We start from the raw sequence: 144,179 nt of genomic DNA on the forward strand, positions 1-144,179 counted from the left end.
TATCTCAGTTGTCCTCTGGGGTGCGTTTAATATTTCAATGCAGCATCACAGTCAGTGCTCCTGTCTATCACCATCCCAAACATCAGACTTATTTACAGCAGCATTTTAAAGTTATGGTCCCATAAACTTGGCATTTTTGACAACACAGTTACAGACATTGCATTTTAACCATATTTGTGGTGCTATATCTCAGTTGTCCTCTGGGGTGCGTTTAATATTTCAATGCAGGGTCACAGTCAGTGCTCCTGTCTATCACCATGCCAAACATCAGACTTATTTACAGCAGCATTTTAAAGTTATGGTCCCATAAACTTGGCATTTTTGACAATACAGTTAATAGACATTGCATTTTAACCATATTTGAGGTGCTATATCTCAGTTGTCCTCTGGGGTGCGTTTAATATTTCATGCAGGGTCACAGTCAGTGCTCCTGTCTATCACCATGCCAAACATCAGACTTATTTATAGCAGCATTTTAAAGTTATGGTCCCATAAACTTGGCAATTTTGACAATACAGTTAATAGACATTGCATATTTACAATTTTGAGCCACTATATCTCAGTTGCTTTCTGGGGTGCGTTTAATATTTCAATGCAGCCTCACACTAAGTCCCCCATCTATCACCACCCCAAAAATCAGCCATATTTACTGCAGCATTTTAAAGTTATGGTCACATAAATTTGCCATTTTTTGACAATACAGTTACAGGCATTGCATTTTAACCAAATTTGAGGTGCTATATTTCAATGCAGCGTCACACTCAGTGCTCCTGTCTATCAATATACCAAAAATCAGAATAATTTACAACAGCATTTGAAAGTTATGGTCCCATAAACTTGCAATGAAATATTAAACGCACCCCAGAGGACAACTGAGATATAGCACCTCAAATTTGGTTAAAATGCAATGCCTGTAAATGTATTGTCAAAAAATGCCAAGTTTATGTGACCATAAGTGCTGCTGTAAATAAGTCTGATGTTTGGCATGGTGATAGACAGGAGCACTGAGTGTGACGCTGCATTGAGTTATTAAACGCACCCCAGAGGCCAACTGAGATATTGCACCTCAAATATGGTTAAAATGCAGTGTCTGTATCTGTATTGTCAAAAATGCCAAGTTTATGGGACCATTACTTTAAAATGCTGCTGTAAATTATTCAGATTTTTGCTATGGTGATAGTCAGGAGCACTGAGTGGGACGCTGCGTTGGGATGTTGAACGCGCCCCAGAGGTCAGCTGAGATATTGCACCTCAAATATGGTTAAAATGCAGTGTTTGTAACTGTATTGTAAAAAATGGCACGTTTATGGGACCATAACTTTAAAACGCTGCTGTAATTAAGTCTGATTTTTGCTATGGTGATAGACAGGAGCACTGAGTGTGACACTGCATTGAGATATTAAACGCACCCCAGAGCCCAACTGAGATATAGCACCTCAAATTTGGTTAAAATGCAGTGTCTGTAACTGTATTGTAAAAAATGCCAAGTTTATGGCACCATAACTTTAAAATGCTGCTGTAGGTTATTCTGGTTTTTGCTGTGGTGGTGGGCAGGGGCACTGAGTGTGACTCTGCATTGAATTATTAAACGCACCCCAGAGGCCAACTGAGATATTGCACCTCTAATTTGGTTAAAATGCAGTGTCTGTAACTGTCTTGTCAAAAATGGCAAGTTTATGGGACCATAACTTTAAAATGCTGCTGTAAATAAGTCGGATTTTTGCTATGGTGATAGGCAGGAGCACTAAGTGTGACCCTGCATTGAGATATTAAACGCACCCCAGAGGGCAACTGAGATATAGCACCTCAAATTTGGTTAAAGTGTAATTACTTTAACTGTCTAGTCAAAAATGGCAAGTTTATGGGACCATAACTTTAAAATGCTGCTGTAAATAAGTCTGATTTTTTGTATGATGATAGGCAGGAGCACTGAGTGTGACGCTGCATTGAATTATTAAACGCACCCCAGAGGCCATCTGAGATATTACACCTCTAATTTGGTTAAAATGCAGTGTCTGTAACTGTCTTGTCAAAAATGGCAAGTTTATGGGACCATAACTTTAAAATGCTGCTGTAAATAAGTATGATTTTTGCTATGGTGATAGGCAGAAGCACTGAGTGTGACCCTGCATTGAGATATTAAACGCACCCCAGAGGCCAACTGAGATATTGCACCTCAAATATGGTTAAAATGCAGTGTCTGTAACTGTATTGTCAAAAATGCCAAGTTTATGGGACCATAACTTTAAAATGCTGCTGTAAATAAGTCTGATTTTTGCTATGGTGATAGGCAAGAGCACTGAGTGTGACGCTGCATGGAGATATTAAACGCACCCCAGAGGCCAACTGAGATATTGCACCTCAAATTTGGTTAAAATGCAGTCTCTGTAACTGTACTGTAAAAAATGCCAAGTTTATGGCACCATAACTTTAAAATGCTGCTGTAAATTATTCTGATTTTTGCTATGGTGATAGGCAGGAACACTGAGTGTGACTCTGCATTGAATTATTAAACGCACCCCAGAGGCCAACTGAGATATTGCACCTCTAATTTGGTTAAAATGCAGTGTCTGTAACTGTCTTGTCAAAAATGGCAAGTTTATGGGACCATAACTTTAAAATGCTGCTGTAAATAAGTCGGTTTTTTTGTATGGTGATAGGCAGGAGCACTGAGTGTGACGCTGCATTGAAAAATTAAACGCACCCCAGAGGCCAACTGAGATATTGCACCTCAAATTTGGTTAAAATGCAGTCTCTGTAACTGTACTGTAAAAAATGCCAAGTTTATGGCACCATAACTTTAAAATGCTGCAGTAAATAAGTCTGATTTTTGCTATGGTGATAGGCAAGAGCACTGAGTGTGACGCTGTATTGAGATATTAAACGCACCCCAGAGGCCAACTGAGATATTGCACCTCAAATTTGGTTAAAATGCAGTCTCTGTAACTGTACTGTAAAAAATGCCAAGTTTATGGCACCATAACTTTAAAATGCTGCTGTAAATTATTCTGATTTTTGCTATGGTGATAGGCAGGAGCACTGGGTGTGACTCGGCATTGAGTTGTTGGGCGCACCCCGGGGGCCAACTGAGATGTTGCACCTCTGGTTTGGTTAAAGTGTAATTACTTTAACTGTCTAGTCGGGGGTGGCAGGTTTGTGGGACCGTGGCTTTGGAATGCTGCTGTGGATGGGTCTGATTTTTTGTATGGTGATGGGCAGGAGCGCTGGGTGTGGCGCTGCATTGAATTATTAAACGCACCCCAGAGGCCATCTAAGATATTACACCTCTAATTTGGTTAAAATGCAGTGTCTGTAACTGTCTTGTCAAAAATGGCAAGTTTATGGGACCATAACTTTAAAATGCTGCTGTAAATAAGTCTGATTTTTGCTATGGTGATAGGCAAGAGCACTGAGTGTGACGCTGCATTGAGATATTAAACGCACCCCAGAGGCCAACTGAGATATTGCACCTCTAATTTGGTTAAAATGCAGTGTCTGTAACTGTCTTGTCAAAAATGGCAAGTTTATGGGACCATAACTTTAAAATGCTGCTGTAAATTATTCTGATTTTTGGTATGGTGATAGGCAGGAGCACTGAGTGTGACTGTGCATTGAAATATTAAACGCATCCCAGAGGCCAACTGAGATATTGCACCTCTAATTTGGTTAAAATGCAGTGTCTGTAACTGTCTTGTCAAAAATGGCAAGTTTATGGGACCATAACTTTAAAATGCTGCTGTAAATTATTCTGATTTTTGGTATGGTGATAGGCAGGAGCACTGAGTGTGACTGTGCATTGAAATATTAAACGCATCCCAGAGGCCAACTGAGATATTGCACCTCTAATTTGGTTAAAATGCAGTGTCTGTAACTGTCTTGTCAAAAATGGCAAGTTTATGGGACCATAACTTTAAAAAGCTGCTGTAAATTATTCTGATTTTTGGTATGGTGATAGGCAGGAGCACTGAGTGTGACTGTGCATTGAAATATTAAACGCATCCCAGAGGGCAACTGAGATATAGTACCTCAAATTTGATTAAAGTGCAATTAATTTAACTGTCTTGTCAAAAATGCCCAAGTTTATGGGACCATAACTTTACAATGCTGCTGTAAATAAGTCTGATTTTTGGTATGGTGATAGGCAGGCTGAGTGTGACCCTGCATTGAAATATTAAACGCACCCCAGAGGGCAACTGAGATATAGCACCATAAATTTGGTTAAAATGCAGTGTCTGTTACTGTATTGCGAAAAATGCCAAGATTATGGGACCATATCTTTAAAATGCTGCTGTAAATAAGTCTGATGTTTGGCATGGTGATAGAAAGGGGCACTGAGTGTGACCCTGCATTGAAATATTAAACGCACCCCAGAGGGCAACTGAGATATAGCACCATAAATTTGGTTAAAATGCAGTGTCTGTTACTGTATTGCGAAAAATGCCAAGATTATGGGACCATATCTTTAAAATGCTGCTGTAAATAAGTCTGATGTTTGGCATGGTGATAGAAAGGGGCACTGAGTGTGACCCTGCATTGAAATATTAAACGCACCCCAGAGGACAACTGGGATATAGCACCTCAAATATGGTTTAAAATGCAATGTCTATTAACTGGATTGTCAAAATTACCAAGTTTATGTGACCATAACTTTAAAAAGCTGCTGTAAATAAGTCTGATTTTTGGCATGGTGATAGACGTTTGGACTCAGTGTGACCCTGCATTGAAATATTAAACACACCCCAGAGGGCAACTGAGATATTGCATCTCAAATATGGTTAAAATGCAGTGTCTTAACTGTATTGTCAAAAATGCCAAGTTTATGGGACCATAACTTTAAAATGTTCCTGTAAATAAATCAGATTTTTTCACGAGGATAGACAGCAGCACTGGGTGTGACCCTGCAGTGAAAGTTTAAACACACCCCAGAAAGCAGCTCAGATATAGTGCCAACAACTGAGCTGACAATGCAATTCGTCTTTAAAGTAATTTGAGAGTGCTATGTAATGAGAAATAATTTGTTTAATAAATGCACATTGAGTTTGATGTTGTGTCATTACGTCTTGTAAAGTATAAACAGCTACAATAAGTATCAGAGAACCAGAATCAAAATAAGCTTTATTTGCCAATTATGCACACTTGCACAAGAAATGTATTTTAGTTTGGTACTTACAGACAAACAGTATATAGATAAACAGCAAATAGCAACATTTAATGTAAAATTAGAAATTAAAACAAATAATATAGATAAGAAGCAAGTGAGAGAGTTATTTACAAATATCTATAAGTACTCTATATAAAACTGTATATAATGTATATTGTACTGTGTATTTACACAGTTAACCCTTTTAAACCCTAGTGTGTGATATTGCACTATACAATACTGCATTTTTAAACAGCAAGGTCGGAGCAAATGTGCTACTGTAACTGCTTAAGGTGAAGATGTCTTGTGGAAAAAAAATTCTGGCACAGTAAATTTGAAAATGTTGAGAGGGAGTGATAGGGGCTCTTCAGGAAATCTACTCTCATCTCCACAGTTTGAAGCGGCGGGCTCTCTAAGCTTCTGTATGTATGGATTCATCATTTCTGGAGTCATCTGCAAACTTCAAACAAACACGCATTAGCAGGCACGCACCCACACTCGCACACGCGTGCGCGCGCGCCGCACCCACACACACACACACACACACACACACACACACGCCCGCGCACACACAAAGCCCGCGCGGCCCCACACACATACACACCCTCGCGCACTCTCTCTCTCTTTCTCTCTCACACACACACACACACACACCCGCGTGCTCACACACACACAAATGCAGGCACCCGCGAGCACACGCATACTCGCAAGCACGCCCGCGCGCGCACACACACACACACAGACGCACATCCACACACACGCATATCCACACACACACACACACACACACACACACACACACACACACACACACACACACACACACACACACACACACACACACACACACACACACACACACACACACACACACACGCAAGCACCCACACAAACATCACAAAGACATATATATTAAGATGATCCATTAATGCAATCCAAAGATGACACGTTTAACAATGTAAATTTACAACATATTAGTGTATCTTTACATTCTGACTATCCGTGTTCTTTCATAACTCTGTTATTCTGTTTATTTTCAAATGTATATTACTATCATTACAGTAACAAAAGAAACATGATCACTCAAAACAGCACGAATAAGAGATATTGCGGTAAGGTCCCTAAGCTGTGCGTGAAAAAGAAACTGCAAACGCGGAAGGGTCGCGTCTTTTAAGGTGGAACGAAAAGCGTCAATAAGAAGCTGCGAATAAGAAGCTAGATTCAGCCTCGTGTCTCTCTGCAAATCCAGGATCGACTTGTGGCTTCTTTACAAATAAATCTGTGGTACACAAAGTAAACAAACACTCCCCACGCGAGCTGGAACTTCTTTAAAAACAAACTTTAACCACGCATTCCTAATGGAATGTTCCGAGTCTCCGTTATACAGCGGCTGTGTTCTTCCCATAGATGGTTCTTCCACAACATTTCCATGGTTACTCATAACAGATCACTACGTCAAAATAAAAGTCTCTCAGGAAAAATTTATTTAAAAGTCATCTTTAAAGACATGTTTACTGATTGTTGAGACACTGCATGGTTTGCTTTACACCTGGCCCACAAGTGTCACGTGAAGCTGTGGGCGGGGCTACAAAAGTTTCAATTTTACTCTGACGTCATATTTCCGCACATTCCTTAATAGACCATTTTCCAGGCTTGGTGCTAAAAACTGTTATATTTCAGTAGCAAGGACGTTTTCAGTTTTGAAACTTGCAGGATGTTTAAGTAAGTATGATGACCTCTTATATAACAAATTATCAAGATAAAATTGATTGTTTGATTCACCGCTTCTTTAAGGGTTCAATAATGGTTCAACCATGGGTTCAGTATCTTGAACATTTTTAAATCAAGTATGGTTTAATTTTTGTAAATGGCAAACCTGAACATCATGCAGCTTTTACAGTTTTACCAAAACACATTTCTTCAAACTGTTGCCCACTTTCTTAAACTCTGAAATCAAACCTTCAAATTACATTCACAGAACCTCTGACTGTCTTAGAACAGATGTGTTAAAAACAACTGTCAGTGTTTAGGACACACTAAATGCATTGTCCCAATAGACACATCTCTGTGTTATTGGAACAAAACATCTTGTGTTACGTTTAACACAACTTGTTTTATTTCTTGTTTTTTTTTTTCATTTCTTTTGAACATGTTGAGATTTTTTATTTGTTCATTTTCTGTTATAATATGTTTGGTTACTAATGATCATGTTCTGAAGAAGAAAAAAAGAAAAGAATAAAATTCATTCATTCATTCATTCATTCATTCATACATACAACTTGTTTTATTTTAACATAATCAGCACAAAATAAGACAATGTGTTAAATAGCATAACACAAGTGTAGAAAATGAACATCCATTTTTTGGGCTGCGTCTGAAAACTGGGGCAGCTGACTTGTTGCCTCGCCTCATGAGGCAATGACTTCGGAGGCATGAAGGCAGCTCAGAAAAAGACTTTCAGACAGACTTCATAGGTAGGGAAACAGAGCGCCTTTGTGATAACTTATCACATATTTGAAAACTACATTACTAATTTCTCACAAAAAATGCAATTAAAAGGTGTAAAAAGTGAAAATATAAATTTATTTACACAAAATTTGTGCTCCAGACGCTTTCTTGGCCACCATTTTATTTTTTTGAACTCGACCAATCACATTCCCCATGGACACACACGCATAGAATTGTGGGACAGGACGATTGGGGTATCTCATGAGTCAGGAAGTAAACCTAACATTGGATTCGGATATGCCTTGATGTCTTCCTGCCTTGGAATGCTGCTTCACAAGGCAGCAATTTAGAGTTTTCGGACGCAGCCTTTGAGTCTAGTGGCAAAATGAAACAATCGCCTCAAAGCCCCCACAACCTAGAAAATGCACTTATAAATGTATTTCCAGCAGAAAATGAGTCTCCGGTGCTTTGTATACTGTATAATCTTAAAACAATGCTTTCAGATTATACAATCAGTCAGCATATTAAACCCTAGAGAGGATTCATTAAACACTACAACAACAAAGCATGAGAAAAACACAACATCTGCATTAGTACAGAAAATACATATTTATTATATATACAGTATAACAACAAACTTTTTACACAAAAATCTGTAGTAATCACAAGTTAGTCTTTATTGTATACTAGAAGTACTGCATGTATGTTTTGAATGTCTGGAGCATTTGTATCCTGTAAAGATTCAGCTGTCCAACTGCAACATCACAAATATCAAAGAACTCAAAATGAAGATGATGTTACAGGACTCAATAAATGTGCAACTGCAAAACCAAAGTCAATGAGAAAGTCATTCTGCCTCAGCGTCTTCATTCTGGTCCCGACACAAACCTTTATCCACATCACACACAACTCTGTCCCTAAACAGAGGATAAACCTTCTCGGCAACACATCACAGGACAAACGCATTGCCTCTGGGCTTTAGTGTTTTAGCAATTTGTAAAAGGCATGAGAATAATGAAGTTCAACTTCTCTAGTCCACACCTTTGAAATGAAATACATGGGATGTTGATAACATCAAATCTTATTGGTTCACATGACTGACACAAATGAGATTTGATGTTATCAATGTCCTGCCATATTTAAATCCAGAAAAGAGTAAACCCATGTTCACATTAATAGGTATAAAAAACATCTTTATTTCTGTCTTTGCATTTCCTTCATGCTGAGATGGCACAGCTGAGGCAAAGTCTCTTCAGGGAGGTCACACAAGTAGGCCGCCATATTTGCAACGCCTCTGTGCAGTTATTCCAGGCATGCAAGACTAAAGTCATCTTACATGAATGGGGAATGACAGATACTGTATGTCTAAAATCATGTGCCAAAAATCACAATTAAACAACATATTGCCAGCCAACAATTAAGCCCTAGGACACAGACATAAGGACACTTTAAAGAGATTTTGAACAACATAATCTTTAGAACGTAAACTGCAAGATGACACAAACATGATGACTGTAGTTATGACTTCACAGTGACATGAGATCAAATGTAACTTGAGGAAAACAAATGACGAGGTCAGATGCAGAAGCTTTGTCAAAACTGAGATGATGTATCTTACGTTCATCAAATACAAAAATGCTCATTTACAAGAAAACATGTCAGACACTTTTACAGCGTTTTGCATCTGAACTCTTTATATGTTGTGGTAGTTCTTGCATGGCACATTATAAAAGCACTCGTACTGTTGCCACACAGTATAGTTGCACAAGATGATCATCTTTCTCATTACTCCTCTTTCATGTCATGTTTGTGGTCATCTTGTTTCAGCTGTAAAAAACATCTCACTGGAAACAGTTCTTATGAGTGGATATGTATGAGAAAGCAGTTTCTGCACAGGCTGTAGTGTGAATGAATGTATGCCTGAAATATCCTTGAAAATATCAAACATGCATGAGGAAAATGATTCAGAGCCATAGTGAGGGGATTTTCATAAAGGATTTACATGGGTTTCAGTGTGCATGAGTAACTTATAAAAGCACCTGTGTGACTGAAATGAAATCTTTATGAACTGGGTTTGTATGATGTCCTGTGGTTTTATGAGTACACAATGAAACACCAGATGTCCCCCTAGTACTTCCGTTCATATGAAATATTTTTGAAAAGTGTTATTTACTTTTGTTGATGTATTATCATTTATAAATCGAGAAGATCCTGTTTAACAGTAGAAATCTCAACCCTTTGTAAGCCAAGAAATGTTTTTGTCTTTTCTTAATGTACAATATTTAATCATCTTAAAGGAAAACACCACCGTTTTTTAATATTTTACTATGTTCTTACCTCAACTTAGATGAACATGCCTCTCTTTTTTCAATGCGTGCACTTAATCTTTGTACAGCGTGTCGTGAATGTGCCAGCATCCAGCCCAGCCCCACCCATTCCCCAGGATCCAAACAGGGATGAACCCAGAAGCCACCAAACACTTCCATGCCCTCCCCATTCAAAGACCGCCACATGAGTAGCCACACGAGTAAGCATGATGGCACAAAACAAAACGTGACGATCCTTTAAGCAGATAAAAAACAGAACTATATTGTATGGCGGAAGAGCACATAGTTTGCAGCACTTCGACCCCGTCGCGCAGCAACGTCATCACTCCTGACTACTCCGTCAATATTACTGCGCCCGAGGTCAAAGTGCTGCAAACTAAGCGCTCCTCCGCCACACAACACAGCTCTCATTTTAATCTAAAAAAATCACAACGTTTTATTTTGTACCACCATACATACTCGTGTAACTACTCATGCAACAGTCCCCAAACAGGGAAAACATGAAAGTGTCCGGTGGCCTCCAAACCCATCCCCGCCTGGATCCCAAGGAATGAATGGGGCCAGGCCAAATGCCAACACATTCACAACACGCTAGATTAAAGGGATAGTTCGGCCAAAAACGATATTAAACCCATGATTTACTCACCCCCAAGCTGTCCGAGTTGCATATGTCCATCGTTTTTCAGACAAACACATTTTCAGATATTTTAGAAAATATTTTAGATCTTTCTGTTCATTAAATGTAATGTTGCGGGGTCCAGCAATAGTCCACGACCTTCAAGTCCAAAAAAGTGCGTCCATCCTTCACAAATTAAATCCAAACGGCTCCAGGATGATAAACAAAGGTCTTCTGTGGGTAATCCGTGCGGTGGTGTTGTAGAAATATCCATATTTAAAATGTTATTAACATTATAAACTACCTTCCGGTAGCGCCGCCATCTTAGACTCAGGAGAGAGGATTAGCGTAGTGTACGCACTTTTCTTAGTGACGTATGACAAAGTTGGAGGGCGGGGGCACAGAGCAGCAGCAGAGAAACTCTGTACGCTGCGTAAGCTCGCATCCTGAATGCGCAGCACTCCAAAATGGCGGCGCTACCGGAAGGTAGTTTATAATGTTAATAACATTTTAAATATGGATATTTCTACAACAACACCGCACGGATTACCCACAGAAGACCTTTGTTTATCATCCTGGAGCCGTTTGGATTTAATTTGTGAAGGATGGACGCACTTTTTTGGACTTGAAGGTCGTGGACTATTGCTGGACCCCGCAACATTACATTTAATGAACAGAAAGATCTAAAATATTTTCTAAAATATCCGAAAATGTGTTTGTCTGAAAAACGATGGACATATGCAACTCGGACAGCTTGGGGGTAAGTAAATCATGGGTTTAATATCGTTTTTGGCCGAACTATCCCTTTAAGTGCACGCATTGAAAAAAGATATGCATGTATTAATTTGTCTAAGTTGAGGTAAAAACATAGTAAAACACCGAAAAACGGTGGTGTTTTCCTTTAATATTTAACTTCAATTAATTAATGTACAACAATAATAAATCAACTGCAAATGTATAATAACTAAATATTTTAATTCTTCAATACAAAGAAAACACATTAAAATAAAATTTTAATACAGTTGTGTTGACAACAGTCCTGTATGGCAGCCGTGAACCTTTCACACAGACCTGCAGTTACTCATCCTCAACACTTATGAGTATTGTGCTGTAAAACACCGGTGAAACTCCTGAATCTTGCCCAAAACTATCTTCAGTTTGTCTTTTGGAGGAAGTATTGTCATTCTGTTGGAAACAGACAACAAAATACATTTAACAAAAAAAATAAAAATTAATCTTCTGAAACAAAACTTTGTTGTACTATGAAAACATGCAGAACAAATTTAAAAATAAACCTTGCTATTTTTTTGTAGTAGAAATTTGTAGTATTTAAAATTTTGAACGTTTCAGATGCGATTATGGCACAAGTGTCTGCAGTAATGTTCAGCCAATATACTGCATCCATCGATATTTACATTTTTTAATGTTCGGCCTCTATAGACCAGTTCAAGAGATGTAAACAACACTGGTCCAGAAGCACTTCCTGTTTCCGTTTTTTAAAACTAGATAAACGTTGGGATAAAATAAACCAACAGAACATATAAACCTGAATTAACTGAAGTTAAACAAACATCTTAAAGATAATAATATATGTAAAATAAAAAAATAACTGTCACAAACTGTAACAGGAAGTGTTTTTGGACCAGCGTTGTTTACATCATTTGAACTGGTCTATATACTGTAGTGCATTAGCACTTTACTTCTTAAAGGACAAGTTCGGTATTTTACACTTAAAGCCCTGTTTTCAGATTGTTTATGATGAAATAGAACGGTTTTGACTGAAATTTGGACATATGATGCTGGCACGAGAATTTTCGGGTGTTTCTTGTATCACCCCCCCACCTTTACAATGGGTTTATAGGTGCACAGGAACAATGCTTCCTAAAATGCATTAAACTCTCGTCTACAAAGACGCGAAACTCACCGAGCGGTCATGGGTGTTCACCGATATGCTCACACAAAAATCGCTGCAAAAGATGCTTTCCAACAGGTTTTATTATAGTTTTTGTCCAACTCCATTGACTTGTATTAGACGTGCTGTGAGGTACCATATTACTCCGCCGCCAAAAACGGAAATGGAGTTGTTTGTATTCTTGCAATTGGCAAAGGTGGATTATCGCCACCAACTGGGCTGGAGTGTCTATTATTCAAGCTCTCAACAGAAAAATGTGCATGTGTGAGGCGTTTGGAAAAACAGGTCAACAAGTTTACAACGAATGCTAAAACACCTGTTGGAAAGCATCTTTTGCAGCGATTTTTGTGTGAGCATATCAGTGAACACCCCTGACCACTCGGTGAGTTTCATGTCTTTGTGGACGGGTGTTTGGTGCATTTTGGGAGGGATTGTTCCTGTGCACCTGTGGACCCGTTGGAGAGGTGGGGGTTGATACAACAGAAACCGAAAAATTCTCGGGGCAGCATCATATGTCCAAATTTCAGTGAAAACCAAAATCAAATTTCATCATAAACAATCTGAAAACAGGGATTTAAGTGTAAAATACCAAACTTGTCCTTTAAGAAAAGCCATTTACATTCAGTTCATTTAGTTTTTCTTTATGTATCTCATTTACTGTAGTTCCATTTGTGTTAATCGGCCTGGTGGTTTTCTCAGTATCAGCCATTAATAAAAGCCACATTACTCGACCACTATTCTTGCACTCTTGTTTTCAGTGCTTCACAGCAGAATACTAACTAGTTCTTCTCCAACTAATTTAGCTGTTTGAAAGCTTTGTTCTTAAAGCCCTGTGACATGACATGAATTGATGTTGAGTATAACCTGAAGTGATAAGTATCCTCTCGCTGACCGAATCCACTGCCAGGAACCAAACAGATGCCCGTCTCCTCCAGCAGCTTCATACAGTAAAACATGTCTGGAGATTCACCCTTCTCCTAAAATTACAATCAGTGGGAATTTCACTTTAAAACAGTTACATTTCACTTTAAAACAGTTAAAAGCATCTGAATTCACTGTAAACCACAGCTTCACTTAAGTTATTTCAGTGCAGTAGTCTCTTGCAATATAAATTGAGGTTTGGGGAACAAACAACCTAAAGTCCTTATTAATCAGTCTTGAATCTAAAATTTTCACACAGTACAGTATGTTTATATCCAGTTTTAGACTCAAGAGGATGTCTGGTGTGACTAAATGCTCTAAAAGTTACAAAGTCATCAACGTTACCAAAGTGTTGGTAAGTGAGTGAGGAGCTTTTAAAACAGTGTGTTTTTGCTAGACATGATGCTATAATAAATGATATGTGGGATATTTTGAGGTTAAACTTTATAGACACATTCTGGGCATACCTGAGACTTAATAAATCTTGTAAAAATGCCATAATAGGTGCCCTTTAATACAATACAAGTCTGGATTTGTATAGAGATTCATCTAACCTTGGCCTCTAGAATGGCTTTTTGGGGCAGGTGGATGCGAGGGAACGTGTACATGGCCCCTTGCACTGGGTTGCACTTTATGCCAGGAATCTGATTTAGGATCTCCTCTGTGATGGCGGCTTTCTCTGCCAGTGCAGCCAACGTGTCTGAACGTTCCTGAGAGTGACACAGAAGAATTAGTCTGATGTAAGATCAGTTTACTGAAAGACTAGGAGGATAGATAAGAAAAAAACCTTAATGAATGTGCCATAAGAGGGTTCATCCGGTTGGGGTGGATTGACCACCACATCTAGAAGAGCTTGACCAGGAACTGGAGGACACAGCCGTACCGATACCAGTTTAGTGAGCTGAGCTTTCACGTCAGGGTCCAGATTTACCACCTCCATATAACCACCACGAAAACCACATCTGAGAGAGTCACGTCAGATAACAGGAGTCATTTATAAATCCATTGAATGTTGAGCTCTTTAACAAAAATCTAAAACATCTACTATATATGCCTGGAATCTGAAACCACAAAAAATAATTATTAAACATTAACCAAATAATAAGAGTAACAATTATTATTATTACTATTAGTCGTAGTAGTATTAAATATTTATCAGCTAAGTAGACCAGTAGCTGAGTCTCTGGTAATTCATTTGATAATTTATTTGATTTTAAAATCAATTATTGTTGAAGCTGATAGTATTCTCATTCTTTAATGTACTTACTGTTATGAATTACAGTTACCAGTTGTATCCCGATGAAGTAATCCCAATACATGTGATCTGTTACTTCCTAAGCCTGCTCTCAGACTGATTTCATGCCTTTTGTCAATAACACATACAGTAAGGACAATAACTTGGTTTGTACGGACACTCACTCTCCCATGTAACACTTTGAGGTTGAGTGAAATGAAGCCAGTTCCACTGTTTCCGAGTATTCTGCCCCCATTTCAAACAAAACCTTCTTAAAGGAGTGAAACTCACACCCGTCAGCATAAACGTTGTCCTGATAGACCTGCAAAAAATCAAGACAAACTGAGACCTTTATCCTTATTAATTTATGCGTACGCTTGCGTAAACAATGAGATATAAATATATATAAATAATGTATGTAATGTATGGGAATGACCTCATCAGCCATGAGGAAAAGTCTCTCTTCTGCAGCAAATCGGATCACGTCCTCAATACACTGTCGGCTTTGCACTTGACCTGTGGAGTAAAGTCAAAAGTTGTTAAAAGGGTAGCTTTAAAAATGGAGCGTAGATGGAGGACAACAAAACTAGAGGTATGGTGTGATGCATGAAAAGAGAGCGTTTGCTCTCTTAGATTAGGGTTCCCACACCTTAGTTAACCTCAAAATCAAGGACCTTTCAAGGACTTTTCAGGTCCAATACCCTCAAATTCAAGGACTAAATGTAGGGACACATTTCAAGTGAGAGCAAGGTTACATCGTGTTACCTTTTAAGATATATTGTTACAGTTCCCTTTCAAAGGAACTCGCGCTGCGTCACTGCGATGACACTTTGGGGACGCCTCCAGGGGTAAGTGCGTCTGAATGTGTTTATCAAATTCAACCAATGGTGAGACTTAACGACAAAGACAGGGTGAGGCGGGAGCCAGGAAGTATATCACTATCTGAAATATTGCCAAAGACGGCGTTACAGTGACGCAGGAAGTATGGCAAGGGAGACGCAGCGTCTCATTCCCTTCTCATGGAACAACAGTTACATACGTAACCCGAGACGTTTTCATGTGTCAAACACAACTATGCAAAAAAGCATTTTGGTATGAATCAACATTCACATACAAAATATATAAGCATTTAAAGCGAACAGTTTAGCACGTGTGCTGAAAAAGCTAGACCGTTTATGCTAATATCCTGCACTACATTAGTGTATAATGTATATTTTCAAAAACTTCCCAGGGCCTTGAATTTTTCCCCCAGATTCACAAACTTTCAAGGATTTCAAAAACCGTGGGAACCCTGTTAGATTCTAAAAAATATACTATAACAAAATTTGAAAACCTCTATGTACTTCATCCAAGTTTATGTTCATAATTTAGCTTGGAATGGAGTACTAATTATTACATTATTTACATAAGAAGTACATTTTAATAACTCCATGTGACTACAAATACTTCATCCTAAACTGTTTACAAACTGCCATGCAAACTGTTGACGTGAAGGTGTTTGAAATGATGAACAATCGTAAAAAGCGCTCTGCAAATAAACTTTATTAACTCTTTCGACGCCATTGACGAGATAACTCGTCAATTAAGAAAAAACGCTTCCCTGCCAATGACGAGAATTTCCGGCTTTCCGCAATACTCTTCCGCAACTTATACAACCCGAGTAGCACCTCACGTGAAAGAGAAAGAGCTCCGTGTATATTTTAAGGATCGCTCTGCATCTGATCTCTATCAAAAGTTCTTCACAAAAATGGAATTATCTCAGCTTTTTGCTCAAAATTGGGTGTTTTTGAAGAAACCTACCCATATTTGAGAGGTGATAAAAAGAGAACTAATGAAGGTAGGATGAAACGGTTCTTTTTGTTTAAAAGCAGAGGGTCTGTTATTTCATTTGATATATTGTTTGTTTATATATTTAAAGAAGAACATTTTCTGGAAGGCATTAAACTTTTGTGATAATCATGAAAAATGCTGCTGCTGGCTGGTAACTTTTTTTTTTAAACGCTGGAGGGGAAAGAGTTAAAATGTCCATATTATTGTTTGTTATGTGTCGTCATACCTGTTGGGTTGCCGGGGTTGATAATGCACAATGCTCTCGGGCTGCAGTGAGTTCTTGCCTTCTGTAGGGCGCGCCGTAACTCATTGACATCCAAACTCCAGCAGTGATCTTCATCCAGATAATAATTGATCTGTACTGCACCCAGCTCAGCCAGAGCGGCAGAATACAGCGGATACTGAGGGATGGAGATCATAACTCCTGTACGAGATGCTCCTTCACCCGACACTAATAACTTAAGCATGGTCTGGCACAAACAAACAAAAACACAGAAGATCTTTAAAACCATAGCTGATATTTTCTCTTTTTGTTTGTCCGATGTTTTATTTAGTGTAGTACATGATACGCTTGCTTTCCCGCACAACACTTTTACAGTATTTGTCATGTCGTCTCTGTGGTATTTTTTGATTTCTACTAATTTACCACAATTGCATTACTAGCTCCTGTGGAGAGGTAGATGTTGTCAGGATCACATGTTATTCCTCCATCTCGCCGTTCGATGTATTGAGCAACGTCCTGTCGAATCATTTCAATCCCTTGGCTCACACTGTAAGCACCTGAACGATTAAAAACGCAGCACAATTGTTAAAAAACACTTGTTACAGACGTACGTCACTTTTGAATTGTTTAGGATAACTTATTCGTAGGGCTGTCAAAAGATTAATCGCGATTAATCGCATTCAAAAAATGTTTTGTATAATATATTTGCGTGTGTATTGTGTGTAATTATTATGTATATCTAAGCACACACATACATTTAAGAAATTTAAGAAACTAAATCTAAATCTAAATCCATCAATGAATCAATCAATAAATCATACAACATGCAAAAACAAAAGCGATTAATCACGATTAATCACGGTTAATTTTTGACACCCCTAATTATTCTTGATTGCTATTCTCTCCATATTTTTAAATAATAGAAACTCATCAAAAAGATTAAATGAAACAAATTGGAGTATAGGAATTATAATGAAACAAAACAAATAAATTAATTTATTTAAGGCAGCCGCCCTTCTTAAATTTTGTAAAATAGGCCAATCTCACCATCACCCGAAGATGCTTTTAAAAGTTTTTTTAAAGGGGTTCCTGTCAATGCTGGGCTCCTATTGGCTGCTTGGCTTTATTACATTATTCGGTTCAAGTCATCCTTTTTAAAACCTTTTTTTTCAAACAATATTTTAGTGTTGTAATGAAATGGTACAGTTAGGGTCCGCCGGACACGTCCCGAACATTTTTTCGGGTTCGTTCTCCGGGGGTCGCGTTGCTCGACCGCATACGTCATCGAGGTTCTCACATTTCAGTTAAAATACATTAGAAAATTAAGATTTATTTCTTTTAAGACATACAATCATTGTAGTTTCATTCTTACCTTGAAATGTAACGGTTGCTTTTCTGAATTAAACCCGAAATATTAAACCTAGATGACGTATACGGTCGAGCAACGCGACTTCCGGAGAACGAACCCGAAAACATGTTCGGCGGAACTGGCACGAATGGCCACCCTAGGTACAGTGTTGGTGTCAGATGGCAATAATTGAATAATTACTACATATCAAACACGGTTGTGTATGTTGGAGTGCAGCTTAGGCTATCAAGTTTTTTGGTTTAAAACATAAGGTGCTTTAAGTATTTTCTATATTGTGAATATATGTATAACAATTTATTAGACATAAACCCAGATCAGGGGTGGACATTCCTGGTCCTGGAGGGCCAATGTTCTGCAAAGTTTAGCTTTAACGCTAATCAAACACATCTGAAAATCCCAATCAAAGGCTTCAGTATGATATGGAAATGACATTCAGGTGTGTTTGATTAGGGTTGGATACATCTGGTTGCCCCCTGACCCAGACGTATTGTTAGATTTGAAATAAAGTGATATGAAAACGAAAAGATCGCAGTACCAAGACTTCCTCCTCCACACGCTTGGAGAATGCGCCGTGCTCTGCTTTTGGCATCGTCTGGAAACCTTTTGTCTTCAAGAAGATCTGGGTAAGAGCACAGTGCCAAAACCTGAGGAATAAATGGAGCACAGCTAGAGTACATGTACAGTTACTAAAGCTCAAAAAAACACTTGCACATCTCTGAAACACACCTGTCTGAAGAAGGTAATAGGTTTCTGGCCCATTGCGTGACAGTCACCAATGTTGGCCTTAATCACCTCTGTGAAAGGCTTCTTCATACCCTATAATGATGAGGATGATGGATGTCATTATTGCAAAGTGAAGATCAAATCTTAACCCATGATGAGAATTCGGTCATCTTTAAACACATATATGACACACAGACTTTCTTTTGTGTTAAACTTATGTTATTTTTGTATATGTTAATGTATATGAGCCTCATATATTCTTGTATTCTTTGAGTTGAGAATATATGCTTATTTCTTATTTAGTCTGCTTTTTTGTACCTCTGCTGTTGTTTCAAATGTAGACTACTGAGCAAAAATGCAAATTTGTGAAAAGTGCAACAAAACCTAAATTAAATCGAATGTTTAGTACTGAGTTTATCTGCTGCTATCAGTTTTTTTCACATCGCTGTTAAATGGAGTAACTTTTTTGAATATGAATGGAGATAAATTTTAAAGAGCATCTACTACTGATTTGACCTTTCCTAAAGTGTGTAAGTGTGTAACGGCTGAGTTGTCCTTCAGTTACTTTAATAAAGTGACGTGACGTAAGATGTTTCACATTTGCATAATGCCCGCCCACTAACTGGATGTTGACGTTGTATTTAAATCTCTGTTCACAGCTTGTAGTTCTCTTGATAAAGAAACTAACTGTGCGTTTCATTCTGAAGTTCAAGTGTATGTGTATATACTGTGTATATTTATATATGTATGTTTGTGTACGTATGCATGTATTTGTGTATGTATGCATGCATGTATATAGATGTACACATGTATGTATTTATGTATAGAGATGAATTTACACTCACCATCTTGAGCTCTTTCTCGATCTGAAGGGCCCTCTGGACAATGGGACCTCGCACCGCATATTCTACACTTATAACGTGAGGATTAATGGTGTCCATAGTCAGCACTCTGTCGTGCTGTTTTAAGCCGTTCTCGTTCATCTGATCTCTGCAAGTTCCTGTTTCCTTCCTAAAAACGTCTGCATACAACCATAACAGCACTTTCACTACACAACAATAACAACATGGTGACAACCAGGGGTGGGCGGTATTTTTGATACATGCATTTCAAATACAAAATAGTATTTGAAATGTATTTGATCGGGTTGATGAAAATGCCTTTGTATTAAAATACTTTAGTGTTTTGTATTTTTAAATACTATAAAATACTTTGTAAGAAGTCTACATGATGACATCATAGAAATGCAGCCTTTGATTGATAACTGCTGAGAAGTTTGCCCAGCCAACGTAAGAAACGTGCAAGCTTTTCATCAATTTTTTTGCATAATTTGCTATAATTTTTAACAGTTCATGTTAAGTTTTGGTGTTTGTTTTAGTAGCCTATGCTAAATAGTTTAGCTTGCTACCTTGTTGGTTATGTTGGTTGTGCACGAAAAACATAAACACATTGGGGTGGTTTCCCGGACAGGGATTATCTTAAACCAGGACTAGGCCTTGGTTTAATTAGGAAATATAACTAGTTTAAACACATATGCCTTACTAAAAACATTACTTGTGTGCATTTTCAGGCAAAACAAGGGCACTGATGTTTTTTAAGATATGTCAGTGCAAGATGTTTTCAGTTTGGACAACTGTTTTTTATTTATTTTAGACAAGGACTAGTCTAATCCCTGTCCGGGTAACCGCCCCATTGTGTACAACAACAACTGGGATTTTAATGCCATGATATTGGTGTAGTGGTCTTAACTTACGTGTAGCAGGCAGCAGCTTTTACTGTGAGCCACTCTACAACACGGATAAAAGTACGACCGCGTATGAAAGAGCATAGCAGAGCTGCTCACGGCAGTGTGTGTGTATTATTAAGTCGTTTCAAACCATACCCCTAGTTAAAGTAGCTGTTTAGTAGAATCATTTTAGTTTGCATACCATTGCATGAAAGACTGCCTGACACACAATATATTATTATATTTATGATAACAATCAAATGGTTAATTAGTTAGAAACTAGTTGCTATGAATACAGGTGGCATCAGTTGTCTACTTATGAATGACTTGTTTGTCAGTTTTGCTAATGCAAAGTAGGCCCCTCTTTCCGGCTGCATATGTCAGATTTTTGCATGACTCAGTCAATGTAATGGTGAAACAATAGATCAAATAGTCCAACTGATGGAAGGTTTACGAAGAAATTTCATGCTCCCTTGTAGATGTATTTTTTTAGTATTTTCAAAATACAAAAATACAGAAGTTTATTTTTAATACATTGAAAATGAAGACATTTGGTATTTTATTTTAAAATACATTTTGATGTATCTTTGCCCAACCCTGGTGACGACAACAACAATAACACAGGGTTGCCAACTCTCACCCATTTGGCGTGAGGCACAAACTTTATCTCACACTGCCAAATCTCACACTCAATCCAGCCTAAAGAAAGTGTAAAATATGCAGAATCTGCTCATATGACTAAGTCTTTGTGTGAGGATGGAGCTTAACTGTTCTGCTTAAGCTCCATACCTTCTTATCTGGACAGATTTAAAGGTTACATTCTTCCTGATCCCATTTTTCAAACTTTAGTTGTTGTGTAATGTTGCTGTTAGAGCATAAATAATACCTGCAAAATGATAAAGCTCAAAGTTCACTGCCGGGCGATATATTTTCTTTAACAGAATTCCCCTTTCAAAGCCTACAGCGAACGGCCGGTTTGGACATCAGCCCTCTACCTCTACTTTTACTTTTCTTAGCCAATCAGAATGAAGCATTTAACAGGCCCGTGGTATAAAAGCTGATAATGCATGCTTATATAAGAAAATATAGGTAATGAGCAAAATTAACATGCATATTAAAGGGGACATTTCACAAGACTTTTTTAAGATGTTAAATACATCGTTGGTGTCCCCAGAGTACGCATGTGAAGTTTTAGCTCAAAATACCATATAGATAATTTATTATAGCATTTTAAAATTGCCACTTTGTAGGTGTGAGCAAAAATGTGCCTTTTTTTTGGGTGTGTCCTTTAAAATAGTAGTGCAGATTAAAGGGGTGGTATTGTACCCTTCTGACATCACAAGGGGAGCCAAATTTCAATGACATTTTTTCACATGCTTGCAGAGATTGGTTTACCAAAACAAAGCTACCGGGTTAATATTTTTCACATTTGTTAGGTTCATAGAAGCAATGGGATTGAGGGATCGACCGATATGGATTTTTTAGTGCCGATGCCGATTGTGGTTTCATCAGCCTTAGCCGATGACCGATACAGGCTGCCAATTTTCTTGAGCCGATATTTGGAGCCGATACTGCTTTTGCTCACTCGATTTACATCATAAAAGGACACGATGATGCCAAATGTTACAAGTCTCAATTTAAAAAAGTAACATTTATTGAACTTAAAAAAGTATATTTAACAAATAAAAACAGGTGAGGGTGCTATGGAACAATGAACTGCACTCTCCACAGTCAGCTCGTTTACATGTACACCAACAATGCGATTATTTCCAATAATGCGAGTAAGGTCTTAATCGCAGTAAGGTGTTTACATGACTGGAGCTAACCTCTTCACTCCGGTTTTCATGCAGTTCTTATTTTCGGATTATTCACACATAGCCCAATGCAGAGCACAAATGATGAACTCACATATATGGTCCACTGTTTTAATTTACTTACGTTAAATGACAAACACGTTGTTATAGATGTATTTCATTATCCGGTGCCGTGATGAAGATATAAATATGACAGTGCCTGTAAAGGGCGTTCACATTAAAACGATATAAAAATATAGTTTTAAAAATCGTTTTATATTAAAGATAATAGCAGAGTTCAGACAACAACTATAATGATAGCGATTTTGGCACATGATGAACGATAATCTATTGACAGCCAATCAAATCTATTTGAACTTGAAGTGCACGCGCACTTAAAATGCAGTAGAAAGCTCATTCGTTGCTGAAGTCTATAACACTGACTACACCAAAAGGTAAGAAATTATTACACAAACTACTACATTCATTGTTTAGTTACGCGAAACGCAGCGAGTTGAGGACATCTGCTGGTTTCCCGCTGTGTAAATGCAACAAGAACAGCTCTATGCAGTGACATGTAAACAATTGCAATAAGTTTTTATTACAAGAAATATCCAATAGGTAATGCCGCGCTCGTTGAGCGAATTAGCATGAAGTTATTATTATGATGTGGTCACTAATATATTTATCATTATAATTATCGTTATAATGTCCCTTAATGGTTTAATACACTGATGTCGTGTTATTTGAGCTGTTTCTGAATGAAGACGAAAGCTGACAGTGAGTCGTGTTGGCAGAGTTCATGTAAAAACTTCCTAATGTCGAGTTTAAAACAAATTTGTGGTTAAGGTAAGTGACTAAAACACACGCGCACTTCAGTTAGTGCGCTATAAATGCGATTAAAGCGTTTACATGGACGCATACTGCGATTATAAACGGCGTACGCCACCTCTTTTAATGCGATTATACTTACTGCGATTATGAGCTTAATCGCATTATTTTTATCGAATTATTGCGTTTACATGAGGTAAGGTATAATCGCAGTATTGCCAAAATCCCATTATAATCTCATTATTGGTGTGCCTGTAAACGAGCTCAATGAGGAGGAACTATCAGCAAAGGATATTGATTTCTAGCACTTTACTACAACAAATATTAGGCCGAGCTTTCGATGTTGTCATGGAAAGGTTGGTTGTTTTTAGTCATCGCTTGCGGCTTCCAGCACTCTGTCTGTAAAAAATGGCGGAAAAAATTGGCAAACACAGCAGCCACGTATCGCCCGATGGCGATACACATAAAACTTGCCAAAATTGGCCCGATATATTGGATGGACGATATATCGCTCTATCAATACTGGGGATCCAATTATAGCACTTAAACATGTCATGTTATTTCATGATATGTCCCCTTTAAAGCAATGATGGGGGGATCATAACAGTACTCCCCTCCACAAACCCAAAAAAACTAAATCTCACTCCAGCCACAAAGCTAAAGTTGGCAACCCTGGCTTACTAAACGTCTTAACACATTTGCTATGGTGTTGCTACTGTAAGTAGTTTCCTTGAGTATTATGAGTGGTTGTTATATCGTGGCTAGACAGCTGCAAGATTGATATTTCAGGACTAGAAAGCCCCTCCTCCAGCTCTATGATGCAAAAACATTTATCTTTAAACAGTTTAAATTAACATTCAAGTTTTGCGGATTACAACTCACTCAGGCTATGGACATAAATCACATGTATCATCATGACTGACAGAAGAACAGCATTACCAGACAAAAACTACTTAAAGTAAAATAAAAAATAAGTATTTAAAACCTCTTTGGAGAGGAGTGTAGTGAATATTTGAATCGTTATCAAAGTTTAGTAAGTCTTCACCTCAGATATTTTAAATTATATAAGACTTTAGAGCTTTAAGCCAAGTAATCACAAGTGTCATGCCACCGAACCTATAACTATTACTTGTGTAACACTTTACAATAAGGTTGTATTGTTAACATTATTTAATGCACCAGCTAACATGGACTAACAATAAACAATACTTCTACAGCATTTATTAATCTTAGTTCATGTTCATTTTAGCATTTACTAATACATTTTTAAAATCAAAACTTCTAAATGTTATCTTGAACAACTGTATTGCTGTTTATTGTTAATGTATGTTAGCTAATGCATTACCAATGTTAACAAACATAACTTTCTTGTTAAGCGTAACTGTGTGTTTAATTTCAAACACAACCCACACAAACAGTTTTCAAGTCATATTTCAAAGATTAAAATACTCTACCTTATTTGATCCCGTTTGGGATATTTCAGTATTCCAGCTTTGACTCTTTCTCGTCTCTCTGTCTCTCTCTGCTGCTCACAGTTGACTGCTCCATCGATGTAAAGAGATTTTGATCACGTGGCATTATGGCCCTTTCTGCCCACCCATCTCAGTTTCAAAAGACGTTTCTGAGCGCACTTGAATGTGTTGGATTGTGTCTTCTCAGGAGGCCGAGGGTACGAGCGTTGGCGACATCTGATCTTCACGAGCATGTGATGTGACCTGCAAGACATTTGGGTGAAAAGAATGCGCCGCTGTCCTTTACAACGCGTCTCATTTCACTGTGACAAAATGTACAAATGTTCCAGTATGTCAGCAAAACAACACAAGCCATATATCCGTCACTTTACCAGCTGTTAAATGGTGAAAACAGTCCAGCTCCTTCCTTGTAAAGGGACAGAAACACACAAGACAACACACCAAACCCACTGCATGACATCTGTTAGCATACTTTTAAACTTTGAGGGGACAGAATGTGAATTTCATTCACAGATTCACTCGCTAGCTCGTTCACTCACGCGGGCACGCACACGCCCCCTTAAACGCGTGCGCGCGCACACACGTACACTCAAAACTGAAGTCGTTGTTGATCAGTTGTTCTATTTTTGTTATGTTAGCTTCAGTGCACAAAGCTGTTGACGCGAGTGTCCTGTATTTCATCTCATGCTCATCTCAGAACTTTTATGACTTTGTACTAGTAGAAGTGTAAAGGGTGAACAGAATCACTCCTGGAGGAGCACCAATCTTGCTAACCAGCTGCTGGGACACAGAGTTACACAAACTGTAAGGTCATCTGTGACCCAAGATATCAATGAGATACTAATCGGCATTAACTTCAGTTGTTTCTTCACTCGCATAGAGAATGTGTCAAAAACACCCCCAACTCTTACCACAGCCTGCTGTCGCTTCTCAGATAAACGATGGCATCAGGTTGGATATGGAGAGATATTCATGCAGATTCACGTACAAGGTCCTGCACACAGAGCTTTATTTTATTTTTTTCTCTTTATTGCATTTCAAGCATCTTAACAACCAAAATAGGCTAACATAAACACAACTGTAAGTCCTCACAGACTGAGAAATTCATATAATTCACATTATAACAATAGAAATAAACCTCCATACAGACAATAATTCAAATGAAATAACATAAAATAAAATAAAATATATAATCATGCAACCAAAAGCAATGTAGGGCATTAAACAAAGTCAAACTAATTAAACAAAACCCGTAATTTCTTGGCTCATAACTTTCAGGATCTCTGTATACATGTCAAGCTCCTTTTAAAAAACATGAAACTGGGGTGCTGTTTTCAGAACTTGTGAATAAAGAATTTTAGTATGATAAGTAAACAATTTACAACAAAGTCTACACTTTTATCCTCCAAATGAGCTCCAAATTTCATCATGTCCCATGTATAAATGGAAAAAAATATATTCTTTGTTTAAACCAATGAAATACTTCAGTCCAAAATGAATTAACCAGACAACAGTGGAGAAATAAGTGTTCAACAGTTTCTACGTCCTTATTACAAAATTGACATATATTGCAATCCACATTAAATCGTAATCTCAGAAACTCCTTAGCAGGATAAATGTCATATAAAATTTTAAAGTGCACTACTTTATATTTCGGTGGAAGAGGAAATAACAAATATTTGCATCTAAATTCATTAACCGATTCCTTATTTAGATGTTGAAAAATATAGTTCCTTCTTATTGGGCCAGGATAGCTTTCCTGCATAAGACAATTTCTTATAAACTTATTAATACACTTCTCATCTGCAGAATTTACTTTACCTAAATTAAGATCCAAAATTTTAGGGATAATTTTCGAATATTTTAAAATCTCCTTTAGCATATAAAGGAATGGTAAGGGAATACTTTTAAAAACTTTCAAATAAACTTTTTCCTCACACACAAAATTTAATTTAGAGCAGAAATCAATATAGCTAAGGAAGCAACCATTTTTATCCATAACACTGACCAAATACCTCTTTGCCACCAGTCCTCCAAAAATAAAGATTTTCTTTGAAATAAAATATAACGATTATTACATAAGGAAACATTTAGAGAGGTCGAGCTTTATAAGCATGACAGACTACAGCCTTATGTATGTAAACTTCACTGCATGCTAGAGGGCCTGACTCCCACACTGAACCGTTCTGCTTGACACAATAGATGTTGAAGTCTTTTAATCATAATTTCAGAATAAAATCCACTGTTAGTTACAGTGGTGTAAAAAAAGTGTTGCCCCCAACCAGATTTCTTATATTATTGCATACAGATCATCAAACAAATTTAAATTGTACACAGACAGCACACTGCATGCCTTGGCACTGCAGGCACAAACGCTCGCTCTGCGCACACACTTAACTCTTTCACCGCCATTGAGGAGTTATCTCGTCAATTAAAGGTCCCATATTGTCAAAACTGAAATTTTATTGGTTTTTCATGATAACTGAGGTCTAGGGGCTGTGTAAGTACCAAGTTTCAAAACAGTCATTTAAGAGTCAAATTCACACAGCCTGCTTGAAGTAGCTGTGAGTTAAAACAGTTTGTTTGTACTTCCATAAAGTTGCTATGTCACCAAAACACAGGCTTCAGTCTCCACCCCGAGCACTGTCCACCATTCACTGTCCTCAGAAAACTGAAATTATATATTGTAAACAGTTATGCAATGCTAACGTGATGCTAACGTGTTGCTAACTAGACGCTTACGTGTTGTTTTGTAACGTTAAAGTCTTTGGTATACCGGTTTTGATAGAATATCTGTTGGAAATCAGATGCTGTTTGTTTTCTTAAGGTACAGGCACCGGCCCTGTTGGTGTCTGTTTGTTTATTGAGTTAAACTTGGTAAGGTTAAAATCTCTTTGCAGTCTAAAGTCTCTGTGTCTGTTGCAGTGGCGTAGCAAGTCAGTTCCGGGGCCATATGCAAAAAAAATGAACGGGCCCCCATAAGCCAAACCCCCCCCCACTGGCGCTCATGTCTGTTAACAACATCTACTTTTAATAAGGTAGTCAAATATTGTTACTTGACTTTTTTACTTTAAAGGGTAGATTTAAATAAATAAAAACGACATGTTTTGGGTAGTTTTTGACTCGTGACTAACTTCTTCGCCTTCTCTTTAAGGCCCCACTTTTATGTTTTTTAATTGTCCATCCTTAATGTTCATGTAGATAGCCGCTATAGTAACCTCTCACACTGTGTTTTCTTTTTTTTCGGTGTGGCGATGCGTCATGTAAAAATATTATGGCGTAGCAGTCTACGGCAGCCGCAGAGTGCAAAAAAAATTATAAACGCAAACAAGAAATGAAGGTGAAATTAGACATTACGGAGAAATAAGACATCACTACACATGATAAGCATACAAAAATATATTTATTGCGGCCACAAATAAAAATTTAATTTAATTTTTTTTAATTAAAAGCTGGGGCAGGCCCAGGGCTGGGCCCCTATTGGCCCGGGCCCATTTGCATGTGCATACCCTGCATGCCCAGACGTTACGCCACTGGTCTGTTGGTTTACTAACCTAACATTTATGGCGCTTTTCCATTGCATAGTACCACACGGTTTGGTTTAGTTTGGGTCAGCTTACTTTTGGGAGCTTTTCCATTGGGTGCAGTACGTACCCAATACTTTTTTTCGTACCACCTCAGTTGGGGTTCCAAGCGACCCGAGCTGATACCAAACGTGACGTGAAAAGACAGTAGATCACTAATTGGTCTGAGAGAATCGTCATCAGCGTCATCGCTAAAAGATTAGCTTTACTGCTAGCTTGCGCTGTCTTGAGCAAACATGTTGTTATCTGTGTTCTGCTATAAGTTCCCAAACTCCCTTTTAGCGATGAAAAACATCCACAGGAAGAGAACCAGGAACACAAGAAAAGTTTTTTTTCCATACTTGCAGTTTGTGGCGGCACATTCGCGACGGCTTCATTGACTTTGTATTGTGAGAGGCTGCCTCCTTGTCATTTTTGGCTTATAACAAAAACAGAATAATGCCTAAAAGCTGCTGTGTGACAATATGTACAGCTAACAAGCCAAAAAACCCAGAAATAAGTTTTTATAAGCTGTCGACCTCAAAAAATGAGCGTTTATAGACACAAAAGTGGAAAACAGGCAACTTTTCATAGTACTCATATTAGTAGAACTGTGTCCACTAGGGGGAAACGTAGTCGGCGATCCACTTTTTTCTCCTTAAAGGCTGGGTTTAACGGCTCGACAGCTTATAAAAACTTATTTCTGGGTTCTTTGGCTTGTTAGCTGTACATATTGTCACACAGCAGCTTTTAGGCATTATTCTGATTTTTGTTATATGCCAGAAATGACAAGGAGGCGACCTCTCGCCATACAAAGTCAATGGAGACGGGATTGTTTTCCCCCCCGGTAGGCGTGTTTTTCAAATTTGCATAACTGCACTCTGTCTCTATTAGAAGAGAGGCTCATGAATATTACTTATTACAGGCCAAAACGACCTGTTTTAGCAGAGCTCCTGAAAGAGGAGCTGTAAAAATATATAGAGATTGTTTCTAGTACTTGAACTGCAAATATATATTCTTAAGGACATCATACCCTAAAATATAACCCTAAAAAGCCTTGACATATGGGAGCTTTAAGAGAAACGCTTCCCAATGACAAGTTTTTACAGCAATCCTTATTTCCGCTATTATCCACTGGGTGGCGCTCTTACCCAACTTATAAAAACAGAACAAATGAAGATAGGGTGAAATATTTTTGTTTGTTTGAAAGCAGAGGGTCTGTTCTTTCATTTGATATATTGTATGTTTATATATATTAAGAAGAACATTTTCTTGAAGGAATTAACCTTTTGTGAAAATCATAAAAAAAGCTGGTTGGGAAAGAGTTAATGTTACAAAACAATTTTTGACATTTGAATAAATAGTAATTAAACTCATAAGAACTAATAAGAACATATAAAAACTAATATAAGAGCTGAATGACAATGGTGTTTTTAAAGAACCTAAACCTTAATTAAACTACAACTAGCAAAAACACACTACCAACTACCAAAACACACTTGTAGCCAATCAGCAGTAAGGTGCGTGTCTACTAAACAATGGTTGCCTGGGTTGCGTATGTGTGGGCGGGTCTATCAACAGAAGGTCCAGATTCTATTGGGGTAGGGGCGTGTTTGTTTAGGTGATTTCAAATGTCAACATTGGCTTTCAGAGATCATGGACCCTGCAGAAAAAAGTTAATTTGTACTTTACTCAAGTTAGCAGACTGCACCTAAAATAAACTTCTTACTACTTTACACTTGAGGAATTTATTATATATTATTTTACTCAGGTGGACTACTGTACTAATATTTTGTTTAAAGTCAATAAAGTTAAAGTTAATAAGTGAAATAATTTTTATTGTATACCACTGGTCTGCCGAATGCTTTATTCTGATTGGTTAAGAAATGTTTCACAGGTGTCTGACCTGTCAAATATCTTAAAATAACCACCAGAGCAATGTCTATGCTAACCGTGGAACAATTGTGTAATAAATGTGAAAATAATGTACACCCACGGTGTAATTTCGCTTCACGTCTTTCGCTTAACCACCTTGGGTGTGCATTATTTCCGAATAATTAAACGACCCGTTGTCGGTTATTCCTTACATAATTTGTATTAAGTTAAAAGTAAATCTAGTGTTCTGCTAGTACCATGCCCTCACAGCAAAGAAAAACAAACAAGTGTGGTGATGTAAACAAAAGTGTATGTAAGATAATATGATGTCATTGCTGTGTTTAGGTGCTCACAGTGTTATGTGTAAGTAGTGTTTGTTTGTCAATGTGTGTCTTGTGTTTTTTGTGTATCGTGACAACAAACGCAAGCATGAGTGGCCATTTATTTATTTACAAGTGGTTTATTAAATTAGGTGAAAACACAGGGAATGAAGAGTAACTCTGTGATAGTTACACAAACATTTAAAGTTCATTAAATATATATGTATATATGTATAAAAAAGATTTTTTTGACTATTCCAACATTTTTACAGACCATTTTTTTAAATAAAGAAACATCATTGTAGCTCTACAAAAACTTTAAATTAAAATGATGTATTCCAAACATCATTAACAACGATTGAGTAAATACTGCACATATTGCCCAAGATAAAATCCCCAAATGCGTTATCTTGTGCAATATTAATAAATTGTGATTTCATTTTAAACATTCATCATGAGCAGGTTCATCATCTGTTTCGATTGAATGAGGTATAAAAGCACTTGAAATGATAGCAAACAAAAATGTGATACTTTATGAAAAAAATAACAATAACTTAAACCATAAATTAAATAATCAAACATCAAGCAATCATTAAATATTTTCTGGCTCCGTTTTTTTTATACATTTAATTTGAATCGTTTAAATTTAATAGTTTAAGTTTAATCACGAGTCGTCGTGATCTTTGATATGTTTTATTTAAAACGATCTAAAAGGCAGTCTGATGCAATAAACATTGATATGTGAAGAGAAAAGAGAAGCTGGCTTAGTGTTTGGTGCACGATGTGATGAAATTCAAAAGCGTCTGTGTGAAAGTTTCAGTCACCAATATGAAATAAACGCTGAATTAAAAAATGTAACACTTTACAATAAGGTTCCATTTGTTAACATTAGTTAGCTTATTTCAACATTTACTGATATATTTTTAAATTAGTTGCATCTGTTCACATAAGTTAAAGCACAATGAACTCTTATAAGCAAACAATGACTAATAGTATTGATATTAACACTAACAAAGATTAAAAATGTTATATGTTGTTGCTCATTCTTAGTTTATGTTAGCTAATGCATGAAGTGATGTGTTATGAGTGAAACCTCACTGTAAAGCGTTAATGAAATAAACTGTAATGATCCATCACACAAATCTGTTACATGAGATATTCCTCTCGGTTACAGTAGTTTGAGTCACACAAGACTGCGTTTATATTGAACATCTAAACTGTTTTACTTTATTAGCATTTGACAAAAAAATGCCATAAAACAGCTATTGAATCATATAGTGCGTAGTGTGTTGGAGTGTGAAGTATTGCACTTGAGAAAACCTTCTCCGTATGATTCATGGGTTTCTGTATATTCATCAGAAGCTGTGTGAATGTCCATCCATCCATCATGCAAGCTAATATTGTTATTAGTGTTGAAATACTTGATGTGCAGGTTCCACAGCATGGCTCATTTCCACATACCTGCCTGATATTCAGCGTTTTGTGATTGCCGTGTTCTCACTACATGAGCCCACAGCATGGCTCTTTCGTGGTGCTGGTGTCTTCCTCCGGCGCCTTCAGCTTTAATAACGGTGGATCTCCACTAGATGGGGTAAAGTACACAGCATCAGGGGTCACATCAGGTTGCTCTGCAGCACGGGACTCTAGGGGAGCCGGGGCCGCTTCTGCGACCGTCTCATCCACCGAAAACTCATCCTGGACGCCTGCGGACGTAGGTAACGGCGGTGCGGGGTGCTTTTGAAGTTTAGCGGCAGCTCTTTGTCGTTTGAGATCGGCAAGCGTGTGGTGAGATTTCTCTCTGCTCATACCGTCACCTCCGGAGGCTAGCTGATAGGAGGCGCTGCGGTCCGTGAGGCCTCCTTCTAGATCCTCCCCCGGAAGAGATGAAGACGATGACAGCACACTGCCGTTCCCCAAAACCGAGTCCTGAGGTCCCTTCTGCACATCAGCAGCCTGTGATGAAGGGATTGGGGAGGAATCAAAGCTAGACACCTGGAGGAAAACAAAAGCTTCAGTCACGCGTCTGGTTAAACATCAGAGACACAATCAATCTATTCATCACCTCTGTACGGGTGGCATCCAACATCTCAACATTGGTTCATATTTGAGTAAAAATACATTTATGTCTTATTTCATTATGATTCATGGACCCTTATTATAAAGTGTAACCAGTACAGGTAACACCTTACAGTTCCTACCGAACGCTTTTTTAGCGCTTTTGGAGTAATTTTGGTAATGAATCCTGTATTAAGATTTGAATGAAGTATGATGGTCACCAGTGCAGTGTTGAGTTCAGCGTCTGTCTGTCTGTCCTCATCATCTTCCAGCGCTTCTGTTTGTCTCTCCTGCCACACCATGGCCTCCTTCTGATGCTCTCTGCGGTAGAGACTGCTGCGCTCATTTACACTGCTGCGTTTTACCACTTTACTGCAAAATAACAGGACATTCATCTCAAATTAATTGCCTACAATAAGCTAATATAAAACATCAGTTGATATGATGATAATGTTCATTTATATGCTGGAACTTTAGAGCTATAACAGTAAGTGTAGATAGGCCATCTACCATATCATCAGAAAGAGTACTGTGTATAAATTTTCCAGGAGGACTTAAAAAATGTAGCAGAAAGAAATTGTTCATGTTTTTTCTATTGTAAGTTAATAATCAGGTGTTTTATATCATTATTAGAAATGGAGAGTAATGGGTCTGTACCCTCTGCTGCCTGCGCTGGACACGCGTCTCTGCAGAGCACTCTTGTGCTTCTCCTGACCCTTCATGATGGCATCGTGCTTCTGTTTCAACTCCATTATTTTGGCCCGGACCTCCTCATCAGCGCACACATCTGCAATACAATGACAGCTCAACAAAGGAATGCTTGTCATGTCACTCGTGCCCAAACACATGGCACATGTCTTACCCAGAGGCGTCTCGTCCAGATTAGACTTGGCGTTTAGACTTGCGCCATTTGCCACCAGGAGCTCCACCATCTGCATCTATCAGAGCAGAATAAAAGACGTCATCATCACACCTGTGTGGTTAAAGCCAACTAACATTTTTCTCTATTCTCTCAAGAGTTGGTTTTGAAGAACTTTCAGCTTTTTTAGTTACATGCTGCATTATGTACAATAAAGACAAGACAGTGCTGATTTGGACGCATACACTCACCTAAAGGATTATTAGGAACACCTTACTAATACTGTGCATGACCCCCTTTCACCTTCAGAACTGCCTTAATCTACGTGACATTGATTCAACAAGGTGCTGAAAGCATTCTTCAGAAATGTTGGCCCATATTGATAGGATATCTATAGTAGGATATCTACTAGCATCTTGCAGTTGATGGAGATTTGTGGGATGTTCCACCACATCCCAAAGATGCTCTATTGCGTTGAGATCTGGTGACTGTTTGGGCCATTTTAGTACAGTAACTCATTGTCATGTTCAAGAAACCAATTTGAAATGATTCGAGCTTTGTGACATAGTGCATTATCCTGCTGGAAGTAGCCACCAGAGGATGGGTACATTGTGGTCATAAAGGGATTGACATGGTCAGAAACAATGCTCAGGTAGGCTGTGGCATTTAAACGATGCACAATTGGCACTAAGGGGCATAAAGTGTGCCAGGAAACATCCCTCACACCATTACACCATTGCATTAATGAGATATTGAACAGGTGTTCCTAATAATCCTTTAGGTGAGTGTATAGACATGCTAGATTTTACTTTTATTTGAATGACTAAATTAAATTATTAATGCTTTAAAGATGAGAGAAACTGTAAAATTGTCAAAGAAATGTGACTCCTGACAATTAACAGTGTGATGCCTGATGCTTCACAATTATAACTTTAAAATGGTGGTTTATAAGGTGACATATTTACATCGTTAAAGAGTTGGATTCTCATGCTAAAGTTCTCGCAGATGTACTGTGGAAAGCCTTGTATGGGCACTTCTCACCAAAAAGCGCAAATCAGAGCGAGAGCAAGGGCACACCCATCAATGTCAGAACCGCAGGCAGTACGTAAATCTGCATCAAATGTCTGTGTTTTGTTGGCAATCAGCCTGTAAGGTAGGGTGGCCATTTGTGCCAGTTCCGCTGGACACGTCCCGAACATGTTTTCGGGTTCGTTCTCCGGAAGTTGCGTTGGTCGACCGCATACGTCATCAAGGTTTAATATTTCGGGTTTAATTTCAGAAAATCAACCGTTACATTTCAAGGTAAGAATGAAACTACAATGATTGTATGTCTTAAAAGAAATAAATCTTAATTTTCTAATGTATTTTAACTGAAATGTGAGAACCTCGATGACGTATGCGGTCGAGCAACGCGACTTCCGGAGAACGAACCCGAAAACAATTTTGGGACGTATCCGGCGGAACTGGCACGAATGGCCACTCTACCGTAAGGGCATATAAAGTAAAAAAAAAATGAAAGATGGATATTTCTCTTACAAAATTCCAATGATTATCCTCAGAAGACCGTTATTTATCACCCTGGAGCAGTGTGGATTACTTCTGTGAAGGATGGATGCACATTCTTTGCACTTGGACTGTGGACCCCATTTTCAACTGTTATAATGCTTGGAATAGCTAGGACATTCTCTAAAATAACTGAAAATGTGTTGGTCTGAAAGATGATGGACATATGTATCTCGGATGACTTGAGGCAGAGATGCTCACAAGTCTCTGAGCTTGAGTTCGAGTCAAGTCTGAAGTCTTTGAGCTCGAGTCCAAGTCAAGTCTCAAGTCTCGTTGTAACAAATAAAACTCTAATAACAACAAATAAAGAAATTATTAACATTTATAAAAAAGAACATAGTTGCACATTAAGTAAGGTCTAAAATTAGCATTATGTACAGAAATTAAATTAAATGGATAATAACACTGTCTTTATTGTACAAATTAAATATTATTATTATTATTTTTGAGCAATAGAAGTGATTTTCTGTTTGTCTTGGGTTGTTTGATTAACATTAATGACACAGACTTAAGTAGGTTAATTGAGGTTACTGTCTCTTTATTTAGAACAAATAATAAGACTGGTTTCTGACTGGTTTCTTAAGACATAAACAAAAATGTTTTATCAGAAAAAGAATACTGTGAGATCATTTTGCGTGTATGTATGTGCCTTGTCCAGAAAAGAAAGATTTTATGTTGGCTTAACTTTTGAAACACTTCTCTCTGTATGTACACTACTGAGGGCACTAAACACAGGCGGAGCGCTTCAGGAAGAAGATGCAGCAGTCGCTTCAAATAAAAACGTTATGTTGTTTTTCATTGCTCTATTCAGCAAATGTATGTTAATGGACTACACTACAGTTTGACACAAAGTAGCGCAACTCTGGACCTGACTGGAGCTGGACCGGACACACTTAACCGCATGTGCGTACAGAAATCTGCTCACTTGAGCGCCTTTTTGCGGTTAAACTGTTTAACCATTTAAACAATTGCAAGCCTTAGAAACAATGATAAACTTACCCTATTTAAATTGCATATTAATCCGCAAATCGCATGCGAGCCGAACCGCGGATCCGTCACAGCACTACCCAAAGCTTCAGATGCAGGTGCAGTCAACATGTGTGTTCGCGGGCGCGCGAGCGGAGTAGATACGTCACGTGTTACGTCGTGGGCAGGTTGTAGGTAACGGAGGGAGCTATGACAGCGAGCTTATCAGACGTTTCCTAAAAATAAACATTGTTCACGAGTCGCGCGGCTCGAGTCCGAGTCGAGTCTGAAGTCTTTGAGGGTCGAGTCTCAAGTCGAGTCTGAAGTCACTGTGTGTGCGACTTAAGTCGCACTCGAGTCCGAGTCTCAAACTCGAGTCCCCATCTCTGACTTGAGGGTAAGTAAATCATGGGGTAATTTTCATTTTTGGGCGCACTATCGCTTTAAGTTTGGCAGTGCTTACCTGTCCCCAGCAGGCGGCAGCATGAAGGGGTGTCCAGCCGTCAACATCCTTGTCATCAGGAGAGACCTTGTTTTCCAGCAGCAGCTCGCCAACAGACACGTACCCATTAGCAGCGGCTATGTGCAGCTGCACAGAGGAAAACAGGGTTAAGGGTTTATAGATAAAATGTAAGAAACAGAACTGTTTTGACGTCTTTCTCACCAGACTCGCGCCTTGCTCATCCCTCACTCCCAGATCGCCATCACTCGCAAGCAGCTTGTGCAAGTCTTGCAGCATCTCTCTCTCTTTGGCCCTGCGACATTCATCTATTCGTTCCTGAGTGATTCCTTTACACAAAAATCCGTTTTATTGGATATCTTTTGCATACAGTCATCTCTTTACCTCTTTACCCTTTTTACCTCTTTAAAGTTGCGGAAGCTTATTTCATCAATTGCTTTATAATATCTGAGAAAGCACTTACATTTGCATGTACAAAAGTATGAGCTTGTTTAGTAACAACACAAGCAGCTAGGGGTGTAACAATATATTGTGCGATTCTGCTTGCTATGCTTCTTTTTAGGCCTCGTTTACACGGTCAGTGAAATGTGACCCGTTTCCGATTTTTTTGCTTATATGTGACACAGATCGGATGTGTTCTATGGCCGTGTAAACAGGAAAAAAGGGCATACGTTCGGATATTTCGAAATCGGTTTCAGGCTTCATTCATACAGTGAGGAAAATAAGTATTTGAACACCCTGCTATTTTGTAAGTTCTCCCACTTAGAAATCATGGAGGGGTCTGAAATTGTCATCGTAGGTGCATGTCCACTGTGAGAGACAATCTAAAAAAAATCCAGAAATCACAATGAATGATTTTTTTTACCTATTTATTTATATGATACAGCTGCAAATAAATATTTGAACACCTGAGAACGTCAATGTTAATATTTGGTACAGTAGCCTTTGCAATTACAGAGGTCAAACGTTTCGTGTAGTTTTTCACCAGGTTTGCACACACTGCAGGAGGGATTTTGGCCCACTCCTCCACACAGATCTTCTCTAGATCAGTCAGGTTTCTGGCCTGTCGCTGAGGAACATGGAGTTTGAGCTCCCTCCAAAGATTCTCTATTGGGTTTAGGTCTGGAGACTGGCTAGGTCACACCAGAACCTTGATATTCTTCTTACAGAGCCACTCCTTGGTTATCCTGGATGTGTGCTTCGGGTCATTGTCATGTTGGAAGACCCAGCCTTGACCCATCTTTAATGCTCTAACTGAGGGAAGGAGGTTGTTCCCCAAAATATCGCAATACATGGCCCCGGTCATCCTCTCCTTAATACAGTGCAGTTGCCCTGTCCAATGTGCAGAAAAACACCCCCAAAGCATGATGCTTCCACCCCCATGCTTCACAGTAGGGATGGTGTTCTTGGGATGGTACTCATCATTCTTCTTCCTCCAAACAAGTTTAGTGGAATTATGACCAAAAAGTTCTATTTTGGTCTCATCTGACCACATGACTTTCTCCCATGACTCCTCCAAATGATCACTGGCAAACAGCCATGGGTAAGACGGGCCTGGACATGTGCTGGTTTAAGCAGGGAAACCTTCCATGCCATGCATGATTTCATACCATGACATTTTAGTGTATTACCAACAGTAACCTTGGAAACAGTGGTCCCAGCTCTTTCAGGTCATTGACCAGCTCTTCCCGTGTAGTTCTGGGCTGATTTCTTACCTTTCTTAGGATCATTGAGACCCCACGAGGTGAGATCTTTCATGGAGCCCCAGTCCGAGGGAGATTGACAGTCATGTTTGGCTTCTTCCATTTTCTAATGATTACTCCAACAGTGGACCTTTTTTCACCAAGCTGCTTAGCAATTCCCCTGTAGCTCCTTCCAGCCTTTGAAAGGTGTACAGTTTTGTCTCTATTGTCTTTGGACAGCTCTTTGGTCTTGGCCATGTTAGTAGTTGGATTCTTACTGATTGTATGGGGTGGACAGGTGTCTTTATCCAGCTAACGGCCTTAAACAGGTGCATCTAATTTAGGATGGAGTGGAGGTAGACATTTTAAAGGCAGACTAACGGGTCTTTGAAGGTCAGAATTCTAGCTGATAGACAGGTGTTCAAATAATTGCAGCTGTATCAAACAAATAAATAGTTAAAAAATCATATATTGTGACTTCTGGATTTTTTTGATTATGTCTCTCACAGTGGACATGCACCTACAATGACAATTTCAGACCCCTCCATGATTTCAAAGTGGGAGAACTTGCAAAATAGCAGGGTGTTCAAATACTTATTTTCCTCACTGTATATACAAAACTACAGACAGGAAAAATTCCTGTATATGAAAGACTGATGTTTAGATATGGAGATTATAATTATCATAGGTGCTATGAGGTGATGAGCCCGTTTTGAGGAGACAAACTACATCGCTTCAGCAGAGAGAGAGAGAGAGAGAGAGAGAGAGACAGAAAGAGAGAGAGACACCGTGGATTTACTTGGGTTTATTATGAAATTACAGAAATGACTTGTTTGTTTGTTATGTGTGGATTATTGTTCTCCATCACACTCTGTCTACACTGCAAAAGTGCAGAGTTAGCCACGCTCACGTATTTACATTCCGCGGTATCCACAATGTACAAAACTCTGATATACCACCCGGTCCTACTACACACAACATGTGTGGTATTTATTATAAGCCCCTCACCCTGCTCAGCCATGACCATCTCTATGAGTTCTAGCGTGGCATCATCCTCACACAGATCATACGGCATGTTCCCATCTGCATTCGCCGCCAACAGATCTGCACCCCTGAACACATCAACATCACAGGCAGCATGTCATTTTTGTATTTAAATGCTTCAGATCAAAACATTTAAAGGATAAACATTGTGCACAAGGACCCTAATAATAACCCTACTATAAACATAAAGACTCACGCATCTAGAAGTAACTGGACAAGGTTGGTGTGTCCGCAGGTGGCTGCAGCATGCAGTGGAGTCCACAGCTCGCTGTCACACGCGTTGACGTTAGCGCCCGCATCCAGAAGACAACGTGCCACATCCACAAAATCATCTATACAACACTGCAGAGAAATTAAGAAGATACAGTAAGGTGACTGACCAACCATATTCATTAAAGTTATGTGTTACACCCAAATAAATATGCTTGAATTCCAAACAGTGCTTTGGGAAGATGCAGCAGCATAAAGAGTCACCCAACATAAAGAGAAAATGACGTCGTTTTCATTGATTTCTTGTATTTTAATCGACTGCAGTATGAGACACAGTAGTGCAACTCTTTCTAAAGTTTACACATCAAGATCTTTAAAGGGCATAGGGATGATCACATCTGATTGGAGTTTGACTGGACACATTTAAATGCATGTGTGTTTTTTACATTTAAATTAGCATATTAATCCATGAATCTCATGCGTGCCAAACAAGCGTGCCTCACAAGCCCTGAAAAGTGAAGCCAAAACGTCTCGATCGCCCCCCAGTGACTGGTCCCAGTATAGGTCATAAAGCCTGCCTCCCCATGTTATTCAATGGGACTTGAGACCAACAAAAAAATTTAATTACACTTCAATTATCTTTTTTCCGAAGCTGGTTTCTGTCATGTATTGTAGTTTTTATCATGCTGATGTAAATTCAAGTGTTTGTTTTTAAAATAAGTTTGTGTTTAGTTAGTTATTTAATGATAAAAATGGTGGTGTCACGTCATGATTGACAGCTGTGATATTGTGTGATATGCGCATTCTGCGAGGGCGGGGCCTTGATTTCGCGGCTTTACTTCCTGCTCACTACTGCGCAGGACTGGTCCCGAAAACTCTACAGCGCAGACTCAAGAGCCAAGATGTCAGCGCCGTATCGGGAAACTGGCGGCTTCACTTTTCACCAATGGAAGAGAGCGAACGGGTGTCGTCCATCTTTTTTTTACAGTCTATGGTGCTGAACTGTGGGGCCTGGTCAAGTGCGATCCGTTTTACCACTGATACCGTTTTACATGTTCGAAATGGACCGGAAATGTATTACCGTAAAACTTCAAATAATAGCCCGGGCTTTTATTTTCCCAAACCTATCATCACACCAGGCGTCTAAAAGAGACAGGCGTCTATAAGAGACACGCTTTTAATTTAATTGTTCCAGAATGACAGCAGGAGGTTACCACATATTACGTTTTATTTTTAATTTGAATGTGTTTAACAAATTAGTTTGTGTAAGAACAACAGTCTTAAATTATTGGCAGTATAAATAAAGCAAACAATGATATGTTTTTTATTGGTTGTTGCGTGAAATCTTACCCAGATACAACAGTGCTATTTTCTGATTGGCTATTGTGTAGCCTCTTTCTTTTTTTGTATTGGCTCGCTCGACTAGAACTCTAGGGAAGACAGGCTTGATAGAGAAAGAGAGCAGTGCGGCCAGATACATTTTAGGCGCTGCAGCATATTAAATATGATAAATAGTGTTTCCACGTGAGAAATACAATGTGTGGCGGGAGTGCATGCATGACAAAAGACTGAAAGCCCGGCTATTATCAGCGGCCCCAAAACACTACCGGCCCACCGGGAAAAGTACTGACTCCCTCGATTGCCACTTCGCTACTGTCATCATCACCTCAATTCTGGCGACGAAGCTTGTTGTGTTGTCATAGTGATGAGTAAAGGAACGACTGCGTCTTTCACGTGACATCTACCGGTAAGCAAAAAAAACTTTAGCGTGTTCAATCTGCACCATAGAACTGTCTTAAACAGACTATCTGACGGGTTTTAGAAGATTAAATACAACCGGAAACTAAAAAACAGACCAGGCCTTTATTTGAGACAGGCGTTTATTTACCCAAACCTGTCGTCACACCAGGCGTCTAAAAGAGACAGGCGTCTATTTGGGACTCGGCTATTATTTGAAGTTTTACGGTAGATGCGTTTTATTTAAATCATCAGACATACTTCAAGGCACTACTTTAATTCCAACATTGCAGATAAATTGCATTACACCATCTGGTTTTGTTAAAATATGGATTGTAGGTGCACAGGTAACAATGTTTGTAATTCTGCTGGTCTGAATTTTACTACTATTATAAAGTGATTGACCTTTCACCTACATGCGTGCGAGCGGATGTTTATTTTGTTAAGACTGAGTTACTGAATGCTGTTGTCTGTCACCTACTTTGACTTGGAAAATGTAAACAAATAATGTAAGCTATAGTAGGTACGGCAACTTCATATTGACTGATCTGAATTTTTACAACAGATTAAAGAGAACACTTCACGTCCATGACATAAAGTTTACCAAAAGGCAGATATATTTAAAAAATTTATATGTGACAGAAAATTACTGTCATGAAACGAGTTGTTTTACAATCTGCACACAGACCCTTAGGAATACAAGAAACCTCTGCTACAGACAAAACAGAGGAAAACAGAAAGATGATTTCCAGCTTCAGTTTGTCTTGATCTGTATTAGCTCACGTTCACAAGAATCTGTATAACTTGCCTTGAAACGAACTGAACGCATTCATTACTAGAAAACACAAGAAGAGATTAATCATGATTCATTCTTTTGTTTGTTTATTCTTAATGCCATTCCAGCACCTATGGTTATATTCATGGCGAGAACCGGTTAATCCACACACAAGTTGATCCACACAAGTTTATTCATATTATTGGGGGAGGGGAGATTTGGTATCTCCAATTCACCTAACCTGCATGTGTTTTGGCCTGTGGCAGAAAAACGGAGTAAACCCACGCTGAGACAGGGAGAGCATGTAAACTCCATCCAGAAATGACACCTGACCTAGCCAGGGACCTTCTTGCTGTGAGGCAACAGTGCTAAGTTCTAATGAAACGTTACAGTAGTGTATGTTTTTTAACACAGCTGCCTTTGTGCACACACGCACGCGCACGCACACACACACACAGTGTAGGGTTAATCCTAACCCTAAGAGCATTTAATGCTTAAAGGTGCCATAGAATGCAAAACTGTATTTACATAGGCATAGATGAATAATAAGAGCTCTGTACATGGTAATGACATATCATGAGCCTTAAACACATTTGTTTCCTCATTTTTATGTAAACCTTGTGCACACAAAAGACTCCTGGACAACAGGTCAATCTCAACATAACACCAACTGTGATGTCACAGTTGAGATGTATGCCACAACATTAAATTACACATTAAATTAAGAACAAAGTTGTTAAGATGTTTACTAATGTGAGCTACTAATCAGAGCAGAGCTCAACATTATTTCTGACCCTTCCAAATGGGGCAAAAATATACAATTTTATTCAAATGACAAATCCTGGGGTTGTATATGGACATGTAAAAACGTTTCTGGATAATTTTTGCACTTAATAAAGTAACATACCTTCTATGTAAATCTTAAAGGAATATTCCATTTTCTTAAAAGAAAATCCAGATAATTTACTCACCACCATGTCATCCAAAATATTAATGTCTTTCTTTGTTCAGTCGAGAAGAAATTATGTTTTTTGAGGAAAACATTGCAGGATTTTTCTTATTTTCATGGACTTTAATGGACACCAACACTTAACACTTAACTCAACACTTAACAGTTTTTTTCAACGGAGTTTCAAAGGACTATAAACGATCCCAAACAAGGTATAAGGGTCTTATCTAGTGAAACGATTGTCATTTTTGACAAGAAAAATAAAAATATGCTCTTTTAAACCACAACTTTTCGTCTAGGTCCGGTCTAGCGCGACCTAACTTAAATGCGTAGTGACGTATGGAGGTCACGTGTTACATATATAAAACGCACATTTGAGTTGACATACAACAACGTAGGAACGGTCCTCTTTCAACACACTTGTGGGGCGGAGTTTCGCGTTCGTCCTCTGTGACCTATTGACATCATGACGTATTGCGTGGGGTCACGCTGGCGCATCACGACAGATCTAGACGAGAAGCTGTGCCTCAAAAGTGTATATTTTTTATTTTTCTTGTCAAAAATTACAATCGTTTCGCTACCCGTATGCCTTGTTTGGGATCGTTTATAGTCCTTTGAAACTCCGTTGAAAAAAACTGTTATGTGTTGAGTTAAGTATTAATTGTTGGTGTCTATTAAAGTCCATTAAAATGAGAAAAATCCTGCAATGTTTTCCTCAAAAAACACAACTTCTTCCCCACTGAACGAAGAAAGACATCAACATTTTGGATGACATAGTGGTGAGTAAATTATCTGGATTTTCTTTTAAGAAAATGGACTATTCCTTTAAAGAACAATTTAACATATTATTTCAATGCATTCTTGGGCACCTTTAAAGCATTTTCTGTAAAGCAACATGCATTGTAAAACGCACTATAGAATAAAATGTAAATTGAATTAAATGAATGCAATATCTTCTGATTTACATATATTCTGACACATATTCCCATCAGTAGTGTAACTGTGATAAATAACATATGTGTGCATGTGTACCTGATGTAGTGCTGTGAGGCCGTCTTCATTAAACAGGTCTGGACTGACTCCATTATTCAGCAGCTCTTGCACTGTCATGAACACACAAAGTCACACAAAATACAAACCAACAACCATTATAAACAGGCCTCGACAACCTGCCAGACACTTCGACTAGTCACGTCAGTGAGCTGTGTAACATTAGATATAGTTGCTATTAAAATTTTACATCTCACAGAACCTGGAAAATGCTGAAATGAACATCACCACACGTTGACTGTTAGTCAGGAAGTAAGCAAGCATGGCACAGAGAGCAGTGGCCTGTTGCATGAAGCTGCATTGAGGGAATGCCCAGGCAAGTTTAAGTTTAGTTTGCGCAAACTTGGGTTTTTCAGGCTCAAAATGGTGGATTGGTTTTAATTGCCATGGTACCCTACATAGCTATTGGCTAAACTGCTCTGGAGTAGGTTTTATCAAGGGATCGCAAACCCAAACAGGACAATCAGCTGTCAGCAAAGTGACACAAATCTGTTGCATCACAAAGAGCATAAGTACTACGATATTCTAGAACATATAAATCAATCATTACTAGTAGAGATGAAACAGTATGAAAATTTTACATCATGGTTATAGTGACCAAAAGTATGGTTATCAAGATTATCATGGTTTTGTGAGCATTTTCTAAAAAAGTAAAGCACTGATGCAAATCATATTTAAAATTGATTTTACATGCAAGTAAAACACTTTGGCACATTTTGGGTTGTGAGATAAATGTTCATCTAGTTCAGATAAACAGTGTGTGAGTAAATCAGATTTTTATATAAACAGTTGTAAGGAAAGAAATGAGCTTTATACTCATCAGATCACATAATTTAATGGACAATGAATAGAAAAGATAGATCTGTCTAAAGAAATATTAAATAAACATGCATCAGTACAACTAGATTTCACTAAATGTGAAATTTTTTGGATTTAAATTCAGTCAGTAAAGCACTGTCATCTGAAACACATGGGAGCAGACGTGAATTAATGTGTTTGTCTCATGTTATTGCTTTAATTGGTTGATGCTGGACAGGAGTTTTCGAGCCGTGACACTGGCGGGGTTAAGTGATAAAAAAAATGTTGCATTAATGCTAACATTTACATCGCTGTTAAACATTAAACCTGTAATTGTTACATCTCTACTCTACTACCAGTACACCATCAGAACTCGTTTTTAGCGCAGCTGGAAACATTATAACACCAATAAGGTTCCTTATTTGAACCGTGTCTCGTTGTTGCTGGACAGGACTTTTGTGTCATTGCTGGACAAGACTTTTTTGTATGGTTTGTCTTTAAATATTTTTGTGTGAAACTCTGTGCTGCCATTTTGGCCAGGACTCCCTGGTAGAAGAGATTTTTTTATCTCAATGGGATTATTCCTGGTAAAATACAGGATAAATAAAATTCACAAACAACAAGCGCTACTCCACACTGCTCAAAACTTGTGTTAGAATCATTGTTTGAATAGTTGGTAGGAAAATTTTTAAATATGAAACCATAGGCTACTTACAGGCTTCAAATCAGAAGCGTCAGACTGTAGTTTAAATCAGTGGTTCTCAACGTTATTCCTGGAGGCCCACTGCTCTGCACATTTTGTATGTCTCCTTTAACATACCTGATTCAAATCATTAGCTTATAGAGGGTATGCACGTGACGTCACCTTCGGCGAAAGTGCCTGCGGTTATGCCCACTGAGTGGCAAAAGACAGAGCGGCAGAATTTGTGTACAATGTCAAATCAGCAAAACACGGGGAAACGCATCTAAATGGGAAACTGCTGTTGTGCGATAAACTGTACTAACAGATTTCACAAGAATTTGGAGCTATCGTTTTACAGACTGACAAAAAAACACTGAAAGAAGTAAATTCGTCCATGCCAACGTCTATTGACCACAGGTGAGTTGACAAGTTGCTAAGGTCACTATCAAGCAGAGGTTTTACTTTCTACTTAAAAGTATTTTTCAAGTGTTTGTATTTTATATGTGTTTTTCTTTGAAAAACACACATTTTGGAGCATTTTATCAGGATTTTTACTTTATTACATTTCATAAATACAAGTTTTTGTTTAACATTTAATATTTAAGTACATTACGTACTTTTAGTCAAGTAAAAGCACACAATTTTAATGTAATTAGGTATTAAATCAATTTGAATATGCAATATTAAAGAGTAACTAAACCCTAATCCAACTTTTTTTAGTTACTGATCTGTAAGAATGATGGTTTATTAGTGCTGTTCATTGATTTTAGTAAGTTTTTTGACATTTGGATATAAAGTGTTTCAATACTACAATATATGGTGTAAAAACGTCTGAGTGCTGCCCTCTTCAGGTTGAACGGTGGCTACTGCAGTTGAATTTTCCTATTGGATGTTGGGTCCAAAAAATGACTCGTGACGTAAGCAGGTTCAAGCTCACCACGCCCTTGTTACGATCTCACCACACACTTGGTACGAGCTTAGTTCGTCCCCTAAATCTCAGTTGGGATCTGCCCACTTTTATTGCATTTTTCAAATATTGCAAGTGGGTGGAGTCAGGCTCTGACCTGGGGTTTAGTTACGCTTTAAAGAATACACAGTATGATTCTATGCTTTAGAATATAGTGAAGTAATGTTTTCCCAATACAAACACCGTAATAAAGCACAGATGCTTGGAAAATTTAACTAATGTAACTAAGTATTGTCCACCTCTGCTATCAAGTCCAACTAAATTCAATTTAAGCTGATAATAGTCAGTTTTACTGGCATTTTCACAGCACCCGCTATGAAAACCAGCCATTATGTTGAATGTTTGCCACTCAACAGGGCGTAATCACGTGGAAAAGTGACGTCAATGCATACCCTCTATTAGTAAAGATCCCTATGAACTCAACTGAGTCTGTCAAATCAGAGAGACATACAACATGTGCAGAGCAGTGGGCCTCCAGGAACAGAGTTGAGAAACAATGGTTTAAATGACCCTACTTTTAGCCATCCACTTCCCTTTCCTTCAAGTATTGGCAGCAGACAGCCCCTCTAACTCAACCTGTCTGTGTGCACTGTACACAGCCCAGTTAAAATAATGTCAACCCTACATTAATGAAGTCTTTAGTGCATATGTGTAACGCTGAAGGGTCCATACGTCTTATACATTTGTCAGCTCATTTGCTGACTGATACATTTAACACTGACTACACCAAGGTAAAAATATTGGTTTTCTGATTCTCATTAAGCTTCAATTTAATGAACCAGTATCGATTAGGGAAATCTCTGAATTGATTATAAATGTTTGAGTTTTACTTCAAAAGACTTTTTCTCAACTGCGGGCGGTTTTACACTTTGGGTGCTTCTCAATACTCAAACTAATGCTTCCTCATTTCCTCGCTCCTACTCCTCCAAACGTTTGGTCTTCGGTTACTTCAGTCATCTCATTTATTGATTTGGAAAACTGATTTCCGAAAACCCAAACTTATTTAGTTAATAAATGTGAAAATATTTCTAATGTAATATAATTTAATACACACGACTGCCAATGACACAAGGATGTAAAAAGATCCCTTCCAATCTTCCAGTCTTACCTTCGTCTCGGTCATTCCTAGCTGCAGCCTCCAGTAAGGTCACGTTGGTGGGAAAGGTCACTTTCTTGCTTTTCCCATTATCTTTATGATTGCGAGCGGTGTCTTTTTCAATCTGAGCCCAGCCTTTGAGTTGCTGAGCGCGTCTCTTCTGCGCGTGCTTCAGACGTTCTGTAGCTGAGAGACGCCCGATTGTGGCCATCTCAGCTAGCAGCTCCGCATGTTCTGCCATATGCTCAAATCAGCACTGTTCACGTCTTCACGATACCACCGAGACTTCTGGCTTCTGTGTCTCCAGTCACAAGGATTCATCAAACATGGAGATCTAGCCAATGAAATCCAACCATTTTCTTGACAATCATTCACACATGGACTGTGCAGGAAAATCTAAAAGAAGAAAGAAAGAGAGTTCATGTTTTACAGTAACAGCTCCTGACCGCAGAAAGTACATTCTTTCTCTTTAGCTGCTATACTGTGCGACATTATTCACATACACATGTCTCATATTATCACACATTTAACATCCATTGAAGACAGTAAATTTGGAAATGTGCATCTGAAGTTTATAATCAAATTACTGTAGACATTGTCCACCAGTGTCCTCCAGAGGCGTGACAGTATATGCTTAGCCCTTGAAAAATTGGTCGAATGGAGCAGATATTTAAAACAGCACATAGCATCATAAACTAAAGGACTTTACCACCATTACTACAATACGTCTTACTGTCATCTCAACATATACTATATAAAGTTAAACATTTCCTCAATTAATAACTTTTTCAACTTTAAAAGGATTTTAGAAAGATCTCTTGACAGAAATGCAAAATAATATACAAAACTATATAATCAGGGGTGTATAAAGACCTTTCATTATGAACCGTTATGTTTTTATTACTTTAGAATGAGATGTTTTTATCTACATACACAGAGGGTCCCCTTACATGGAAGTCGCCATTTTGTGCCGCCATGTTTCTACAGAAGCCCAAACTTTTTTGTTTAATAAGTTGTCTCCGACGATCACATGTTTGTCCGGTGGCGGCTACCATAGCTTCTCTATGTGTTTCAAAAGCGAGAGGTGAGCAGTGGACTGAGCCGTTGGTTGTAATTCGCAAACTCTCCACTAGATTTTTAGAAAATTTACACATTGCACCTTTAAGTGAATATTTAAGTAAAAAGCGTACATTTTTAGGCGTTACCAAATGAAAGTAATTTTAAACATTTTTCAACTTAAATCTTTCACAAAGTAATTTTTTAAAGTAGATCCAACTTTTTGCCTTTATCTTCAGTTCATAATCATCATAACCATTTTAGATAAAAGAAGGATCCCTCTATCTGGCAAAAAACAGCAGCCATATCACCCTATAGCACAAGACAGCTTGCCCACTAAAGCTAAGCAGGGTTGAGCCTGGTCAGTACTTGGATGGGAGACCTCCTGGGAAAACCAGGTTGCTGCTGGTAGAGGTGTTAGTGAGACCAGTAGGGGGTGCTCACCCGGTGGTCTGTGTGGGTCCTAACACCCCAGTATAGTGATGGGGACACTAGACGGTCAAAAAGCACCGTCTATCGCATGAGACATTAAACTGAGGTCCTGACTCTCTGTGGTCATTAAAAATCCCAGGATGTCATTTGATAAAGAATAGGGGTGTGCCCCGCATCCTGACCAAACGTGCCCATTGGCCTACTAATCTTCCCCATATATACAAAATCATCGGCTATATCACTCTGTCTCCTCTCCACAAATTATCCTCATAACGTCACATTAAGGACATTACATGTTTGTCTTATAGGTGCACGTGTGTGTAAGCATACATAGTCTGTATGATCTTTTTTTGATCATCGGCTATATCTCTCTGTCTCCTCTCCACTAATAAGCTGGTGTGTGGTGGGCGTTCTGGCGCAATATGGCTGCCGTCGCATCATCCAGGTGTATGCTGCACATTGGTGGTGATTGAGGAGAACCCCCATTCATATGTAAAGCGCTTTGAGTGCTGCAGAAAAGCGCTATATAAATGTAACGAATTACAAATTAATTTCCAATGGACAATTTTAATAAAACTATGAAACGAAAATTGAAGTTGTTTTCTCTCACAAAGATATAATTTCGCTATAAAGGACACATATTGACCCGGTGGAGTTGTATGAATTCCTGTTTCTGATGATGGATGGGCTTCAAACCTTTATATGAAATTATAAAGCACGAGCCAGAATATCACTTACAAATGTGTTCAGCTGAAAGAGGAAAGCCTAGTTTAGCATTAAGGTAAGTAAATGATGGGGTCATTTTCATAATTGAGTGTACTATTTCTTTTACTACCTGCTATAAAGTTAATAGACTGATAATGATTGAAACCCATGTCTTTATATAAACTAAACATAATGTAAAGAAGCTTGATGGCCTATTGGATTTTAAAAAACTACATTGCTTATAAATGAACTCAGATGATCATTAACTCATCTTTCATTCACATGCTCATTAGCAAGATAATGTCTGATTATAAATGAGCTATATAAATGTAAGAAAAAAATATAGACTTGTTACTCTAATAACTGAGCATTAATTTTCTACATATTTTAAACTAAAGTCTTGGAAAACAGCCAACACATAAGAATGCCAGTGAATTTACAGAGCTTCAAAGTAACTTTAGCCTGCAGTCATGTATTTCAATGCTTGAGAAAAGATGAAATGATAAGCTGGTTAACAGTAAAACATGGGTGCAGCAACAACACTAAAAGTATGTACTTTCTCATTAGAAAACATAAGGAGGCAAACTGGGTTACAGGAATAGTGGGCTAGTTACTAACCTAAACAGTAGTTACTTACACACACAGAGTTCACTGTATATCTTAACTCACCATATTCAGCCATGCTACAGTGATGGTAACATAGTAGCGACTTAATATCATATTCCTGCCATGAAACTTACATGACACTCTCTAGGATACAGTAAAGAATCCACTAGTACTGTATACTATGGTATATGTCAAGAAAACACGGTATTACCACAGTATCATATTCCAAAAGACAATGTTTTATGATGGTACATGGCCAAATGCATTACCGTAATGACTTAATCTATCGTGGTGTTGTACAGGTGTGTTTGATAGTAACGGCTCTGTTTCCTGTTTATTAGCAGAATGCTAACCTGTCTGAAGTTCAGAGTTCATCTCAACTCCACTGGACTCTTGATATAACGACAAAGATGACGACGACTCAAAAGCACTTTTATCACTGATAAACACTACAACACTTCATCAGCTATTGTCTATTAAGACATTGTGTAACGTGATGTGTGGCCTGTGAACACCTGAACACACACCTGTCATTTACGTTACACACCTGTTTGACACATCACATTAACGCTTCTTTCTTACCTGCTACTCCGAACCCAATCCGTATGAATTACCTCTTGTTCATTCTCGTTTAAGTTATTTTAGTCAGGATTAAGAAGTAATAAAAACGTTCGTCGTCCGTAAGAACAGCAGCACTCCTCGGCCCGTCATCCCGCTCGCAGCATGCCGACAGTCGGCGCTGTTCTCAGGCAAACAACGATCAGCGGCTCTCTACTGGGCGGGGATTAACGGTCAGGACATTATCTGTGATTGGTCAGGGGAAAATAGCTATCCCCCCAATCAGAACCGTTTCAGTGACCGCTGCACAGGGCAGTCTCATATGACTGAGACCCAGGGTTTAATACGGAAACTGCACAGTAAAGTACAGTACAGTAAAAGTACAGTAAAAAGTACAATACAAAATTATATTGTTGTTATCATATCACACTTATTGATATATTATTGTAAGATTTATTATTATAATATTATATTTATTGTATTCTTCTTCTTTTTTATAAAGTAGTCTTTGTAACGATATAAAATATTGGGGACGTACCTCCAATCGTCTAATTAAACACAGCAACAAATTTCAACACATTTTTGAGTCTTGTGGACATTACACTATCTGTACCTTCTCATTCTTTACCTGTCTGGGAGGACATAAATAAATCAATTAATGTAACATAGCTGCATCCTCACTGACAGCAAACCCTATATGATCAGTGACTGAATGGCTCTGGATGAATAATGACACTAAGTCTTTTGATTTATTATTCTCGAATTGAGTTTCTTTCATAATTAATAAACTTTGCAACATTGACAGAGTTATTTAACTAAAGTAAATTGACAACTAAATTCAGATAAATCTGATGTTGCCTTCTGTAGAGTTGTTTTAAGGCTAAAACTAGTTTTAAAAATTTTGCAACAATTTTGCAACACTGTTAGCCTATGTTTCTTTACATTAAAGTAATGATTAAAAAATTTATATAAATAAATGACTTGAAGGGAGTGTCTTTAGTCTGACAGTTCAGATAACGCATCTAAAGTGAATTGATAATTAACTGGTATCAAACTCTATTTTTTAATTGACATGTGTTATGCTTATTAAATATAAACTTTAATATAGCGTTAAGAGTCGCGTCACATCTCATGCTTTTGTGCCCTGGTGGTGTGGTCACATGACTAAATTCCGAGCAGCCCGTTTAGTCAGATCATGTAAACCCAGAATTCCAAGATGTAATCTCAAAAAAGAAAAAATTGTGAAATTAAATAATGTTACAAATAGCCCACTTTAATTATTATTCATTTTATTTGCCCTGTAATTTGCCCCACGACTTAACACATCATAACACCTAAAGTTAGTTTTTGGTTATTTTTAGGTTTTATTTTTTGCAACCTTAAAATAACGTTATATTTTTGTAAAGAAAACTTTCCTGGCTCACCAAAAACAAACCTTGGAAAATAACGTTATGGGAACCACAAACTAACGTTAGGACCCTCATAATATCGATGGCATTCAGCGTCGAATTAAGACTTGAAAGTTTAATAAAATTTGATTTAAAACTGTACTAGGGTGTTATACAATTACTAAACAGCGTAGCAAGTGCAAAAACAACGTTACACCTTAACACAAAACCAGTGTGTCATTAATTCAATATAGGCTTCAATTGGGCTAACTTACATTTTGAGGTACTCTACCACACACAATTCTCAAATGATTGATTTTTGGTTTACCACTAAGGGCAATGATGATGATAATAATAATAATAATAGTAAAAATAATAAAAATAAAAATAATAATAATTATAAAAGGAAGGTTTTGAAGATATTGAGATCTGGGTAATACCCTATAAAAAATAAAAATGTAAAAAATCATCTCGTGTCAATAGTAAAATTACTCAGTATTACAAATTAAGCTACACTCCAGCTATACTTGGTGTATTTTTATGTTTTTTGTTAAATATACACATCTTTAAAAATGAAATTTTTAGAGAAGGAAGCGGATTTGCAGCGGATTAAGTGTATTTTACACAGATTTTTACAACATATAACAGTACAAACCTCTTTTATACATTGAAGAAATTTACACTAAAACTGTAGTTTTATTGTATTTACACTAAAATCATACTTTCCCCATATTCTGTAGGCTATAGCTACACTGGCCACTATCTGTATCTAGATTCACTTTAATATCGGCATAGACATACACAGACTGGTGGGCCATTGACTAATGAGCATACAAAAAACAGAATTCTTAGCTTATCTGTTGTATAACTAAATTTGTAGAAAATAATTTCTTATGATTTACATGATCGAAAGCCTATTTTTAATTATACTCTACATTCTTCTCCGCTTCTCAGAGGTGTGTGACGTGATAAATGACGTTTTAAAAGTAATCCATTAAAGTGAAAACAGTTTGATAGGTTAAGCTGCCCCTGAATACATAGTGGAGAGCGGTTACAACTCATTTTGGATTTCCTTCAGTTTCTCAGAACACTCATTAAAATTACATACACTTTAGACATTACATTCTGAGCATAATTTATTTATCTAGAAAAGTACTTTATCAAGAAGAATGGAATGGTCACATATGGCTGCTTTTTTAGAAAAGGGGGTTAACTAAGCAGTATATGAGGTTCCTCAATCTAGCTCATTCCTGATTGGAGAAATAAGCCATGTTGCAACTTTCCCCGCACTCCCTGTATTTTAACGAATATTATTTTAGTGCATTATTTAGAATATTTCATCAGTTGTATCATTAAATAAGCAAGTTATGTTGATTTGCAGAATGAAAAAGTTGTTTGACAAATTGTATGTTCTAAAGTAGTAATGGTTTGAATATATTTCTTACACTGTAAGAATAACGCTTTCATACCAACATTTTGGAAGTTTGACATATAATGTTGATAAAACGCTATTTTAACGTTACTGCAAGAGCGCTTTGAAATATTTTAGAAAATCTAAAAAAAAGTTATAAAATCGTTTCCTGTTAGACAGACCATATCCGGACCACATTAGCTACCGATTCAACACATGATTCATTTACATCTATTCATGTTGCAAAGCGACTTACAAATGAGAGAACATTTATAACATTTGTCTTAAGAACCAACAATGAACACAATACACAAAACTGCAACGAAATTCTTCCTCTTATTATTATTATTCAGGCTACTTCTATAATTTTTTGTCATTTTGTGGAAATCAGAATGAATTTTAAAGATGATTCAAAGAATTTAACGCATCAGAGAGTACAAGATTAATTCTTATTTCTAGTTTAATTTGACCAATGACCAAGGCATAAAATATAGTAGCCTAAAAAGAAATAGAAGCTGTACAGTTTTCATTACTTCAGAATGTAAATTATAATTGTACACTGAATATGTACAATTGTACACCTGTTTATATTTCGTAAACTACTTGAGAAATATGATCTTTGAATGAATCAATGAATGGATGACTTAGGTTAATAATTAAGATGAAATGGTGAATAAAGTTCTTGAAATAATAAATGGTCCAATCAGTGTTGAGCGTTAGTTTGATTAGAGTGACACGTCATCAGCACGCAAAAGAGCCGATTGCGTCAATCACGCAGCACGCTTGTGTATCAGGTAAGACACGTGCGTTTATTCTTCGTTTTTAACAGTGACAGCACGTGCTTTAACCTACTCTAAAACATTAAAAAGTCTAAATCTACTGTGAACATCGTCTTTAATTGGCAGATAGGCCTATAAATCATGTTACCCAATAAATTCGGTCCAATAGTTCTCAGTCTATTTTCAAGGTGATTATCAGATCCATCTGGCACTTTTCGCCCCTGTTTTGTGTTTTAACTCCTGCGACGAATTCCTTCAAACATGCCTTCACCTGCCCATAATTTTTCCAATTTTCCTCATTGCAATGATTTTATAATGAAATATAAGAATCAAATAGACCGCCCCAAACATAAACTTTTTAAATGTATAGTAAAATAAATGATACAATACAAAAAATATATAGACTAAACTGCAAGTTTTCACAGTATGCAGATGATGAGTGAACAGGTGATAGACATGCAGTTATTTCTTGAATGCGATTAGGCTACTTGTTTATTGACATTCAAATCATTTTTTGTCCTTAACTTTTAAATGTTTTATTTGCAAAGTACTTCAATTTGAAAAACGTTTAAAAACTGTAAATGCCTTACATATAGCCTACAGTTACCAAATAGCCTACACAGCAAAACCACCAGTGTTAATTTAACTCTATGAGAGTTGATTTCAACACTATACCAGTGTTTATATAATTCTCACTGCCCAGAGTTAAAATAACACTCCAACTAGTGTTAAAGATTTTACTCCACCTTGGTGTTGATCATTTTACTCTGATAGTGTTAAAGAATTAACTCTAAAGACTGCCTTTTAAACACCCATTAGAGTTAATTACACTTAAGTAGAGTCAATATTAAAACACTGATAGAGAGTTACTTGAACACTGAAAATAGTACTTCATCATACATCTTTGATTATTAATGACAACAAGAATTAAATTAAGCAAAGTTATTGACCACAAATTTATTTACCAAATTTATTTGACATTATTAAATATTTATAAAAAAATAAAGTTTCACTTGTGAACTTTTTCAAAATTTTCAGAGAGTGGTTATGTATACAGTCCTTTCAATTTTGCCAAGGAGTTTAAACAAAACTGGAAAAGTGTTTTAAAATCCATGTCTGACACACATCTAGGGCAAATCACAGCAAATCTTTCACTAAACATTCTGTAAAACAATACATCACAAAAGTAATCACAATTTTCTTCAGCACATATTAATTAGAAATTTGGGCAAGGATAAAATGCATGCTGAAACCGTAAATGAGATACTAGTTACAGCTAGTTAAAAAAAGTTTGCTCTCAGCTCTCAATCTCTAGTTTTCCCAACATGTAAACTGTTGTTTGATTAAATTAGTTAAAGTAAAGGAGTCCATCATCATACATTACATTAAAAACAAAGTCAAATGCTAATAAAAGGGAGCCTTCCGACTGATGGGGTGAGATTCTTATCAAAAGCCACGTCAAAGTTCTCAAATCTGGCCGCAGATCCTGCTAACCGCAGTAAGGTACGGTTGTCATCCTACTCGTTGCTGAAGATGTTCTTCAAGGCTGGTACAAGACTATAAAAGATAAAGAACAACAGTTATTATATTAGACCTATACATCTGCATAACATTGAGAAAATCATTAGAAGTACAGAGCCACAGAGACAGATTTAGAAAGCAGGCTCTCCTACTTACCTTATGATACACCACAAGCCTGCTCACTGCAAATCTGATGCACTGATTCCGTTGAGGTGATGGTGGAAGGAGATGGAGCAGTAAAGGCAGTGTTGCCATGTCACTATCACAGTCTATGCTCTCACTGGTTCCTTGTAGGAGTCTTCCTTAAACAACATAAACAGACATGTCACAATACTGTACAATTAGGGCTGTGCAAAAATATCGATACAGCTAACTATCGTGATAGTTGGCTGTATCGAAAGTGTATCGATATTTCGATCGCTACTATTGATATTTTAAAACCAATCAAATTCTTCTGTGTGCGTCAAACGACCTCCTCTGCCTCTGCTGTAGTTGTCACTGTCCAGTTGTCTGCCATATACGGCCAATGTCTCAGAAGTTAGAGGGAGTGAGAAAATGGCAGAAAATTTAAAAACACCTGCAGCTTTCAAAGAGCTGCAGGTGTTCAGTTCTATTTTTTTTTACATTTTTGATAAAAAAAGAAAAAGTATTGCAATGTATCACAACATGCAACGCATTGTATCGTGATACGTATCGTATCGGGAGGCCCTTGCCAATACCCAGCTCTATGTACAATACATAATAGAGGTTGACCGATTTTTGGCATATTTTTAAAAATCGGCTTTGGCCGATTTTGCTGCAAAATTAGGCCGAATAATAGACAGGCGCATCTGCGGGCACCTAAGCGTTGTTTTAGAACTCGTGACGCTGCCTCTTGCTGCAAGCAGATAGCTCCCGTGTGTGTGCAGCCGTGCCTTGTTCACAAACAACTTTAGTAAACGATGGCGGAACAAGACGTCACTGTCAGCACAATCAGTCACTTATAGCGCCTCAGAAATGATAATGTAAATGTGTTTAGAAAGATTTGCCCTAAATAACAGTCTCAACTAAAAAACATAGACATTTACTATGTTAACTTTATGATGAATAAATAATTTATCAGGTCTACCATATAAGGATTTTATCCTACAAAGCAATAAAAGCCATGGAAAAAAACTGATCAAAGATGATGACAGCAGAGTGTCAGGTAATATCTGTGTCTGATAAATGCATGGTGCAGAGGAGGTTGTAAAACTCTTCAGAAAGACCAGTCATAATTTTTTTAAATACTTTGACTTAAATAGTGACATTTTTACATTTAAAATATCTGCTAATGATGAGAACATTTTGATTATTATGTACATGTAGAAAATCAGCCAAACATATCGGCTGCCCTGATTTCTAAACATCGGCCAGAGAAAAAGCCATATCGGTCGACCTCTAATACATAAGATGACAGACACATTTCAATTTGACAAATGAATAAAGATTTTGAAAGTCATCATTTATGAAAGCATGTATTTTGACAAATTAAATTAAAATAATGAAGTGCATTTACCAATATGTGCAACAAAAATGTTGACTAGGACTTCCACTATTCTGCTTAATGGCACAAATGACCATCTTCCAAAACACAACAAATGTTTGCTTGTTACTTCTTCACACACATTTAATTATGCATAGTGAAAATACTATGTGTATTCTTTTACCTCGGTCATGGAGTCATCTGTTGTCTTAGATTTCTTGGAACGACTTTGGTCAAGTTCAGATGGTAAATGACAGTGGCAGAAGCTGCTTGTTGCATCTGGTGACAAAAATTCATGACAAACACACAAAAACTGAAAAATAAACCTAAATTAGTTTTATAAAACAAAGATAATCATCACACTGTACCTTCATTTTGTCCTCTAACTGTAAGCAGCACATCTTGTAGAATGTCTTCCTCGATTTCAGTGTCATCAACAATGCATACATTAGTCCACAGTCAGTTTAGCTTACCACATATTACAAAAAACAAATTGCATTTTTTATATATGTAAGGAAGCAACAAATAAATGAAAAGTTAAAAAAATCACCTTCACTAATGAGCAAAAATAAATCAATCCTGCAGTTTGATACATTTCCTGGAGCCCTGATAACCAACTTCAGCAGCATGTTCCAAACCTGAAATAGTGATTGAATAAAAAACTTTGTATTATCAAACAAAATGTAATATAACATTAAAAATGAAAATTTTTTTCATAAATTTATTGCATCTTATTATAAAGTAATTTAACAAAAATATATGCAATAAAAAAACTGTGGCTTAGGTGAGTGACTTGGTTAACAAAAACTATTCAGGACAGGTTTTAGTACATTGATGATGAGTGTTCTTTTAATGTATTCCCATAAATGCACCTTTAAAGACCTTAACGCGCTTACGTGCGATTTCTTAATTTTCTACCTTCTGTAAAGTTGTGCATTCAAATCGCGCGTGGTCATGCGTCGTCATACGTAGATCAGACGCGCCTGAAGAGCTTTGAACGCGGTTCAACCAATCAAATCTAATTCCAGCTATCCGTCACTATTAGGGCGAATTCCAATCGTTAGTCACCGTCCCTATGCCCTACTCCCTTCAAAGTGCAGACATACTCGTGTGTGAACTCTGAAAGAAGCAGCACACATTTAAAATGCTACATTTTAAGACAAGTTACATTAGGCGAAAAAACGAGCAAATCATTTTCTCTCACGAAGTGAATGACGCAGCCATTTACCACACCGCGTGTAACAAGCAGAAATAACTGACATTCACAATTTAATTACATTTAAACAGCGAAAATAACCCCCAAAGTCTAATTTATTAAAAGTCTAAAATGAAGATATTGTGACAAATGTACAATTAAGGAGTTAGTGATAAAGGTTGAATATCACAAACACCTGCATTGCATCATGTTTCTTTGCCCACATTGCTTGACTCACACCATAATCTGAAACCACCACCCTGAACGTAAAAGAACTGCACTAACTTAACTGTTAAAATGTACCCGCAAATACAAAATTAGCTATTTTTGCGTTGTTTTGCAAATACTTCGAGCACATACAGAATTATAGATTTTTATTAATTATGTAATGTTAGACAAATTGTAGTGTAAGTTACCTCAATACAAAATTAAGAAAGCACATTTAATAACGTTAGTCTCTTAATAATAATAATTGGTTAACGTTACATATTTGTCCAAAATCACTCAAAAATTGAACTCATTGCATTATTTAAACAAAACTGCACCGTCATGAGGTAACGTTAAACCGATTAAACAACGTCAGCCAATTACAAATTGAAATTCAGTTCAGTTCAATTTTAAAGATTTCCTTGTGGTCACCCACCAAAATATTCACGATTTAACAAACCTACACGGATTATTTGCAGTTTATTATACATTTATCACCATCATATTTAACTTATTTGGCTTACCTCAGTAACGTGAGTCCAGGTCGGTCGATGCTGAGTAACTGACTTTCCCGCTTCAGAAAGAAGGGGCGTGGCGTGAATCTTAACTCCCCGCAAACGTTATTATTGGAACACTGGCAAGCAACACCCCCTTGTGGAAGTTTCTGACACTGTGAGTGATGATAAATTATAAATGAACACTACAACTAACACCTGACCACTCTAGAGTAGCGAACTCTGTAAAATCAACACTGGTGGTTTTGCTGTGTACTCATCCACACAAGTAGCTTACATTGGAAACAATAATGAAATAAGAAATAAAAAATTGGGTGATAATGTTTATTGATAATACAAAGTACACTGTGAGATAAATGCAATAAAACAGATTGAAATTAACTTTTAGCAAGACAGTGAATGTCTGCGTTATTAAATTAAAAATGAGTGAGATTGGAAATCTAAACCAGTTTAATAGCTGAAAACTTTTCGTCTGTTTATATAACTGATTTACTTAAATCTCTCTTCAATTGTTTGGGAAAGTATCACTGATTCATTCTTTTAGACAACTTTACATTTTAGTTTTAATTTTGTTTTTTATACTCAAAATGTATAAAATGTCGCATTTTCATGAGCATGGTTTAATCTACATTGGCTTTGTATCTGCAGTAGTATAATGTTTGTCTTTGGTTGAATTTAAGAACTTTATAGGTTTCACTTCCAAGCTCATTTGGCTCTAAAATGATCTGTTTGGATACATCATCCTTAGAATGGGTAGCTTATATTTAGCCTACAACAAAGCAATGATGCTGCAATCCATTTTCATGAAGTGCGTATAAATAGCATGCAGTGTAAAAAGCCGCATAATTCCGTTCACTTATATTTTCGTGTCCTTTATATATTGGTTTCTCTTTTATTTTCAGATTTTTAAATCATTGTCGCTCGAGTTTGGGGTAAGATTTGGGATTTGCTTAGGATGTCATTTATTATAGGTCTATTTTTAAACCATGGTTGCTTGGAGTTAAGGTTAATGTTAGGTTGTCATTTTATCTAACCCCAAACCCAAGCAACAATTGTAAAAAAAAACAGAAAACAGATTTTTAAAAAATATTTTTATTGTTTTAATATTGTTAAAATAACCTCCCATTCATATAATAATTATTATTAAAGATGTCCAGTAGACATTGAATGCGCTCAGAACGGACAAAAATTACACAGATGGGTAAAAAAAGTCCAATAAGAGTAGGAATTGTCCTCACACTGAAAAATTCAATCAGACCAAAAAAGCTCTATCAAAAATATTTTTTACTTGTCATATGCAAAAGCGACAACAGTGCAAAGTTTATAAAAAGACACCAGAGAGCAGACGTTGCTTTCTTCAGTGCTCATAAAGTAAAAAAAAAACAGCATCACATTTAGGCTATATAGGCACACCTGCAAATTATAAACAGCTAATCTAAATCAACGAGGGGAAATTGTAATACCCACAAAAAAAAAAACATGCAAGATCATCTCTTCATTGAATCCTATCGGAGTTAATGATTTTAACTCAAAAACCCCAAAAGCCCCTCTTTTTGGTTACGGTTCCCACACCTATGCAGAGGAACCCTCTCAATGCCCAGGAATTTAAAATCTGAAAAAGAATGTTTAGCTGATCAAAATGAGGAAAAACCGGAGAAGTGTGATCCCGTCTGCAGATAGCACTCCAATACAATTCTAGTGCGCAATGCACGTGCTATTTTCCCATATTAAAGGGCAGGAACCCAAAATTATGTTTATCACATTGTTGTTTTACATTTTTTTTATGGATGCGTAAATTAGGCTACTTTTAAACAATGAGAACAGGCAACACAATCTTTACACTGAAAATTTCTAAGGGCATCGGTGAAGGTCCCAGGAGTGGGGATGTGCCAATATTTTCTAATTGCTTTTTTAATTTCTGAAGTCAAGGGACTAAAAGTAGAGGTAAATACACAAAAAACGTCTTATTCTTGGCGGTAAAATAGTGTCTTCTGGCAAAGATCTGATTTTCTCCAAAGCTCGAGCCTCTTGATTGGATATCCCCGTCGAGATCTAAAATCGTTATGTAAATTGAGCTTTGGCCTCAAAATCATCATTGTTAGAATAAATACAAGACAGTCTCATAAACTGGCTACATGGCAGACCACGTTTTAGAGACTCTTTGCTGTCTCCTTTCTATACAGAGATACAAGTTGGCCTTTGATAACAGAGATGTTTGTAGTCTGTTGAACGTAAAATTTATGGATGGGCTGAGACAATTTTATGCATTTTGCACTGTTGTCACTTTTTAACTTTTGCATATGATAAATAAATAAAAATGTAAAGACCTTTTTGGTCTGATTGAATTTTTCAGTGTGCGGACAATTTCTACAACGTGTATTTTATTATTAAAATAACCTTACATTCAGAAGCTGTTTATATAAAGAAAATATTTTTAACGCGTTGGATTAATTCGTAATCATTAACACGTTAAAATAATGTAACGCAATTAATCGCAGTCAGACAAGCCACCAGCACATTCATTTGTGTATATTTATAGAAAATAATGTATTCGTTTTTTAGATACAACCTCCTGTGACATATGCTTTGCCAAAAGAAGTACGCAATAGATAACCTTTCCAGCACACTAGGAATCTGTCACATAATTTTATTAATTTTAATTTTACAGTATATAGCCTACTTCAAATTCGGGGTATAATGTTGCTTTGCTGATCAGTAATCAATAAATAATCTGTAATTATTCTATAAACATTAAACATATTTTTGACCAATGGTGAATCTTATCTCATGTTGTATGTGGCGTGTGTGCCCTATTATCACCATTCAGCCAATATTTTACTAATAAACCCTAAATTGTTTATAGAATATAAAATTCCTCATAAATCTAGTGACGTTAACTCTCAGAATGCACCACATTAAAGTATTTACCTTGAAATGCAAAAACTGACAAAATTTGTTTAGTCTGAAGGCTTAAAAAAGTTTGTGTGTGTGTGTGTGCGTGTACGATCGCTCCAAAAATGAGAGAAACCATCATAAAATGAGTGTGTGTCATTGAACAGTTATTTAATGATCTGAAATTTCTGGGCTGATGTTTATCATTGGGGTTATTTACAGCAGCGATACCCTACAACCTCCCCCACGCCCCTCACTCTCTCTCTCCCATCATTACGCAGCAGGATTGACATGAAACTGTGAATTGTTTGCTGCTCAAACAGAGTTGACCTGGAGCCAGCAGTCAACCCCCCCACAAACACCCACACCCATCTACATCAGCATGACAAAACATTGGGGGGGTCCGGGCGTCATCAGTGCACGAGCAGCAGCGCAGCTCCACCATCACCTTGATCTGAGCGCGCCCAGAGGTTTCTCTTCCCAACCCGGCTGCCATTCCTCCACCAACCCGCTGCTGCTGGAGTTTGGTGCGCGGCTTCTGGAGAAGCCCACCATCACGACCTCCATGGCGCAGGACTCGTGTTATACATCCAAAACGTCGGAACAAAGCGCATGGGAACTTCAAGATGGAAATGTAAGTGGAGGAAAGAAGAAGAACTATCAACGTTATCCCAAACCTCCTTATTCATACCTGGCCATGATCGCCATGGTCATCCAGAACTCACCGGAGAAGAGACTCACATTGGCAGAGGTGCGTAAAAATACGTCCAAAAATTATTAAATCCTAATGAAATCAAACAACAGATAACCAGATAAACTGAAAAGTAATGCCACAAAGTTTCAACTTTTGATTCTTTGTCATTTTTACTGACTGGACGTTTTTCCCCAAAGTATCAGGTCGGGTTTCTTCATTCGTCGGTAAATTTAAGTTGGAAAGAAAAAGGTGTCTTGAGATGTTGTAACTGACACAATTTTAAACTGTAATGGGTAACAGTCTGCCCTTCTGCAGTTTATCACAGATTTCAATGGTGTACGTGAAATAGCATTAACATTCCCACGGGATGTGTCTAATCTGCATAAAGTAAGTAGAATAAAGGTTAGCTGTAAAGCGTCGTGCATTGAGTTTAATCTGTCTGGATCTCAATGGGTTTGTATTGTGAAGACACTGATACGGTATCATGCTGATCTGGATTCACACTGTGCCGCAATTATTCGCGATTCTTCCCCAATGTCGCAACAATTCAACATCTGATATAACAGAGACTCCTGTAAATACACAGCTGAAAGGACCAAACATTTAATGTCGTGATTTAATTTGTTTTACTAATTTATTATCTTGGTTACATTTATATCAAACACAAATCAGGGGTTTGTGGCAGAACTATTTGATAAAAGGTTGTTGATAAACAATTAATAGCATGTGATTTAACTTTTTAAAGGCTATAGGGAAAAAAATATGCCAATTCCATGTACATTTAGTAGTCAAGTTTAGTGTATAATATTAATTTAAATGTGGCTCAAGTGTGACTTCAGTGTGCCAAAATTCTATTTATAATATGAAACTGTTGTGTAAAGTCTAGTAGTAAAGAGGTGAGCTGGTCCCCCAGCTTGGATTTAGCTGGTGTAGCAAGCTGGTCTAGCAGTGTTTGGTCACTTTTTAAGCTGGTCTAGCTGGATTTAGCTTGACCAGCTTTGCCAGGCCAAGAGGACCAGCTACTGCCACCTTAAACCAGCTACCAGCTTATGCTGGTCTTAGCTGGATTTTTCAGTAGGGTGGGTTAGACGCGATAAAATAATGTGAATCGCCAACAAGCTGAGCTTTCACAAATACTTTGAAATACTTGTGCTAATTCACTCATTTCCAATAGCTGGTGCTGACCGACGATGCATTTTGTGCCTGCCCACTAGGTAGTGCCACTCACTATTCAGCTGGTCTGCCTATTGAGAAAAATAATACCTTTAACGTTGATGCATAGAATCAGAAGATAAAAATCCTACCTTTCACATTACGCAAACGATCACACACCCTAACCCTAAAGCTGCATTCAGACTAGCAACGATTAGTACTAGCAGAGCGACGCGATCTCAATCATTTCAGTGAAAGCTTGGTGACTTTCGGCACACAAGCAACCGACCGTTGGCAACCAGATGGGTCCAGTCACGAGACCAAATTGAGAAAAGTCCAACCCCACGCAAACCATGAGCGACCCTCAGAAGCGACCACCAATGAGAACAAAGCATTGGAGTTGACGTCATCCATCTCTTGTCAATTACTGGAGTGGACAGTACTCAATTGTTTATGACAACCAGATTTAAGCCGCATTCACATTACAAGCGACTTTGTCGCTGAGTGTCGTTCGTCTCTTTCATAGAGGTCGTTAGGAGGCGTTTCTAAATCTGGTTGTCATAAACAAATGAGTACTGTCCAGTCCAGTAACTGACGAGAGATGGATGACATAAACTCCACAGCTTTGCTCTCATTGGTTGTCCCGACAGAAAGGCGCTCATCATTTGCATAAAGTTATACTTTTCTCAACTTTGTCGCGCGACTGGACACGCCCCATCTGGTCGCCAATGGTCACTGTCGCTTGTGTCGCCGGAAGTCGCCTAGCTACTACTAGTCGCTGCTAATGTGAATGAGGCTTTAGAAACGCCTCCTAACGACCTCATTGAAAAAGTCAAGTGACAAAATCGTTTATAATGTGAATGCACCTTAAGACTTTATTTGGATCTCTTGCTTTAATTTCAGCACGTCATCACGTTTCACATTCGTGTTGCTTAATCGTGCCCAGTGTAAAAAGCCTTTTACTGTCAATAATGCTGATGAATAGTAATTATCAACATGTCTTCTTTTCTCTCAAAACAGATTTTAAAGGAAATCAGCGCATTGTTTCCATTCTTTAAGGGAAATTACAAAGGCTGGAAGGACTCGGTGCGACACAATCTCTCCTCGTATGACTGCTTTGTCAAGGTTTGTGCATTTGTTTTGCCTATGGACTTTCGAAGTCATTTATTGATAATTCATCACAGGTCATTTGTATTCCCCTTCTCTTTCTAGGTGCTAAAAGATCCCGGTAAACCCCAAGGTAAAGGTAACTTTTGGACCGTCGAAGTAAGCAGAATTCCCCTGGAACTACTAAAAAGGCAAAACACAGCAGTGTCCCGGCAGGATGAAACCATCTTCGCTCAAGATCTGGCACCGTACATCTTTCAAGGATACTCTCAGGGCACCAAGTCAACACAGGTGCCTGCTGACGCTAGTTTGGTCTCCGTTCCCACCCGCCACAGCCCGTCCCCATCGGAGGACCCCTGTCGTCCCAAACTGGATTCCAAGTTTGCTATCGATTCCCTCTTGCATAGCCTCCAACCAGCCAGTTCTGCTGGAGAGGGACAACGACACAGGGACGGTTGGGGACTCGAGGCTCCTCCGCACATTCGTTCTACCTCTCCTACGCATCCTCCTAACACCTTGTACAATTGTAGTTCATCAGCTAGTTCAGCCAGTCCTGCATCTGATTTGTCAGATGAGGATTGGAGAAGGGTGACGCGTGTCGGGAAAAGATCAAGTGACCGAGAATCAACGTCAGATGGATACGACTCCTGCCCGGTAAACAAAAACGCCAAACGTGGCACCACCCCACCGTGGGAGCTTCCGACATCGTACGCGAAATACACGCCCCCTAACGCGGTAGCACCCCCGAGCATGCGTTTTAACGGAAGCCCGTTCATGCCACTTGGCGGTCTTCCATTCTACAGTTACGGCGGTGCACACATGACCACCAATCACCTGATCACGGCGGTGGGTCACACTTACTGGCCCATTCTCCCAAGCGGGCCAGTTTCTATACAAGCTCCGCCCCTCCTCATGGACTTAGACAGCATGCTGCAATCTGTTCCTCCCAATAAGAGTGTGTTTGATGCGCTTGGTTCCACCAATCAGACTGCTCATGGACCTCCAAACCAGTATTCCCTTCAGAACGGACCTTCGCTTTGTAAATACTCTCTTTAAAAAGAGGACATGCTCCTGCATTCATAATCTGTGGCACTGTGTGAATTTATAAACTAATGCTGCTCTTACAATTGTAACTGCAGCGAAAATCCCCTGGTACGCAAACCCATTGTTATCCGAGACTTGAGCTGCTAATATTTAGTAGCAGTGTCCTTTTACTTCCTAACAATGTTCTTTTACAACATTTCTACCTCAGCTTACAACTGCCTGTGTTTGTTATTTTAATGTTTGGAATATGCAAATGACCGTTTGTGAGTCTGTAGTATTATGATGTTTGTGAGTGCTTTTGAATCTTTTTTTTATATTTGGGTTTTTGTTTCTTTTACCCCCGTCACCTTTCATAGTTGAAAAGTCTGATGTCTGGACAATGGAGATCATTGGATGAGTCAGACCTCTTCATGTCTTATCAGTCCAGTGTTGTTTTTTCTGGCCTGCGTTCAGTGTGTCTTTATCTGTGGCCTGTTTCTTAATGTCTTATCACAGACTCTAGACCTGCAGGAACTCATCACACCTCTAGTGACTCTAGGTATCATTTATTTGAAACTGATCTTCACATCCTATTAAAATGTCATGGTTTGGTGAAACTGTCCAGAGGTACATATGGAGTGATCTGATGTGTAATGTAGTGATCAGTGAAGTGCGCTAGTGTCCCTCCGTCTGGTGCACGTCACCCAGGCACCTCCTGCGGTTCTGTCCTCCCTCAACCCCCGCCCCCCACATTACAACCCTTTAACAGATCCTCCTCTGGATCCAAGCAAGTTATTTTTGATTATCTTTACACTGCGTTACTTTGACACAGATCTCGTAAGGCTTCTGCAAACAGTTCATCAGATTTGTTCAATGTGCATCTGCATTCTTTTTTTTTGGTGGTTTCTGCTGGACTTGTCTGATTTGCCTCATGAAATATAAACCAAAGGCATTTCTGTAATTCTTTTTCAGGTGAAAAACATTGATGCATTTTTCATAAATGAGGTTCAGGGAGATTGAATCTCAGTAATAAAGCAAAAACTAAACAAGATGTGATTCCTTTGAATCTTTATTTCTTCAAAACCGTTGTTTTCTTCAAAAGTTGTTATCTGAACGCATCGTGTCAGTAGATCTTCAAGTCTTTTTCTCTATCTCTGAGGACCCATTAATACACCGTCGTTTAGAGGGAATCTGATCTTCGGTGTCCTGCTCATCTGCATGTCCATATCCTCCACCACCAGGTGTAAATAAAATGAACATGTCCTGTAAACATCAAGTTTTTTCTTATTATATTCCTACCCAACAGCAATCTTTCAACTGCTTCATAATCAAGAGAATGTAGGCCGGGACTTGATTTGAGGATCAGGGCCTGTATTCACAAACCATTTCATCTCACCAAGAGTTCTCCTAATAGCAGTAGAAGTTCTTGGCTAAGAGTTTTCTCCTTAAAGGATTAGTCAATTTTCTTAAAAAAATCTAGATAATTTACTTACCACCATGTCATCCAAAATGTTGATGTCTTTCTTTGTTCAGTCGAGAAGAAACTGTTTTTTTTTTGAGGAAAACATTCCAGGACCTTTCTCACTTTAATGGACTCCAATGGATCCCAACACGTTTTAATGCAGTTTAAAATTGCAGTTTTAAAAGGCCTCTAAAGGATCCCAAACGAGGCATAAGGGTCTTATCTAGCGAAACAATTGTCATTTTTGACAATAAAAATAAGGCACTTTTAAACCACAACCTCCTGTCCATCTCCGGCCCTGTGACGCGACAGCGCACAGGACCTCACGTGTGATTTTTGACCTCACGTAATATGTCATCACGCCAAGAGGTCACGGATGACGAATGCGAAACTACGCCCCTGTGTTTACAAGTGTGAAGAAAGAGGACCGCTCCGACGTTGTTGTATGTCGAATTATATTAATTAATGTCTTTGTGTCAGTTTATTGTTTAAAATGGTCCGCAAATGTGCGTTTCATATGTGTAACACGTGACCTTTCCACGTCATTACGTAATTACGTGAAGTCGCGCTGGCGCGTCACAGGACCAGAGATAGATCAGAAGTTGTGGATTCAAAGTATTTTTTTCTTGTCAAAAATGACAATCGCCTCGCCAGACAAGACCCCCACGCCCCGCTTGAGAAACCTCAGAGTCCTTTAAAACTGCAATTTCAAACCCATTAAACCCATTTTAGTCCATTAAAATGAGAAAAATCCTGGAATGCTTCCCTCAAAAAACAACTTCCCGTCGACTGAAACATTCAGTGAAAGGTTATTAAAAGAAACATTTCTTTCTTACCCTTTTATAGTCAAAAAAACTTCACTACTGAGAACCTTTTGTGAAACAAAAGATTCTTTGGATGTTAAAGGTTCTTTATGGAACCATAGAGTCAAAAATGATTAATTTGTGTCATTGTATAGCAGCTTTATTTTTAAGAGTGTATAAGCAGACTTTTAATGAACAGGCTTGAATAATCACAGATGATAGTAAGACATGCAAACATAAAAGAAAACCAAACTGGATACAAGAACAGCTGTGACTTCTTGCCCAACTAAGGGTCCATTATATTTTCACGTAGGACCTACACCGTAGCCTTGGCACCGTTGGCTATGTGTCGGTTTTCATTCATACTTGTGCGTCGTTGTTCACGTCAAAGTGCACTTGCACAATGCTAGTAGGCAACTCCCAACTGGCCATGTCATGGTGTTGACACAGTATCAAGGCAAAACCAAAGAAGAAGTGTTGGAGGTAAATAGACAGCAGCCCCTTTTGCAGCTCGAGTTAAATATCACTCCTCAACTTGGCCCATCTTTGTTTATATCATCGCAAGCGTAAATGTGTACGAGAAAATGTGACAGATTTTTTTTGACCTGACATGAGGGTTCTACTGGACTATTCACAGTGCTTGCGGTCCATGTAGAACAAATGCGTTGTTATATTTTTGCAGAGGTGCATGTCAGGCTACGCAAAGCTACAAACAGACTACGACGTAGGTCCTACGCGGAACCAGAAATCACCCTTTATAGATAAAATGTAGTCAACCGCCATTTTAGTATTATTTGTAATCTGGTCTTAGTGACTCAGGAGTCCTCTTGACTTCCCCTAAATTTTCACAGCTAGTTTTAGCGCTAAAACACTTCAGGAATGACACGGCTATTATTTTTACGAGTTTTTCCTAACAAGTTCAACTAGTTAAGAGCTACTTTTAGCTTTCATGCTGGGTACACACCAAAAGATTTGTTTACATCTTATAAGATTTTCAAAATGTAATAGACCACAAACATGAGGTTTTGCTCTATAGTGTGTGCTGTCTTTGACACATCATGGCACACCACACACATTATAGGAGCAAAATGATTAAATCTAGGAAAACAGATTTTGAACCAGAGTCTCGACTGTGAACACAGGAAATCTCGAGTCTTCAGAATAAGCATGGTGGGCGATATGCAGGAAGAAATTTCAATGATAGGGTTAGGGTAAAGTCATGGAGACAGCAGGAACATGGTCTGTACAAGTTCACTTTACATCAACTTCACTTTGTGCTGCGCCATGACTGCTTCCGTCTTCCATCATCTCGCTTTCTGATTGGATATTGTTTTGTTTCACGTGATAATCTCAAGAGCGTGTGCGCGGTTGTCCTCTGGGTTCCCCCCACACATCAGGATTTCTGATCGTAAATATTAAACATGTCTCTCGACATACCTCACACCAAACATACCTCACACATCTGATAATCGGGAGTCGGGACATTGCTAGGATTGTCGGTAGGAGGAAAGTCGGCCCAAAATTAGCCCAATTACCTTTTGGTGTGTACCCCGCATTAGATGTTTTCTGAATACGAGCCCAAATTTACTGGGAAAAACCTTATGATTAGAGGCAGAGCCATAGTTCAATTTCCGATATTGGCCAGCCTGTCATTGAACTACGGCTTTTTGAAGTAAATGCAGCAGCATCTGAAAACAGGTGATGGCGATTCATTACTAATAAAGGAACTGGCTTAACTGGCAAGATGCGCATAACAATCGCATGCGATTCATCATGCAGCCCTAGTTATTATTATGAAATGTTTACAGTAAAAATGATCTACCTCATGAAGTTGAATGCACATTTTGACTTTGTCTTACCCCAGGGTCCAAGCTGATGCTGTTCTTGGCTCCTAAATTTAACATTCTGTTGTCTGTTTTACGTAACAAATTCAGGCCACGTTCTCCATTTGTACCTCCTAGATGAGCAAAACAAATCTGTTACTGTCAAGTTACTGTATGCACATGAACGACAAGTTATATTTAGCCTACTGTAGATGTAGTTACCGTGGAGTCCATAGGGCTGCGTGGAGCGTCTCTCGCTCAGAACCGACAGAACAACCGGACTGCGAAACAGAAGTTTCCGGATGACTCCGTCACCTCCGCGGTACAGACCCGAACCTCCAGAACCTGGCCGCAGGGAGAAGTGCTCCAAAACCACTGGATATCTGATGACATATTCAATAATCAATTACAGATTCATCTTTTGCGTGTCAGCGAACCTGTGAATGACTCAATGCCGACCTCTTCTCTAAGATTTCAGGGTCAGTGATCCGGGTGTTTGTCATGTGACTGTGGACGCCGCTCCGCCCGTTCCAGCCCGGCCCCGCCCCGGCTCCCCCAGCAACCGTCTCATAGTAGCCGCTCTTCTCACAGCCAAACGAAATGTTGTTCATGCACCCCTGGGCCGAAAGACAAATCAATTCAGTTCTGACCCAAATTATAATGTGAAATATTTTGGGAACGCATTTCAGTCTGAATCAAAGGCTCAGTGTGCGGTTGGTCAGCATGGGTAAGTTTGGCTACTAGATGTTGGAAAATCAGCTGTGTAATAAGACGAAATAACATTTACAGGCTCACACATGATATGTGGACCACATCACCCTTGACACTGTGTATGTTAGTAAATGTTTAAAGTGCTCACTAGTTTGAAACAGTCGAGAGCTCAGTTCATGAAGTGATTTACTATAATAGTTTACAGTATGTACATTACTATATTACATTATACTTTTGAGCGTTGTTTGTGCTCATTCAAACGCTCTTCGTTTCTTGAGGTCTAACACGAGGTCTGCTGAACACACACCTGGGAGGCAGCACACACTTGGAAAGCTTTAAAGATGACATCCACCACCCTTTGTGAAGTGAGAACGTTACCGCCAACCACCGCAGCGTGCATAGACGGCTGCAGAATAGAGCCAGCAGGAATGATGACTTTAACAGGGGTCAGACAGCCCTGGAAAAAAAACACATGCACAGAATTGTTATTGTTTTACTCCTATAACTGCTATAATACTGAGTGAAATATTTTGTGCTTAGCAGGGTTGTCCACTCCTGCAAAGTTTAGCTGCAACTCTACAATCAAATAAACCTGAAAACAACTCGACAAGGGTTTACTAAACATACTAGAAACTTTATTAAGTTGGAGGTAAAGTCTCCAGGACTAAGTTTAGAGCAGAATCTGATGTCCTGTATCTGAAGAGCTGCTGTTTAATCACACGTATGCTCTTTATAAACTGCTGCTTGAGACATTTTCCATTTAAAGAGGCCATGGCACAAGACTTTTTTAAGATGTCAAAAAATCTTTGGTGTCCCCAGAGCACATATGTAAAGTTTTAGCTCAAAATACCATATAAATAATTTATTATAGCATGTTAAAATGACCACTTTGTAGGTGTGTGCAAAAATGTGCCGTTTTGGGTGTGTCCTTTAACATGCAAATGAGCTGATGAAATTCAAACACTGATCACAATGATGGTGGTTTGTTGCAATTGAAAATCAATTGCGCTGTGAATTATTTTCTCTCTCTCACTTTTTCTCTGCAGTAAAAGGCAGTGCTGTGATTGGATAGTGCAGAATAAGGGGCGGTATTATTATAATAAGAGCTCCTTATGACATCATAAGGAGAGCCAAATTTCAACTTTTCAATTTAAATTTTTTTTCATGTGCTTGTAGAGAATAGTTTACCAAAACTAAGTTACTGGGTTGATCTTTTTCACATTTTCTAGGTTTATAGAAGCATTGGGGACCCAATTATAGCACTTAAACATGGAAAAAATCAGATTTTCATGCCATGGCCCCTTTAAGATGCATGTAACAAACAAAATGTCAAGTTTTTCTTGTTGAAGCACTGACAGTATGTAGACGGTCCCTCACTGCTTTACATGAAGTGCCGTGTGCTGCACTTTATGTGATGTGACCCATTTTGGACCTGTTTTACCTGTGATTAAATCTTCTGAAATTGATCTTAAAGTGACAGTCAGGTCCAATTTCTAAGCTTCCAAATATTGTTAAGGAGTTCGTAACAACAGGTTTAAATGCATGCAATGTCATTTTCTCTAAATATTAATTTAATATTACCCCATTTCTTAAGAGTTCCTTAAACGATTTGTGAGAAGTCGTTCAAAGATTCAGTCTGCCTTAACCCTACCTTTCGGTAGCCTACTTTGCTCTGATTGGTCAACTGACACAGTCTCCACACGGTCCAACAATAAGTGCAACATGCATTAATCTAGTGCTGACATGACTTACTGACATGACATTAAAAGTTTGAAAACCAACATCAATATACATCATTCATCATCAATCATCATAAAAGTAATAAAAACGACAATAGACACTAAAATTTTTTGACTCATGTAAGCAAGTATGTAAGCTAACCGAGCCACAGCTAAACAGCAAACAGTAGTTTAACAACAACATGCTTTGCTAGCGCGACTTACTGATAAGACATTTCAGTAAACTAGACATTCAGAACACTCGGAAGAAAATAAACACATAACGTAATAATCATACTTACAGAGAAATAAATTTTTTAATTAAAGCATGTTTTAAAAGCATGCATCAGGTTTATTTCAATGCACAGTGTATTATGTTAATTTTATGCTATAAAAAATTACATTTGCACAATTTTTATGAAAGTTAAGACTGAATGCACCTGAAAATGTTTGTGCCATTCAATTGTGCCAAAGAATGAGAAATATTAAATATTTTATTCACCTTAATGGCATGTAAGCATAATCATTAAAAAATCATTTTAAAAAATACTTTTTTTAGTTATTTCTAAATGTAAATTTTAATGTGTTTTTGTCATATTTGTCCTGACTGAAAACATGCTGAAAACAGCTCTGTTTTCTAAATAATCTTTGACAAATGATTTAAAAATGTATGTCAAAAAATCATATTACACTAAACCAGATAATTACATTTTATTCTACATTTTTAATTAATATATTTATATTTTAATAAAAAAAATACTAATTGACATAGACTAGTTACACCACATAGACATTTTTGCAATTATCCCCCCAATATTCTTTCAAAATGATATAAAACCAGAAATTTTAGACTTGGTCCTCAAAAAAGAGAATGTATGCAAGTAATCTGAAAATTTATTTTGAAGCTTATCCATGCTTTTATGACCTCTAGAATAGACTATTGTAACTCGTTACTCGGGGGATGTCACGCAAATCAGGTAAACAAGCTACAGCTGGTTCAAAACGCCGCCGCAAGAGTGCTTACTCGATCTAAAAAGTATGACCACATTAGTCCAATTCTGGCATCTTTACACTGGCTACCAGTTAAATATCGCATACAATTTAAAATATTACTAATCACCTAAAAAGCCTTAAATGGCCTAGCGCCCTTGTATATTAAAGAATTACTATCAGAATACAATCCATCACGTACACTGCGATCACAAAATTCTGGTCACTTAATTATCCATAGAATATCAAAAGTGTCTAAAGGTGGTAGATCCTTTTCCTACTTAGCCCCTAAGCTCTGGAATGATTTACCAAATAATGTTTGAGTATCAGACACAGTCGATCAATTTTAAGCTAAACTTAAGACATTCTTCTTTAAAAAAGCATTCACATAAAATGTCCAGTAAATGTACTTATCCCGCAATAGTTAGTTTGTCTAGAACAAAGCACTCACATACATCATATGTGTTATATACTTATGCCGCAATAGTTAGCCTGTCTGAAACCGAGCGGATTTTAAACCACAATACTGTATGACACTTGCATTACATGCGAACGGCCCCTATGCTAATAGAATTCTGTTTTTCTCTCCCTGTCTCGTTCTCGACCCCGAGGACAATGAGACAAACAGACCCAGTTCCTGTTGCTGTGAAGGTCATCGCACCACTGATCTACTGGCTGTCCTTCAACGTGATGCCCAGCCGATGCGCGACCAACGACCACCGGCTGAACCAGTTTAATCGGCTTACCCGCTTCCTATCCCTACCGTGTTTATATATATAAATATATATTAATCTCTCCTAAGGGTTTTTGTTCTTCTAGGAGTTTTCCCACTGGGTTTTCTCCTAGGGGGTTTTATTGTCCCCGGGAGAGTCAGCCAACTTTGGCTTAACTTAGCACTTTACTGTACGTTACATTATTACTACGCTCGCTTGTACATGTTATTCTAAGCCGCTATATTCTACTTCTATAAATTATCTATTGATTTTCTGTGTTCTCCCCTACATCTACTCATGTAAAGCTGCTTTGCAACAATTAACAATTGTGAAAAGCGCTATATAAAAAAAAATTAATTGAAATTTTAACCCTTTTACATTTAATTTATCCATACAGACAAACATTTTTTAACATAACTTTTTTGACCCATTTATTGGCGGAGCGCATACCAACTTGCGAACAAACAATTGGATGCCAGTCTCATTATTATGCAAATCAGGATTCAGGAGGTGATTTGCCTTGACTGTTTATGGTTTAAAATGGGAGTGTACAGGGCGGGATATGAGATATCAAATCTAATGGTGGCATGGCGGTCTAAGACTTTTGCACACTACTGTATCTGACTTTCTTTCTTCAGCTGAAGACAAAAAGTTTTATATAAACATGTAATTATATTATACACTTGAAGCTTAAATAATGAGAGGCGAGTGTGAAAAACGTTATATTTTAAGATTATTTAGCAAAGTAAAAACCAAAACAAACATATACTTTGCGCAAAAGCATCTACATGCTACAGACTTCAGATCTCATTGGTTCTTCCGTGTCTTATGATGAAATATCACATGACAACTAGTCACAAGGTACACAGGAACCAGATTTTGAAGAGATATCAGTGTGTGGACATAATTGAATTTTGTGTTAACTGTGTTTATTTTGGTTTTTACTTTAATGATAGCTCTGATAGGTCTTTGTGCTTTTTGGAGTCCCATAAAAAGACAGATTAAATAGTTATATATAAATGTGTCACTTTGTGTTCAGCTAAAGAAAGGAAGTCACAGACATTTGAGATGGGTAAAGATATTGTGAACTTTCAAGTTTGTGTTTAATATTTTTTTAACTTCTTTTGTCATAGGTTCTAGATACAATGAAATTCTTACTTATTTGTTTCTTACAAGAAAGACAAATTACAGGACAATAACAATATAGATGTTCATTATCGTGTGTGTGATGATTACCTGGTTAAGAGGAATATCCTGACCCACCATACACCTCAGACAGTAGATGAGGGCTGACAGGGTGATGGCTCGAGGAGCATTACAGTTACCCCACACTTCTGTCCCTGTGCCTGTGAAATCAAACACAGCACTGCCCTACACGCACACACACAACCCACACACATACAAAACACACACAATGGATTTGGAGAAACAGATAGACGTGCTTTTCACACTTTCCCTTTATTTCCCGACCCAATAATATTTGTATCAATAAATATCCTGAATATTTCAATGCTATAACCTGATGGTGTATGAAATGTAAAATCCCTCTCTTAAACATGAATGTCAAAATGTTTTTGCTACCTGCTCTTTATTGATCTGGACCTTTAGTTTGATCAGCGTCCCATCATCCATCTGATCTTCGGCTTTGACTTCAAGAGAGCCGGTTTCCTGCTGGCGACGGTGGGCAAAATCTTTCAGCATGTCTCGAACCGCGAGCTCTGCGTTACTCTACAAACACAGCACAGACACATTTATCAACAATAATAGCTTCATCTGTAACCTCTTACTTTCCAACTGTATAGTAGGGGAGAAGCAGTAAACGTGGCGTATGTCCAAATTTACAGTGCTCTTTAAAGTGAAAAGTATCCGGATTACACTGTTCTTCACTATATAGGCACTATTAAAGTCCATCGGAGGATTGGTGGAGGAAGATGACGTGACACAACTGATGCCGATATGTCACATAATAATGACCACATGATGAATGTAGACTTTATTCATACTACACACATGCTATAACAACATACTTTATTGAGCTTGTTAAGTATTTACTTATTCAAAATAAGTGCCTACTCAAAAGAATATGAGATTTCAGACCATGCCAACCAATGACTTTCTCAAGCAAGTCAAGCGACCCCCCTAACCTGCGTGGTCTACACACCTGAATGTAGCCCATGTATGCCTGGACCACCTCCAGACCGTAGCTGTCAATCAACTCCCCCACTAGCTGACAGCCCCTCCGATTGGCTGCAACCTGCGCCCGCAAGTCCGACAGGTTGTCACGGAGATTGCGTGTGCCAGAGCATCCTGGGTACTGCGCTGGTGCCATGAGGGCTTCAGTCACAGCTGATGTTACAAATAATGAAATATTAAATACAAAAACATCTTACATTAAAACCTGCGCTACACAGACTTTAACTTCTAATCTTGCCTTTCTCCTGGAAGACTCCACCCGTCACTAGCTTGAAGGATATGAAGACGGCGCCCTCCTGCTGCAGAGAGGTGGAGTGAGGAGGCATTGAGCCTGGAGTGATGCCCCCTATGTCAGCATGATGACCCCTGCTGGCCACAAAAAACACCGGGGAGCTCACCCCATCCCGAAACACCTGCACAAAACCAACGAGAACATGAGACATTTGATAGGAGCAGTAAGATTGCAAAGGGTTAATAATGAAGAGGACAGCACGATTATACTGCAGCAATGAGAATATTTGGTAAGTTATCACAAGGAATTTGATGGTGATAGTACAGGGGTGATGACGGTTAGGTCTGGGAGATGACTGCCGCCTGCACAGGGATGATTACTGAGAATCACATCTCCTTCCTTTATACTGCCACCTGCTGTCTGAATCTGCAACATCATCAACAACAACAACATCACTGTCTGCTGCTTCAAATGCAAAATGATTTCATTATAATTCACGACATGAAAGAGCATTAAAAAAAATTTATCCATTTGTTATGTTTAATATGTCATAAAAGTAAATGATGCCATGAGTGATAGATTTCCTTATAGTACTTCAAACAAGCAAAGGTGAAGAACGGCAGCATGCTTTCCCTACTGAAAAATCCAGCTAAGACTAGCATTAGCTGGTAGCTGGTTTTAGCTGGTTTAAGGTGGTTTACACTGGTCCTCCCAGCCTGACAAAGCTGGTTATGCTGGTGGGCCAGCTGGTCTTCAAGCCTGACCAGCTAAGTCCAGCTAGACCAGCTTAAAAAGTGACCAAAACACAGCTAGACCAGCTTGCTACACCAGCAAAACCAGCTTCCTACACCAGCAAAACCAGCTCAAACCAAGCTGGAGACCAGCTAAAACCAGCTCACCAGCTTATGCTGGTCTTAGCTGGATTTTTCAGTAGGGTTGTTATTGAGGTTTGTGTGTTTGTGTACCTGGTACTGTACAGTTTCCTGCATAGCCCCCAGATGAACGGGAATATGAGGGGCATTAGACACCAAACCTCCATCAGGACCGAACACAGCACAGGAGAAATCCAGACGTTCCTTTATATTGGTGGAGATGGAGGTTCTCTGCAAAACTCGACCCATCTGCTCTGTGTGTGAGGAACCAAAAACCTTCAATGTTTTCACAAATATTACACAGATTAAAATTAGAATCAGATGAAGACAGCAGCACAGTACAGGTAGATAACCTACAGGAAAACTGAAAAAGATTTGAATACATAATAAACAATTATATGTTTGATGGGTTTAAAGGACGATGGCATTTGTTTGTGCATGTTAGGGGTGTAAAGATAAATCTTGTGATTTGCTTGCTATGCTTCTCAATGAATTACAGTCAAACGCCGCTACATCTAAAAGCCAGAGGGCGGTCTCGTACAGAAACTTAATATGCACAGCAGAAGGAATACCATTTACACACAAATCTCTACGTAATGCCTATAAGCATATTTTTATCGCTGTTCTTCAAACCTTATCAGGTATTTTCATTATAATAAAGAATATTTGAAGGGTTTGGTTCCAAAACGCGATAAATGCCATTAAAAAAATTTTTTACCACCAAAATCCACAAAAGTATCGTATCAGGTCAGTATTAAAAAGTAAAATCTTAATTTTACGGGGGGAAAACCGATATCCGCCATGTTAGTCTGTCATCTTTTCTTCTTTTTTCCCCAAAACGCGATAAACGCCACTCCTCCTTTTCTGTAGAATGCAATAAATCCGCTCAACAAATCACAGCATACCATTCCACACATTGTAAACAACAATGGTGGCGCGTTGAATACACACTGAATCCTAGTTTTCTTCATCTACTTTGTACTTCGTGATCAACGAACAAACAAAAACAAAATAATACTTTTAATGGCATTGATAAACCTGTGGTGGTTTTCTTTAGCATGGAAAAAACGTAAGCCACTCGGGTGATGGAAAAATGCTGGCTGTTGCTTGTTCTCACACAGCTGCATCTAGCTCCTGTCATGCTAACACATTGAGCCCAGGGGATCTTATGAAAAACTCAAAATGTTCAAGTGTCCAACTACGCGTGCATAGCGAACGTACATTATTAATGCCATTAATGTTTTTTTTTTAATCAGTGTATACCACTAGTCAACTAAATGAATATAACATTTGCAAAGATGGATGCACATTTATATATTGATTCAATAGATTTATAGCATTTAAAACAAAAAACTTGGATTTATTGCATTTTGCAAAAAAAAAGAATCCGTTTTTATAATAAATCTTTGAAAATAAAATTATGGATTTGAATTTTTTATGTTATTAAAACCTTAAGATGCTATTTGAAAGTTTGTAACAGAAAATTGTGTTTTTCATCTTGTCACTTTCTTGGTATAGAAAACACGTTTTTAACGAAATTTGTCAAAATGAATTTACTGCGTTTTGAAACCAAACTCTTAATTTATAATGATTATGTTTGACGAGTGTTGCTTTTTCAAATGCATCTTATTAACAACTCAAACTGTGATTTTAGATTAAGGACTTCCTACTGATCAAAAAGCCGTAGTACATGAAAGAGCTGTGCATAATATCGGACAGACATTATTGGTGTGCATTGCGATTTATTGCTACACCTCTAGTGCACGTAGCCCATCATATTTAAAAAATGCAAAATAAACTTTGGTTCTGGTTTCATGTCAAACCTGCGATGCTCATGAAGCGATGAGAGAAGATGGACAGCTGGACCGCGTTAAGTTCGGTTCCTAAAGCACACAGCGTTGCCATCCCGACATCGATACACAAATCACCAGCCTCCGTCAGCCGAGCGACACACGACGGCTCTACGAGAATTGTACTGAAAGACAACACAAACAGAGAAGTTAAAGGGATAGTTTACCCAAAAATGAAAATTCTGTCATCATTAAAAGAATAGTCTACTCATTTTCAATATTAAAATATGTTATTACCTTAACTAAGAATTGTTGATACATCCCTCTATCATCTGTGTGTGTGCACGTAAGCGCTGGAGCGCGCTGCGACGCTACGATAGCATTTAGCTTAGCCCCATTCATTCAATGGTACCATTTAGAGATAAAGTTAGAAGTGACCAAACACATCAACGTTTTTCCTATTTAAGACGAGTAGTTATACGAGCAAGTTTGGTGGTACAAAATAAAACGTAGCGCTTTTCTAAGTGGATTTAAAAGAGGAACTATATTTTATGGTGTAATAGCACTTTGGGGAGTACTTCGACTCGCCTGAAAAGTCCCCTCCCCTTCTCACTCTCATAATGGGAGAGGGAGGGTGTTACTGCGCCGAGTCGAAGTACTCCCAAAAGTGCTATTACGCCATAAAATATAGTTCCTCTTTTAAATCCGCTTAGAAAAGCGCTACGTTTTATTTTGTACCACCAAACTTGCTCGTATAACTACTCGTCTTAAATAGGAAAAACGTTGATGTGTTTGGTCACTTCTAACTTTATCTCTAAATGGTACCATGAATGGGGCTAAGCTAAATGCTATCGAAGCGTCGCAGCGCGCTCCAGCGCTTACGTGCACGCACACAGATGATAGAGGGATGTATCAACAATTCTTAGTTAAGGTAATAACATATTTTAATATTGAAAATGAGTAGACTATTCCTTTAACACACTCTCATGTTGTGTCACAAACCTGTATACATGATACGTTTGTGAGCTCCATTCAATTCCATTGTATTTTTTTCCTATTTGGTATTCCTACATTTAATCAAAGCATTAACATAATGTATCAATTCTGTCTTGTTCTTTTAAACGAAGCAAAGAAAATTAATATTAAGATTAATATCAAAAAAGTCAAAATTGTTCTCTGTAGACACTTAAAACTGAAGAAACTATTGAATTACTAATATTTAGTTGCATAAACATGATTACTGTTGCACATCTGTGTTAAATCGAGTCAAATGACTTCAGCGCAGGACCCACAGTTCTCTTGTTGAAACACCCATTTTAGGTTAATTTCCTTTTTTGCAAAGAGCAACATATTCTCTTCAATCATACTAATGTATTCAAACTGATCCATGTTCACTAGTATACGTTAAATAGGCCCAACACGATAGTATGAAAAACATCCCAATACCATGATTTTTGCACTACCATGCTTAACAGTCTTTACATTGTACTGAGGGTTACACTACTACATGTAAGTAAATAGTTTTCAATGCAGATATATTACTACTTCTAATAATAATGGTGGTTTATCAAGGTCATTGTTGTAAATCGTGCACTGGTACTTTTTTAAACACAACTGTATATTTAATAATTTTCCTGTTTTCTGTATTTTCCTTTTTTAGTGACAAGTTGCTTTGACAAAACCCAACATCGTAAAAAGTGCTATGTACATAATTTTGATATGAACTGAATTAAAAGTCATATGGGTTCAGGACGACATGAGGGTGAATAAATTATAACAAAAATGGTCATTACAGGCATGCAACAGCCTAAGTGTATGAAGTGGCTGCTGATATCCAGACGCACCTGTTCTGATCGATGATGATCGCTGGTCCCTGGATGCTATGATCACATGTCAGATCTTCCCATAGATACACACTGGTGCTCAGATAACCTTCCTCAAAATAACACTGTGTCACCTGATTTCAACAAATACAATCAATCAATAACATTTCCATATTTGATTGCTTGATTTACAAAAGAAACCACATCTGTATAAAGCTTATTATACAGGCTCATCAACATTCTGCGTAAGCTGTGACTAATTGAATAAGCACATTACTGAGCATCATCACAGATATCAAACTCATTCAGATCCACCCCCCATCAATAATTATTAATTTATATATTTAAATTCTATTTATTCAAATTCATTTAGCATACTATATCCTAGTTTTCATTTAGAAACTGATCAATATCAATATCAGCTAATAATAATGTGTTGCTAACTTTACACCAACATTGTTCCTGTGTGCCCCCTCAGAGTCAGACATTGTGATATACATCATACAATTCAGTGGCTATTGTTAAATGTACCCACGTTGTCCTGTACATAGGTACGTGGTTTATGTAACATTACATCATTTGGGCCCAAACACTGAGGTGCACACTTGAAGGCCGTGGGTGCCAAGCCCTATTGTTTTCTTTAGGATTTAGGATTATTATTATTTAACTTAACATGATCAAAAACTCTGAAAACTTGGCACAAACGTCAATCATTGGACATAACGCCCGGGCAAAGGTTGGCACACTGGCGTGGCGGGGTGCTCTGTAGTGCCCCTGAAATGTAAAAATAATCTTGGTGCACAGATCATGCATACATGTATGCATATGTACAAAACGTATGCTTGTAGTTCTCATTGACCCAAACAACTTGACAAGCACTGACACCCATTAGCTTCCCCCAACAGGAAGTCAGCCATTTTGGATGTTGCTAAAAGTGCCTGCGGTGAACCTTTTAAATCCTCCTCCTAGGCAATTCATGCGATTGATACCAAACTTGGTGAACATGATGCCAAGACATTGGAGATGGTAAATTGTGAACAGACTTTTGATATCTCGAACACTGTTGCTATGGCAAGGCAGCAAATCAGAGAAACAAAAAGTGTCTCATATCTAAGGCATACATTGACTGATTGTGATCAAACTTGAGCAGTATGTTTGCCGCTGTGAGGATTGATGTCATTGATGTGGGTATTGTAAGACATGGTCATAGCGCCACCAACTGGCAACAGGAAGTCTGTCACTTAAAACAACCATTAATAAAGTGTTAATCCAAGGCCGTTTCTCAATGTCAAGGATACTTCCTTGGCAGGACTGGTCTTTCCAAGTCATCCTTCAGAGACTAGGCGAGGCTCCTCTTTAGAATTTGGAGAACACAAAAATGGAACAGGCTAGCAAGTGCACGTCATTATGTCAGTAAAAAGGTGTGCTTTCGGCGCTGCGCGCATAGGCATCCTTTCCTGTAAATGGGATATTTTTCGAACAAATGACTTAGTCCTTGGTTGCAATTCCGAGGATCCTCGACATTGGAACATTCCTTAGACGGATGTCGATGACATAACATCCTTGAAATTCTGGCTTCCGAGGATCCTTTATTGACATTGAGAACAGCCCAAGTAACTTCAGTCAACCTGATCTCATGGAAATCCGTGTTATAATCACGGAAAATTGTATCACTTTATCCATGACCATGTCACGGAATTCCGTGACAAGACCACGGATGTCTTTTCCGTGTCACTCCCACGGATTTCTCATGTCATTTTATGTATTTTTTTCATAGTTTTTTCCTATTTCCTTACCATTGTCGCTTGGAGTTAGGGTTAGCATCACTTTCTGTTAGATTTTTAGACATCCTAACCTGAATCCCAACTCTAACTCCAACTCCAGGCGGGAAAAGTTTTAAAAGCGGAAGAAAAACATGTAGAAACCAATACATAAAAGTACATCATAACCCAAACCCAAAATCGAACCCCAACCCCAAGCGACAATGATTTGAGAATAGGAAAAAACAATGAGAAAACAATACATAAAATGACATGAGAAATCCGTGGGAGTGACACGGAAAAGACATCCGTGGTCCCGTCACGGAAAAAAGCTGAATTCCGTGATCAAATTTTCTGTGACTATAACACAGATTTCCATGAGCTCATGTTGCCTTCAGTCTTGGTCAGAATAATGAAGAAACGTGACTGATGTAAATTTCTAAAAGGATTTGTGATATTATAAATACTGCTGCTGTAGTAAAACGTCACAGTACACTTGAACTAAAATTTAAGTAATAAAACTAAAGGGAACCGGATTGGATTCATGCCTTTTTTTAACATACTGCAGATTTATTTAGTTGGCAAGCATATACATTAGGTTGATTTTTAAAACCTTAATGTATTTGATGTGTACACCTAGCACACATCAGATTGGGACTCAGCATCAGCTGATACTGAAAATTAAATGACTTGGATCAAACCTGTGGCAAACCAAAACATGATTTGGAAATCTTTAGGCATTAGGTTAGCAACATGTAAATGTCAAGCCAGAATCTGTGACTCTCTCCCCCTTGAGTTGTGATGAGATTTAACGCCTTTGTAAAGTGCCCCGTTTCAATTAGCTGTCTATGTAGACAGTTGAAAGAGTGCAGTAGGTTTTGAAACATACCGTGTTAGGGTTACACTTAAGGGTGTAGAGCTCTGCTGTTGTTGTCATACCTTAACTGGTGCCAGAGATCTTTGCCTTGCCCTGATCTGCACCTCTGACCTAATTCCAGACTTCCCACAACCACGCACACGGATATCATCCACCACAATCGGACGATCGGCGATAGTGAAGCCAAACTCTTTCATATATCTAATTCAGAAAGCAAAGTGTTAGGAGGCGTAAAAGGGAAATGTCGAGTGTGAAACGTGTGGAGACAGAAGAACCGTTTAGTGAAGGCCGTGCTGAAGTCTCCAGAACTGCAGGAGAGAGAGTTACTGGGGTGACCTGCGGCCGTCACCATGAGCGCACAGTCTGTACCTTCATATCGCATGTGCAGAAAGACCTCCATACTCATCTGACAGCTGAACACACACACAATAGCAATGCTCTTATTAAAGGCAAACTATTCCCCTGCTTGATCAAAAACAATGTGAAAAAGCTTAAAAACACAAGTGACCTGCTGAAGCCACGCTCAGATAGTTTCTCCTCACATCGCTGAGAAAGCTGCTTTATCCTGCCGTCCAGCTCAGAGTATGAAGCTGCTACATACTGTAATGAACAGGGTTCCTGAACCTCCTCTACCACATCAGCCAAAGCCAAACCATATGCTGACAGCACCCCACTATATCTGAGAGAGAAAGCAGGAGAGAGTTACGGCCAAGACATCGCTTGGACATCGACTATTTTACTCATGAAAACACTTAAAAGTAAAACACACATATTTGTGTATAAAGACGGTCTTCATCCCTAGGGCTCTTGCGATGGCACATGCATGCTGGCCACCCGCTCCTCCAAAACATGCTAGCACATGCTCAGACGTGTCATGGCCTTTAGCCTGTAGAAAGAGATCTGAAGTTCAGACAGGCAGTGTTGATAATTACTCGACTTTGAAACTACGTTGAAACTACGTTTCTCTGGCATCGATCGAGACCAGAACCAGTAATGTCGCTTGCTGTACCTGTGTGAGTGCTCTGATTGGACGGCACATGGCTTCGTTAGCCACCCTGATGAAGCCCATGGCAACTTCCTCTATGGTCATTTCTGATTGGTCCTTTCCTGAAGTACTGCTCGACGATTGGTTAGTAGAGAGGAAGTGGTTAATCTCTTGCGTGAGCGCCTGGAAATGCTTTGTGGTTTCGTCGGCTGAGAGAGGCTCGTTTTCTCCAGGTCCAAAGATTCGAGGGAAGAAGGAGGGCAGCAGGCGTCCGAGAGCGAGGTTAGCATCGGTGACGGTCAGAGGGCCACCTGCATAAAGCACAATCACCTTTGAAGAATCATCTGTCTTTACCTCTTCATCTATTTGTCTGAAGTGTTCAGTGTTCTTTCTGAAGCTCGAAACAATACATTTGTCTGAGGTTGATGGAGCATTTTTAAAGTGCCTTCTAATACGACAAAAGTGTATCGACGGTGTTTGTGACATGTTGCCCATCATTACAGACCATCTTTTTAATAAATCATTAATGAAAATCATGCTAATCATCCATTTTTTTATTTTAAGCTTTAAATTGTCTAGCGCTCCTTTACTATCAGATGTGCGCGTCGCGAATGTGCCGTCACAAACTGCAAGTCTGGATAAAACTGGTATGGTGTTCCTGATTCTCAACCTCTGGATGATGTTTTCATTGCTAAAAGGAGTTTGGGAACTTACAGCAAAGCACAAATGACAACAGGTTTACACCAGACTGCGCAGGCTAGCACAAAGGTAAAGCTATTTTTTTACATTATAGCGATGACGCTGGTAGTGATGATTCTCTTAGACCAATCAGTGATCTACAGCAGTGGTTCTCAAACTTTTTCAGTGTGCGGCCCCCCTTGTGTATGGTCCATTCCTTCTCGGCCCCCCCAAAGAAAATTTACGACAAATTTGTTCTAAAATCTTACATTTTAATTAAACAAATCATATTAAATTATACAAAGTAGTGCTGTTGGTTAGTAGCCTTATTTTTTAAGGTTTAATTACACAGAATTCATGATAAATGAATCTATTTTTTAATATGACATAAAACTGGGGCCCCCCTGGCACCATCTCGCGGCCCCCCTGGGGGCCCGGACCCCAGTTTGAGAACCACTGATCTACAGTGTTTTGCATCACGTTTTGGTATCAGCTCAGGTCGCTTACACCCCAACCAAGGTGGTACTAAAAAAGGTATTGGGTAATTCCAAAAGTAAGCTACCCAGACACAAGTTGGTTTGGGTTAGCTTACCCAAAAGTACCCAAAAGTAAGCTAACCCAAACCAAATTGTGGGGTACCATGCAATGGAAAAGCCCCATTAGTAATCCTAAGAATATCAAAATCATCTAAGGTTGGTAGATACTTTCCTAGCCCTGGTTTCTGTTTCCCTGTCTCCACCTTGGTTCCCCGAGGACATCTGAGACAGACAGCCTCAGTTATAGTTTGGCGTGATGCTCATCCTACTACACACTGTTTTATAAGTGAATCACCTACACATTTAACTATATCCTGGCATGACCACATGGTTACACGATTAAAAACCCAAATGGTTCAACTGACACATTTTAAGCCAAGACATTAATATTAAACAGGTCTCGAATATCATCAAAAGGCTCAAATAGTTAGTGGCAATATATCGTCCAGTCGACAGACAAATGACCTCTTACCCTTCCTGTAGCAGGCCGGTCCGGGATGAGCCCCAGCCGATTCTGGGCCTACTACAAACAACCCAGACCTGAAACACAGATGAAACAAACAATGGATCTTACAAACACACACAGGTAATCCTCTCATTCTTCATGTCTGTAAATATACTATGAAATGGTAATGTTTAGCTATGGTACACAGACTCTTTAAAAAGCCAATCTTAAAACAACATGTTCTGGTAAATAAGTAGTTAGTCAATACTAAAAAACAAAGCAACCATAAAAAAAAATTCTACAGTTTCACAAGGTTAATTTGGTGTGCCTGAGCTCATCTAGTAAAGCATGCCGCTAGCAAACCCAAGGGTATGGGTTCAATATCCAGGGAATGCACATATAAATATATAGTGTAAATCCACAGTAAGACACTATGTATAAAAGTAATTTAGGGCAGAAAGACCTCTTAAAATCTTTCAAGTTACGAGTTTGCAATTTTTTAAATATGAAACACAAGTTGTTTTACATGCTGCTATTATTATAACACACAGTTCTGCTCCATCCATTAAAATCATGTGACATTCAAAAGCCAATAGAAAACACAGTATTCATATGTTTGTTACCTGAAGAAGAGTCGAGAGCCTCCTCCAGCTGCTACAGTACTGATGTCCAGCTGTGGAGCCTGTAGGGTGATTCCAGCAATAGTCGCCTCGAACACATGTTCATACCGACCAGCGTACCGACTCACGTCTGTCGACGTACCTATACAACAAAAAATACTTAAATCTATAGGTGTAGATCCCTTTGTGTTCTTCTGAAATGCCAGATGTTTAGGTGACATTATTATATATGCAGAAGATGCTACTTTGGGGATCATTTTTAACACAAGACAATCTGCCTTTTGTCACATGCTCATGATAGTTAATGCCCAGTCAACAAGCAGCATTCACATGCTATTAGGACGGTCTTGTGAAAATGTAAGGAATAATCACAACATTGATCAGTAATCTTTTTAAATGTCACTCCATATAATTCCATTAGTTACTCAAATCTGGCTCTTTATTAGGGCTCGCTGCATTTCCATTTTTCACCACAAATTTACATGTGGAAAATATGGGGCGCTGTTGATCTCGGGAGGCAGCCTGTGCCCCTCTCTTGATCATTACATAGGCTGTGTCCCAATTCAAAGGCTGCGACCTTCTAAGGACGTATTTTAAGACACAGCAGCGCGACTTGAGGTTAGTAAGGCCGTCCCAAGGATGCTTAGAATGAAGCCTCAAAATGCGTCCTCATTTCTTCGCGCTGTTAAGGATAGAACGAATGGATCCTTAACAGCCGAGGATATCCCAAGAGTCATTGCGCGTCTGCAACGGCTGCATATAATGGGTGAATTATCTAAAATAAACAATTAAAAACTTTATTAAATAAAAGTGTATTTATCAGAAAACATTTTTTTCTTGTCACTGTTTTAGTATTATAAGTTATGTTTTGTGTTAATAATATTCTTTTTATGTTGCGTATATTTCTAAGGTTGATTAATTTGGTATACTGTTAAATAGTTTAATCTACATCAACGTGTCATATTTTCTAAAATAAATTAATATTTTTCTGATGTCATATTTATTGTAATAAGTCAGAAACGTCTCCGCTGTGTCCTGCTGACAGGCGTGGTGGGCTTGTCAGCAGGTGACGCTAATTATGGGTCCTCCGAAGGTTAGACTGTCTCGTTTCAGTTCTCTTCGCAAACTTCTGATGCTTCCACCTTGAAAGACCGAGTGCTCACCTTTTAAAGTCTCATGCTCATAAGGTTGCAGCCCTTGAATTGGGACACAGCTATACAGTTGCCAATTGAGCCATGTGCTCATTTTGCAAACATTTATTGCACTTTATGACTTAATAGTGCAGAAACTCCAAAAATATTTATTGAAAAATATTCGACACATTTACGAGTTAATAGTCAATATTTCATTACGTTTATATAGTTTTCTATATTTTCAAGTGGATTAATATTTTGGTGGGGCACTGCCCCACTTGACTTTACAGACAAGTCGTGCCTGACATCGAGTTAGACACATTAAGATCAATGATCGTAAGCTGCTCTGTAATAAATCTGCTTCATCTGCAACGAAACCCTATTCACCTGAACAGCTATAAACATAGCTCTTATGAGGACATTTCTTTAAAATAGTTTAGTCAACTACTCACTGTGCTGATAAAGAAACAGCGCCACAACAGTGGTGTAATGCTGCAATTGCAGATACAAATGACAATCCAGTGAATATTCGTGTTTTCTGTGAAGCGCCTGACAAAATGTTTGGCCCTCATTTGGAGGTGACAGAGCTGCTCGCCTCAAAATTTTCTTAGCAGGAAAAAGCCTGCCAATCGACAGGCTCAGTTTGTTGTGTGCCATCATACAGAAAATAATATTATGCTAAACATTTTTTTTGTGTCACAAATAAGAAAAAAAATAAATGACAGAATTTTATCATTGTCTCTCTCTCTCACCTCCCATATCAAAGCCGATGATAGGTTTGTTTTCGAATAAGCTGTATGAGGTGACGGCGTAGCCCACAACTCCTCCAGCAGGGCCTGAGAGCACGGCCCGAGAGCCACTGAACTGCTCCATGGGTGTCAGACCTCCATCAGACTGCATAAACAACACATCCACACCCTGGAGAGAGAGAGAGAGAGAGAGAGAGAGAGAGAGAGAGAGAGAGAGAGAGAGAGAGAGAGAGAGCTCAAGGGCCAGTTGAAAAAAATCTGTAATCATCCATCAAAAATCTCACACATGCACATGCCTTTAATCCTCCCCTGAAACCTGCAGCGAATTCAGCGAGGTACCGGTGTATTTTTGGCGTGAGGTAAGCATCTGCACATACAGTGTATCCACGAGGCACTGCTCGCACCATGGGCATCACTTCACTAGAAAGAGACACCTGCGTAAAACCAATGCGTTTCGCCAAATTTCCCACAGCTTTCTCGTGAGACGACCACCTGAAATCACACACAAACCATAGGCAAGGAGAAATATTGTTTGAACACTTATTACCAGGTCTTCACTTTATTTACAATGGTGTTCAACAAGGCTCAGTACTTCTACCCGTTGCACAAAAGCAAGGTAAGGCCAGGTAAGATCCAGTGAGTAGATTATTTTGGGGTGGCCAAAAAAAAACACAACTAATTACTAGAAACATAATTTCTATACATTCTACATAGAAATTAGAATGTATAAATGTCTTTGTTCTGATGAACACAAAAGAAATATATTTAGAGAGATGTTTGTAACCAAACCGTTTGTGGACCCCATTTACCTCCATAGTTGGAAAAAAATACTATGGAAGTAAATGGGGTCCACAAATGGTTTGGATACAAACATTTATCAAAATATCTTCCCTTGTTTTCATCAGAACAAAGACATTTATACAGGTTTATAACAACATGAGAGTGAGTAAATGATGACAGAATTTTCATGTTTGGGTGTACTTTCCCTTTAAGACCTATTGTGATATCAATAGACAACCTACAGAATGAAACTTTAACAGACCCTCAACCAAACGATGTCTATCTATAGCCTTCTGTTAAAGGTCTTCTGCTTTATAGTGTAAGTTGTTGTTTAATTATTAAATAGTCAAGCTAGCATATTTAAAGGGGTCCTTGATTATGATTTCACTTTTTAACTTTAGTTAGTGTGTAATTTTGTGTAACATCTCCATAGTTACAACGCTCAAAGTTCAAAGGGAGAAATTTGGCTGGCTGCATAAACTTTTTAGACTAGACATAACTGTTTAAGTCAGTTACATAAAAATGTAGACTGATCTCTGTTTTAACTGAAAAGTAAGAAATAGTACTACCTAACTGCTATTGGTCAGAGTAGTTCTTGAGACTAGGGTTGTAACGGTATGAGATTTCCACGGTATGATAATCGTCTCAGAAACTATCACGGTTTCGCGGTTTGCAGGTATTAAACACTTATTATTATTATTATTATTATTATTAGCTACAATGACCCTTAAATTAATAAAAAAACAGATAGGGGGTTTGGGTTGAACATATGGTCTATTATATAAAACATTTTTGAAAAAAAAACACTTTTGAAAAAAGTAAACTTTGATTCTTAATCTTTTTTGATTCTTTTAATTTTATTCTTTTAAATGAAATGATAAAATAAAGCAATAAGCAGTGGGTTACCAGTGCATTTTATAACAGCTAAGGGGCGTTGTTAGGCACGACGCGAAGCCCCTTAGCTGTTATAAAATGCACTGTAACCCCACTGCTTTGCGGGGGTTTATTGCGTTTATAAAACGGTTACATCATATGCATAGCAGGGTTTCACAAAATAAAACAAAAATAAGTTGTAATTATATTAGAACAAATATTACTCTTCCGCCAAACAAAGTAGTTCCTCAGAATCAAGTGTGGCTGCAACAAAGCGCAGTTCCCAACCAACACAGACGCAGCAAAGACACAATGAAAATATGATTTAAGACTGGTGTTTATTTTATAAATCGACATTCATCTAAAATATACATTAACATTTATATCGTGCAACTGTTGAAGTGATGATCAAATATGCTTGGAAGCATGCTTAACTCTTTCCCCGTCAGCGTTTTTTTTAAAGTTGCCACCCAGTTTTAGTTTAATGCCTTACAGAAAAATTATCTTCTTTAAATAAACATAAAATATCAAATGAAAGAACAGTCCATCCGCTTTCCAAAAAAAAAAAAAAAAAAAAAAAAACGTTTCAGCCTACCTTCATTTGTTCTCTTATCAGTTATCACCTCTCAAATTTTCAGCTAAAAGCGGAGATAATTCCATTTTTGTGAAGAACTTTAGTAAGAGATCAGATTCACATTGTTGTGTCGAGTGAATGTGTCAGTGTTTAAGTTTGGGTAAGATTGCCATCTAGTGGATAATAGCGGAAATATCAATAAGACAAAACAACTCAGAGAACGTTTTCTCTTTATTGACGAAATGACTCAACAATATTTATTGACATTTATCTGGATATCGCCATAATTGTGCAAAGGTAGAAAAATTAAAATATGAATAAAGACTGTGGTGTTTATTTTCATAAATCAGTACGCAGCAACAGTGGCGCAGTGATACTTGTGATGCGGTCTGAACCGTGGGTTTACCGGGGTATTTTATCACGGCTTAGAACACGTTTCAACCAATCAGAATGAAGAACCAGAACAAGACGTTTTATAATACTCATTAAATTCTTTCAGAACTGATCTGGATATATTCATTTGTTCACATCGTCATTTAGTGAGTGAAATGTATAGTTTTTATTATGTGGCCTAAGTATAATCAACTTAAATTGATCTGTAATATAAATCACTTAAATGGGCTTTAGTGCCTCTTTTTGCAGCCATTTTTGGTCCACATTTCTTGCAAACTGGATATCCATCTTCAAGGACAACACAGCTTTCGTTTTTCGGATATCCAAAGTATTCCTATACTGTAGATTTTAAAAATTTTTCTGGTAGGGGATAGAAATTGTAGTATCAGATATTTTATCTGCTACACATAAACGAGTGGAGTATAGCAGTCACGCCGAATGAAGTTGCATGTGCGTAGTAGCGCAGGTGAGATCTGCTTTATTTTTTTTCAAAACCGTGTATAAGCAAATGTTTACGGTATGATAATCGTAAAAGTTAATATCAAGGTATACCGCCATACCGGTATACTGTTACAACCCTACTTGAGACACAGTCTTAACTTACCGGCTATCTTTATGCAGACTTATTTCAATCCCACCAGCAAACTTCGAATGTTGATGTTTGTGTGATCAATGTAAATTATTCTTTGATTAGAGCTTTTACAGGGCTCAACGCAAAAATGCGTTTTATACTGGCCCAGTCGGGCCAGTGGTTCAGGTTTTCATTTGCCCTGCAAAAATTTTCACTGGCCCCAATAAAAAAATGTCACATATTTAAAATGTTCCAACGCAAAACGGCTCCCAACTTTTCTGCTTTACCTGTAAACTGACAGCAAATTGTGCAAAATATTGCATCGTTCTTTCGTCGTGTTTTACCAATGTTAAATAATATACATTGATGAAAATATATTTTAGTGACTGTATGAAAAGTATGAAACAACTACAAACAAACAACATACCATTCTGAAATGTCCTGTAAGATTCATGATTGCACAGGTTCTGCTCGCTCCTCTTCACTATATTCCCAGGGTCAAGGCTTAAATTGATAAGGCAATATTGATGCCACTGTTTACAATACACCGCAGACACATGCAACTAGCCGTTATGATAAGGGGCGTGACATTTCCGGACAACGTGCACACTGGGCCAGCTAACCAATCTGAGCATATTGCGTATTTCTGAGGGAGGAGCTTCATAGAATCAGGAACTCAACTGCCCACTTTTAGGAGGATGGAACCAAAGGTTAGGGGTGCACGATTCAGAAAATTTCACGATTCGATTCGATTCCGATTTTTAGGCTCGAGATTCGATTTAAAATCGATTTTCGATTCAAAAACGATTCTCGATTTTAAAAAACGATTCACAGTATGTAAATGTAGTTTACTTTTTCCTATGTGACTGATTGTAGTAGATATACAATTTTAAAGAAAAGAAACACAACAAATTAAATGTAGTTTGATATTACTTTATGTCTTTATGGAAAAATAAAAACTGTTATGAAGCAATTAGATGACCCCTTTAATCAAACTCTATTAAATACAATAATATAGTATATTAATGATAGACAGTGCATGTCTATAGATTAGAAATGTGACTGGTGTTATAATGGTTATTATTTCTATTAGATAGAGCAGAAGCAGGAAAAATGTCTCTCTTTAATCCACTCATTATTTCAGATTCAAAAGTCTACTTGCTGTCCCACTGACAGGGGACTTTACATTACAGCTTTGCGTTTTGTAAATATTGAGTCAGCTTGAGCTTTGCTCGTTCCATGCAATAGATTTTAGAAAATATATGGTTTATTAATAATAATAGAAAAGAGCCAGTTTTATCGGCATAGAAACCGTCGGCATGCTGAAACTGCACGCGAGCTTTAGCGCGGTAGCGCTCACGGTCATTCTTCGATCGACTCAGGTTTTATACATAATATTAATCAGACTTTGTAATTTAACTATGACTGACCTGGACCCGACTGACCATTTCAAATACAAACCCGGAACCATACGGGCCGCGGGTGCTCCGTCAAGTTCTCTAATGTTAAAACTCTGCTCAAGTTCAGAAACATGAAGGATACAATGTGACACGAGCTTGTTCGCGTCGCATCCCAATTCATTGAGAAACAAAGAGCATGTGAACGCATACCGAACTCATCATGTCGCACACAAAATGTCATTATTTAAGCGTGTCATCATCACGTAAAAACAAAAGAGACAAAATTTGATGCCAGATATACTTGGGCACTTGTTAATATAACTGGGCAGCGCTGCAGCAGCAATGTGTGGGAAAGACTGTGACAAGAGTGTGCGGGCGTCAGTGTGAATACGACGCAGCGCCATCTTTGGGAATACTGAGATAAACTCATTTCAGGACAATAGTAACACGGCATTACAAAAAAAATTATGAATCAATTTTTGGAATTCTATGAATCGATTCTGAATCGGCAAAGCTTGAATTGCGATTCAAATGTGAATCGATTTTTTTGCACACCCCTACCAAAGGTGTAAAAAAAGATAAAATATGTGAAGCATGAACACGTGTTACAGTGCATCCTAAACACAATCACACCTTCAGAAACGGCCGGTTTACTACCCCTTTAACACATCATACTGTATGTGTTATATATGATGATCTTAATACGCACGTGTAAGAATGGAGTAACAACACAGCGAGACTTCGGATGCCTTTGGTGAGCACACGCTTCAAATCCTGTTCTGCTTGTTCAAGATCCAGTTCACGCCAGACCTCCAGACTGTCTCCTGTACTACCTGAGAGACAAACCCATGATCACAGAATCAGTACAAAAAGGTCAAAGTTTCTTGCTTTAAAACATGTTTTCCTTTATTCTCTGACCCTCTGTTATCTATAATTCACCCTGGTGTTTATTAACAGCATGGACATGTGTTAAAGTCAGGCAAAGGTGTGGAGATTTCTGCAGTATAAGGGCCAGATTTACTAAAAGGGGGAAAATAAGGCGAAAGAGCATAAAAAAAAAACGCTGATGACCAACGCAATCTACTAAGAGCAGTGCAAACTAGTTCAGGGAGCTGCAAATAAGCAGAGCTGATGAGGTGCGGGTGATCTACTAAAACCTGATGTGCTTATGTTCAGCACCACAGACATCACAGGGGAAGATAATGAAGAAAAAAAAATGAAAGTTTTGAAACAATATTTTTGAATAATATGTTCATCTGGCATTTCAAATAAACTTTTACATGTGAAAAAAATCCTCTTTCTTGTACCACACACTCTCTGATCTCTGCAATGCCTCCTCTATCAGCAACAATTGCAGCCATTTCAAGCGCAAAATGATTTAAGACATGCTTTTAGGCATTAAATAATGGGTGCAAATACAAGTAACGCGCAAACATTAGTAAATAGCGTTGTGTGATTAATAATCTCCTCCCATAAATTTGGCATCTGAAAAAAGGTCAGTCGCAAAAATAACTAGACCACACCTTTTCAGTGCTATCCATTGCGCATCTTTAGTAAATCCAGTCGTTATGGTTTGCGCTGGTGTTAGCTGTTAGTAAATCTGGTCCTAAATGTTTTTAAAGGTTCTGAGAGTCACTAAATCAATCAGTTTTCTCCTGACATGAGTTCTAGACGTCACCTGTTACCATGCGTTTGGGTTGATCTCTGGGTAGCTGACAGGAATCCTGTGTGAGAATCACCCTCTCATCCACCTCAATCACCTCCTCATAGAGCAGCTCCGGCATACACACTTTCTACAACACACACAACAGCACAGAGATACACTTTAACACACTTCCTACAACACACACAACAATACAAAGACACACAAAACAACTGGCATGTTTATCTAAATTTCCTCTCCACCCGTCTCATTCAAGCTTTTAAACCAATTCCAGTCAGATTTATTCTTTCAAACTGTAATTTATGTATTCACAAGAAAAACATGAAATTTCAGCTCAAGTAATGTGTGTGTATTGTGTGTGCACGCGCGTGCACATGTGGACCCTGAGCTGCGCGTGCCACTTTACCGAGACAGACAGTAGACAGAAACGACAGAGGCAATCGCGATTAGCTTAAATGCTAATGACATTCATTTTTATGGAAACAAACATACATGTAAATACTTTGACAATATATCCCCTCTCTAAAAACTACCGTGGTCATGTTCACTTATGACTATATTCATTATCACGACAGGCCTAGCTTGTGCTCTCTCTCTCAAGCCGTATTTATCTCCTCCTGCTCTCTCTATTAACCTCAGGTTAACTACTGACTCCTAGCAGAAGCAGCCAAAATAACATGCTATTTGAACAACACTACTGCAGGTACATGTACAGTAAATGCTTATTTTAATGCATTTTGATTGGTTATTAATCAATTAAAATTCTTACTAACTGTTAATAGTTAAGCAGCTAATTGGTTTCATCCCTACTTATTTCCCCATAATGACAAAGTGAAATTAGAATTTTAGAAATGTCTGTTTTAAAGAAAAACTGAAATATCACATTTACATAAGAATTCAAGCCCTATAAATGTTCATACAAAATGACGCCTCGCATTTCTCTTGATCATTGCTGAGATTGTTTTTACACCTTGTTTGAAGTACACTTTAGGTGAATTGAACTTTGTACCATCTTGTTTACCTCTCTTACTACACCAATTGCTCAGATTAGTCACCAGGCAACCAGCTCTAGTGGGCACATCCAAAGCACATTCATGGAAAGCCGCATCTTAAAACAGTGCGCAAAAATGTGCAAATGGTTCAAACAGCACGCAAACACTAACCGACTTCACAGTTTTCCTGCACTTGAACAGACACATTTACGCAAAATGATCCTAAAATGCTGTGATTATCCTTGTACACAAAGTCAGTTATGTCTTAGGTAAATGTGAACAGTTCAGATAAATAAAAAAAATCACATGTGTAATAGCATTAATCCGATCTTCAAGTAAAAGTGTTTTTAAAGTGAATCAAACATAAACAAAGAAAGATTTCTGAACCTGAAGAGTAGACTATACTGTTAAGGGTGTCGGAAATCCGGGCGAGAAGCGCCGTGTCACGTGAAAAACCAACTTGCAGGTATTTCACACCGGACGTGCACATTCGTGCAAGCTTCCAGATGCAAAATATGCACTAGCAGCCTTTGGTAATCATTAACAATTTGGGACAAATATGATGTTATTTAATGTTACACTATGTAAGTGGAGCTCTTTAACATGGCAGGGATTTGAGCAGCGTCCAGATTCACAGCTGCCGTCAGACACTGCCGGTGTGTGTACATACATTCATAGAAAATAATGTGTTTGATTTTTAGATACATGCCGCGGTGTGCGACCTCCTTTAGACTGACCTGTTTACTTCATTTGTATGTTTGCTCTATTGGATTTATATGTGCTATTGCTCATAATTTGATTATTTGTTCTTATTTTATTACTGACTCTTTACTTTTTTTTTTAAATCTTGTTAAATATTTAAGTTGTTGAAATTTGATATTTGAGTTTATTTCTTTTTAATAAATTAAGACATTTATGAAATTTTGTTTTCACTTTGTCATTATGGGGTACTTAGTGTAAATTAATAAGAAAAAAGTTGAAACGATTGTGGTATCAGGTTGCAACATAACAAAATTGGAAAAAGTGAAGGGGCTCTGAATCCTTTCTAAATGTCAGTTTTTATGCATTTATTAATACACAACTTATTTGTTTCTCAATGTGTCATTGTAAACATTCTAACCTATGAGGGTAAATGTGAAGTGGATCAGATCAGAATGGATATTATTAGCGAACCTAAAGCAAAGACTCTTTCATGTTAAAGGGCTTCAGTTTATTTGGAGCTTTATTTATTCAACTTATGAGAAATGCTCTCAGACCCATGAAACTGACTAGATGTTGAAAGGTGGCTTTACATACAAACATGTCAATAATGTCGCTTACCAAATCAAACAGGTCCGGTCGGGCCTGCGTGCCAATATGCAGCAAATCTCGAAATCCACGCGTCACCACTAAAGCTGTTCTCTCTCCCTGGCGTTCCAGCAAAGCATTAGTCGCCACTGTGGTCCCCATCCGAATCCAACCAATCAGAGAGGAGTCCAAAGGCTGATCCCGAGGAAAGCTCTGCTTACTTTCCTGTTCAATTACCCAATCAGACAGTATTTCAGAATCAGCTCTTTCTTTAGCCATTTTACTATTTTGACTAATTAATAGGGCTGAACAATTCATCAAAATGCAAATTGTGGGTACAAGTGCAACAATTATGTAACAATGAAGAGGGCAAGTCCATTTTAAAATGATAATTGCTGTTCATTTATTTACATTTGTTTGATGTCTTTGAGAGTTCAAAAATTGATCAGACAAAAACCGAACATTATTAAATTGATCTGTTATATTTGATATTTTTAGGTGCTTTCAGGCTCTGCTAAAAGCTCTTGGGTCAATCCCAATCGCATCCATGTGCCCTACTGACTAAGAAGAGCAGACCGCTTGATATGTAAACTCTAGATGGGCAGTTGTAGCTCATAATATAGCAAAATGAGGTCACGAACGGCTTCATGGTGAGTGAATTAACAACAAATTTTCTCCAAACTAATGCTTGAAAAGAATAATTCTCCCAATACCCAAACATGAAACTTTTCTCGTAATTTACTCATTCTCATGCCATCAAAGATGCATATGAATTCCTTTCTTTAGTTGAACACAAATTAATAGTTTTATAATAAAATGCTGTCATGTTATCTTTTATATGGGGCTCAAAATCTTATTGTAGATTTTACATTTATGTAATTTACTAGCAACAGTTTGTTCAAAGTTAAATGAACATGAAACATTTTCAATCTTCATCTTCTACAGTAAGTTACTGGCAACCAGCTGCATAATTACAGCAAATTTTTACAGTGTAGTTAAACGTATGAGGACATCATAAACAATCATCTAGTCCGATCCGTAGCAGGTCTTAAAACAAGATAAATACTCGTGATTTGCGCTATGAATAATTTGTCATTTAAGTGAAAGTTTAGTAACCAATTATTATAAAAGTAAGAAACACCCAAAAAGACAAAGACAAAGTGTGTATGTGTGTTTATGATCTATCTGAAATACTTCAGTAGTTGAATACTATGATGAATAAATACCATTAAAATGGTCATAAATATGTGGTACACTTGCCTGGTGTGTCATGTTCTGATGCACTATATCCAACCATGTTGTGATCATTGTGTATTCAGGGTTAATGAAGTCTTCAATTTTCAGAAGCGGAAACCACACCAACTATTTGCATCTTTCTTCTTGTCATCTCCCGAGAAGCTCAGTTATTTCAGGGCAGACATTTTTTTTTTAAAAAGCAGGGTTTTTTTCAATTTTATTTTACTCTGTTGTGTTTGTATTTTTAACACAATACACACTCTAAAAAATGCTGAGTTATTTTTAAAACAGAATCGGGTCAAAAAAGGACGAGCTCAGCCTGTTGGATTGTAATTTAACCCATGCTAAGTTGTTTTAACCCAAAATACTGGTTTGTTTTATCCCAAAATACTGGGGTGTAACTCTGCTTCACGTCATCCCGCATTACCACCTTAGGTGTGCATTATTTGTGAATAATTCAATGTCCCCTATTTAATTATTCCTTACATATTTCATAAAAAAGTTATGGAATTTTTTTGGTGTGCTGTCACTTTAAGGGCCCTATTTAATCTAAGCGCTTGGTCTAAAGCGCACGCGCAAGTGCACTTAAAGGAATATTCCACTTTCTTAAAAGAAAAATCCAGACAACCCACTCACCACCATGTCATCCAAAATGTTGATGTCTTTCTTTGTTCAGTCGAGAAGAAATTATGTTTTTTGAGGAAAAAGTTGCAAGATTTTTCTCATTTTAATGGACTTTAATAGACACCAACAATTAACACTTAACTCAACACGTAACAGTTTTTTTCAACGGAGTTACATAAACAATATAAACATATAAACAATCCCAAACGAGGCATAAGGGTTTTACCTAGCAAAACTGGTGTGGCCTAGACCTTTCCAATGATATATAGTTTGTACTGATAGATGAAAATTTACATTAACAATATTGAAGTAAACTTAGGTTTCCAGTATTCGGGACGGCAACGCTTAACAGTTTAAAGAGCACATTAGTAATATGTGCAGATAAACGAGACGACAACGCGCGTACACATGGATGTGCAGTAGCAAAAACTTAAAGGATTAAAATGTAAAAGATTATTATTGAGTCTCTTGGACATAAATGAGGACAGATTACATGACTTTAGAAGGTGTAAAGAGCTGCTTTATTTTAATTATTACTCCATTACTGAAATAGCCACTTTTAAAGACAATGAAAGCTGTAATTACAAAAGTATCTATTTCAATAAATAAAACACAACACATTTTTTATATCAATCTTAAACTGGTCGTCGTCTTCCTCTGCTTACACTTTTCTACTTACAAACCATGTAAAGAGGCAATTTGCCATGGCCTGAGCGCAACTAGCTTTTTAAACAATGTTGCGCTGGATGTGAAAATGATATCTGCGTCGAGCTGAAACTAACAAAAAACACATGCGTCGCCGTGTGTATGAAAGGGCCCTGAAGGGCTCGTTGAAGGGTTTGTTGGTTCCCCAAATGAACATCTGATCATAAATCACTTACCCCCGTGTCACTCCAAACCCATAAGTCCTTTGACTATTTTTGATGAAAACCGGAAGGCTTGTAACTGTCCCATAGGCTGTTATTCAAAAGACACTATTAACGCCCAGAAAAGAATAAAAGACATTGCTAAAAAAAGTCCAAGTGCCATTAGTGGTTCAATCAGAATATTATGAAGCGACAAGAACACTTCTGTGCGCAAAGAAACCATTTTCATTTGGTAGTGAACTAACCCTTTATAACCTACATGTAACGCAAGAATCGAATATACTGTAATACGTGCGATTTCTTTCTAAATTGATTACATTCACACAATGACTATGTTTATGAGGATAATTAAGAGGCATTTTGAAATTAGTTTGTGTAAAAATATCCGTTTTCTGCAAGGAAACATGAACCCAGAATTTGCGCGTACATTAGTTTCAGGGACTTCTGAATCAATATTGTTTTGTTAAATTGAAGATTAATTAAAACCAGAGAATCAACATTTTTTTGCCCAGTCCTAATGTTTACAGTGAGTTTTCATTTATGAAACACATTACTTTGCTATGGTTATGCCCGGTGTTCACACTTACTGCTGAAATTGGGTCATGTAACAGAACAATGATTGATTCTAAGCAAGCACACAATCAAATCTGCAACAGATAAGCTGAAAAAGAAAAGAATCAAGATGTTGCAATGACCCAGTCAAAGTCCAGACCTTAAAGGCGGAGTCCATGATGTTTGAAAGCCAATGTTGATATTTGAAATCACCTAAACAAACACGCCCCTACCCCAATAGAATCTGGACCTTCTGTTGATAGACCCGCCCCACACATACGCATTCCGGCATTTGATTTGATTTGATTGGCTATTAGTGTGTTTTGGTAGTCGGCCCGTCTTCTTTTCCAAACCGTTTTTCAAACATCGTGGACTCCGCCTTTAACCAGAATTAATGTATGCAGGTATCACTCATCTTGATATGGGTATAATATGTCTATATAATGAAGTATCTAATACACTATAACAAAACAGAAACACTACCTGGTGGCAAAGATGTATAATAGTTCATAAATGTATTCAAGAATTGAATTTGTGGAAGGTTTTAATAAAATAATGTATAAAATAATATTAAAACCACAGTTCATCTTTTTTTAATAGACTATTGATATATGTTAATTATTATAATTGAAACAGTAGCCTACATTTACAGAAATATTGTGTTTTTTTATGTTAAAATAACTCTGCAGCCTTCAGACGAGATGCCAATTTCTGAAATGGCACAAAGCCAGTTTGAGTTTGAGACCCCTGGTGTGTTATTCAGCTTATTATCCTGCTAAGATCCTGATGTCCTGATATGTAAAACCATAAAATTCACTTTCTTCTCATACATTCATCACTAAAGTAATCCAGTGGGTTAATAAATGTTGCGTTACACTTCAGAAGATGATTTATTAACCCACTGGAGTCATATGGATTACTTTCGTGATAGATGAACAGTCATGACGAAAACTGTTGCATTAACATAAATTTTGTGCTTTGCAAAGTTTGCTGATTCAATATTAGATTATTTTTCTACGTGTTTCTATGGTATACTACTAGAAAACAATGATACGCATATTTCAAGTTTTAAAGGAGTCCATATTGACAGCGTTGAAGCTTGTTGAACCTCTGCAGTTCGCTGTGGTATGCTGGATATTAGCTTCTGTCCCATGTGAATAAACATCACACAACAGCTTAAGCAGCAAACTTCACACAGTATTAAATAATATCTTGACTCTTCATAGCTTTGTAATGTTTTAAAGCGGTGGTCAAGATATTTTAATGCCCCGAAGGAGATAACTTTAATGCTGGATATTTGTGCTTTGTGGAGCTTATAAACATTCGTATTTAAGAATTTCAATGAATTTATTGTTGATAAATCAAAGTATTTGACTGTTTGAGGCTGGTTGCTGAAAATTAAGTAATAAATTAACATTTCAGGCAGCATACATTTGCTTCACAAAAGTAAAACTTATCTCCCCTCACCTCCTCAAGCACTCTGCGGATGCCCTCAGTAGGAGCGTCTCTGTAGTTTTGGGGGTCATGTGACAGGAGTTTGAGGACCCTCTCCCTACCATCTGGCAAACGGGCAAACACATCGGTGAAGGTTCCTCCACGATCAATCGCAAAGTCAAATTTTCCTTTACTTTCAGCCATCTTGGAACACACAGATCACATTCAAAAGATAAGAAGTCAGAGACAAACTAAGGGGCCAATCACACCAAAGGCGCTTTAAAGGGACACTCCACTTTTTTTGAAAATATGCTCATTTTCCAGCTCCCATAGAGTTAAGCATTTGATTTTTACCGTTTTGGAATCCATTCAGCTGATCTGGCTGTACCACTTTTGGCATGGCTTGGCATAGTCCATTAAATCTGATTAGCCATTAGCATTGCGCTCAAAAATAACCAACGCGTTTCAATATTTTTCCTATTTAAAACTTGACTCTTCTGTAGTTTCATTGTGTACTAAGACCGACGGAAAATTAAAAGTTGCAATTTTTATACAATAAAAAGGACTCAATTTACACACGCAAGATAAAAAACAAATTTATTTGAACAATTTCACCGCCATTGACGAGATATCTCGTCAATTAAGAGAAAACGATTCCCCGCCAATGACGAGATTTTCCGTCTTTCCACAATACCGCTATTCCGCAACTTTTTAAACCCGGAAGTATTGCCCTATGGCAAGCTGCTGCATGTCCGTGTCTGTTTTAAAGATCGCTCTGAATGGGATCTCTATGAAAAGTCCGTCACAAAAAATGGAATTATCTCTGCTTTTTGCTAAAAATGTGGTGTTTTTGCAGAAACCTACCCATATTCAAAAGCTGATTACAAAAGAACCACTGAAGGTAGGGTGAAACGGTTTTTTTTTTTTTGGAAAGCAGAGGGTCTGTTCTTTCATTTGGTATATTGTATGTTTATATATTTAAAGAAGAACATTTTCTGGAAGGCATTAAACTTTGGTGAAAATCATGAAAAACGCTGGCGCTGGCTGGCAACTTTTTTAAAAAACGCTGGCGGTGAAAGAGTTAAATTACCCGAAACCGCTAATATTAAACCCGACTCGTGTCTGAGGCACACTTGAAACTTTTCAGATCTATAAGACCTTCCAGTCCAAATCCGACTTTAGGGCATATCCGATTTGACAGACTCACTATCCACATTTTGTATCACATCTGTTCAGATCCAATCTGTGCGTCATGTAGCATTTTGCCATTTTCCGGATTATCTGCACTCTTTCTATGACAATAGCTGTGTCTGAAACCGTTCCCTCGTTCACTTATTCACTATTCCCTATATGGGGAATGACAGTTGAGTCCACTATATGGGGAAGAAGCAAATGAAAATGAGTGAGCGATTTCGGACACTGACGCAAATATCATGCGTCAGAGAGCTGTCGCAGAGATTAATCAAAAACACCTGTGTGGCTTTATTGATTGTGCTGTGAAATGGTAAAGTTTACTTTCTTACCCTTTTTCACATTTGTCATGTTTATTGTATTAGTTGATAATAAAGAGAACAAAACAACTGCTTATAATATTTATTTACTGCTGTTTATTTATTGTTTAATAAAAATGTGTATTAGGTTTTAAATAAAAGATAACGCAATTATTTTTCATTTGTTTATTTTCAAAAAGTAGAAAATAACTGACAACAAGAAAATGTTTGGTGTTTACTGTCAGTATCCTTCAGCTGATTCAAGTTGCGTTCGTCTCCCGTTGCATCATGGGTAATATGAGTGAACGAGTGTACATCGAATGTACCCTCAAAATCAGAGTGCATTGTGGGTAAAAAGTAGTGAATGAATGTAGGGAATGAAGTTGTTCACTCAGGTTTCGGACACCACTACAAAATGGCCGACACCCAATATAGTGCACTATATAGTGGATAGGGAGCGGTTTCAGACACAGCTAATGACTTCGTGCTGGCATGACAATCTGCCTCGACGTCTGACGTGTTTACGTTTTATGTGAAGCGACAGCATGACGTAACCAAAAAGCTACACAAATGCGATCAGGATGGTCAGACTGAAATGGATTTCCGGAAATGCGATTTGAAAAGGATTTTAAACAACCTAAGAATGTAGCCTGAAAAGGATTAGGAAAAAAAACGGATTTTAAGTGGTTTTGGCCGTTCAAACGTTCTAAATGTGACTGGATTCCATTCGGATATGCACCAAAATCGGATTTGGACTGACACTGTGAACAAGGTAAAAGTGGACCTGTGAAGACCACTACCACAGACATTGCGAAGACATTTCTCTAATGGTTATTTTAAGACATCTGACAGGTTAGGTGTGCGTTCATTGAAAAATAAGCAACACATGATATTTTACTGTTATATATTACTAAAACTTGTCTGTGAAACCGGGTAAAAAGTGTGAAGGACAGTCAACCAGTTTTAAACGAATCCCTTCACAACTACAGACAACCTTCGCTGCAAACCCTTTAACAACAACACGTAACAGTTACAGTAATAGGCACTGATTGCATGCACACACACCGAACAATAATATCCAAACAATGAACGGGATTTTCTATACTCACAGTTGAAGCGTAGGTGAAATGTGAAATAACTTCAGTCTGTCTCACTGACTGCAGATAACTTCTGTGTGTCTCACTGACTGCATATAACTTATGTCTGTCTGTCTCACTGACTGCAGATGTGTCTGTCTCACTGACTCGCTGACTCACTGACTCGCTAGTCTCAGCCTCAGACGTCACGCCCACAAACTGTTTTGTTTGTTTTGCTGTCAGTATTGAAGGTCTGGCTACGCGAGACTACTGACTCGCTGACAGCAGGTTCACTTCCGCCTGTGCTCGCGCAAGACGATCATGATGATTTCAGTTTTCTCCAGAAGGCGGCGGCATTAGAGTTTGTCGATCATATTTTGGGGTGAATAAATTGTTGATCGGTCCGTGTACGTTTTGATAGTTTGTTTTTTCGTTTAAACCAAAAAACAAAATAACGAGAAACCACACGTTTTTCGTTTGTCGTTTCAAACAAAAAAACAAAAACCGCTAAAATAAGAGCCGTTCTTCCGTTTTTGGTTTCTGAATCCAAAAACGAAAAACGACTAAACCAAATTCAAATAACGGTCCGATTTTGGTTTTTGGAAATTCCTTTTTTCATTTCTCCGTTTGAAGATCCACACCAAAAGAAAGACAGGTTGGCCACGCGACGCGGAAGCCATAGCAAACACAGCCTATCAAAATAAAAGCCAAGGTTTTAGAACGTTCATAATAATATGCAGCAGTAACATTACACCAGAATAATGTTAGAAGAAAATAAATCAATAAATAAATAGTATTATATAAACCTGAACCGAAAGAAATATGTTAGCAACAGTTTATTACAGTGATTTAATATTGTGCCTATCCACGTACACATCACCATTCATGAGCGCATTTGGTTCAATACAGTACTAAGAACTTATTGTGTGTGCAAAGTTGTTACTGTTAGCGCTATATTATATAATTAAATTCATATTTAATGTGGTTTCCACCTTAATGGACCAAACTGTTAAAAAAGAGGACCAAACTGTTTCCCTTTTTTACCAGCAGGTGGCAGTATTTAAACGACTGACTGTATTGTGTCTTTGGTAACTGTGTTTTAAATCAAGATTACTGATACAGATCTATTTATTGTTGTTCATTTCATTACCTAGTTATCATTATCGCTATTCACCCCCAGCCCAGCGTTAAACCTGCATGCCCTTCTGTTTTAACATTTATTCAACATAACACATACATGCTTTCAATGACATTGCATGTGCAATCATAGAACATTCACTGTGAAGCCCTAAGGTTTTTTACAAGGTCCTCAAAAGAAAGTCCAAAAACATAATTGCATTAATAAAAACGCTTAGCGCTGTCCACGCTGAGTACATCAGCAATATTGCAACAAAACGTTTCCAGTAACTTTTGAACAGTCCTGGTTATTGACTTGGATAAATATTTGCCCATTCCTCTGTACAGAACAGCTTTAACACCAATATTGGTGGGTTTCCTCACATGAGCTGCTTGCTTCCTCATTCTTCCACAACATTTCCATCATTATAAGGTCAGAACTTTTGACTTGGCCTTTCCAAAACATTCACTCTATTCTTCTTTAAGGTAGGTGGGTAAATTTATTTTGTCACAATATAACAGGTTATAAAGTATAAATTTAGTTTGTAACTCCCTTCCGCTACATAGCAGACAATAAACATTAATATAGAAGCAATTATAATAAACCGAAATGAACTATAACCGGTGGAGCAGTGCTGAGGATGAACTAGAGTTTACCAATCTGATAACTTGGGGGGGGGGCTGCTCTGCAGTCCGGCAGCAGAAACTTCCCAGAAGGCAGCAGGGTGAACAGGCTGTGGCTGGGTGGGTACTGTCCTTTAGTAGTTTTTGGGCTCTGTGTAAAATTAACCATGGTTTTACTACAGTTAAAATTTAAAACCATGGTTACTGTAGTAAAACCATGGTAAACACAAAATACCAAAAACCAGTTAAACCATGGTTAGTGTAGTAAACTCGTGGTTTTGCTTATATTAATCAATACACCAAAAAAACAACAACATGGTTACTACACTTTTACCACAATAAAACCATGGTTAATTTTTGTAAGGCACCGCACCTCACAACATCACAGATGCTCAGGAGATGGGTAATGATCTTCTGAACAGTTTTAATTTCCCTGAGTAGAATGAGAATATGTGTGTGGGGGGAGGGGCAGATGGACAATGATGTGGAATTGAAAACCGGGGTGGGGGGTATTTTGTCATATTTCAGACCTCTGAATGAAATGCATGGTTGGTTGTCTTCTCTGGTCCAGTAGACTTTCCTCTTTCACATCTGCATACACGCATCGCCCAAACATTAATTCAAATTGTATAATGTGAGGAACTTATACTAGACAGATAACATTTTTATAGCAATATAGAAGCAATTATAATAAACAGAATTAAGCCTTGGGGCTTCACAGTTAATGTTCTGCAGTCATAGATTGCAAATGCAATGTCATTGAAAGCATGTATGTGCTATATATGTTGAAAAACTGTTTAAGACTTGTATGGATTATCTTACCTTGGGTAACAAAATTGGGGTGTTGTATGTTATACACACTGGAATGTGTATAGAGGAGAAAGATTCACACACTATATAGCACACTGGTAAATCATTATTTTGGCCAGATGGCCTACTGCATTAGGACATTTCTGATGTTAGTTTGATCTGAGATGCTAGGAAGCTGATAGCAGTGTTAGAATCAGGTTAGGGCAGAGGGGCATGCGGGTTTGACTCTGGCCTGGGGGTGAATTATGACAATGAACTACACTGGTCAACATTTGAAGTGGATCAAAACATTTTCTAAAAGTTATCATAAAACTAATACCCCAAACCTGTTCTTGTCTTAGGACAACTTTGATGAACCTTTTTGATCTACTTCAAATGTTGACTAGTGTAATTGCAAAATCGAAAATGAAATGAACAACAATAAATACATCTGTATCAGTAATCTTGATTTAAAACACAGTTACCAAAGACACAATACAGTCAGTCGTTTAAATACTGCCACCTGCTGGTAAAAAAGGGGAACAGTTTGGTCCATTTGTTAACAGTTTGGTCCATTAAGGTGGAAACCACATTAAATATGAATTTAATTATATAATATAGCGCTAACAGTAACAACTTTGCACACACAATAAGTTCTTAGTACTGTATTGAACCAAATGCGCTCATGAATGGTGATGTGTACGTGGATAGGCACAATATTAAATCACTGTAATAAACTGTTGCTAACATATTTCTTTCGGTTCAGGTTTATATAATACTATTTATTTATTGATTTATTTTCTTCTAACATTACTCTGGTGTAATGTTACTGCTGCATATTATTATGAACGTTCTAAAACCTTGGCTTTTATTTTGATAGGCGTATTTACTATAACTTTCGCGTCACGTGGCCAACCTGTCTTTCTTTTAATGTAGATCTTCAAACGGAGAAATGAAAAAAGGAATTTCCAAAAACCAAAATCGGACCGTTATTTGAATTTGGTTTAGTCGTTTTTCGTTTTTGGATTCAGAAACCAAAAACGGAAGAACGGCTCTTATTTTAGCGGTTTTTGTTTTTTTGTTTGAAACGACAAACGAAAAACGTGTGGTTTCTCGTTGTTTTGTTTTTTGGTTTAAACGAAAAACCAACTATCAAAACGTACACGGGTCCGTGGTCAGGGGAAATCAGGGTATCTTCCGTCCATTCCATATCCGTTTTAAAATCAAAAACGGAAAACGAAATAAACAAATCGTATTTACATTTATCGTTTCCTTTAATAAAATGAAAAATATTGAAAGCTGCTTTAAAAAGAATGAATTGATACATTTTTCTATATTTAGTTTTTCAGTCTTACTTCTTAAAACTAAATTGTAAAAAAATGAAATAAAGAAAATATTAAAATGCTTTATTTTCCAATTTTCAACCAAGGAGCTACCTTTTCTCCCCAGCATTTACAAACATTGCCGCTGGGGGGAGCAAATACAATTTGCTTTTGCCGGTTGAATGAGTTTCTATGTATTGCATTCATAATAAATCTCCCCTTACATAACATTAACAAACAATAATGAGCTTAAAAAATAGTCCACAAACTTATCTAATTTATAGATATCTATGATTGGAGTGGCAGCAACGTTTCACGTTTCAACTTTTCACAAAATCTCCAAAACATTGCAGAGCATTTATGTACGCCCATGTGGGAAAGGTGTGCAGAAAAAATATAATTCCCAGTTGGTCCCAAATTGCTCATGTTAAAGCATTGCTTGGTGGAGCATTGCAAATGTCATGAGTCATGAACCCAGGGAACACAAATATTGATAAAATGCCTTATAATGCACTTTGAGGCGTCTACCAAATGCATAATTGTAAAAGTTTATTAGTCATAGGATTATTAATCATGTTAATGATTAAATCTGCGTGCCATGCTAATAGTCATTGGAAGTCTTCGCTTCCCTCGTCTCAATAAAGGGCCATTCACATTATAACTATAAAAATATTGTTTAAAAAATATTTTATATTAAAGAGAATAGCAGAGTTCACACCACAACTATAACGACAAAGTTACAATGAACGATATCGTTGGGATCACTTTCTGAGCGATTTTCCTCCAACTGATTAAACGATAAACCATTGACAGCCAATTATATCTATTTGAACTTCAAGTGCACGCGCATTTGAATGACAGATGCCACTATGAAGAAGCTAAGGTCCATTACATAAAATTACATCAGGTATCCAGCACTAATGCAGTTACTGTGAAATTGACTACCTAATGCTTTTTACTTTACTACATTGACTACGCCAAAATGTAAGATATTAGATTAAACAAACTACTATTTAATGTTACGTAAAACGCAGCGTGTGGAGGGCATCTGCTGGTGGTTACTCGATGTGTAAACGCAACAAGAACAGTAGCTATACACATTCAATGACATGTAAACAATTGCAAAAGTTTTTATTACACTAAATATGCAATATGCCTTTGAAGGTTAGTGATTTGCATTAATTTGTCGTTATCGTCCGGTGGTGGACGCTAATATATTTATTGTAAAATTAACGTCTGTTACAATGTGAATATAATTAACGTTATAGTCAACACAGTCTCAAGGCAAGTCGTGTAGTAACGAAATTTTATTATTAATTTATTCGTGAGAACGGCCCTCAAGAATTTTCTTAGTAAAACTGAGAAGCTAACTAGAAAAATGTATCAATTCCTATTTTTCTTTTTTCATTTTATAAATGGAAACGATAAATGAAAATTCGATTTGTTTTTTTCGTTTTTGATTGTAAAACGGATATGGAATGGACGGAAGATACCCTGATTGACCTTGATCCCCATTCCCAATATTTTGACCAAAAATGCAACCTAATAACGACGCATACTACATTTAACCACAGTTATTATGTTTTGTAAAAAATAGAAAATAAATAAAATGTATCAATACACGGAAGATGACACTTTCACTCTTAAGGATTAAATAGTAATAATAAATATAATTACTTTTACCTATTGAGCAACCGTGTCCGTATCTAAATATTTTTTATTTTTTTTAAATAACTCCAGTAGCTGATTTAATGAGTGTAACTTATGTGTACACATGTACCGCTGGCTGCAGTAGTAAGTGCAGTGTCTGTGTGTTGCTTGAGAGTTTTACTATGGTAAAGTGGCGGAATCAGACGGTAGATGTCAGTGCACTCACTCACTCGTGTTTGTCTGAAAGTTGTTTTAGTCGTAGTTGCGCTGATGTCTGGATAAATAAACCCTGTGAAAAATTCAGAACTCCGAAGCCTCGTCGGATTTTATTGATGCTGATTTCGTCAGTGCTGTAAGGATTGTTTTACTGACTCTTTCCTTCTTTCTTATGTCTATGTTATTACCTGACGCTTGCTTGTTTCAAACATTACTTTAGCTTAGCACATGATAAACTGATCGAGTCAAGGGCAATATAGTAGACAGATACATGATACCACGACGTGTTTTCAGCACAAATAATCTGTCTGTTGTTAAAATATAACAGTGTTAAACAATTGCGTAAGATTTATGTTCACAAGTTAATGTTAGAGTTAATGCTAGCTGCTAAAGCTAACCAAAGCGCTCACTATCCGTCAAATTAATCTCCATTAAATAAACCTGTGTTATGACAGACAGGTGTTACACTGTAAAACATTAATTGTATCATTTTGCAGTTTTAGTATGGCTGCATTTTTTAGTGTTTTGGCAAAACGGTTTATATAGTCAATTGTATGTGTGTCAATGTTTAAAAAGCCAATGAAAGCCGTTTAATAATAAATGAAGGATTTATTGACTTTAAATCACATCAGATTAGTTTGATTAACGCTTGTGCCTATCTAGACAGCATTTATGGACATCACTCCTTGAAAGATGTTTTACTTTGATGTATTTACATGATACTCAAAGGTACTTTAAGAATAGCACTTGTTTGAATTTTAAGGACCCACTATACTTCCGCGTAGGAGCTACGCCTCTACACCCAAGGCTACTGTCTCAGTTTTCATTCATACCTTTGCGTCGTCGTCGTCGTGCAATTACACAGACCGCCAGTAGGCAGTATCCACGCGTGTAACCCACAGTAGCAATGCAACAGCCGAAGAAGAAGCATTTTGGCCAGTAAAGGCCAGTGCCCGATTGCATGAAAGTCCTTAAGCTAAGAAATCCCTTAAATATAAGCTTAAGGTTACCCTTAATAAAAAATGGGTTGCAAGAAAAAGGTTGTCAATAAGTATTTACCCTTAAATGCTAAAGTATTACCTTAAGTTCTGCTATGTGTTGCTATAAAGTCCTTAAGTACCATTTTCCCTTAAAAACTTAAGGGACTATAACAGGTCCTTTAACGTCACACGCGATGGCTGATTTTATTATTATTATTTAAGAAAATGAAGTACCAATGTGCATTTCTAACAATCAAAATAATCCCTTATTCCGCGTTCACACCAGCTGCAGTAGAGGCGTCAAGCGCGAGTAATTTCAGTGTTAAGTCAATGTGAAGACGCGTTAACGCGCGTCTGGAGTTCTTGCGGTGCGAATGAGGGGTTTAGTGCGATAGATGCGATTCCGCCTCATTTGCGCGAAATTTTTTTAGTTGAAAAATTTGAACTTTGGTGGAAAAACGCACTGCGTTAACCAATCAGGAGCTTGCTCTAGTAGTGACGTGATTACAGAAGCGAATGGAGTCCCAGAAACCCCTCCCATGATGCGAATTTCTGTGTGAATGTCTCGATGACTAGAATTTCACGCGCAATTGAAGCGAGTAAATGTTCAAGCGGCAAACTATGCGTGGTAGACACGATTTTGACGGCTGGTGTGAACCCACAGTTAGAGAAAAGTGATGCGCATTTATTAGGAGAATAGCGGTGTGATTGTCTGTCAATCGAAAATACTCAGGGTTTCCCGCAGAACATTTGTCAGTTAAGGTGGTAGGTTTATGCGGGTGGGCGTGGCCGGGGGCATGGCAATCAAGGGGGCGGGGCATACGCGTCATAAAATATTTTTATTTATAAAACGGTTAGTTCCAATCCTTGATTCTGATTGGTCAATAGGTGTGCTTTATTCACGATAAAACACTGCTATGACCGCTTCACCCAATGGTTCTATTTAATATCACTGCGCCCTTAGCAACACCCTTAGCAACACATAAACATATAATGAGACAAAGTCTGAGAGCAGTTTGTTGTTTTTATTTGAGCTTCCATGTTGTTGTTTGCATTCAGGGACTATTTTCTCTAGCGGAAGGGATGCTTTTATTGATTTAACTTCATGAAAGTTGCACTAATATTTTTTTTACTTTAATATTGTGTGGTAAGCGTTTTATAAAAGCAATAAGGTACTCGAGGCAAGTGCTGTATCGTGAATAAGTAACGGCTGAAGGGGTTGCAGGCACTCCGCTTCGCGTCGTGCCTAACAACGCCCTTCAGCCGTTACTTATTCACGATACAGCACAGCCTCTCGTACCTTATTGCTTAATTAAAAAACTCAAATAAAACTCAATTTTAAAGAAACTATGACAGAAAATGAACACATACTAGATTATTAATAAATTTAATTTTTATCAACTGGCTAGTTATCCTCCAGACAGTGACGGACCATGTCTTTCTCTCATTTCGGCCATGTGGTGCGCGTGCCCGCTCGCGATGTGAAGTGCGTCCACGCTATTCTCCGAGATGCAGTTGACGGCCTTTTGTGCAGCGAAATTGTTTTTGGCTGACCTAGTTAAGGTGGTAGGGTTTCCAAGCTTAGGTGGGCCGCCCGAACTGAAAAGTGCTGCAGGAAACCCTGAATGCTTCAAGTTTGAATTACTTTAATGTTTTATACATGTGGTACTTTACAGTCTGTTTTATTGTACACAAATCCACAATCTGTTGAGCTGCGTGCATTGATTTGTTTACGTGGTGAGATTTTATAAGTAGCAACCACCTCTTCAGTGCCGTGTTTTGACAGAGGCTACCATAAAATACTAAACACTTAGGTAAGGGTGACAGTTAAGACCTTTTGTTGCAACGCTCTTAAAGAAATCCCTAACCCCAGGGTTTTTTTCTCCCTCAGGGAAACCCTCACTTAATGATTTTCATGCAACCGGGCACAGAGCACTTGGCCGTTTCTCAATATGCGTTCTTGTCTGTACTTTTGTTCTTGTGGACTTGTAAAACATCATCAGTCGCGGCCCAAGTATACTGTTCCGATTTAAAATTCACATCAAGCCAAGTTCACATAACAGCCCCGGATGTGTTCTTAATCTGCCCATTTTACCGAGGATGCATCAGGAGGTGACTTGTGTGAAGTTATGACAGCCAAGTTTCCCAGAATCCATTTTGCGTCAACGACAATGGAGCTAAAAACCTTTACAATATTCTAAATATTACTTTCATACTTCATATGGTAATAGATACATTAAGGCTAATCAGCGTGTTGCCAACCACATATTCATATTTTCATAACAAAAACAAGCAGGGTTTTTTGCAATTTATAGATTTCGTATTATTGTAAAAATACATTAAAATAAGAATGGCCAGGGCTGCACGTATTGGTAAGACTGAATGACGACCTCAAGTACTTTGCTGTTCCATTTGTAATATAACGGACTCGGTTATAAAATTTGATATTTTTTGGTAACGGTGGTTTAGTGGGCAGTGCTCCGGCATATGGTGCAGACGCACTTCTGGCGACCCGAGTTCGAATCCCAGCTCGAGGTCCTTTGCCGATCCCATACCCCTCTCTCCACCCTGTACTTTCCTGTCATCTTCTTAATACTGTCAAATAAAGGAAAAAATACCCCCCCCCCCCCCCAAAGTGAAAATCTATTAAAGGGGCTATTTAATAATCTGTAAAAAGGTCTTTATGACATATGCAGCCTACAAATGCAACCTCTGAAGGATGCAGCCTTTTGTTTGAGAAATGGCTAGCATTTCACCTCCACAAGACATCTTGTGACATAATTGATCTCACGGGACATATTTAATTTCGCAAGATCACGTCACGCAAGATCTCGTCACACCCCTAATGATCAACACTTTTTTGGTATTTGTCGCGTTTAAAAACGTCAAAATGCACATTTCAAGTAACAGCTTGTTGACACTGACAACCAGAGATGTATAAAGTACTAGGGACCAAGACTTGAGTAAAAGTACAAGTGCTCTATCAAAAAAGTGACTTAAGTAGAAGTTGAAGTGCTCTTTAAGCACACCACTTAAGTGTAAGTACTAAAGTATTAAACATGTTTTGTACTTAAGTATTTCAAGTAGTTTATTTTAAAATATACTACTCAAGTACTGAAAGTAAAAGTACAAGTATTGTGTAATGTAGTTATTAAAGAAAACAGTCAAAAGTTTGAATATAATATTATTTATATCATTTCAAATGTTTAAGCTAAAGGACACTCACAATTCCTTTGGCTGTAGCAGGAGTACAAAGGCAGGAATGTTCAGATTAATTCAGATTAATTAAACTGACATGGCGATAGAGAATTCAGTATTAATGAAATATTAGTCGATATAAAGGTAAAGGTACAAGGTGTTTCAATTGTATTTAGGTTTCCTTCTTTCGGGCACACGCGCCCTTTCTCGCGCATTCTCTCTCTCTCACGCAAACTCTGTCTCTCTCGCGCACGTTGGCTCTCTCTTCGCTTCACATTTGTCCACAACCGCGGCTCATATTTGTGAGTGAGAGGGAGGGAGGGGTCCGCCCTTCACTATCTCCATCTCCAATTGGTTTAGACCACGATAGGTGTGTGTTTCTAACGTGTATCACCGCTCCGGCAGTGATAATGTGGGTTTGGAATGATTTGTAACATTTATATAACGCGTGTAACGAGTAACTATGCAGCACATAAAAAATGTATTGGAGTAAAAGTATTAAACTCAAAGAAAAAATGTACTGAAGTAAAAGTGGAAGTAGGAGAAAAAAATAATACTTCAGTAGAGTACAGATACTTTCTTTTAGTACTTAAGTACAGTAGTGAAGTAGTTCTACTTCGTTACTATACATCTCTGCTGACAACTATATACACAGCTGCTCTGATGCATACTCCCACTATTGTGCATCATTTCATATTATTCTATTTTGCAGTTGTCTTCATTGGCGTTCTGTTATTTTCTCAGATAATCAACATAGCTTTTAAATACAGAAATCGAAAAACAAGAGCAAAAGAAAAAATTCTCCACTGTTGTTCTAAAGGGGGTCGCCGTTCATGGCAGAGCGCCATGGACAGATGTCCCCAGTGTGCGTACACTAATAATGGGTTTTAATTTTATAGACGTTGCGTAATGCGGCACTGGACTGGACCCCTTATTATTTTTACCATATCACAAAGTTTTTATCTAAAGATGTTCACAACTAGTTGATAATTATTCAAAAATGTATAGAGTTGTAACACTGCTGGTCTTGTTAGCTTCCTGGTACTGTAGTTTATTTTATTGATGCAATGTAGAGCAAACGAGACAGACACCGAAAATGAAACACGACGTACAATTATTAGCTATATGCTGTGTTCTGTTGTTAGAATCATTCGGGGTTCGAGCCCTGAACAATTAGTCTTAGCGCTTAGGGACAAGCAATGGCACTGGACATTCCATAATAAACACATTGATTTGAATTCACTAAACTGAAATAGTCACAGTACATGTAGGAATGATTATTAAAGCCAAAACTGTAGTGGTGTCCTTTTTTCTGCGTCTGTAAGTTCATTAATGTAAACTTATTACCACTGGCACCTGTTAACATAACTTTCTCTCTTTCTTTCTGAATTCAGAGTTCGAAATGGCATTGTGGATACAGGCGCAGCAGTTGCAGGGGGACGCCCTGCACCAGATGCAGTCTTTGTATGGGCAGCATTTTCCCATTGAGGTGCGGCATTATCTGGCCCAGTGGCTGGAAGCTCAGGCATGGTAAGTGTCCCTACTCTGCTGGGGGTTAATAGTTGCTGTGTAAGGCTCGGAATTGAAAATCGATTGCAATTCTGAAATCAGATCCTTAGGGACAGAAATAGGGTCCTTTCCATAAAATAAAAACCGTTGATTCCTCTTGTCAATTCCTGCTTGCACATTTAAAGATATCACCTGCACTTGTGATACCAACGTACATTAGCATGCCTTTCCTCATGTAAGAGAGCTTGTGGGCTTTTCCTTGTTCAAGAGAGCTTCAAATGTGCCCAGCTCGAACTTCGCCCAACACTAATACATAAAAAATTAAACAAACTGTGTTTGTGCTCGGCATGGGATGCCATAGATCTGGAGAACCAGCAGGATGAGTTTAAAGCCAAGCGTCTATTGGACAGTCTGATACAGGAGTTGCAGAAGAAGGCAGAACATCAGATGGGTGAAGATGGGTTTCTGCTCAAAATCAAACTGGGTCATTACGCCTCACAGCTGAAGGTAAGAGACCTGAGAAAAATGCAGTTTAACCCACCTAACAATTAGCTGTCTTACATTGTGACACTGTCACACAAAGCACGTTTTTGTACCTATTCTCTTAATGAGTCATGTGCAAAGTGCAATAAAGAGTCATTTTCTCTTAAATCTAGGCTTGTTTAATATTAATAATTAATAATAATAATTTATTAATAATAATAATAATTAATTAACTTTAAATCTTGTTAAAAAATAAATTGTCATTTTGATCCAGGTTTAATTTTACAGTAAATCTAGATTATCTTTCATCCTGTTGCTACATTACTTTAAACTCTGTTTTAAATCTGAGTTAAGGATTAACTTCCAACTGAGGAGGTTTAAAAACAATTCTGCAATTAAATGTGTGTCTTAATGATCAGAAACAGACACCGTCAGCGTGGTGGCAGGATTCAAAGTTGCATTTATTTTAACGTCTCAACAGAGTAATGTTGATAGCTCGTTGGTAACATGTTTTGTTGGCTTGGAAGCTTCAAGTCTAGATGGCCTCTTTACAACACAATGGACCCAGTAAATTATAAATAAAACAGTAGAATATATGTTCTAGGGATGTCAACTTATGCATTTTCCCATATTCGATGATCGTTTAAATTACCGACCAATCAATTGAATACTCATTAACTGTAATAGTGCAACAAGCCTTTACAGCAGTGGCATATATAGCCAGTCACATAAAAGTGTGCTTCCTCACATGACTTAAAAGATTTTATTTTGTCTAAATAACATGCTAGTAGGATTGTAAAATGAGTAAATGTAGTTGGTGTTTTTTGATCAAAATCAGTAATTTAATCTCGAAAATGAAATATAATGACTAATAGACACAGTATAATTCCGCCTCATATGGGCACTCTGCACAGTCGCATGAAAGTCTGTTCGTCCATAACAAAATAAAAGATTCATTATCATCAAGAGTTTGTTGTTATTACATTATAGTTTATTTGTATTATATTATGTAATTATCCAAGAAGTACACGAAGGACACTTTCCCGTTGTCACCACATCTTAGATCTGTGGCGTACATTTAAGTGCCTTGCCAAAATTTAAGATTACATTTTAATCTGTTTATTAAAAACGGCTTCTGGTCTCCTTCCCTGTGCAGCATTGCTATGCTAATCTTGCAGGCTTCCCTGAAGAGGGTCTTTCAGTATCCCCATTTTTTGTATCGGACCCTATTAGATCCACTGCGGATGTCATTTCGTTGCGTTAGCAGCCAGCCTCGTCTCGCATGATGTTAAAAAGCCCAGGTGTATGTTTGCCATCAAACATCATTGTGATCATGGCTAGTTTAACTTCTGCACGCTTGTCTCATTTTTTTTCACCGGCTGTATGTGCTTTGGCAAGTGCCGCACACACGTGCTTGCTTTTTCGACAATCGTTAAGTTTTATCGATTTCATTCTTTTCGACAATTAATCGAAGATATGACATATACATGAATAAAAAATAAACACAGGCATGAACAGGAATAAAAAATGCAATCAGACAACAGTATGCATATGAGTATGAAATAGTACAAACAGACAGCAGTATTTACTGTTGCACAAGGATGATGTGCATAGTAACAGGTGTGTGAAAGTACATAATTGTGGTTATATTCTGTCTGACTGGTACATATGTACATAGGGCTGGGTAAAATGCAAACTCAATAAACTTGATAACAGTTTCTTTCTGATATATTCATACAATTTTGCCCTCTCACTACTAGACCAGCACATACAACCCCTTCTGCCCCCTGTCTATTTTATGTTCTATGTGAATCTCAGGGCTGCTTCTCAGTCCCTCTTTAAAACATCTTTTGTCATCTATAACTTTTAATGACTTTGCTTCATTCTTTATCAACAAAACTACAAAAATCAGCTCTCAACTGTGCCTCATTGGGCATGCAATCAAACACAGCACACATGGCCTCTCCCCTCTCAGAAACAGAAGTGTCTAAAATCTTCCTGCCCACTAGATCCTATTCCCACTAACCTCCTTCAGGCTATTGCTCCCTCTGTGGTATTTGCACTCATCAACATTATCAACACTTCAATTCAGACTGGCACATTGTTTACTGTAATGATAGTCTCATTAAGCTTAATGTCTGTGTGTTTGAAGAGCACCTATGACCCCTGCCCTCTGGAGTTTGTGCGGTGTGTCAAACACATACTCTACACTGAGCGAAGACTTGTACAGGAAGCATCTAATGTACGTAATACACACTGATCCACTTTTAGAGAATATTATGCCGCTTTTCCATTGCGTGGTAAGACTAGGCTTGGCACGGCACAACTTTGCTCACTTTTCTGCTGCAGTTTAGTGGGTGGGATTATTGTTATATTGGTTTACTTGACAAAGCACAACAGTTTTGTTTTATGTTACTATATGTTTTGTCATTTTAATGAATTAACAACAGTCAACAATCAGGTACTTGATGAGTATATCTCGCATTAGCAAAAACACTGATGAGGACGTTTTGCTCTGACCAATCATAGACCTGTAGAGTTCACACCCGGCCGTACTACGCAATGGAAAAGTGCCATAAGTGGATGGTATAGGTGTATGAATATAGTTGTGTTTGGTGGTCAGGCCAGCAGTCCAGGTGCTGGTCCAGTAGATGGAACCCCTCAGAGATACCAGCAGATCAACCAGACGTTTGAAGAGCTTCGCGTTATGATGCAGGAGACAGAAAATGATCTCCGCAAACTGCAGCATAGTCAGGAATACTTCATCATTCAGTACCAGGAGAGCTTGAGGATACAAGGTACGGGTGTCAATCAGAATGCATGGCATCATCTGCTTTCTGTCAGAAGAAAACCTTTTGAAAAGACGGAGTGTTAATTAAATTTCAACATACGCAAAAACACATGGCTGGACAGGTGTAGAACACAATCTTGTTAAGATATCTATTTATTACTCAGGTGAAATGTTGCACAGATATGACAGATTTATTTATATAAGGCCTTTTACAATATTGCAGTGTTTGCAATGTTGCATAGCAGCTTTACATGAAACAGGAAAACAGGAAAATTATTAAAGTGTCTGTTGAACATTTGTGTCTCTGCCTGTGAAAACTCAGCTAAATTTACTGTATTCTACATAAAATCTACATAATGTAAAGATAATTCTGTGAAAATATAATCTTGATATCTTTAATATTGACCGAGTAAGAGCTTGCCAAAGATTCAAATCAATGAAGGAAATCAAACTTTGATGCTCCTAATCTCTTCATTACATTAAAGAGCCTTTAAACTGGATTTCATAGACAGGGTCACATTTAGTCTGTTAATATGATTTACAGGTTACAGGTATAAAGTTAAACCAGACCAAACACCTATCCATTTTTAATGGAAATGGCCCTTACAAAGAAGAGAAGATTAAAATGGGTCAGATACTAATTAGGGTGCTAATACTACTTTATTTTCATACCCCTTTTTTGTTTTATATTTTCATGTTTAGATATATTTAACTCATTCCCCGTCAGCCTTTTTTTTTTTTTAAAGTTGCCCGACAGCATTTGTTGTGATTTTTTTTACAAAAGTTTCACAAAATGCATTCCAGGAAAATGTTCTTCTCTAAATATAAATCCTATCATTTGTTCTCTTTTTATAACCTCTTAAATAATGGGTAGGTTTCTTCAAAAATACCAAATTTTGAGCAAAAAGCTGAAATAATTGCATTTTTGTAAAAGTAATTTTGTCAGAGATCAGATTCTGAACGGTTATCAAAACATACAGAGTTTAAAATTTGTAAAATTTGTTTCAGTTTTTTATAAATTGTGTAAGATTGGCCATCTAGTAATAGCGGAATTACAGATTACCGTAAAAACTCGTCAGAAAAGTGTCATTGGCAGGGAAATGTTTTCTCTTAATTGACGAGATAACTTGTCAATGCTGGGGAAAGAGTTAACCTATCCTCCAACCAATACCATTGTTTAGGTTGTTTGTCCATTCCCCTAAATACGATCCACAGATTATGTGTTACTAAATTATTGCCTTTATTGCCGGGAGGCCAAAACTATATATTGGGATATGAAATTATTTATTTCACAATTTTATTCGGATATGACTTGTATTTTTATTACAAATTACACACTACACTATTCAGGCATTTTGAGCAAATAACGTATCCATTCCTTCATTATCTAATATAAAACACAGCATACAAAATTGTCGCTATTTCTTTTTCTAAAATTACAAATATTCCAAGTGTACAGAGGTCAAAAGATCGATTTATATGAGGAAAACATGCAAATGCAATCACTTTTTGCTGTAATTTCAGATTTGGTATGAACACTTATTAGAAAACTGCCGCCATTAGAAGGGATACGTCAATTGTCAAATCTGAAATAGCATTGGCTCTTGCGTGTCTCGTGACCGATAACATCATTACGTCAGCTTGGAATGAGAAACTGTTGGCTCTTGTGACCGATTGCGTCATGCTGTAACGTTCCGGTTTTTGTTTGAATGAAATCAAACTCTGTTGTCGGAGTTCTTCACTTAAAGTGTTCTTATGATCCAATTCGCTCCAAAATATTTCAAACATAAATGTTTAAACTTTAAATCTGACGCATAGGACAAACAACCTTATAACTTAACCAGTAACCACATCTTGTAATAAGCTGCTGAGGGCGCTTATCCCTAAAATGTAACCCTATGTTGTAATAGAGGACACTCTCATGTTTTTAGACAAATATAAGAAATATTCACAAAGTTGGAGGTACTTACAGTAGCCATTTAGTTTACTAGCATAAATGAATGTTTGAATTTTTCAATTTGAAGTGTTTTAGATGAATTTGTTTTATTGAATCAGTTTTTGAACAAACTAACATTATGATTATCTCTCTGTGCTGCGTAGCTCAGTTAAGTAGTTTGTCCAGCCTTCCACCAGCCGAGCGTGTTCAGAGAGAAACTGGTCTGCAGAGCAGGAAGTCAACATTGGAGGCTTGGCTCACGCGAGAGGCCAACACCTTACAGAAATACAGACAGGTAACAGCACTGCCAACAGGTCATGGACTGTGATGAAATAACACTTCATAACATCATGTTGATGAGAACATGATCGGGAAAAGTGCTTTATATTCCTATCTTTTGATTTTGAAGTGAAAACGCGTTGTTATCTTGCACTCTGGTCGAATCATCTAGTGTGTGGTGTGTGTGTTCTGAGGATTATGTTATAAAAAAATTGATGTTGTTAAAAAATGTCTGGTCTCCCATGGATTTAAAATCGTTTCAGATGTAAAAATCGTCCAGTGTGTCCCAGGCCCAAGGTCATGGTCAAAGATGGAAATCAATGTTTAGGAAGCCATAGCTTCATTTTTATAATCCTATAATTAGATTGTGATACTTTAGGCTAGATTTTACACAAGGGTGTGCTTGTCTGTGTGCCTATGTATTGATTTGTGCATGTTGTGTGTGTGTGTAGGAGCTGGCCGAGAAACATCAGAAGACTTTGACTCTGTTGAGGAAACAGCAGGCGCTGATCGTGGATGATGAACTCATTCAGTGGAAAAGACGACAACAGCTCGCTGGAAATGGAGGACCAGCAGAGGGAGGACTAGACATACTGCAAACCTGGTACACACACACGTTTATGGCTCATACAAATAATGTATATCGTCGCTCCCTGAAGAAACTCATGTATGTCCAAAACGGTTACTTTTCAGGAAGTGAAAAAACACTGTATATCAAAAGCAGTTGAATGTAGCGTTGTCATACTTGATACAGCATCTTTACATGTAACCATATTCTTGCCAGTGTAATGATATAATCCACATTTGACCTAAATTGAGTTTAAATGGACATACGTGCATATTTTACAGTAACGTGGTCGATATGCGTTCTTCCGATCATTAATTAGAATGGCAAAGTCGCGTTTCATATTGATAGATGAATACGCTTAGTTTATTAAATAGTCTACGTCTTAGTTTATTAAATACACTTAGTTTATTTAATATTAATTATACATTTATTAAATGTCTCTTGCAAACTGTGAAGGAACAATGAATCAATACACTGACATGGTAATGCTAGACAGATACTTTGTTTGCACAGTCCTACCGTAATTTTGTAGCTTCTAGACGTATGTCTGGCGTCAGGGGGGACAAGTCATTGTCTCACCAGGCTATGTTTATTCGGCTATCCAGTGCTGAGCTTCGATGAAACTTCATGAGACCAGCGAGATGCTTCCACAGGGCGGGAGATACGCGGCGTGATTGACAGCTTTGACACCAAATGGATATACCTGAAAATCAGATGACATGATTTCACAACTTTTCATTGGCCATTTAGATATGTGAAGCATACTGTATACGGAAATGAACCTGGACATTCAATCCGTCGAAAAATCTCAAAATCTGCAAAATGGACATACGTGGTTTTCATCGGACGGATTTTTTAACTGGTAATGTTATTTGATGTCAGAATAATTAATATTTTGTTGTTATAACTTATGAAATGGCTGTTGACAGCGCTGTTTATCTATGCATTTATTCGCGCATTAACTGTATCAAACTGTGACCGCTTGCGGAGGTTATAAATAATTAATTAATATCCACAGACATTTATTTAGATATTTTAGCAAAATAATGTTTATCTGGTAAATGCTAATATAACTTAGGGTAAATATTGTTAAAAGTTAGCTACATGTGGTGGCTGTGATTCAGCCTTCAACCCTGGTAAGTGAACAGCAATATGAACGTGATTTTACGATGCTAATAATAAGCATTAATAACAGAAAAACAAATTTAATTTAGCGTTTTTAATTCCACCAAGCATTAATTCATTGCTGTTTTATTCATGCAAAGCTACGTCGTTATTGGGACCGGATTTTATGGATCAGCGTGACTCTGTGAGTTCGTCTCTATTCTTGGACAAGCTGCATACATCGCTTTTAATAAATCAACTTATTAAACATAACATACATTAATGCACAAATAAGATGTGTTATAAATGCCTCATATGCAAAGTAAGAATACTCAAAGTCCTTTTAATGAAGTTGCGTCACTCCGCCGTCATATTTGCTGTGCACGCTGCGGCTGCTGTTAGCTCCTCTCCTCAGATGCGTCCAGCGCGCAATTCTCAATTCTCTTGTTTATCGGTCAATCCGATATTACAAAACCGATATCTGATAATCGGAAAAATGCACAAATATTGGGGAAAATATCGGAAAACAGATATATCGGTCGATCTCAATATCAGTATACACAAACTCAAGTGAGACGCAAGCAAAGCTTTTAGGTTATATTCAGAATGGCCTGGATGTAGAAACTAGAGTACGCATGGAGATGTTCAGATTAGTCCATCTCTTTAAAGGAAAGTTTTGTAATTTGACTTTGTGGTGTCTTTATCTTAATTATTTTAGAGGATGCACTTGCATACCAAACGTATTAGAAAATGTGGAGGATGCGTGTTCCCAAATTAGTTGTGAAAGAGAGAAGACATGGAAGCTCTGATTATTCGCTAGTTAATTGATTGCAGATAGTGTCATTATCACAGATGAATTAAAAAATTACAAAATGTGACCCATATTTACTTGGCAGCCAGTCTGACTCTTTGTCAGAGAATGGAATGACATTAAGAACCATTAAGAGAATGCATGTAACTATTATATATAGACTGTCGTTGAGCAAACCTAGAAAGAAAACAAGCTTTAGGGTTGAAAAGTGCTGTTGTAATATGTTTTGATGTTGTTGTTTTGTAAATGCAGGTGTGAAAAGCTGGCTGATATGATCTGGCAAAATAGACAGCAGATTCGTCGAGTTGAGCACCTGACGCAGCAGCTGCCCATACCTGGACCAACTGAGGAACTGCTCGCCGAACTCAATGCTACTGTCACAGACATCATATCAGCACTTGTCACTAGGTACACACACACACACATTATTGCAGCAAGTGTCTCTTAGACATGAGTTGTTTTATCAATGTTTGTTTTGTTTCAGCACGTTTATTATAGAGAAGCAGCCTCCTCAGGTGCTCAAGACTCAGACTAAGTTTTCAGCAACGGTGCGTCTGCTTGTCGGAGGAAAACTCAATGTGCACATGAATCCACCTCAGGTTAAAGCCTCCATCGTCAGCGAGCAGCAGGCCAAGGCTTTACTCAAGAACGAGAACACCCGCAAGTAAGATTAAATTTGAAATGAACTATGATCTCTGTTAACATCAGATAAAACAATTCTCGGCCATTCCTAAAACGATGTGGCAAAGTAAATCATAACCAACTTATTCAATTTTTACTGTGTAAATCGATTTGGCTGTGTGCATGAGTACAGAAATAGAAACAAAGTCATAAACAAGTGGCCTTTAGCTTGTCACACGTTTCAGATATTAGGGTTGGTTTGATGTTTTAGATTTTTTTCTGACAATAAACAGAAACATGACTTGTTTTTCTCTTTGTGTTGAAGTGACAGCAGTGGGGAGATCTTAAACAACAACTGTGTTATGGAGTACCACCAAACCACAGGCACCCTGAGCGCACACTTCAGGACCATGGTAAAATGCACTTTAACCCTTCATGTTACATATTCAACTAAATGCTCGTAAATCACCTCAATCAACTCATTTAAAGCTGCGAAACATAAACCTCATTCACACAGCACTTTGGTTTCAGAAAATACCCATAAAATTGGCAGACAGACTTATGTGTGAACGCAAACACGTCCCGTTAAATGCTCTGGGATCCCTCCCTGAAAGAGGACCTAGTATCCATTGACTTTGTATTGCGAGAGGCCGCATCCTTGTCATTTCTGGCTTGTAACAAAAAACAGAGTGATGCCTTAGAGCTGCTGTGTGACAGTGTGTACATCTAACAAGCCAGAAAAAAAAACAGAAATAAGTTTTTATAAGCTGTCGACCGCAAAAAATGAGCGTTTAATTACACAAAAGTGGAAAACAGGCAACTTTTCATAGTACTACTATTAGTAGAACTGCACCCACTAGAGGGAAACGTAGTCAGCGATCTGGGTTATTTGGCTTGTTAGCTGTACACAAGGAGGCGGCCTCTCGCAATACAAAGTCAATGGAGACGGTTGAAATTTTTTTCCCCCGGTGGGCGTGGTTTTCAAATTAGCATAACTGCGATCTGTCTCTGTAAGATACCTGGAAAGCCCTCTGTGTGAATGCGTGAGATGCAGAAACAATGCCGTTAGAGGCGTGCCGTAGTGAGGACACACATGTCATGGCAACATAAAGTTATTGTTCAGCTCTTTAAAACGAGGGCTTTACATACAGATTAACCTTCACGATGAGAAATGTCTGCAAACTGGAATGAAGCAGAGATCAGGTATCGGGATTTTGACTTTTATAATGTTACTTGACATGGGAAATTGTAGTATATTGTAGTATTATGTAGTAAATGTAGTATATTTCGCTAACTGATCCGAGCCAGGCCTTGCGTGTGTTTTGTTTACAAACTATACTAAAAAGTATACTACAAACTTAAGTATATTATGTATTATATTGACCAAGAATGGTATTAAACTTGTCAGGTTGTATATCATTACTAAGGTCAAAGGGTTTTTACTTAATATCTGAGCGATGTGCCTACAGTATGCATCAGATTGAATGTATATTTTGAGGACAAAAGCTTATAATTAGTGGCAGATTGCTGTCTGGATGCTTTCCGTGTTGCCCATAATTGAATGAATGGTGGAGTCGCTTACACGCCATAGAGATACATCAACACCATTACAGTTTTTCTCAATTGCTGAAACACTAAAACCCATTGGCTGAACAAAGTTCTCAGTTGCCTGAACTCATTTATCTAATTGTGCAGTCTGTTGTCAATACCTTAAACCATTTCCCATCATAAAACACAAAAAAACTATTCCACTCCGCCACAACTTAGACTTTTTTAGCAAAACTCCAAACACATACTCATTCTCAAAACACAATCTGCACTCTAATGCACATGTCATGCATACTGCTAAACACAAGCGGCAATAATCAAATACAAGTGTCATCACACATGTCATTGATTAAACACAACCACTCAAAATTGATTTAACCTGTTTCAAATGATGTGACACAACCGATTTACTGTTGTATACAGTAGTACAGTGCATTTTAGGCTGTATAAAATGAACAAATTGTATGGCCCTGAACATTGTGCTTTCCTTTTGTTACTGTACTGACTGCTTTACAGTTTTACGGTATCACAGAAACAAATGACAAGTTTGTGAGATGCAGGGTACAGTACTGTAAAAATACGGGTAAAAATCCTTAGATCATCTCTCAAAAGTACATTTTTTTATCAGTGAACATGTCAATCCCATCAAAATGGCAAGTCCGTGTGTCATTGTTCATGAACAAGAGAGTCAAGATGTTGCTGTGTTGTTATACCAAGTGAACACAATTATATGTGTCAGTATTTTTTATGTAAACTGTGGATGACTTTACATTTTCACCTTTTTTTCTGTAAACAAATTACACAACTTGTGATTTTGAAAAAAAATTACAGTACAAATAAAAAATTACAAAAAAAATAGGGATTCACTTGACAGGAATTAATTTTTTTTGCATGACATGTCTTGCACAATGAACTAATTCCTAAATGTTTTGAGGTGTAAGTATACTGTATTTTTATGAAAATTAAATTGAAATTGCAAACATCAGACATTTTTACATAATCATCTGCTTGATTGTATCAAAGCATTTGCAATTTGTCCAAATGACTGAGAGTTACACTATAAAAATGTACTCCCTGAGTACTATATGTTTGAACTATGTGTTTTCTATTTTTTGGTGTAGTGTTTACTCACTGTTTGATAGTGTATATAATTTCGATCACTTTGTTTATGGATTGAGAGCAGAGTTTGATTTTGAAGACAGGTAAAACTGTTTTGGGGCGAAAGTTTCATTTTGCAAGAGGAGTCAGAGGTTTTGCAAATAGTGCTTGAAGATGAGGTTTTGTGTTTAATGTTTTCCGAAAATGAAGCAAAGTTTCAGAAATTGTGTTTTAGCAATTGAGAAAAACTGTAATATAAACGCTTTTTTGGATAATTTCACAACATTTGCGAGTACTTTTGTCAAATATTTGGTATCTACTAAGTAAATAGTTGTTTGGTTTATTTATTTTTTAATGTTTTATAATATGTAACACCTTATATTTAGCAAAAAAAAGTTTTGACAATACATATACTGTACACTAGGTAATAGCCATGTAAATAAATAATTTATAAAGCTTTTTCTACCTCATTCTTCATCATTAGGATAGCAGTGGCATGTGGAGCAACCTAGTAGCAATTTTTGTAAATGTGTCATGATAGAGAAAAAAAGCTTACAGAAGCTTAATTTTTTTTGTGATATCAAGCTCAAATAAAAAAAAAATGGTTTTGAGAACAGTGATTTTCTGTTCTGCTATGGGACATCTGTAATATATTTTTTTAGATGAAACGCAAATACAGTATACTATTTGGTGGATAACAATCCACTATACTGTTTTGAATTTTACTGTATTTGCATAACCTGACATGTTTATGACTTGTTTAGTGAGGTTGGTCAATAAAGGGAATCACTGAGTGTTGTAAAGATTGTGTGTGTGTTTCTGTCCTGCTATTTAGTTGATGATTTTTATTAAAACTTTAACTGTTTGTCTTTTGCAGTCTCTGAAGCGTATTAAGCGTTCAGACCGGCGTGGGGCAGAATCAGTGACAGAGGAAAAGTTTACCGTTCTGTTTGAGTCTCAGTTCAGTGTGGGAGGAAATGAGCTTGTGTTTCATGTCAAGGTAAAAATGTACTGTGCAGTACTGCCCTACAAATGCAAAAGACCTTAACTCGCTAGATTGTGAAAATGAGAAAAATGACTTTAAAGTTTAGACTTATAGTGAGTTTCAGTTGTCAGTTAATTTCTTCATTATTTTTATTTTCTCGAAAAAAACATAAAATTGACTCAAGATACTAATGCAAATAATAAAGGACATCCTGAATGTCTCAAAAATAAGTAATTTTTGACCAAAAACGAAGTTACTGCCTTTTGCCTTTGTAGGGCAGAGTAGTGATATGTAAAATGTTAAGGACTGTGTTAGTACTTGCATACATTGACGTAGCATTTGTGTCAAACGTTGTTTTCTGTCTTGTGCAGACATTATCACTGCCTGTCGTGGTTATTGTTCATGGTAGTCAAGACAACAACGCCACAGCGACTGTGCTCTGGGACAATGCTTTCTCTGAACCGGTATGTTACCACACCAGTTACGTATCATTTACACATTTGATTAACATCAGGAGTATGCGGGAATAATATAATATAATATAATATAATTTAATATAATTTAGATCTTATTAGATACCGGTAGATGGTTATTGTTGTATTCATTGTGTATGTAGCTCTGACAGTTGTTTTTATAACTACTTTTTTATTTCTTACCTTTTTCTGCTGACTCGAAGATGTGTGCCTCAATAATCCTTTGCACTAGGCAAAAAAAGCATGATTGTATGAGTGTAATTTTCTATGGTTTATAATCAGTTTGTTTTATGTTTTTATTGTTTCAGGGTCGAGTGCCATTTGTGGTACCTGATAAAGTTCTGTGGCCACAGCTGTGTGAGGCTTTGAACATGAAGTATAAATCAGAGGTTCAGAGCGACAGAGGCCTGTCAGAAGATAATCTGGTGTTCCTCGCTCAGAAGGCCTTCAGCAGCTCCAGCAACAATCCTGAGGACTATCGCAATATGACCATCACCTGGTCTCAGTTCAACAGGGTAATACTAACCAATACACAGCTGTGCTACACACATATAAAGCAGTACAGTATTTGCTATAAAAACATCATATTAGATATAAAAGACTTTAAAAGAAGTTGTATTCGACACACTAAGGTTGGTAACACTTTACTTGAAGGGGTGTTCATAAGACTGACAAATCACCTTCATAATCATGACATGACACGTGCCATGAACATGAAGGAGATTTTATGGATGTTTATGACAACTGTCATTAAGTGTCATTTCATTCAATCATGTCATTTTTAAAGGAATAGTCTACTCATTTCCAATATTAAAATATGTTATTATCTTAACTAAGAATTGTTGATACATCCCTCTATCATCTGTGTCCGTGCACGTAAGCGCTGGAGCGCGCTGCGACGCTTCGATAGCATTTAGCTTAGCCCCATTCATTCAATGGTACCAATCAGAGACAAAGCCAGAAGTGACCAAACACATCAACGTTTTTCCTATTTAAGACGAGTAGTTATATGAGCAAGTTTGGTGGTACAAAATAAAACGTAGCGCTTTTCTAAGCGGATTTAAAAGAGGAACTATATTTTATGGCGTAATAGCACTTTTGGGAGTACTTCGACTCACCTGAAAAGTCCGCTCCCCTTCTCCCTCTCATAATGGGAGAGGGAGGGTGTTACTGCGCCGAGTCGAAGTACTCCCAAAAGTGCTATTACGCCATAAAATATAGTTCCTCTTTTAAATCCGCTTAGAAAATTGCTACGTTTTATTTTGTACCACCAAACTTGCTCGTATAACTACTCGTCTTAAATAGAAAAAACGTTGATGTGTTTGGTCACTTCTAACTTTATCTCTAAATGGTACAATTGAATGAATGGGGCTAAGCTAAATGCTATCGAAGCGTCGCAGCGCGCTCCAGCGCTTACGTGCATGCACACAGATGATAGAGGGATGTATCAACAATTCTTAGTTAAGGTAATAACATATTTTAATATTGAAAATGATTAGACTATTCCTTTAATGCAAAGATGACATTGTCTTTGTTATAACAACTTGACATAAACAATTTCGCGAGAAAATTGCCAGGAACCCTGTACCCTGTCTCAGGGTTCCCACGGGTCCTTGAAATCCTTGAAAGTTTGTGAATCTGGGGAAAAAAAATTCAAGGCCCTGGGAAGTTTTTGAAAATATACATGCATAGATACAGGTCATTGAAAGTGCTCTAATCAATTTTATGCAAAATCCATATTATTTTCTGTGTAGTGTAGGATAATATCATAAAAATTCTAGACTTTATAAGCACACGTGCCGCTTTAAATGCTTATATCTTCTGTATGCGAATGTTTATTCATACCAAAATGCTTTTTTGCATGATTGTGTTTGACACTTAAAAAAACGTCTTTGTTTACGTATGTAACTGTTGTTCCCTGAGAATGGAATGAGACGCTACGTCTCCCTTGCCATAATTCCTGCGTCCCTGTTACACTGTCTTTGACAATATTTCATATAGCGATATACTTCCTGGCTCCCGCGTCACCCTGTCTTTGTCGTTAAGCCTCACCATTGGTTGAATTTGATATGCACATTCAGACGCACTTACCCCTGGAGTGTCACCGCAGTAACGCAGTGCGAGTTCCCTCAAAAGGGAACTGTATTAATGTATTTTAAAAGGTAACACGATGTAACCTTGAAATGTGTCCCCACATTTAGTCCTTGAATTTGAGGGTATTGGACCAGGACAGTTTGAAAGGTCCACACTAAGGTGTGGGAACCCTGCTGAATTTCATTATGCAGTGTATCCCTTAGATAATTAATTTGAAAAAACATAACGTTTCTTGTGTTTACAGGAGAGTTTACCAAGCAGAAATTTCACATTCTGGCAGTGGTTTGATGGAGTAATTGAGCTAATGAAGAAACATCTGAAGTCTCATTGGAATGATGGGTAATGATTACACAGATCTCACTTGAACAATGAATATTGGCTACTCCGATCTCACTGGAGTTTTAAGTAATAATTGTTCAGATCTCACTGGGACGTCATGTTGTTGTCTGCAGAGCAATTTTGGGTTTCCTGAACAAACAGCAGGCTCAGGATATGTTGATGTCCAAACCCAATGGCACATTTCTCCTGCGATTCAGCGACTCTGAGATTGGAGGGATCACTATTGCATGGGTTGCAGAGAACCCCAATAAAGCAGGTAGGGCATGTTACCATGAGTAGAGACCAAATGTCACCAAAGCCACATCAATCCATAAAATACTAGAGTGTGTTGTGCATTTACTCCAAATATTAACTGAAGTATCATTTAATGTGATGCTGTGTATTTCTTGCAGGAGAACGAATGGTGTGGAACCTCATGCCCTTCACTACTAAAGATTTCTCCATCCGCTCTTTGGCTGATCGGATCAGTGATCTGAACCATCTACTATTCCTCTACCCTAACCAGCCTAAAGACGAAGTCTTCTCACGTTACTGCACACCTCCAAACTGTATGATTACTTTCTGGGATCTTCTGAAATGAATTCATGTTGAATACTTGTTTTTGAAAGCCCCTAAAATAATCATTCTGTCATTATTGACTTATTCTATGTTTTAAATTTGTATACTGTTATTCTTTCTGTTGATCACAAGGATTGTCACACTTCTTTCAAGCTCCTAAAAGGACAAATATAAAAGTCCATAAAAATGAATAAAATGACTTGGCATTCTTCACACTTCATCTGAATAATTCTAAATAATGACAGAATTTTCTTATTGGGTGAACTGTATAAGATCAGGGTCTAGTATAGGACTTTAAATATAAACGGGCTCCGTTGTTTGTGAACAATAATGTATCTTGATGATTTTTGATGCATCTCTTAATGAATGTGAACTTGTATTTTTCCAGCAAAGGCAGTGGGTGATGGATATGTCAAACCAGAGATCAAGCAGGTGGTGAAGGTTGAGTGAGTATCGTTTCTCCTGACTATCATAAAAAATGTTAAAAGTCAGAAACAAGAAGACAAGAAAAAGGTATTTTTTCATCCAAGTTACAAAACCTTGACAGAAAAAAAAAATACTTTTTTCTTCATGTTCCTCATGCAGTGGGGAAGGAGTCGGATTCCTTTCAACAGCCTTGAACACAAAGCCTTATCTGATGGAACTGGGCATTTCTTTTATGTTAGCCCACTAAAATCCAGTCCCAATGTAGCAAACCCTTTTCCGTCATGGCAGTTGGGGAGGGGCCTTGGAATGCCTTGCTATCCTCTGTTCACTACAGCAAATTCTTGTGATAATACAACCTTATATGTAGAGTTTGGTTCCAAAATGCAATAAATCCATTTTGGCTAATTTCAGTAAAAACGTGTTTTCTATACCAGGGTGATTCTCACGAAAACTTGGTTTTAAAAATGTCAAGCATGAAAATGTAAAAATTGCTTAAATTGACTTTTTTCCCACCAGACATTGAAAAACAAAGTCTGGAGTAAATGGGAACATTAATTTAAAAACTTTTACTTATCATTTAACACTTTTTGTAACATAATTTAAAAAATTACTCCTAAAAAATCTAATGACCGCAACAGTCAGAAAACATCAACACTGACATATTTTCAAAATGACATGACAAACCTGAAAGAACATAATTTGGAGATTCTGCACATGCATTTAAAATCAAAGTATTATGCTTCTATTAATTAAATTAACATTTAATAAGCATCTGTTGCGGTAATGATAATCAAAATGTCGTGTAAGCATTCTGACAAGACAATATTTCAAATTAACTGATAAAAAATGATTACCTGGTAAGTTACTGGTCCATGTGCTTGGTCACTCAAAATCAAACTTTATTAAAATTCTGTATGTGTGCTTAAACTGTTCTCAAAAAGTGTTGCGGAGGATGAGAACATCAGGCATGGACACATCATTTTCCTAATTTTTCTTCATTATTATTATACATGAATATTCAGTAAATATCTTTTCTGTCATCTAAAGTAGTCTAGCATAACATCCATTTATTTTTTTTCTTAATATTTTTGTGTTAATTTGATTAAATTACAACATAACGCATGTTCAAACACAGCCGGACACATTGCGGTAATGGTAATTTCAGCAGAAAATGAGATAAAATTTCCAATTATAAATTCTTATGTTGAAATGACACATTGTGCAAGGTAGAACACAGTATTGTGTTAATTCTGATGCTTTTTAATGTTACTATATTACACATTTTAAAGCTAAAATCATTAGTGCTGTGGTGTTTCAATGGTTTCGTGAGAATCACTCATATAGAGCAGAACATTGTCGGACTTGTCTAATCTGCCTCTTACACACTTCAAATTACTTTCAGTAGTGACAACCACATTTAAATGCGCGAGTGAATCCCCTAAATGTTCGTTTTATGTCTGCACGAAAATGTGATGATTGACAAAGAGATAACAATAGCAACATTCTGCCGTCTCGTGTGCTCATCACTCACAGCTTTGACCAAAATAATTTAACAGCGTTATGTTTTGCAATAAACCTCCATCTTGGCGTTGTGTATTGTACGCATTTGTGAGGCTGATCCACAGTTCAGTGTTGCCAGGTCGTTGTCTTTTTTGTACTTGTATACCGTTTTGGTGCTTAACCGTTTATAGTTTTTGGCTCATGAAGCAATCAAGTTTTTGGTGTTATTAAAGTGTGAACATGCCGGTACAAATATTTTGATCTTTGAGATAAAGCATTTGGATTTTTTTTCGTTTTTCGCTGTTTTGTTCGTGCAAGATCTGGCAAAACTAGTCAGCAAACGCTCGTGCCTCTGTTGTTTTCTGAACCATGCATACAGAAGACTTTTCTCCTTCTAGGCATTTATTTTTTCAAAAGAGAGACCTGTCATGTCCACGATGCACGTTTAAACACTTTATTAACTACTAGTTGTTCAGTTCGGTTATGTACACACTATACAGAGTTTCTGTAAATGCGGTTGTCACTACCTGCATTTTGCAGGAGTTAATTCGGTTGTAGAATGTGGTTGTCAGTCCCGTAAATTACTGAAGTGTGTGTGTACACAACAGGATTAAGCATTAAAAGGTGAAGTGACAACCAAAAAATATGCAGTGTGTACGGGACCATCTTAAACTAATCCCGGGACTCCCTGTCTGCTTTTCTCCATCGTTCTTTAAAAAATACGTTTTTGACCTTTGCCTCTATGTCCACTGGCTCCTCCTGAGGTGTTTTCTCTGCAGACCTCTTAACGCCTACGATGTAATGCCAAATTTTTTGAAGGTGTGGCTCCTCTAAAAGTGTCCGGGTGAAACAGTATACTATTTTTATTTACCCTAATTTCTAATTTCCATCCCTGCCAAGAAAGTGACAAGATGAAAACCACTATTTTCTGTTACAAACTTTCACATAGCATCTTTAGGTTATAATAACATAACAAATTCAAATCCATAATTAGATTTTCAAAGATTTATTATAAAAATTGATTGTTTTTTCTGCAAAATCCATGACAAGTTTTTTTCAAAATGCTATAAATCTATTGAATCAATATATAAATGTGCATTCATCTTTGCCATGTTAAATTCATTTAGTTGACTAGTGGTATACACTGATTAAAAAAAGAAACATTAATGGCATTAATCAAAACACTTACTTTGTCATATTAAGATCATTTCTGCTGTCATCCTTGGGACGTCGTCGCTGAACTTTTTTGACAGCGATCAGCTGTAAAAATGTTTTGGTCCTGCTCGATTTTCGCTGACTTTGTGTAAAATAATGAAAAGTTTTTCATAAGATTCCTGGTGTTAATGTGTTTACAAGCTTCATGCTGTCGTGTAAGAACGAGCAACAGTGTGCCCGAGTGGCTTACGTTTCTTCTCTGCCACAGAAAACCACCACAGGTTTATCAATGCCATCAAAAGTATTATTTTGTTTTTGTTTGTTTGTTGATCACCAAGTACAAAGTAGATGAGAAAAACTAGGTTCCCATGTATATTCAACACGCCGCCATTGTTGGTTTACAATGCGTGACATGGTGAGCTGTGATTTGTTGAGCGGATTTATTGCATTCTGCGGAGAAGGAGGACTCATGGTGTTTATCGCGTTTTGGGAAAAAATTGAAAAAAGATGACAGAATAACACGGCAAATATCGGATTTTGCATAAAATTAAGAATTTACTTTTTAATACTGACTAGATAAAATACTGATTTTGGTGGTAACTATTTTAAAAAAATTCAGTTTATTGTGTTTTGGAACCAAACTCTTCATTTATTTTAGCAAAAGCTGTTTTTGAGAACAGATTGGTCTGTCAGAAAGCTTTTAATGAACTCTAACTGTTTGTCAGAAGCGTCTCTATTTATCAGATTTTGTGATAATCATAAAAACTGTGTAGGAGGTGTTCAAAAAAGTGTATTTAAAAAAAGACAGGAAATTTGCATGATGTATGAGTCAAAAGCATAACATAACTTTGGGACTCGATTCCACTTTGTGGCTGGACTTCTTGAAAAAGTTACATAAAAAACTTCTGTAAACACTAAAAAAGGAACATAATGACTATTCTTATAGTATTGCTTTATTTTAATGAATTTCTTGATTGTTTTTCTTACGCTTTGTATAAAAGTGCTTACTAAAGGCCTAAATGTTGGATTTTACATTGCAAATTTTCATTCTCAGATTCTCTTCACCCAATCCTGAACCATCTCACGGGAATTCCTCTTTCATGGAGCATGCAATGTCACCCACCATCAGTCAACAGCATAACTTTACAATCTATCCGTCTATGTGAGTTGTGAGGTTTTTGTTTTTATTTTACAGTGCTTGAAGTGGGGAAAAAAGTTTTTACTCTCATGTGCACAATTGACATAGATATTGCTGGTACAACGTGTGTGTATATGTTTGTGTGCATGCATGTGCATGCATGAGAGAGAGAGAGAGAGAGAGAGAGAGAGAGTCAAAGGAAGATTACTTAGCAGTTTGGGGATATTATGTGAGAATATCAAATTGAATGGTAAATTATTATGCTTGTAATCTATTATAGTGATACATACCAAGAGACGGAGCATAAATAAAAATTTTAAATTTTGTTCTAAATTCTATAGCATCAAAAGATGTTTTCCTCATGAAACAGGCTCCTGAAGGTATTGGGCCACTCATGGTTACTCACATTATTGTTTACATCACCGTCTGAGATAATAGCAGCGGTAATGTTCGCTGCAGCTGCCGCAGGTGTTTGGGCTGCTACACCAGACCGCACTTCAAGCACTTTATTTTTATCAAGCTATTACATTGATTGTGGCGATAATGAAACCAGTGTCTGATTTCTGTTTGTGTGTGAAGGAATGACCCCATGTTGGACACGGAGGGGGAGTTTGATCTGGACGAGACTATGGACATGGCCCGACAGGTGGAGGAGTTCCTGCGCCAGCCCATGGAAACCCAGTGGAGTGGACAACAATCGTGACCTTTGACCCCATGATCTTTCATCTCAACTACACAAAGAACTCAATGGTTCCATTCCATGCTTTTATAATAACGAATGTGAAATGTTTCTAAGTGATGTTTGTCAAGGCCGGTCAGTGAATTTTAGATCTGCTTTTACGTTCATGTTACATTTTTGTGTCTTATTTCTTATCATTAATGTAAAAAAAACAGTAGATGGTTCTGCACAGTACAGAACGTGCATCAGTAACATCATCTTTTTTGTCAGGCTGAATGAGTTTGCACTTAAACCGATGACAATCTGTTGGTCCAATCAGAAGGTCACATCATCAGAATTCAGACCAGCTTTAATGAGAATGATGTAAAGCCGTTGTCTGTTTTCAGTTAAACAGAATGCATCTTACCAGTTTCCATTTGTTGAACAAACATTCGTTTAATTGGTTAAGCCAGATGTTGACATGTTGGCCCACAAGCACCTGTTGTCAAATACAATCCTGACAAAAAGCTCCTGCATGATGTGTTTGTACATTTCCTGGCAGTCCAGGAATATCATAGCAATTAAACTGGCTTCATGTTACAAATGTTACATTTTAATAGAGGAAAATTTAATAGAGATTAATAGAGGAAACTGCACAAACAGATTAAAGCAAATGATTCAAGTATTCCTCTTTAAGGCATTCGGACTTAACATTGATCCGACTGAGCGACCGCATCGGGGTTCAGCGTGAATCTACAGCTTAAAAACACTAAGGCCCGGTTTTACAGACATGGCTTGTCTTAAGCCAGGACTGTGCCTTAGTTAAGTTAGAATATTTAAGTCACGTTTATAAAAATGCCTTAGAAAAAAACATAACTGGTGAGCACTTTAAGCCAAACATTCGTTGTAGTCTGGGACTAGCATTGTCTGTAAAACCGGGCAAAAAGCTGTTGAGCTGTTGACCGCAAACAGATTTGTTTTTACAAACTGCTAAAAAACTGGAATATCTGCACTGAAACGTGGATTTGCAGAGTTGCTGTTATTTGTTGGGTTTGTTGAATTTAGTGGTAAAATTTAATTCCTCTTTAAATGCTCATCATAATGTATGTTTTACCTTAATCATAATACTGACAAAATCTTAACAGTTACACAGAATATATGATGCTAAATGTTTAAAACATACAGTAAGAGACAACATATTTTGGTTCTCACATTTTTTTCGGTGTATTTCAGCAGTCTGTATTAAGTTAGCTCTGATGAATTCACTGTCGTCACTGAGTCAGTCGCACAACATCTCTTTCCCGTATTAAATGGCTTTGGTTTTTACAGCATTCGATGATGTAGTCGCTCAGTGTGTGAAACCGTCTTCAAGCTTCCTCTTAGTTAGGGGTCATGCACCAATTAGCTCCAACCCTATTTTAATCTGACCACAAGCACTGTGTTATAAAAATTAGGTTGACAGCTGCTGAGTGCTGCTCTATCTCACTGTCTCTCTCTCTCTCTCTCTCTCTCTTTCTCTCTCTCTTTTTTCAATTGGTGTTTGCCTCATCATTTTAGTGGCAAGTTCATTGGTTCATGCGTGCTTTGTGACTGCGTGTTTCGTCATAACCCATATATGACGACTAGTTACTAAACTTACAAGAACCAGTGTGAACGTCTTGCGCACCCAGGATAGGTGGAGCCAGGTCTCACAAAATCTTTGGTGTTTAGAATCTGACGGCATCATGCGGGCAAGGTTTGTTGTCAACGTAAAGGAGCATGCATAGTTTATGTCAAGCCCTCAAACTTTAAACCTTAAGGTACAATATATGTTTCAAGAGTTTTGAAATCCACAGATTCAAGCTTTCGTGCTTCACAGTAGGCAACAAACCACACCCCCATGATGTTGTCAGACTTGAGCCATCGTGCCGCCATTTTAGATCGTACACAACTTACAGTGTTGTTTACATTTTAAACATGACTTATCAATCAATCTTTAAATAAGCTCAAAAATGTATCTTTTTTCCACAAATGTATCATTTTACTTTAAAAGACATGTGATGTGATCTGGCAAAACCCGTTGGATGTCTCACTGGAATGTTTTCAGGAAAATCAATAAATATGTAGAATGTCAATTTTGGTCAAAATTGGGTTTTCATTAAATTATTACTGTATAACATCCTGTCTATTATCTCTGAAAATATTATGGCAAAATGCACTTGTTTAGTGCAGGAAAATAGTGATTTAGCCTAGGACTATAGTGGCTTGAAAAGACTGCATCTGTAATGTTTAAGAACACGTCCAGACAGGTGCAGGTGAAACCCAATTTTCTATATCTTGGCAAAATTTACTTTATTGGTGCAGAAAAATTGTGATTTAGGCCTAGTGGCAAGCTGAAAAGACTACGTCTTTAATAATGATGGCAAGATCGGATAATTTTTCTGATTCAGATCTTTGAATCTCGTTCATCAAAATGAACAAATCTTTTTGAGTCATTTCGTTCATTTTGTTAATTTAAATAGGATTACGTGTTATTTTACAAATTCCCCCAGAACGACCTCTTATGCGAACAATAATGACATTTCTAGCAAGTTATGGGAAAAAAATCGCTTATTTCATTATTTCTTGACATTCTTACAAACTCTGAACCTGAAACGATTAGCTTACCTCTAATGCTATGTACCCACCAAACACGTTTTAGGCGAATAGCGCGTGTTTTCGCTGCAAACGTGCAACCCATATTGCGTCATTCGCATCGGCCCACGCGAGGACGCGTCTGATTGCGTCTTTGCATTGACTTTGTATGTAATCGACTCATGCAAATCGTTGAACTCGCGTCTGGGGTGAACCCACAGTAATGCTATGTACACACCAAACGCGGGGCATCGCGTTACTTGCTCTATATTATTCGCGGGTTAAACTTCGTGTCATGCGAATTTTTCACTCGAGTTGAATATTTTTAACTTGGGTGAAGACACGTTTTAGGCAAATAGCGCGTGTTTTCGCTGCAAACGCGCCCCCCATATCGCGTCATTCGCATCGCCCCACACGAGGACGCGTCTGATCGCGTCTTTGCATTGACTTTGTATGCAATCGACTCGTGCAAATCGTTGAATTCCCGTCTGGTGTGAACCCACAGTAACTGTGGGTTTACACCAAGCGCGAAGCGTGCAATCGCATCACGTTGCTCGCTCTAGATTATGCGCGGGATTTAACTTCGTGTCATGCGAATTTTTCACTCGAGTTGAATATTTTCAACTTGGGTGAAGACACGTTTTAGGCAAATAGCGCGTGTTTTCGCTGCAAACGCGCAACCCATATCGCGTCATTCGCATCGGCCCACGCGAGGATGCGTCTGATTGCGTCTTTGCATTGACTTTGTATGCAATCGACTCGTGCAAATCGTTGAATTCCCATCTGGTGTGAACCCACAGTAACTGTGGGTTTACACCAAGCGCGAAGCGTGCAATCACATCACGTTGCTCGCTCTAGATTATGCGCGGGATTTAACTTCGTGTCATGCGAATTTTTCACTCGAGTTGAATATTTTCAACTTGGGTGAAGACACGTTTTAGGCAAATAGCGCGTGTTTTCGCTGCAAACGTGCAACCCATATCGCGTCATTCGCATCGGCCCACGCGAGGATGCGTCTGATTGCGTCTTTGCATTGACTTTGTATGCAATCGACTCGTGCAAATCGTTGAATTCCCATCTGGTGTGAACCCACAGTAACTGTGGGTTTACACCAAGCGCGAAGCGTGCAATCGCATCACGTTGCTCGCTCTAGATTATGCGCGGGATTTAACTTCGTGTCATGCGAATTTTTCACTCGAGTTGAATATTTTCAACTTGGGTGAAGACACGTTTTAGGCGAATAGCGCGTGTTTTCACAGCGTGTCCCATATCGCGCCATTCGCATTGCCCCACGCGAGGACGCATCTGATCGCGTCTTTGCATTGACTTTGTATGTAATCTACTTCTCGCAAACCGTTGACCTCGCGTCTGGTGTGAACCCGCAGTAATGCTACGTACACACCAAACGCGGGCCTCACGTTACTCGCTCTAGATTACTTGCGGGATTTAACTTCACGTCAAGCGAATTTTTTGCTCGAGTTGAATATTTTTTACTTGGGCGAAGACGCTGTTGAGGCGAATAGCGCATGTTTGACGGCAAAAGCGCCTCCCACATGTAACACAGATCAGACAGATATAAAATAATACCATTAATAATTATTATAAAATGATGGTTGAGGGCCCCTCACATGCCGGGGCCCCATATACTCAGTCACCCTTCCTTCCGTCACTTTTCTGAACTCTTAAGGTTATGACTTTTTCCAGGATATCTAAGAATATTTACAGTGGGGGAAATAAGTATTGAACGCATCAACATTTTTTTTTGTACATATATTTTATAATAATGAGGTTATTCACATGAAATTTTCACCAGACATCAAGAAATCAACAAATATAAAGTTGATAAAGTAATAAAGTTGAATGACACAGGAAAAAAGTATTGAACACGTTAAGAAAAGCTAGTCACCAAGGCAAGTAACCAGCTGAAATTCATAAGTATTAAGAAAGTAATTATATTTCCTATCTGTGCAAATTATTAGCTGAAAGCAGGAGTCACGTGCTGTTTTTTGTTTCCCATGTAAAGAGCAGCTTGTGTGGGGTATTTAATTTGTTTTGACTTGTTTAAGGCACAGATTTCCAACATTGAGATTGAAAAGTTTTAACAAGCTAACTTAAATGGAAACGGAAATGATTGTTTATATAATTGTAAAATTACCTGTCTGGGACGTAACTGTTACGTTGCCAGCTGGTAAGTCATGAAATTACCAAAAATGACCAATAAATAATGTATGGTATGGTAAAGAACTGGTATGTTGTGTGTTAACTGGGTAACCATATTGAGATAAAAAAAATCTGCAAATAACTAATAAAATATTATTATTATGCCACATTTTTTAATACAATATATTATTGTGCCAAATGTAATACTTGTGTGGAGAAAAATTATGCTTGTGAATAGGAGTCCATGATTAAAGGCATTGTTTATGATGAGAGGATAATTTGCCTGGAATTTTATCAGGATTATAATTGCAAGTACAAATAATAAGTCCTCCCAACTGAGAAAAGAAATAATTCTGTATTAAATTGAGAACAGAGATGTCGGATTTTTCAAATACTTGTAGGTGTTTATGTGGCACTTGCCCGGACCATTGTGACACTTTTTCGGTGACTATAAACGGTCCCTTTTGGGGGAGGGATGGGTTGTTACAGGTGGATATGGGTGAGATGCCGGTACAGTTAAGGAGGAGACAACTGATATTGACATATTGGGCAAATTTAAAGGGTCAGAAGAAAGACAACCTAACAAAATGTATACTCATAACATGTTGGGAACATGAGAATATGAAAAGTAAGAGTTTTGGGTGGGTCATTAAAGAATTAGAAAAGATATGCAATTAAATGGGTATAGTGTGATCCCAGTGGTAACATTAGAGTGAGATAGATCTGTTCTCGCTGCAAGACAAGAAAAAGGTCAGGAAATATTAGAAGCAGAATTGAAAAAAGATTATTTAAGGAGTAAGCCAGTGCACCACCACTCAAATATACTACCATGTCACTATATTATTTTGATAACATAGACAGACTCTTTTTTCACATTTATTCATTACATTGTATTAACATACATTCATAGAGGTAAAACACTATCCAGCATCTGTAAAAACTGTTTTATGTACTATGTTTTAGGACACTAATCCTGGTTAAGTTATTTTCACAAAGTGGATATTTGATTATTGAGATAGAGCCTTTAGTGTTGGAGTTATGTGACAATTTACCCATGTGACAACTTACCCTGCTCCCTCCTACCTATTAATAGTAAATTTAGAAAAACTGAAAACAATGTTGATGTGGTCTCTAAAGCAGACCCCTCAAAAAGAAAAATTAAATGCATTGCATGAACTGCAACAACACCCCCTTGAAGTGCTTAAACAAGGAGCTTGGCAGTCACTCTAGAGCAACCTTTTGTGACATTTCAGCTCCAGACCAGCTTACTTTACAAATCAAAACAGATCCATTAAGCATCCAGGGGCTTCTTATTCATCTGCATCTATAAAACCCACTAAAAGCTTTATCAACATTAACTCACCATTTTTAATAGGCTTTTCTTCAACTTGACCACATTTTAAAGAGCGTATTTCTATGGCTGGGTGTTTTAGATGCTCTTCTATAGCTGATAACAGACATCATAAAATATAATTCTGTATGTTAGTTTTACCTGTCTTCTGTCTCAGAGGACAACTTGTGTGAAAATTGTCTCATGTCATCAAACTTTGTCCTTCTTAAAAGTCTCTTGCTAAAAAGATTCTTGCTAAAATCATACATTTACTGGTGAAAACCAGATTTTTGGAATTTAAAGGACAATGAATGAAACTTAATTTATTAAGATTATTATATAAATTAAACTAAAATGTCCTAAGCGCCATCTTGTGACTCCTGCTGTTACTGCAGCTGTTATAAAAATTGACCTAGAACAGCATTCATACATTTAAAAACGTTTAACCGATGACTACAGGCTTCTATGTGAAGCTAAAAATATCAATCAAAAGCTATGTTCCTATGTTTAACACAGTTTCTTAATGGAGGATGGAGGCTTTTTGGTATTAGGCCTGAAAGTAGAGTTTTAGCATAGATTTACCAAATACATGGAATATAGCTGCATTGAATATTGTATGAGAGAGAGAGAGAGAGAGAGAGAGAGAGAGAGAGAGAGAGAGAGAGAGCGGGGACAGATAACAAGTTTAAATAGTTACATTTGGTGTTAGCAGGACACTTTGCTTAATAATAATAATGTTAAGGATTTCAAGGGGTGAGCCCAAACGCAGACAACAGGGGGTAAACTCAGAAAACACTAAAAATATTATGCATTTCCATTTTAAATATTTAAATATTTCGATCATACAATCCCTTATAAACCAGTGTCAAGATGTCCTATATATAGCTCTCGATTTATTTCACGCATTCGGTTACGTGAAACACCAGACATGTCAAAAAGGACACAAAAAATCATTTTGTGTCACAGTTAAGTGAACATTTAGCAGCAGCACGGATAAGTTACTCTTGAATAATGATCGATCAGTGACTAGCAGTGCCACATGCCTCAATCCAACACACCTAAGTTTTACTGACCTGTGTCAGTAGACGAGCCACTAAACGGAGCGGTATGAGCCAATGGAAACCGGAAGTGCCACTCGACGAACACTAAACACAGTGGCATTAGCCAATGGAAATCGGAAGTGCCACTAAACATGGTGGCACGTGCCAGTGGCTTCTGTGCATAAGATGCTATGCCACTTTATGTTAAAACTGCTTCTGGACCTCAGCGCGCAGTAACATTGACGGAAAATGACGGAGGGTGGAGAGATACATAGCGAGTTTGGCTCGCATGTGATTCGCGGATTAATACACAAATTTTAATAAGAAAAGTTCCTCATTTGAACGTGTTTCAAAGGCTTGTAAATGTTAACATTCAAGTAAT

The 144,179-nt window shown here is 37.7% G+C and overlaps 5 protein-coding genes, 1 long non-coding RNA gene and 1 pseudogene across 11 annotated transcripts; 3 read left to right on the forward strand and 4 right to left on the reverse strand.

Annotated features, from left to right (window-relative positions):
* Positions 1–11,487: 11,487 nt before the first annotated feature.
* On the reverse strand, positions 11,488–25,056 carry LOC129421072 (alanine aminotransferase 2-like). 2 transcript variants are annotated; one of them, XM_055176369.2, is made up of 13 exons: positions 24,937–25,056; positions 24,548–24,808; positions 19,589–19,791; positions 18,747–18,836; positions 18,556–18,664; positions 17,075–17,208; positions 16,655–16,898; positions 15,035–15,114; positions 14,784–14,920; positions 14,152–14,326; positions 13,919–14,074; positions 13,308–13,420; positions 11,488–11,716 (listed from the first exon to the last, which is right to left on the reverse strand). In XM_055176369.2, exons 3-13 carry the CDS (start codon positions 19,724–19,726, stop codon positions 11,626–11,628), a joined length of 1,467 nt encoding a protein of 488 aa, XP_055032344.1. In that variant the 5' UTR covers positions 19,727–19,791; positions 24,548–24,808; positions 24,937–25,056; the 3' UTR covers positions 11,488–11,625. The 2 variants fall into 2 exon arrangements, with proteins under 2 accessions (XP_055032344.1, XP_055032343.1); XM_055176368.2 differs by having other exon boundaries at positions 19,589–19,764; positions 24,937–25,054.
* A 5,944-nt stretch (positions 25,057–31,000) lies between these two features.
* On the reverse strand, positions 31,001–50,777 carry ppp1r16a (protein phosphatase 1, regulatory subunit 16A). Its single transcript, XM_055176483.2, has 11 exons — positions 50,598–50,777; positions 47,229–47,612; positions 43,656–43,726; positions 39,149–39,294; positions 38,917–39,020; positions 36,431–36,555; positions 36,230–36,355; positions 33,241–33,316; positions 33,036–33,165; positions 32,600–32,750; positions 31,001–32,315 (listed from the first exon to the last, which is right to left on the reverse strand). The coding sequence occupies exons 2-11, from the start codon at positions 47,455–47,457 to the stop codon at positions 31,824–31,826; spliced, it is 1,650 nt and encodes a 549-aa protein (XP_055032458.2). The 5' UTR covers positions 47,458–47,612; positions 50,598–50,777; the 3' UTR covers positions 31,001–31,823.
* LOC141363761 (5S ribosomal RNA) lies at positions 48,567–48,683 on the forward strand (annotated as a pseudogene).
* Positions 50,778–54,097: 3,320 nt separating the features above from the next.
* foxh1 (forkhead box H1) lies at positions 54,098–67,010 on the forward strand. 4 transcript variants are annotated; one of them, XM_055175367.2, is made up of 4 exons: positions 54,098–54,166; positions 62,309–62,736; positions 64,852–64,956; positions 65,044–67,010. In XM_055175367.2, exons 2-4 carry the CDS (start codon positions 62,368–62,370, stop codon positions 65,992–65,994), a joined length of 1,425 nt encoding a protein of 474 aa, XP_055031342.2. In that variant the 5' UTR covers positions 54,098–54,166; positions 62,309–62,367; the 3' UTR covers positions 65,995–67,010. The 4 variants fall into 4 exon arrangements, with proteins under 4 accessions (XP_055031342.2, XP_055031340.2, XP_055031341.2 ...); XM_055175365.2 differs by having other exon boundaries at positions 54,103–54,166; positions 62,267–62,736; XM_055175366.2 differs by having other exon boundaries at positions 54,110–54,166; positions 62,270–62,736.
* On the reverse strand, positions 55,537–57,652 carry LOC141363701 (uncharacterized). 2 transcript variants are annotated; one of them, XR_012369220.1, is made up of 4 exons: positions 57,545–57,652; positions 57,361–57,455; positions 55,829–55,970; positions 55,537–55,708 (listed from the first exon to the last, which is right to left on the reverse strand). It is a non-coding gene; the product is annotated as an uncharacterized lncRNA (long non-coding RNA). The 2 variants fall into 2 exon arrangements; XR_012369221.1 differs by having other exon boundaries at positions 55,829–55,974.
* A 7-nt stretch (positions 67,011–67,017) lies between the features above and the next one.
* Positions 67,018–104,878, reverse strand: oplah (5-oxoprolinase, ATP-hydrolysing). Its single transcript, XM_073866743.1, has 27 exons — positions 104,719–104,878; positions 102,153–102,323; positions 97,441–97,632; positions 95,144–95,258; positions 94,175–94,298; positions 89,171–89,366; positions 88,878–89,043; positions 86,996–87,134; positions 86,400–86,467; positions 84,738–85,024; positions 84,496–84,614; positions 84,237–84,401; positions 84,004–84,141; positions 83,791–83,929; positions 81,113–81,225; positions 79,302–79,453; positions 77,572–77,732; positions 76,931–77,032; positions 76,613–76,787; positions 76,343–76,527; positions 75,763–75,909; positions 75,418–75,552; positions 71,068–71,217; positions 70,509–70,666; positions 70,272–70,432; positions 70,086–70,183; positions 67,018–67,224 (listed from the first exon to the last, which is right to left on the reverse strand). Exons 2-27 carry the CDS (start codon positions 102,321–102,323, stop codon positions 67,096–67,098), a joined length of 3,885 nt encoding a protein of 1,294 aa, XP_073722844.1. The 5' UTR covers positions 104,719–104,878; the 3' UTR covers positions 67,018–67,095.
* A 5,483-nt stretch (positions 104,879–110,361) lies between these two features.
* stat5b (signal transducer and activator of transcription 5b) lies at positions 110,362–141,020 on the forward strand. The gene is made up of 19 exons (XM_073866744.1): positions 110,362–110,538; positions 115,975–116,104; positions 116,434–116,596; positions 118,725–118,814; positions 119,196–119,370; positions 121,464–121,594; positions 122,031–122,182; positions 124,314–124,469; positions 124,546–124,725; positions 125,008–125,095; positions 128,206–128,328; positions 128,685–128,777; positions 129,095–129,301; positions 131,125–131,219; positions 131,333–131,475; positions 131,612–131,767; positions 132,166–132,223; positions 135,913–136,020; positions 136,576–141,020. Exons 2-19 carry the CDS (start codon positions 115,983–115,985, stop codon positions 136,697–136,699), a joined length of 2,364 nt encoding a protein of 787 aa, XP_073722845.1. The 5' UTR covers positions 110,362–110,538; positions 115,975–115,982; the 3' UTR covers positions 136,700–141,020.
* The last annotated feature ends 3,159 nt before the right edge of the window (positions 141,021–144,179 follow it).

Source organism: Misgurnus anguillicaudatus, chromosome 4 (assembly GCF_027580225.2).
Source record: "Misgurnus anguillicaudatus chromosome 4, ASM2758022v2, whole genome shotgun sequence".
NCBI classification, from domain to species: domain Eukaryota; kingdom Metazoa; phylum Chordata; class Actinopteri; order Cypriniformes; family Cobitidae; genus Misgurnus; species Misgurnus anguillicaudatus.

Bases quoted from the DNA above. Each gene is read 5' to 3' on its own strand.
- oplah (XM_073866743.1), bottom strand. From the start codon at position 102,323: ATGGCTGAAAGTAAAGGAAAATTTGACTTTGCGATTGATCGTGGAGGA. The intron at 83,930-84,003 runs GTTCTTCTGTCT...TTTCTGAATTAG, and splicing joins AGCACGGCCTTCACTAAACG to ATATATGAAAGAGTTTGGCT. The intron at 75,553-75,762 runs GTAGCAAAAACA...GTGTGCGTGTAG, and splicing joins TCCAGATCAATAAAGAGCAG to GGCAGTGCTGTGTTTGATTT.
- foxh1 (XM_055175367.2), top strand. From the start codon at position 62,368: ATGACAAAACATTGGGGGGGTCCGGGCGTCATCAGTGCACGAGCAGCA. The intron at 62,737-64,851 runs GTGCGTAAAAAT...CTCTCAAAACAG, and splicing joins AGAGACTCACATTGGCAGAG to ATTTTAAAGGAAATCAGCGC. The intron at 64,957-65,043 runs GTTTGTGCATTT...TTCTCTTTCTAG, and splicing joins CGTATGACTGCTTTGTCAAG to GTGCTAAAAGATCCCGGTAA.
- LOC129421072 (XM_055176369.2), bottom strand. From the start codon at position 19,726: ATGAACGAGAACGGCTTAAAACAGCACGACAGAGTGCTGACTATGGAC. The intron at 16,899-17,074 runs GTAAATTAGTAG...TGTTTGTGCCAG, and splicing joins GAGCTAGTAATGCAATTGTG to ACCATGCTTAAGTTATTAGT. The intron at 15,115-16,654 runs GTATGACGACAC...TTTACTCCACAG, and splicing joins CAACCCCGGCAACCCAACAG to GTCAAGTGCAAAGCCGACAG.
- ppp1r16a (XM_055176483.2), bottom strand. From the start codon at position 47,457: ATGGCAGAACATGCGGAGCTGCTAGCTGAGATGGCCACAATCGGGCGT. The intron at 36,556-38,916 runs GTGAGGGGCTTA...TTTTGTGTAAAG, and splicing joins GATGGTCATGGCTGAGCAGG to GAATCACTCAGGAACGAATA. The intron at 33,166-33,240 runs GTAAGACATGTG...ATTGTATTGCAG, and splicing joins TCTGGACGAGACGCCTCTGG to ATGTGTGCGCTGATGAGGAG.
- stat5b (XM_073866744.1), top strand. From the start codon at position 115,983: ATGGCATTGTGGATACAGGCGCAGCAGTTGCAGGGGGACGCCCTGCAC. The intron at 122,183-124,313 runs GTACACACACAC...TTGTAAATGCAG, and splicing joins CTAGACATACTGCAAACCTG to GTGTGAAAAGCTGGCTGATA. The intron at 128,329-128,684 runs GTAAAAATGTAC...TGTCTTGTGCAG, and splicing joins AGCTTGTGTTTCATGTCAAG to ACATTATCACTGCCTGTCGT.